Here is a 137947-nt window from a genome sequence, read left to right on the forward strand (position 1 = left end):
GCAATCTCCCCCTCCCTGACTGATTCCTACCCAACACTGCACTCAGCCCCTCCCTGACTGATTCCTACACAACACTGCAATCTCCCCCTCCCGGACTGATCCCTAGCCAACACTGCAATCTCCCCCTCCCTGACTGATCCCTACCCAACACTGCAATCTCCCCCTCCCTGACTGATTCCTACACAACACTGCAATCTCCCCCTCCCTGACTGAGCCCTACCCAACACTGCAATCTCCCCCTCCCTGACTGATCCCTACCCAACACTGCACTCAGCCCATCCCTGACTGATTCCTACACAACACTGCAATCACCCCCTCCCTGACTGATCCCTACCCAACACTGCAATCTCCCCCTCCCTGACTGATCCCTACACAACACTGCACTCACCCCCTCCCTGACTGATCCCTACCCAACACTGCAATCTCCCCCTCCCTGACTGATCCCTACCCAACACTGCAATCTCCCCCTCCCTGACTGATCCCTACCCAACACTGCAATCACCCCCTCCCTGACTGATACTTACCAAAAACAGCAATATCCCCCTCCCTGACTGATCCCTACAAAACACTGCACTCACCCCCTCCCTGACTGATCCCTACCCAACACTGTAATCTCCCCTCCCTGACTGATCCCTACCCAACACTGCACTCACCCTCTCCCTGACTGATCCCTACCCAACACTGCACTCACCCCGTCCCTGACTGATCCCTACCCAACACTGCAATCTCCCCCTCCCTGACTGATCCCTACCCAACACTGCACTCACCCTCTCCCTGACTGATCCCTACCCAACACTGCACTCACCCCCTCCCTGACTGATCCCTACCCAACACTGTAATCTCCCCCTCCCTGACTGATCCCTACCCAACACTGCACTCACCCTCTCCCTGACTGATCCCTACCCAACACTGCACTCACCCCCTCCCTGACTGATCCCTACCCAACACTGTAATCTCCCCCTCCCTGACTGATACCTACCCAACACTGCACTCACCCCCTCCCTGACTGATCCCTACCCAACACTGTAATCTCCCCCTCCCTGACTGATCCCTACCCAACACTGTAATCTCCCCTCCCTGACTGATCCCTACCCAACACTGCACTCACCCCTCCCTGACTGATCCCTACCCAACACTGCAATCTCCACCTCACTGACTAATCCCTACCAAAACACTGCAATCTCCCCCTCTCTGACTGATCCCTACCCAATACTGTAATCACCCCCTCCCTGACTGATCCCTAACTAAAACTGCAGTCTCCCCCTCCCTGAATGATCCCTACGCAACACTGCAGTTTTCTCCTCCCTGACTGATCCCTACCCAACACTGTAAACTCCCCTCCCTGACTGATCCCTACACAAAACTGCACTCACCCCCTCCCTGACTGATCCCTACACAACACTGCACTCACCCCCTCCCTGACTGATCCTCCCCAACACTGCGCTCACCCCCGTCCTGACTGATCCCAACCCAACAGTGCCCCCCTCTCTGACTGATCCTAACCCAACACTGCAATCTCCCCCTCCCTGAATGATCCCTGCACAACAATAAATCACCCCCTCCCTGACTAATCTCCATCCAACTCTTCAATCTGCCTCTCCTTAGCTAGTCCCCCACCCTGGCTCATCTCTTTCCAACACTCTCCCTCCCTGACTGATCCCCACCCAACAAAGCAATCTCCCCCTCACTGACCCACCTCTCCCAGATCAGGTCAGTGAGATGGAAATATGAATATTTAAACCTTTCCTTTGTGTATTTGACTGTGACAACATTGAGAGAACACGATGTGCTCTAAATCTCCAAACGGTTAGATGGAGACACTTCGAGGAAGCTTTCTTCCAGATCTAAGTCCTTTCTCAAACTAATCTGTGATATTTACTTGAGAACCGTTTTAGTGAAATTCACTTTGAACCCTTTCTGTGCCTTGCTTCAGTTAACTGGGAACACTGATAATCTGGGCCGTACTGTTCCTGGGAATTTTGATGGGAGCCAGATTAAATGGAGATTGCTGGGTCCCATTCCTTCACATGGTAGAGATAAAGTGTCACAACTGAACATTGAGATGCTGGTGGTGTTGTCCAGTTACTTCCATAAACAAGGTAAACAACCCAACCAGAGTGTTTGGAGTTGAGGAGACACTGGGGGAGCACTTTGGAACCAGTGGCCATAGTTCTATTAATATTGTAACCATTGTGGAGTAAGACAACATGGTCCCCAGGTGCTAGATCGACATTGGGGCACGGCACATTCTGACGGAATTAGACAACAGCTTGCAGGGGTTGGTTTGAGAAGTTCTTTGCAGGCAAAGGGACCTCTGGCAAGTGGAAGTTCTTTAACTGTGGGATAGCTCCAGTTCAAGATCTGTCCGTTCCTGTGAGTGTGAAGAGTAAGGTTGGCAGGAATAAGGAACCCTTGATGGCAACAGACATTGCGGCTTGAAACAGAAAAAAAACAAGCATGGGTCAGATACAGGCAGCTGGGGTCAAGGGAATCCCTGGGGATACAGGAGTTTACTGAATAAGGGAATCAGGAGGGCAGATGACTTTGACTGAGAAGATTTGGGTGAATCCAAAGAGATTCTTGCAGTATATTAATGGAAAAAGAATAACTAGACAGAGACTCGGACCCTTCAAGGACCAAAGCGGCCATGTATGTGCAGAATCGCAGGAGTTATTTCACCTCTGTGTTGACCTTGGGGAAGGACACAAAGGTTTGGGAACTTGGGGAAGTTAGTGATGATCTCTTGTGAACAATCCATATCACAGGAGAGGAAGTGTTGAATGCATTAGAATGTATGAAGGTGGATTAATCTCCTGGTCCGGACCAAATATATCCAACAACACTGCAAGGGACGAGGGAAGAAATTGTGGGGTCCCTGGCTGATCTTTTTGCATCACCGTTAGGCACGGGTGAGGTCCCGGAAGATTGGAGGGAAGCAACAATTGCGCCCTTATTCGAGAAGGGCTGCAAAGAAAAACCTGGGAAATACAAATCAGTAAGGCGAACAGCCATGGTAAGTTAGTTACTTGAGAAGATTCTGAGATATTAGATATATATGCATTTGGAAATATAGCTTTTGATTGGTAGTAGTCAGCATAGCCTTGTGTGTGGGAGACCATGCCTTACAAATTTGTTAGCGTTCTTTGATGAAGTGATCAGGAAGTTTGATGAGGGGAGGCCAGTACATGTAGACTCTACAGATTTCAGGAAGGCCTTTGATAAGGTTCCACATGATACATTGCTCTGGAAGGTTAGATCACATGGAATCCAGGGGGCGTTGGCTCTGTAGGGATTCTATGATATCACTTATCAGCCATATGACAATCGGTTTGACCAATATGCAAAGTGGCTTTCGCTCAAACAGCAGGCTACTCTGACAAGAAACATAACCAGCTTTTAAAATGAGGTTTGTAATTCATTGTATAAGTTTCTTGCCATTCAAAAGACTGGGAGGGGGAGGGGGAATGGGTGAAATGTTGCAGCCTCCTTGCTAAAACACAGATAGACAGCCAAGAGATGCTGGGTATATTGGACAAGTTATACACCCAACTCACAAAAGCCAGACAGCAGCCAGATGGTTATCCCATCAGCATAATGTCAAAGGCAACAGTTCCCCTGGGCAGACATATCCCTAACAACGTCTCCACCAAACCAAGGAGGGCCCAGACAGGAAGGCACCGGGGCCTGCGACACAAAGAAACTAACAGGAACAAGCCATCCAAATGATCAGCAAAGCTTCAAACTATTAACGGATTCTCCGAATTGGCCAGAACGATAGAAAGTTCTGGGAAACCATACAGAAATGAACAAAACCAGGGATCACCTGCAGACTGATCTCTTGAATTTTCTGGAGGCTTTCTGAGGTGACCAACATGGCAAGGAACAGAGACCGGCTGACTATCCAGAGAGAGGGAGAGAGAGAGGGAGAGAAACAAGCTGAAGCAAACCCCAGGAGCATGGGAGAGAGGGAGTGTGAAAACCCATTGAGAGAGAGATAGCTGGAACCAACTGGAATACTGAGTGTCCCCCCTTCAGTCTGTCCATGCTTTAACACCTGTTTGTCTCCGTCTGATGTCCCCTTCTCTCTTTGTTCTTCTCTCTCCCTGTCTGTCTCTTTCTCTCAATCTGCCTTTCTCTCACACCGTCCCTCTCACTGTCTGTCTCTGCGCCATCTTTCTCTCATCCCCCTTCTCCATCCCCACTCTCTCTACCCGTCTCTCTCTTTTTCTCACCCTCCCTTTCTCTTTTTCTTTATTTCAGACCTGAAATAATTTTGAACCCCCTAAGAACATTTGCCCCTCATTTTCACTGTCCTCCCAAATTTATCCCCTTCCCCAAATACCTTCCCTCCCAAATACCTACCTCACCAAATGTGCCACCCTCAAACATTTCACTGTCCCCAACATTGCTGTGAGCCCCACTCCCTGGGACAGACGGAAATTGGTGGAAAAGTGAGGTGCTGGAAAAGCCCAGCAGGTCAGGCCTGACCCATCGACTCTCCACACTTTGTAACTCTGACTGTCCAACAGCTGCAGTCCTCACTTTCTCACACTGGTAAATGAGTCTGGGTTGACTGACTGGCCTGTGACTGTTTTAATGTACAACAAGATCCCAGTGGCAGAATTACAGAAGGCTTGGAGTCCTTTCTGCCCATCATCCCCCGCTCCCCCATTAAATGATCCTGGTCCTGTTCAGGATCCTCAGGATTGGCCCCTGAATGGCCTCATTGACTATCCTTCATGTGGAGACCTCTTCTCCACCCTGTCTCAGACTTTGCATCACGTGCTATCCCTCCCTCCATCTCTCTCTGACAACAGCCCCTCCTTTCTTCACCAACCCCAAAACCCCACCAAACACTCCCCCTGTCTCTGGCTGGCCCACTCCCTCCGTGTCCCCACTCTCCCCCTTCCCATGCAGACTCACAGCCCCTGGGCTGGAGGACACAGTGTCGAGACTAACTCGCCTTTTGACTGACTGCTGTAATGAACAGCAGGATCGCACTCTAAACCCATCGCCAGTCGTACACACTGTCCTTCTCCCTCCATATATGTCCTTCTCTCTCTCTCTCTCTCTCCCTGTCTTCTCACCCTATCCTTTTCTCACTCTACCTCCTTGACTCTGACTGCTGATCTCTACCTCTCCACTTTCTCCATCTCCACTCTCTCCATGTCTCTCTCTCTTTTTGTCACTCTCCCTTTCTCTTTCTCTTTTTCTCTATTTCAGACGCACTCAGCGTGGTACTTCCTGTTCCTCCCCTACTGTGGGGGTAAAACCTGAGAGAGACCAGGCAACTAAGGGAAAGTCTTCCCAATGCCCCTTCCCCCAGTCACTGGGACAGAGCAGAGGGGTCCAGGGAGAAAGAGGGAGAGAAACTACAGGAGAGAAAGAAAGATGGACGGGCAGACAGTGAGAGGGAGGGAGAGAACAAGAGAAAGACAGACAGGCAGTGGGTGGGGGGAGGGTAAGGGAGAGGAAGTGTGAAGAACTGAGAGAGAGCAGAAGAGAGAAAGACAGAGAGAGAGAGAGGGATAGAAACCCCAGGAAGAGAAATACAATGTCAGACAGATACAAGGTAAAAATGGGGAGAGAAAGACAGGGAGAGACGTTCAGGCAGAGAGCAAGACAGAAATCCCAGGGAGAGAGAGAGGACAGAGAGAGAGAGGAGTTGCAACAACAGAGAGATAGAGCTGAGAGAGTGGGGTGGTGGTGGGGGCTGATGTGATGTGGCTAGAGTGATGTACAGACAGGAATAGCAAGATCCCACAGAGCTGAGAGACAGATGCAGAGAGAGATGAGCAAGGTGTTAGTTTTGTGAAAGACTGAATGATTAAGCATTCCTGAAAAATCTAGTGAGGTGACAAAGGGGGAAGGGAATCTACTGGGAAATGGAAACAGGACAGAGATGTGAAGGATGTTGAGAGATAGGGATTGAAGGAAAGATGTGGGAAAGATATCTGGGAACACAGAAATAGACATGAGAGCTGCAGAGAGAGAGAGGGAAGCAGTGAGATCTGTGTTATCAGACCCCTCTCTAGCATTTTGCTCCTTTGTCTCTCCCCGTTCCCACAGACAGCCTGAATTCCACAATTCGTGTGTGTGTGTATGTGTGTGTGTGTGTGTGTGTGTGTGTGTATATGTGTGTGTGTGTGTGTGTGTGCGTGCGTGTGTGTGTGTATATATGTGTGTGTGTATATATGTGTGTGTGTGTGTGTGTGTGTGTGTGCGCGTGTGTGTGTGTGTGTGCGCGCGCTGTGATGATTCCTCATGGCAGAATTCTCTTTCTCTGTACTGTCCGGGTTTCAGCTCCCGAATCAAATGTTGAATCATACATTGAATAGCAGAGCATGCTCGTGGGGCTGAATGGTCTCCTCCTGTTCCTATTTCGGATGGTCTTATGTTCTTAGCGCTATCTCCCAGCTCTTGGCCCCCTCACTGGAGGTTATGACTATACAAGGGCCTGATCTGTAGAGTGCTGCACTCTTCTGTGAGTCACGGAGGGAACCAGCCTGGTTTGGATTGGAGTTCCAGCCTCTCAGTGAGAAGTGAAATCTCCTCGAGGTTCCCCTCAGTCTCTCACTATAAAGTGGAGCAGGCCAATCCCGGGGAAGCAAACAGCAGGCCAGGTCTGGCATGTCCTCCAGATCCATTTCAGAAGGCACATGGGAGGGGCTTGTTTCCTTCATCAACTTCCCGTGCTCTCCCTTCTGGGTTTAGGGTGGGGGCCGAATGGCCTTGCTCCTGGCTCCTATTGAGGTGCAGGCTGGCAATGATTGGGTTATACAGGGCCTGCCCCTGGAGTGAGGTCGGTTAGCTCAGTTGGCTGGGCGGTTAGCTTACCACACTAGCTAGAGTTACTGTGAAGGACTCTCCTTCCCTCCCTCCCCCCTCAGCTGGGGTATGGTGACCCTCTGAATAAAACACCACCAGACACCGCTCTGTAATGAGGAGCTGTCCCATGGTCTGGTAAGACTACGGTGACATTACATTGGTTTGTACCTGGAGCACTGTGTGCAGGACTAGTCACTGCACTGCCAGAGGGATGTTAGTGTGTGGGGAAGGTTTACTGGATGAATCCCCACTGGAATGAACAGCACTCTCTTTCCCCCAGTTAATTCACTCTTACAGCCTTTGTGTCTTTGGAGACACACGGACCAATTCACCTGAAACAGCAGCTGGGTTTTATATTCATGGGCACCTGATAAGATTGGCTAGTTTACATACACACACACACACACACACACACACACACACACACTCACACACACACATACACACAGGCACACTCTCTCACGCACACACAGACACACACTCTCTCTCACACAGACACACACACACACACTCACACACACATACACTCTGTCTCTCACACACTCACAGACACTCTCTCACACACGCACACATACTCTTTGTCTCTCACACACAGACATTCACTCTCACACACATACACACAGACAGACTCACAGACACACGATCCCTCAAACAAACACACACACTCTCACACGCACACACACTGACACACACTCGCTCACACACTCAGACGCTCTCTGTCACACACACACATAAATGCACAGTTACTCTCTCTCATACACACATACACACGCAGACACACGCTCCCTCAAACACATATAGACACACTCTCTCACACACACACATAAACACACAGTTACACTCTCTCTCACACATACGTTCACACGTAGACACACGCTCCCTCAAATACACATAGACACACTCTCTCACACACACACATGGACACACACATTCTGTCTTTCACACATATACACTGACACACAATCTCTCTCACACACAGACGCTCTCTCACACACACACATAAACACACAGTTACTCTCTCTCTCACACACACATACACACGCAGACACATGCTCCCTCAAATACACATAGACACACTCTCTCTCACACAGACTGGCACACACACTCTCCCACACACACAGACACACTCACTCTCACACACACATGCACACACACTCTCTCACACACATACGCACTCTTTCTCACACAAGATACACTCTCATACACACACATAGACACACAGACACATAAACACATAGACACACAGACACATAGACACAGACAAATTCTCTCTCACATACACAGACACACTCTCACACACACATACACACAGATACACTCTCCCTCACACACATAAACACTCTCTCATACACACTCTCACTCACACACATGCACACAGAGACACACACACCCTCAAACACACACACAGCCACACACTCTCACATGAACATGCACTTTCTAAATCACGCAAACATATACAGACACACAGAGATACACATGCATCCACTCTTTCACACACACAACCACGGGCAGTCTCTCTCTCTCTCTCTCTCTGTTTCTCTGTCATACACACACGGCTGTAAAGACATGGTTGAGGTATTGCTGGAGAAATGATTTCTCTGAGGACTGAACCCTGATCTCACATGGTGACTGCTCCACGGAGACAGACAGCAGCTGGAGAGACTTGTTGGATCTTGCCCCACCTCTTGCATCGACAGCATTAGTCTGTTTGGGTGCCTGCATTTCTTAAAAGTCTCCAAGCAACAGGTAACAATAGATTGATGAACGTTTTCCCGCAAACCATGTTTCAGACACATCCTGCTGTCATTTTTCACTGATTGTTTAAAATGATCTGAAACTTCTGAAATGGGGAGTGGCTTCCATTTCAAATGACAACACCAGAGAGCCTCGGGGACCCTGAGGAGATGATCAGGGAATTGCATCTGTTCATTTCTATCCTCGGCACTCTGTACCGCCAGATAGTGTTCCCTCAGTACCTCAGATAGTTCTACCTCAGTACCTCAGACAGTGCTCCCCAATACCTCAGCAAGTGCTCCCTCAATACCTCTGAAAGTGCTCCCTCAATTCCTCAGACAGTGCTCCCTCAATACTTCAGATAGTGGTCCCTCTATACCTCTGAAATTGCTCCCTCAGTACCTCAGAAAGTGCTCCCTCATTACCTCAGAAATTGCTCCCTCCATGTCTAAGAAAGTTCTCCCTCAATATCTCAGACAGTGCTCCATCAATATCTAAGTAAGTACTCCCTCAATACCTCAGAACGTGCTCCCTCAGTACCTCAGAAATTGCTCCCTCAGTACCTCAGACAGTGCTCCCTCAGTACCTCAGACAGTGCTCCCTCAATACCTCAGATTGTTCTCCCTCAATAACTCAGATAGTATTCGCTTAATACCTCAGAAAGTGCTCCCTCAATATCTCAGATAGTTTTCCCTCAATACCTCAGATAATGCTTCCTCAATAACTCAGACAGTGCTCCCTCAATACCCACGTAGTTCACCCTCAATACCTCACGTAGTGCTCCCTCAATACCTCAGAAAATGCTACCTCAAAACATCAGACAGTGCTCCCTCAATACCTCTTAGTGTGCTCCCACAATACCTCAGATATTTCTCCCTCAATAACTCAGAAAGTGCTCCCTCAGTACCTCAGACAGTGCTCCCTCAGTACCTCAGAAAGCGCTCCCTCAGTACCTCAGACAGTGCTCCCTCAATATCTAAGAAAGCACCACTTTGTTGGGTTTAACCCCCAAAGCCCCTCAGACAGTAGCTCCACAAAGCATTCACACCCTGAACACTTCAGGTCTCAGCCCAGCTCCCCCCTCAGACTGTGTTCAAACCACTTCAGACGGTTAGGACCCACATCCACCCCTGTTCAAGACTGGAGCCCAGATCACCGGAACATGACTTGTCTCTGTGGATTAATTTTAGAATTCCTACAGTGTAGGAGCAAGCTATTCCGTCCATTGGCCCCACTCTGACTGTCTGAACAGCATCCCACCCAGACTCACATCCTCTACTCTATCCCTGTAATGCTGTATTTCCCATGACATCTTTGGACTGTGGGAGGAAACTGTAGCACCCGTTGTAAACGCGTACAGATACAGAGAGAATGTGTAAACTCCATACAAACTGTCACCGGGAGTTAGAATCAAACCACTGAGGCACCGTGCTGTCCTCTCTCCCTGGATGTCATGCCATCTAACCTTTCACTAAGCAGTCTCCCATGTGAAACCTTCTCATCTGTCTCCTTGGTCATCCCTTCAAAAGCTCCATCAAGTTGGATACATCATTTCCACAAACAAAGCCAAGCTGACCATCCCTAATCAATTCCTGCTTTTCCAAATGTATGTAAGTTGTCTCTCAGAATGCCCTCCAACAGCTGACCCACCACTGCCATCAGGCTCACAGCTCCAGAATACAATGGCTGTTCCTTGCAGCCTTACTTCAATAATGGCCCATCATTAACCACCCTCCAGTCTTCAGGCACCTCACCCGTTGTCACTGATCAGTCCATCTGACAAGGCCATCTCCATCCTTCTGTAACCTAAGGCTATCCTCCTCAGTATTTATCACCCAACCAATCTTCACATCATTCATGAGCCCAATGATTAACCATCCACCATTCAAACCTACATCTTTTCTATCAGCCACATCAGCAAGACCCCAACAGTGAGAAATGAACGGACAGAGATTTCTAATTGGGCCATCACTGTCTGCTTCCTGTCACTCAGCATTCTGCGCCAAATTCCTCAGATCTTGAGTTTTTATGTTCACTATCAGTTTCCGGTATGGGTCCTGATAAAAGCCTGACTGACCTCCAAGCAGGCGACAGGAAAGTATTGCCCTTATTTACACACCTGGTCACCTCCTTAAACAGTGCAATCCCATTGGTCAGACCTGACCTCCCCTTAACAGAACCATTCTTACTGTTCTTCATGAACTCCAGTCTCTTTAAATGCTGATTAATTCTATCTCCCAAAATTGCTTCCAACAGACGTCCCACCCACGATATTAGCCTGACTGGCCTGGAGCTGCCTGGTATATCCCATGCTCCCTCTTGAATAACAGTAACACATGGTCAGTCTGCAGACAACTCTCCTGTGGCCAGAGGGGATTTGAAAATGTTTGCTCGTGTACCTGCTACTTCCTCCATCACCTCATTCGGTAAACTGAGATACATTTCCACCGTCTTTGGAGATTTATTGGGTTGTAAGAAGGCCAGACCACTCAGAACCATCTCTCTCTATATATATGCTAATTCATTTAATTATATCACAGAGCATCTCCACGATTTATTATCAACCCTGTCCCAGTGAGCACTGACAAAATGCATCCATTCACTACACCCTCTGGGTCCATGCACAGACTCTCACTGTGTTCCACAGCCTACTCTTTCTCTCATTATCCATTCATCCTTAATGTCACTGTAAGGAACTTTCAGGTTTTTATTTCCCCTCTTAGCCCTCCTCTCTCCCAGACAATTAGCCTGCGATACGGTTTGGAGGAGTGTGGGATATCATTCTGGAAGTGGATGAGCATTGGGAAGTTCAGAAATAAGGAACACACGACTGTGCTGAGTGTGGGGCAGTGGGATCCATTTGGGATGAGCAGACGGAAGCTGAGGAATAAACCTCAGCCCTGCAGCATGAAAATATCCCTTTGAGCTGGCAGGTCAGTCACGTGAAATGAACCCACCAATCCTGGGAAAAGAGGATGGAACCTCTTCAAGTTCAAAAACCAAATGAAGATGGTCTGTTTGAACACAGTCTCTGGAATCTGGACACGGGAATCATTGCTGAGCAGGGTCTGTAGGACGCAGAAGCAGAAATGTACTGAACAATTCCAGATATTCCTCGTAGACCATAGGACATGAGAGCAGAAATTAGGCCATTCAGGGCATCTGATAGTGTGGCACTCACTCAGTACTGACTCTCTTACAATGCAGGAATCAGTCAGACTGATGCGCTGACAGTGCACCACTCCCTTAGTACTGACCCTCTGAAAGTGCAGCACTCCCTTAATAATGACCCTCTGACAGTGCAGCACTCCCTCAGTACTGACCCTCTGACAGTGCAGCACTCCCTTAATAATGACCCTCTGACAGTGCAGCACTCCCTCAGTACTGACCCTCTGACAGTGCAGCACTCCCTCAGTACTGACCCGCTGAGTGTAGCACTCTCTCTGGACTGACCCTCTGACAGTGCTGCACTCCCTCAGCAGTGACACTTTGACAATGCAGCACTCCCTCAGTACTGACACTCTGACAGTGCAGCACTCCGTCAGTACTGACCCTCTGACAGTGCAGCACTCCCTCAGTACTGACCGTCTGACAGTGCAGCTCTCCCTCAGTACTGACCCTCTGACAGTGCAGTACTCCCTCAGAACTGACAGTCTGACAGTGCAGCATTCCCTCAGTACTGACCCTCTGAAAGTGCAGCATTCCCTCAGTACTGACCCTCTGACAGTGCAGCACTCCCTCAGCACTAACCCTCTGACAGTGCAGCACTCTCTCAGTACTGACACTCTGACAGCGCAGCACTCCCTCAGTACTGACCCTCTGACAATGCTGCACTCCCTCCACACTGATCCTCTGACAGTGCAGCTCTCCCTCAGTACTGACGCTCTGACAGTGCAGCACTCCCTCAGTACTGACCCTCTGACAATGCTGCATCCCTCCAAACTGATCCTCTGACAGTGCAGCACTCCCACAGTACTGATCCTCTTAGAGTGCAGCATTCCCACAATACCGATCCTCTGACAGTGCAGCACTCCCTCAGTACTGATCCTGTTAGAGTGCAGCATTCCCTCAATACTGATGCTCTGACTGTGTAGCACTCTCTCTGTACTGACACTCAGACTGCGCAGCAATCCCTCAGTACTGACCCTCTGACTGCGCGGCACTCCCTCAGTATTGATCCTCTGACAGTGCAGCACTCCATCTGTACAGACCCTCTGACAGCGCGGCCCTCCCTCAGAACTGACCCTCTGACAGTGCAGTACTCCCTCAGTACTGACCCTCTGACAGTGCATTTCTCCCTCAGTACTGACCCTCTGACTGTGCAGCACCCCCTCAGTACTGACCCTCTGACAGTGCAGCACTCCCTCAGGACTGACCGTCTGACAGTGCAGCATTCCCTCAGTACTGACCCTCTGACAGTGCAGCATTCCATCAATACTGACCCTCTGACCGTGCTGCACTACCTCAGCAGTGACCCTCTGACAGTGCAGCACTCCATCAGTGCTGACCATCTGACAGTGCTGCATTCCCTCAGTACTGACCCTCTGACAGTGCAGCACTCCCTCAGTACTGACCCTCCAACAGCGCAGCACTCCCTCAGTTCTGACCCTCTGACAATGCTGCACTCCCCCCACACTGATCCTCTGACCGTGCAGCATTCCCTCAGTACTGACTCTTTGACAGTGCAGCACTCCCTCAGTACTGACCCTCTGACAGTGCAGCACTCCCTCAGAACTGACCGTCTGACAGTGCAGCATTCCCTCAGTACTGACCCTCTGACAGTGCAGCACTCCCTCAGTACTGATCCTCTTAGAGTGCAGCATTCCCTCAATACTGATGCTCTGACAGTGGAGCACTCCCTCAGTACTGATTCTCTTAGAGTGCAGCACTCCCTCAGAACTGACCGTCTGACAGTGCAGCATTCCCTCATGACTGACCCTCTGACAGTGCAGCACTCCCTCAGTACTGATCCTCTTAGAGTGCAGCATTCCCTCAATACTGATGCTCTGACAGTGGAGCACTCCCTCAGTACTGATTCTCTTAGAGTGCAGCACTCCCTCAGAACTGACCGTCTGACAGTGCAGCATTCCCTCAGTACTGACCCTCTGACAGTGCAGCACTCCCTCAGTACTGATCCTCTTAGAGTGCAGCATTCCCTCAATACTGATGCTCTGACAGTGCAGGACTCCCTCAGAACTGACCATCTGACAGTGCAGCATTCCCTCAGTACTGAACCTCTTATAGTGCAGCATTCCCTCAATGCAGACCCTCTGACAGTGCTGCACTCCCTCAGCAGTCACCCTCTGACAGTGCAGCACTCCCTCAGCACTAACCCTCTGACAGTGCAGCACTCCCTCACTACTGACCCTCTGACAATTCTGCACTCCCTCCACACTGATCCTCTGACAGTGCAGCACTCCCTCAGTACTGATCCTCTTAGAGTGCAGCATTCCCTCAATACTGATGCTCTAACAGTGCAGCACTCCCTCAGTACTGACCCTCTGACCGTGCAGCACTCCCTCAGCACTGACTCTCTGACAGTGCAGCACTCCCTCAGTACTGATCCTCTGACAGTGCAGCTCTCCCTCAGTACTGACCTTCTGACAGTGCAGCACTCCCTCAGTACTGACCCTCTGACAGTGCAGCACTCACTCAGTATGGACCCTCTTACAGTGCAGCACTCCGTCAGTACGGAACCTCTGACAGTGTGGCACTCTCTCTGTACTGACCCTCTGACAGTGCAACGCTCCCTCAGTACTGACCGTCTGACAGTGCAGCTCTCCCTCAGTACTGACCCTCTGACAGTGCAGTACTTCCTCAGAACTGACAGTCTGACAGTGCAGCATTCCCTCAGTACAGACCCTCTGACAGTGCAGCATTCCCTCAGTACTGACCCTCTGACAGTGCAGCACTCCCTCAGCACTAACCCTCTGACAGTGCAGCACTCTCTCAGTACTGACACTCTGACAGCGCAGCACTCCCTCAGTACTGACCCTCTGACAATGCTGCACTCCCTCCACACTGATCCTCTGACAGTGCAGCTCTCCCTCAGTACTGACGCTCTGACAGTGCAGCACTCCCTCAGTACTGACCCTCTGACAATGCTGCACTCCCTCCAAACTGATCCTCTGACAGTGCAGCACTCCCTCAGTACTGATCCTCTTAGAGTGCAGCATTCTCACAATACTGATCCTCTGACAGTGCAGCACTCCCTCAGTACTGATCCTCTTAGAGTGCAGCATTCCCTCAATACTGATGCTCTGACTGTGTCGCACTCTCTCTGTACTGACACTCAGACTGCGCAGCACTCCCTCAGTACTGACCCTCTGACTGCGCGGCACTCCCTCAGTATTGATCCTCTGACAGTGCAGCACTCCATCTGTACTGACCCTCTGACAGTGCAGTACTCCCTCAGTACTGACCCTCTGACAGTGCATTTCTCCCTCAGTACTGACCCTCTGACTGAGCTGCACTCCCTCAGGACTGACCGTCTGACAGTGCAGCATTCCCTCAGTACTGACCCTCTGACAGTGCAGCACTTCCTCAGTACTGATCCTCTTAGAGTGCAGCATTCCCTCAATACTGATCCTCTGACAGTGCAGCACTCCCTCAGTACTGATCCTCTTAGAGTGCAGCATTCCCACAATACTGATCCTCTGACAGTGCAGCACTCCCTCAGTACTGATCCTGTTAGAGTGCAGCATTCCCTCAATACTGATGCTCTGACTGTGTAGCACTCTCTCTGTACTGACGCTCAGACTGCGCAGCACTCCCTCAGTACTGACCCTCTGACTGCGCGGCACTCCCTCAGTATTGATCCTCTGACAGTGCAGCACTCCATCTGTACTGACCCTCTGACAGTGCAGTACTCCCTCAGTACTGACCCTCTGACAGTGCATTTCTCCCTCAGTACTGACCCTCTGACTGAGCTGCACTCCCTCAGGACTGACCGTCTGACAGTGCAGCATTCCCTCAGTACTGACCCTCTGACAGTGCAGCACTTCCTCAGTACTGATCCTCTTAGAGTGCAGCATTCCCTCAATACTGATCCTCTGACAGTGCAGCACTCCCTCAGTACTGATCCTCTTAGATTGCAGCATTCCCACAATACTGATCCTCTGACAGTGCAGCACTCCCTCAGTACTGATCCTGTTAGAGTGCAGCATTCCCTCAATACTGATGCTCTGACTGTGTAGCACTCTCTCTGTACTGACACTCAGACTGCGCAGCACTCCCTCAGTACTGACCCTCTGACTGCGCGGCACTCCCTCAGTATTGATCCTCTGACAGTGCAGCACTCCATCTGTACTGACCCTCTGACAGTGCAGTACTCCCTCAGAACTGACCCTCTGACAGTGCATTTCTCCCTCAGTACTGACCCTCTGACTGAGCTGCACTCCCTCAGGACTGACCGTCTGACAGTGCAGCATTCCCTCAGTACTGACCCTCTGACAGTGCAGCATTCCATCAATACTGACCCTCTGACCGTGCTGCACTACCTCAGCAGTGACCCTCTGACAGTGCAGCACTCCATCTGTACTGACCATCTGACAGTGCTGCACTCCCTCAGTACTGACCCTCTGACAGTGCAGCACTCCCTCAGTACTGACCCTCCGACAGCGCAGCACTCCCTCAGTTCTGACCCTCTGACAATGCTGCACTCCCTCCACACTGATCCTCTGACAGTGCAGCATCCCCTCAGTACTGACCCTCTGACAGTGCAGCACTCCCTCAGTACTGACCCTCTGACAGTGCAGCACTCCCTCAGAACTGACCGTCTGACAGTGCAGCATTCCCTCAGTACTGACCCTCTGACAGTGCAGCACTTCCTCAGTACTGATCCTCTTAGAGTGCAGCATTCCCTCAATACTGATGCTCTGACAGTGCAGGACTCCCTCAGAACTGACCATCTGACAGTGCAGCATTCCCTCAGTACTGAACCTCTTACAGTGCAGCATTCCCTCAATGCAGACCCTCTGACAGTGCTGCACTCCCTCAGCAGTCACCCTCTGACAGTGCAGCACTCCCTCAGCACTAACCCTCTGACAGTGCAGCACTCCCTCACTACTGACCCTCTGACAATGCTGCACTCCCTCCACACTGATCCTCTGACAGTGCAGCACTCCCTCAGTACTGATCCTCTTAGAGTGCAGCATTCCCTCAATACTGATGCTCTAACAGTGCAGCACTCCCTCAGTACTGACCCTCTGACCGTGCAGCACTCCCTCAGCACTGACTCTCTGACAGTGCAGCACTCCCTCAGTACTGATCCTCTGACAGTGCAGCTCTCCCTCAGTACTGACCTTCTGACAGTGCAGCACTCCCTCAGTACTGACCCTCTGACAGTGCAGCACTCACTCAGTATGGACCCTCTTACAGTGCAGCACTCCGTCAGTACGGAACCTCTGACAGTGTGGCACTCTCTCTGTACTGACCCTCTGACAGTGCAACGCTCCCTCAGTACTGACCCTCTGATAGTGTAGCTCTCTCTCTGAAATGACCCTCTGACAGTGCAGCAAGCCCTCCACACTGACACTCTGATAATGCAGCACTCCCTCCACACTGATTCTCTGACAGTGCAGCTCTCCCTTAGTACTGACCCTCTCACAGTGCAGCACTCTCTCAGTACTGACCCTCTGACAGTGCAGCACTCCCTCAGTAATGACCCTCTGAAACAACACCTTCAGAACTGACACACTGACCAAGTAGCGCTCCCTAAGTATGACCCTTTGATAGACCATCACTCTCACAGTACTGACCCTCTGGCAATGCAGCAATCACTCAGTACTGACTGTAGGACACATAGTGTGGCGCTCCATCAGTACTGACCCTCTCACAGCGCGTTGATCCATCAGTACGAAACCCCTCAGTGTGCGGTGCTCCCTCAGTTCTAACCCTTTCACAGTGCAGCGCTCCCACAGTAGTAACCCTCTCACAGTGCGACACTCTGACAGCATGGACATCCATTAGCACTGACCAGCAGATAGTATGCACTTCATTATTGCTAACTCTCTCACTGCATAGCAGTCCCCCCGTCCTGACTCTCTGGCAATGCTGCACTCCCTCCACACTGATCTTCTGACAGTGCTGCACTCCTTCCACACTGATCCTCTGACACTGCTGCACTCCCTCCAAACTGATTCTCTGACAATGCCGCACTCCCTCCACACTGACCCTCTGACAAAGCTGCACTCCCTCCACACTGACCCTCTGACAATGCTGCACTCCCCCCATACTGAACCCCTGATAATGCTGCACTCCCACACACTGACCCTCTGACAATGCTGCACTCCCACCACACTGACCCTCTGACAATGCTGCACTCCCACCACACTGATCCTCTGACAATGCTGCACTCCCACAATCATGACCCTCTGACAATGCTGCACTCCTACCACACTGATCCTCTGATAGTGATGCACTCCCTCTGTACTGATATGAGTGATGTAATTTCTGCAGTTTAACTAAGGGTTAATAAGTGAGGGCGAACTGTGAGACTGAATGTAAGTTAGCCTGGAAACAGGGAGAAACTGTTATGTCAAAAACATGGCGGTTTGTAACCTTGAATGAAACTGACGTAAGCTGTTAATTAAAACTAGGCTGCTATGAAGCTAGGTAACCTTGGCAATAATACAATAGAAGTTCTTAAAATATTAAAAACATACAGATAACCAAGGCCTGGGATAGAGAAAAATAATGTAATGTTTAAGAAACAGGTGGCCATGATACAATAGTAGTTCTCAGAATATTAGAAACATACAGATAATCAAAGCGTTGGCAGAGAGAAGTGTGAAAGGTTTTGACCAATGGAATTGTTAAAAACAATATAAGTCAAAGAATTGGCAGAGAAAAGCGTGAAATGTTTTAACCAATGGAATTGTCATTAATGTTTTTACATGTAAAAATAATGTATAAATATCAGTGCTGTAAAATCTTCCGGCGCGATTTTCCGAAGCTTTATTTTTTGGAAGCCGCCCAAACTTACAAGTTTGAAATAAACATCCGTTGCTCATTTGTGTGTCTCGCAGCATTTCGATTTGCCACGGGAAAAGCGGTAGCCGGAGGGGATGAGGTCTGGTGCTGACAGCTTGGAGTTCGCCTCCTAGGACGGGACCTTGTAGACAGTCTCCCTTGAAGTCAAGGGTTAAAGTACAGTCCGCGGTCGGCAGAGTGTGGAGGCAGACCTCGGTTGATCTGAACCATAGCCCTAGTGCAGAGTAGTTAGCCGAGTGTCAGGGACTATTCTCCGGAGATTTAGAATACCTAGACAGAATTCACTTACAACAGTACTGACTCTCTGACAGTGTGGAAGTGAACCTGTACTGACCCTCCGACAGTGTGGCCCAATCTCAGGACAAAAACGCTGACAGTGCAGCTCTCCATCAGAACTGACCCATTGACAGTGTAGCACTCCATCAGAGCTGACACTCTGACAGAACAGCACTCCCTCAGTACTGACCCTCTGACAGTGCAGCACTCCCTCGGTACTGAACCTCTGACAGTGCAGCACTCCCTCAGTACTGATCCTCTGACAGTGCAGCACTCTCTCAGTACTGACCCTCTGGCAATGAGGCACGACCTCAGTACTGACCCGCTGATGCTGCAGTGCTCTCTCAGTGCTGATCCACTGATAGCGTGGCTTGCCGTCTAGACAGAAACTCTTACAGTGGGGAGCTCTCTCAGTACTGACCCTCTGACAGCGCAGCACTCCCTCAGTACTGACCCTCTGACAGTGCAGCACTCCCTCAGTACTGACACTCGGATAGTGCGCCGCTGCCTCAGTACTGACCCTCTGACAATGCTGCACTGCCTCCACACTGATCCTCTGACAGTGCAGCACCCCCTCAGTACTGACTCACTGACAGTGCAACACTCCATCTGTACTGACCCTCTGACAGTGCGGCCCTCCCTCAGAACTGATCCTCTGACAGTGCAGCACTCCCTCAGTACTGACACTCTGACAGTGCATTTCTCCCTCAGTACTGACCCTCTGACTGTGCTGCACTCCCTCAGTACTGACCCTCTGACAGTGCAGCACTCCCTCAGGACTGACCGTACGACAGTGCAGCATTCCCTCAGTACTGACCCTCTGACAGTGCAGCATTCCATCAATACTGACCCTCTGACCGTGCTGCACTACCTCAGCAGTGACCCTCTGACAGTGCAGCACTCCATCAGTACTGACCATCTGACAGTGCTGCACTCCCTCAGTACTGACCCTCTGACAGTGCAGCACTCCCTCAGTACTGACCCACTGTCAGCGCAGCACTCCCTCAGTTCTGACCCTCTGACAACGCTGCACTCCCTCCACACTGATCCTCTGACAGTGTACTCTCCCTCAGTTCTGACCCACTGACAGTGCAGCTCTCCCTCAGTCCTGACCCTCTGACAGTGCAGCACTCCCTCAGTACTGACCCTCTGACAAAGCTGCACTCCCTCCACACTGATCCTCTGACAGTGCAGCTCTCCCTCAGTACTGACCCTCAGGCAGCGCAGCACTCCCTCAGGACTGATGCTCTGACAGTGGAGCACTCTCTCTGTACTGACACTCAGACTGCGCAGCACTCCCTCAGTACTGACACTCTGACTGCGCGGCACTCCCTCAGTATTGATCCTCTGACAGTGCAGCACTCCATCTGTACTGACCCTCTGACAGTGCGGCACTCCCTCAGAACTGATCCTCTGACAGTGCAGCACTCCCTCAGTACTGATCCTCTGACAGTGCAGCTCTACCTCAGTACTGACCTTCTGACAGTGCAGCACTCCCACAGTACTGACCCTCTGACAGTGCAGCACTCACTCAGTATGGACCCTCTTACAGTGCAGCACTCCGTCAGTACGGAACCTCTGACAGTGTGGCACTCTCTCTGTACTGACCCTCTGACAGTGCAACGCTCCCTCAGTACTGACCGTCTGACAGTGCAGCTCTCCCTCAGTACTGACCCTCTGACAGTGCAGTACTCCCTCAGAACTGACAGTCTGACAGTGCAGCATTCCCTCAGTACTGACCCTCTGACAGTGCAGCATTCCCTCAGTACTGACCCTCTGACAGTGCAGCACTCCCTCAGCACTAACCCTCTGACAGTGCAGCACTCTCTCAGTACTGACACTCTGACAGCGCAGCACTCCCTCAGTACTGACCCTCTGACAATGCTGCACTCCCTCCACACTGATCCTCTGACAGTGCAGCTCTCCCTCAGTACTGACGCTCTGACAGTGCAGCACTCCCTCAGTACTGACCCTCTGACAATGCTGCACTCCCTCCAAACTGATCCTCTGACAGTGCAGCACTCCCACAGTACTGATCCTCTTAGAGTGCAGCATTCCCACAATACTGATCCTCTGACAGTGCAGCACTCCCTCAGTACTGATCCTGTTAGAGTGCAGCATTCCCTCAATACTGATGCTCTGACTGTGTAGCACTCTCACTGTACTGACACTCAGACTGCGCAGCACTCCCTCAGTACTGACCCTCTGACTGCGCGGCACTCCCTCAGTATTGATCCTCTGACAGTGCAGCACTCCATCTGTACTGACCCTCTGACAGTGCAGTACTCCCTCAGTACTGACCCTCTGACAGTGCATTTCTCCCTCAGTACTGACCCTCTGACTGTGCTGCACTCCCTCAGGACTGACCGTCTGACAGTGCAGCATTCCCTCAGTACTGACCCTCTGACAGTGCAGCATTCCATCAATACTGACCCTCTGACCGTGCTGCACTACCTCAGCAGTGACCCTCTGAGAGTGCAGCACTCCATCAGTACTGACCATCTGACAGTGCTGCACTCCCTCAGTACTGACCCTCCGACAGCGCAGCACTCCCTCAGTTCTGACCCTCTGACAATGCTGCACTCCCTCCACACTGATCCTCTGACAGTGCAGTATCCCCTCAGTACTGACCCTCTGACAGTGCAGCACTCCCTCAGTACTGACCCTCTGACAGTGCAGCATTCCCTCAGTACTGACCCTCTGACAGTGCAGCACTTCCTCAGTACTGATCCTCTTAGAGTGCAGCATTCCCTCAATACTGATGCTCTGACAGTGCAGCACTCCCTCAGTACTGATTCTCTTAGAGTGCAGCATTCCCTCAATACTGATGCTCTGACAGTGCAGGACTCCCTCAGAACTGACCATCTGACAGTGCAGCATTCCCTCAGTACTGAACCTCTTACAGTGCAGCATTCCCTCAATGCAGACCCTCTGACAGTGCTGCACTCCCTCAGCAGTCACCCCCTGACAGTGCAGCACTCCCTCAGCACTAACCCTTTGACAGTGCAGCACTCCTTCACTACTGACCCTCTGACAATGCTGCACTCCCTCCACACTGATCCTCTGACAGTGCAGCACTCCCTCAGTACTGATCCTCTTAGAGTGCAGCATTCCCTCAATACTGATGCTCTAACAGTGCAGCACTCCCTCAGTACTGACCCTCTGACCGTGCAGCACTCCCTCAGCACTGACTCTCTGACAGTGCAGCACTCCCTCAGTACTGATCCTTTGACAGTGCAGCTCTCCCTCAGTACTGACCTTCTGACAGTGCAGCACTCCCTCAGTACTGACCCTCTGACAGTGAAGCACTCACTCAGTATGGACCCTCTTACAGTGCAGCACTCCGTCAGTACGGAACCTCTGACAGTGTGGCACTGTCTCTGTACTGACCCTCTGACAGTGCAACGCTCCCTCATTACTGACCCTCTGATTGTCTAGCTCTCTCTCTGAAATGACCCTCTGACAGTGCAGCACTCCCTCCACACTGATTCTCTGACAGTGCAGCTCTCCCTTAGTACTGACCCTCTCACAGTGCAGCACTCTCTCAGTACTGACCCTCTGACAGTGCAGCACTCCCTCAGTAATGACCCTCTGAAACAACACCTTCAGAACTGACACACTGACCAAGTAGCGCTCCCTAAGTATGACCCTTTGATAGACCATCACTCTCTCAGTACTGACCCTCTGGCAATGCAGCAATCACTCAGTACTGACTGTCGGACACATAGTGTGGCGCTCCATCAGTACTGACCCTCTCACAGCGCGGTGATCCATCAGTACGAAACCCCTCAGTGTGCGGTGCTCCCTCAGTTCTAACCCTTTCACAGTGCAGCGCTCCCACAGTAGTAACCCTCTCACAGTGCGACACTCTGACAGCATGGACATCCATTAGCACTGACCAGCAGATAGTATGCACTTCATCATTGCTGACTCTCTCACTGCATAGCAGTCCCCCCGTCCTGACTCTCTGACAATGCTGCACTCCCTCCACACTGATCTTCTGACAGTGCTGCACTCCTTCCACACTGATCCTCTGACACTGCTGCACTCCCTCCAAACTGATTCTCTGACAATGCCGCACTCCCTCCACACTGACCCTCTGACAAAGCTGCACTCCCTCCACACTGACCCTCTGACAATGCTGCACTCCCCCCATACTGAACCCCTGATAATGCTGCACTCCCACACACTGACCCTCTGACAATGCTGCACTCCCACCACACTGACCCTCTGACAATGCTGCACTCCCACAATCATGACCCTCTGACAATGCTGCACTCCTACCACACTGATCCTCTGATAGTGATGCACTCCCTCTGTACTGATATGAGTGATGTAATTTCTGCAGTTTAACTAAGGGTTAATAAGTGAGGGCGAACTGTGAGACTGAATGTAAGTTAGCCTGGAAACAGGGAGAAACTGTTATGTCAAAAACATGGCGGTTTGTAACCTTGAATGAAACTGACGTAAGCTGTTAATTAAAACTAGGCTGCTATGAAGCTAGGTAACCTTGGCAATAATACAATAGAAGTTCTTAAAATATTAAAAACATACAGATAACCAAGGCCTGGGATAGAGAAAAATAATGTAATGTTTAAGAAACAGGTGGCCATGATACAATAGTAGCTCTCAGAATATTAGAAACATACAGATAATCAAAGCGTTGGCAGAGAGAAGTGTGAAAGGTTTTGACCAATGGAATTGTTAAAAACAATATAAGTCAAAGAATTGGCAGAGAAAAGCGTGAAATGTTTTAACCAATGGAATTGTCATTAATGTTTTTACATGTAAAAATAATGTATAAATATCAGTGCTGTAAAATCTTCCGGCGCGATTTTCCGAAGCTTTATTTTTTGGAAGCCGCCCAAACTTACAAGTTTGAAATAAACATCCGTTGCTCATTTGTGTGTCTCGCAGCATTTCGATTTGCCACGGGAAAAGCGGTAGCCGGAGGGGATGAGGTCTGGTGCTGACAGCTTGGAGTTCGCCTCCTAGGACGGGACCTTGTAGACAGTCTCCCTTGAAGTCAAGGGTTAAAGTACAGTCCGCGGTCGGCAGAGTGTGGAGGCAGACCTCGGTTGATCTGAACCATAGCCTGAACCTCTGACAGTGCAGCACTCCCTCAGTACTGACCCTCTGACAATGCTGCACTCCCTCCATACTGATCCTCTGACAGTGCAGCTCTCCCTCAGTTCTGACCCTCAGACAGTGCAGCACTCCCTCAGTACTGAACTTCTGACAGTTCAGCACTCCCTCGGAACTGACCGTCTGACAGTGCAGCATTCCCTCATACTGACCCTCTGACAGTGCAGCACTCCCTCAGTACTGAACCTCTTACAGTGCAGCATTCCCTCAATACAGACCATCTGACAGTGCATCACTCCCTCAGTACTGACCATCTGACAGTGCTGCACTCCATCAGAACTGACCCTCTGACAATGCTGCACTCCCTACACACTGATCCTCTGACAGTGCAGCTCTCCCTCAGTACTGACCCTCAGACAGTGCAGCACTCCCTCAGTACTGAACCTCTGACAGTGCAGCACTCCCTCAGAACTGACGGTCTGACAGTGCAGCACTCCCTCAGTACTGACCCTCTGACAGTGCAACACTCCCTCAGTACTGAACCTCTTACAGTGCAGCATTCCCTCAATACAGACCCTCTGACAGTGCAGCACTCCCTCAGTACTGACCATCTGACAGTGCTGCACTCCCTCAGTACTGACCCTCTGACAGTGCAGGACTCCCTCAGTACTGACCGTCTGACAGCGCGGCACTCCCTCAGTGCTGACCCTCTGACGGCGCAGCTCTCCCTCAGTACTGACCCTCAGACAGTGCAGCACTCCCTGAGTACTGACCCTCTGACAGCGCAGCACTCCCTCAGTACTGACCGTCAGACAGTGCAGCACTCCCTCAGTACTGAACCTCTGAGAGTGCAGCACTCCCTCAGTACTGACCCTCTGACAGTGCAACACTCCCTCAGTACTGAACCTCTTACAGTGCAGCATTCCCTCAATACAGACCCTCTGACAGTGCATCACTCCCTCAGTACTGACCATCTGACAGTGCTGCACTCCATCAGTACTGACCCTCTGACAATGCTGCACTCCCTCCACACTGATCCTCTGGCAGTGCAGCTCTCCCTCAGTACTGACATTCAGACAGTGCAGCACTCCCTCAGTACTGACCATCTGACAGCGCGGCACTCCCTCAGTGCTGACCCTCTGATAGCGCAGCACTCCCTCAGTACTGCCCCTCTGACAATGCTGCACTCCCTCCACACTGATCCTCTGACAGTGCAGCTCTCCGTCAGTACTGACCCTCAGACAGTGCAGCACTCCCTCAGTACTGATCCTCTGACAGTGTAGCACTCTCTTTGTACTGACCCACTGACAGTGCAACGCTCCCTCAGTGCTGACCCTCTGATAGTGTAGCACTCTCTCAGTAGTGAACCCCTGACAAAGCTGCACTCTCTCCACACTGACACTCAGACAATGCTGCACTCCCTCCACACTGATCCTCTGACAGTGCAGCTCTCCCTCAGTACTGACCCTCTGACAGTGCAGCTCTCCCTCAGTACTGACCCTCTGACAGTGCACCACTCCCTCACTACTGACCTCTGGCAGAGCAGCACACCCTCAGTACTGATCCTCTGACAGTGCGGCACTCCCTCAGTACTGACCCTCGGACAGTGCAGCTCTCCCTCAGTACTGACCCTCTGACAGTGCAGCTCTCCCTCAGTACTGACCCTCTCACAGTTCAGCACTCCCTCAGTACTGACCCTATCACAGTGCAGCACTCCCTCAGTACTGACCCTCTCACAGTGCAGCACTCCCTCAGTACTGACTCTCTGAAAGTGCAGCACTACCTCTGTAATGACCCTCTGAAACAACACCCTCAGAACTGACACACTGACCAAGTAGCGCTCCCTAAGTAATGACCCTTTGACAGTCCATCACTCTCTCAGTACTGACCCTCTGGCAATGCAGCAATCACTCAGTACTGACTGTCGGACACATAGTGTGGCGCTCCATCAGTACTGACCCTCTACAGCGAGCTGATCCCTCAGTAATAACCCCGTCAGTGTGTGGTGATCCCTCATTTCGAACCCTTTCACAGTGCAGCGATCCCTCAGTAGTAACCCTCTCACAGTGCAACACTCTGACAGCATGGCCATCCATTAGCACTGACCCGCAGAGAGTGTGCACTTCATCATTGTTGACTCTCTCACTGCATAGCAGTCCCCCGTCCTGACTCTCTGACAATGCTGCTCTCCCTCCACACTGACCCTCTGACAATGCAGCACTCCCACCACACTGAACCTCCGACAAAGCTGCACTCCCTCCACACTGACCCTCTGACAATGCTGCACTCCCTCCACACTTATCCTCTGACAATGCTGCACTCCCTCCACACTGATCCTCCGACAAAGCTGACCTCGCCCCACACTGAACCTCTGACAATGCTGCATTCCCTCCACACTGACCCTCTGACAATGCTGCACTCCCTCCACACTGATCCTCTGACAATGCTGCAGTTCCTCCACTCTGATCCTCTGACAATGCTGCACTCCCTCCACACTGACCCTCTGACAATGCTGCAAACCCTCCACACTGATCCTCCGACAAAGCTGACCTCGCCCCACACTGAACCTCTGACAATGCTGCATTCCCTCCACACTGACCCTCTGACAATGCTGCACTCCCTCCACACTGATCCTCTGACAATGCTGCAGTTCCTCCACTCTGATCCTCTGACAATGCTGCACTCCCTCCACACTGACCCTCTGACAATGCTGCACTCCCTCCACACTGACCCTCTGACAATTCTGCACTCCCTCCACACTGACCCTCTGACAATGTTGCCCTCCCTCCACACTGACATTCCGACAATGCTGCACTCCCTCCACACTGACCATCTGACAATGCCGCATTCCCTCCACATTGACCCTCTGACAATGCTGCACACCCTCCACACTGATCCTCTGACAATGCTGCACTCGCTCCACACTGATCCTCAGACAATGCTGCACACCCTCCACACTGACCCTCTGACAATGCTGCACTCCCTCCACACTGACCCTCTGACAATGCTGAACACCCTCCACACTGATCCTCTGACAATGCTGCACTCCCTCCACAATGACCATCTGACAATGCTGCATTCCCTCCACATTGACCCTCTGACAATGCTGCACTCGCTCCACACTGATCCTCTGACAATGCTGCACACCCTCCACACTGACCCTCTGACAATGCTGCACTCCCTCCACACTGACCCTCGGACAATGCTGCACACCCTCCACACTGATCCTCTGACAATGCTGCACTCCCTCCACAATGACCATCTGACAATGCTGCATTCCCTCCACATTGACCCTCTGACAATGCTGTACTCCCTCCACACTGACCCTCTGACAATGCTGCACACCCTCCACACTGATCCTCTGACAATGCTGCACTCCCTCCACACTGATCCTCTGACAATGCTGCACTCCCTCCACACTGATCCTCTGACAATGCTGCACTCCCCCCACACTGATCCACTGACAATGCTGCACACCCTCCACACTGATCCACTGACAATGCTGCACACCCTCCACACTGATCCTCTGACAATGCTGCACACCCTCCACACTGATCCTCTGAAAATGCTGCACTCCCACACACTGACCCTCTGACAATGCTGCATTCCCTCCACACTGACCCTCTAACAATGTTGCACTCCCTCCACACTGACCCTCTGACAGTGCTGCACTCCCTCCACACTGATCCTCTGATAATGCTGCACTCCAATACACTGACCCTCTGACAATGCTGCACTCCCTCCACACTGATCCTCTGACAATGCTGCACTCCCACCACGCTGATCCTCTGATTGTGATGCACTCCCTCTGTATAAACATTCTGACAGTCTTGAAGTGACCCTGTACTGACCCTCCGATAGTGTGGCCCAATCTCAGGACAGAACCTCTGACAGTGCAGCTCTCCATCAGAACTGACCCATTGACAGTGCAGCACTTCCTCAGTATTGACCCTCTGACAGTACAACACTCCCTCAGTACTGATCCTCTCACAGTGCAGCACTCCCTGAGTACTGACCCTCTGACAGTGCAGCACCACATCAGAACTGACACTCTGACAGTGCAGCACTCCCTCAGTACTGTCTCATTGACAGTGCAGCACTCCCTCAGTACTGAACCTCTGAAAGTGCTGCACTCCCTCAGTACTGACCCTCTCACAGTGCAGCAGTCCCTCAGTACTGACCGTCTGACAGTGCAGCACTCACTCAGCACTGACCGTCTGACAGTGCAGCACTCACTCAGCACTGACCCTCTGACAGTGCAGCACTCCCTCAGTACTGACACTCTGACAGTGCAGCATTCCCTCTGTACTGACCGTCTGACAGCGCGGCACTCCCACAGTACTGACCCTCTGACAGCGCAGCACTCCCTCAGTACTGACCATCTGACAATTCTGCACTCCCTCAGTACTGATCCTCTGACACTGCAGCTCTCCCTCAGTACTGACCCTCTGACAGTGCAGCTCTCCCTCAGTACTGACCCTCTCACAGTTCAGCACTCCCTCAGTACTGACCCTCTCACAGTGCAGCACTCCCTCAGTACTGACCCTCTCACAGTGCAGCACTCCATCAGTACTGACTCTCTGACAGTGCAGCACTCCCTCAGTACTGACCCTCTCACAGTGCAGCACTCCCTCAGTACTGACTCTCTGACTGTGCAGCACTACCTCTGCAATGACCCTCTGAAACAACACCCTCAGAAATGACACACTGACCAAGTCGCGCTCCCTAAGTAATGACCCTTTGACAGTCCATCACTCTCTCAGTACTGACCCTCTGGCAATGCAGCAATCACTCAGTACTGACTGTCGGACACATAGTGTGGTGCTCCATCAGTACTGACCCTCTCACAGCGCGCTGATCCCTCAGTAGTAACCCCGTCAGTGTGTGGTGAGCCCTCATTTCTAACCCTTTCACAGTGCAGCGCTCCCTCAGTAGTAAACCTCTCACATTGCGACACTCTGACAGCATGGCCATCCATTAGCACTGACCCGCAGAGAGTGCGCACTTCATCATTGCTGATTCTCTCACTGCATAGCAATCCCCCCGTCCTGACTCTCTGACAATGCTGCACTCCCTCCACACAGACCCTCAGACAATGCAGCACTCCCTCCACACTGACACTCTGACAATGCTGCATTCCCTCCACACTGACCCTCTGACAATGCTGCACTCCCTCCACAATGACCCTCTGACAATGCTGTCCTCCCTCCACACTGATCCTCCGACAAAGCAGCACTCCCTCCACACTGACCCTCTGACAATGCTGCACTCCCTCCACACTGACCATCTGACAATGCTGCATTCCCTCCACACTGACCCTCTGACAATGCTGCACTCCCTCCACACTGACCTCTGACAATGCTGCACATCCTCCACACTGATCCTCTGACAATGCTGCACACCCTCCACACTGATCCTCTGACAATGCTGCCCTCCCTCCACACTGATCTTCCGACAAAGCTTAACTCCCTCCACACTGACCTTCTGACAAAGCTGCACTCCCTCCACACTGACCATCTGACAATGCTGCATTCCTCCACACTGACCCTCTGACAATGCTGCACTCCCTCCACACTGACCCTCTGACAATGCTGCACACCCTCCACACTGATCCTCTGACAATGCTGCACACACTCCACACTGATCCTCTGACAATGCTGCACTCGCTCCACACTGATCCTCTGACAATGCTGCACTCACTCCACACTGACCCTCTGACAATGCTGCATTCCCCCACACTGACCCTCTGACAATGTTGCATACCCTCCACACTGATCCTCTGGCAATGCTGCACACCCTCCACACTGATCCTCTGACAATGCTGCACTCCCTCCACACTGATCCTCTGACAATGCTGCATTCCCTCCACACTGACCCTCTGACAATGCTGCATTCCCTCCACACTGACCCTCTGACAATGCTGCACTCCCCCACACTGACCCTCTGACAATGCTGCACACCCTCCACACTGATCCTCTGACAGTGCCGCACACCCTCCACACTGATCCTCTGAAAATGCTGCACTCCCACACACTGACCCTCTGACAATGCTGCATTCCCTCCACACTGATCCTCTGGCAATGCTGCACTCCCTCCACACTGACCCTCTGACAATGTTGCACTCCCTCCACACTGACCCTCTGACCATGCTGCCCTCCCTCCACATTGATCCTCTGACAATGCTGCACTCCCACACACAGAACCTCTGACAATGCTGCACTCCCTCCACACTGATCCTCTGATAATGCTGCACTCCACAACACTGACCCTCTGACAATGCTGCACTCCCTCCACACTGATCCTCTGACAATGCTGCACTCCCACCACGCTGATCCTCTGATAGTGATGCACACCCTCTGTGCTGACTCTCTGACAGTGTGGAAGTGACCCTGTACTGAACCTCCGACAGTGGTGCCCAATCTCTGGACAAAACCTCTGACAGTGCAGCCCTCCATCGGAACTGAACCATTGACAGTGTAGCACTCCATCAGAACTGACACTCTGACAGTACAGCACTCCGTCAGTAGAGACCCTCTGACAGTGCAGCACTCCCGCACTCCTGACCCTCTGACAGTGCTGCAATCCCTCAGTACTGACCCTCTGACAGTGCAGCACTCCCTCAGTACTGACCCTCTGACAGTGCAGCGCTCCCTCAGTGCTCACTCTCTGACAGTGCAGCACTCCCCAGTCCTGACCCTCTGACTGTGCAGCACTCCCTCAGTACTGACCCTCTGGCAATGCAGCAATCACTCAGTACTGACTGTCGGACACATAGAGTGGCGCTCCATCAGTACTGACCCTCTCACAGCGCGCTGATCCCGCAGTAATAACCCCGTCAGTGTGTGGTGATCCCTCAGTTCCAACCCTTTCACAGTGCAGCGATCCCACAGTAGTAACCCTGTCACAGTGCAACACTCTGACAGCATGGCCATCCATTAGCACTGACCCGCAGAGAGTGTGCACTTCATCATTGCTGACTCTCTCACTGCATAGCAATTCCCCCGTCCTGACTCTCTGACAATGCTGCACTCCCTCCACACAGACCCTCTGACAATGCAGCACTCCCTCCACACTGACCCTCCGACAATGCTGCACTCCCTCCACACTGATCCTCTGACAATGCTGCACTCCCTCCACAATGACCCTCTGACAATGCTGCACTCCCTCCACACTGATCCTCCGACAAAGCTGCACTCCCTCCACACTGACCCTCTGACAATGCTGCATTCCCTCCACACTGACCCTCTGACAATGCTGCACTCCCCCACACTGACCCTCTAACAATGCTGCAAACCCTCCACACTGATCCTCTGACAATGCTGCACTCCCTCCACACTGACCCTCTGACAATGCTGCATTCCCTCCACACTGACCCTCTGACAATGCTGCACTTCCCCACACAGAACCTCTGACAATGCTGCACACCCTCCACACTGACCCTCTGACAATTCTGCACACCCTCCACACTGATTCTCTGAAAATGCTGCACTCCCTCCACACTGATCCTCTGACAATGCTGCACTCTCACACACAGACCCTTTGACAATGCTGCACTCCCTCCACACTGATCCTCTGACATTGCTGCACTCCCTCCAAACTGACCCTCTGACAATGCTGCACTCCCTCCACACTGACCATCTGACAATGCTGCACACCCTCCACACTGATCCTCTGAAAATTCTGCACACCCTCCACACTGATCCTCTGACAATGCTGCACTCACTCCACACTGACCCTCTGACAATGCTGCATTCGCTCCACACTGACCCTCTGACAATGCTGCACTCCCCCACACTGACCCTCTAACAATGCTGCACACCCTCCACACTGATCCTCTGACAATGCTGCACACCCTCCACACTGATCCTCTGACAATGCTGCACTCCCTCCACACTGATCCTCTGACAATGCTGCACTCCCTCCACACTGACCCTCTGACAATGGTGCATTCCCTCCACACTGATTCTCTGAAAATGCTGCACTCTCTCCACACTGATCCTCTGACAATGCTGCACTCCCACACACAGACCCTCTGACAATGCTGCACTCCCTCCACACTGATCCTCTGATAATGCTGCACTCCACAACACTGACCCTCTGACAATGCTACACTCCCTCCACACTGACCTTCTGACAATGCTGCATTCCCCCACACTGACCCTCTGACAATGTTGCACACCCTCCACACTGATCCTCTGGCAATGCTGCACACTCTCCACACTGATCCTCTTACAATGCTGCACTCCCTCCACACTGATCCTCTGACAATGCTGCATTCCCTCCACACTGACCCTCTGACAATGCTGCATTCCCTCCACACTGACCCTCTGACAATGCTGCACTCCCCCACACTGATCCTCTGATAATGCTGCACTCCACAACACTGACCCTCTGACAATGCTGCACACCCTCCACACTGACCCTCTGACAATGCTGCACACCCTCCACACTGATTCTCTGAAAATGCTGCACTCTCTCCACACTGATCCTCTGACAATGCTGCACTCCCACACACAGACCCTCTGACAATGCTGCACTCCCTCCACACTGATCCTCTGATAATGCTGCACTCCACAACACTGACCCTCTGACAATGCTGCACTCCCTCCACACTGATCCTCTGACAATGCTGCACTCCCACCACGCTGATCCTCTTATAGTGATGCACTCCCTCTGTGCTGACTCTCTGTCAGTGTGGAAGTGACCCTGTACTGACCCTCGGACAGTGTGGCCCAATCTCTGCACAAAACCTCTGACAGTGCAGCTCTCCATCGGAACTGAACCATTGACAATGTAGCACTCCATCAGAACTGACACTCTGACAGTACAGCACTCCGTCAGTAGTGACCCTCTGACAGTGCAGCACTCCCGCACTCGTGACCCTCTGACAGTGCTGCAATCCCTCAGTACTGACCCTCTGACAGTGCAGCACTCCCTCAGTACTGACCCTCTGACAGTGCAGCACTCCCTCAGTGCTCACTCTCTGACAGTGCAGCACTCCCTCAGTACTGACCCTCTGACAGTGCAGCACTCCCTCACAAGTGACCCTCTGACAGTGCTGCTCTCTCTCTGTACTGACCCTCTGACAGTGCTGCTCTCTCTCTGTACTGACACTCTGAATTATCACTCACTCAGAACTGACACTCTCACTGTGTAGCGCTCCCTCAGTACTGACCTTTTGATAGTGCAACACTCCCTCAGTGCTGACCCTCTGACAGTGCAACACTCCCTCAGTGCTGACCCTCTGACAGTGCAGCACTCCCTCAGTACTGACCCTCTGACAGTGCAGCACTCCCTCAGTACTGACCCTCTGACAGTGCAGCACTCCCTCAGTACTGACCCTCTGATGGTGCAATGCTCTCAGAGTACAGAGCCTCAGACAGTGCCGCATTCCCTCTGGACTGAACCTCTGACAGTGTGGTGCTCCCTCAGTACTGACCCTTTGACTGTGTAGTACTCTTCAGAAATGGCCTTCTAGTAATGAAGCAGTCCCTAACTACTGACTGTCCGACAGTACGGTGATCCCTCAGTACTGACCCTCTGACAGTGCAGCACTCCCTCAGTACTGACCATTTGACAGTGCAGCACTCCCTCAGTACTGACCCTCTGACAATGCTGCACTCCCTCAGTACTGACCCTCTGACAGTGCAGCACTCCCTCAGTACTGACCCTCAGACTGCGCGGCACTCCCTCAGTACTGACCCTCTGACAGCGCAGCACTCCCTCAGTACTGACCCTCTGACAATGCTGCACTCCCTCAGTACTGACTGTCCGACAGTGCAGTGATCCCTCAGTACTGACCCTCTGGCAATGCAGCACTCCCTCAGTACTGACCCTCAGACTGCGCGGCACTCTCTCAGTACTGACCCTCTGGCAATGAAGCACTCCTTCAGTACTGACTCTCTGACAGTGCTGCACCCCCTCAGTACTGACCCTCTGACAGTGCAGCACTCCCTCAGCACTGACCATCTTTTTTTCTATTTCATGGAGTCTTGTGGAAATGTGGAGACATAGGGTTTGCAGATTCTGAGGAAGTATGAGCGAGACACAGAAACCAAGCCCTGTCTGAAACTCTCTGTAATAGACTATTCAGAGGCACAGAGTCACCGAGATACACAGCTTGGAAACAGACCCTCCTATACAACGCGACCATACCAACCAGATATTCTCATCTCATTTCATTCCCTTTGCTAGCACTTGGCTGATATCCCTCTGACCCCTTCCTATTCACATACTCATCCTGATGGCTTTCAATTGTCACAATTGTACCAGCCCCCATCACTTCCTCTGGCAGCTACCTGCATGCCCTTGAATAAGTGCTCAAACATTCATACTGTCGATACAAACTCCAATAAACACCAACCTACGAAAGGCTATCATTGTCATCTTCAACCCACCCTTTGCTTCATCGTTATGCTGATTTCAGCACGGGTACAGAAACAGTCTTAGTGACCATCCACCGTCACCCTGTAATAAACTTATTTTCAAATGGGGCTTGCATGTGATTCCCACACCCTCTAATAGTTACCTGGAAGGTGGGGGTGAGCTGTACTCTCCTTACTGCAGTCCTTGGGTGTCCCACAGTGATGTCAGGGAGGGATTTTGACCTGAACCATGTAAAGAGCTCTCTTACTGGAGTACCTTTTGAAAGTTGGGAAGTTAGTATAGACCAGGAGGACCCGAGAGCTGCTGTCCTGTCAGAGAGTCACACACCTCAGTTGAGGGGCGAGGTTGAGAATCAGGGGCCTTCATGGTAATTTCAGACATGATAGAGATTGAGCCAACAGTGTTGGCATCACAAACCTGTTAGCTGAGGTAACTGACCCCGCTTTGCATCCGAGGGATTCAATCCCTTGAGCTGCAAATGTGTTGCTGGTCAAAGCACAGCAGGCCAGGCAGCATCTCAGGAATAGAGAATTCGACGTTTCGAGCATAAGCCCTTCATCAATACCTTGAACAGAGCAAGCTTGACAATTCAACACTAAAACCAATCTGTACGGACCCGCTGGAGACCTGAAACATCAATACAGAGATTGCTGAAGAAGCTAAGCATGTCCGGCAGCATCTCTGAAGGGAGAGGGAGAAAGAGACAGACAGAGTTTACCTTTCAATCCAGTGATTTCTGCGGGAAAGTTCCTTCAGAACAGACCGTTTTGAGGAAGGGTCCCTTGAAATGTGAATTGTTCCTCTCTCTCCTCACCGTTGCTACTGAATATCCCCAGCCATCTCTTTGCTTGAGAATTAGATCTGACCTGATCCAAGCGTCACTGAGTCATTCAATCTGTGCTCAATACCCTGAGGCTGCTTCTGCTGAAAGTTGACAAACAGGTTTACGAGGTGTTTTGGGGATAAACATACTGGGGGATGGTTTCTAAGGTATTGAGGGAGCCCTACCTGTCAGTACAGGGTGCAGAGGGTCGAAAGGTACAGATACACTTCATAGAACACAGAACAGTACAGCACAGAACAGGCCCTTCAGCCCACGATGTTGTGCCAACCATTGATCCTTATGGAACGTAAACTTAATGTACAAACCCTCAAATTCTGTGACCATATGCATGTCCTGCAGTCTCTTAAATATCCCCAATGACCTCGCTTCCACAACTGCTGCTGGCAACGCATTCCATGCTCTGACAACTCTCTGTGTAAAGAACCCGCCTCTGAAATCCCCTCTATACTTTCCTCCAACCAGCTTAAAACTATGACCCCTCGTGTTAGACATTTCTGCCCTGGGAAAAAGTCTCTGGCTATCAACTCTATCTATGCCTCTCATTATCTTGTATACCTCAATTAGGTCCCCTCTCCTCCTCTTTTTCTCCACTGAAAAAAACTCCGAGCTCAGTCAACCTCTCTTCGTAAGATAAGCCCTCCAGTCCAGGCAGCATCCTGGTAAACCTCCTCTGAACCCTCTCCAAAGCATCCACACCTTTCCTATAACAGGGTGACCAGAACTGAACCCAGTATTCCAAGTGCGGTCTAACCAAAGTTTTATAGAGCTGCAACAAGATCTCACGGTTCTTAAACTCAATCCCCCTGTTAATGAAAGCCAAAACACCATATGCTTTCGAAACAACCCTGTCCTCTTGGGTGGCCATTTTAAGGGATCTATGTACCTGCACACCAACATCCTACTGTTCCTCCGCACTGCCAAGAATCCCATCCTTAATCCTGTACTCAGCTTTCAAGTTCGACCTTCCAACATGCATCACCTCGCATTTATCCAGGTTGAACTCCATCTGCCACCTCTCAGCCCATCTCTGCATCCTGACAATGTCCCGCTGCAGCCTACAACATCCCTCTCTGTACTGTCAACGATACCTCCAACCTCTAGGTCATCTGCATACTTGCTGACCCATCCTTCAATCCCCTCATCCAAGTCATTAAAAAAATTACAAACAGTAGAGGCCCAAGGACAGAGCCCTGTGGAACATCACTCACCACTGACTTCCAGGCAGAATATTTTCCTTCCACTACCACTCGCTGTCTTCTGTTGGCCAGCCAATTCTGTATCCAAACAGAATTTCCCTGTATCCCATTCCTCCTGACCTTCTGAACGAGCCTACCATGGGGAACCTTATCAAATGCCTTACTGAAGTCAAGATACACAGCATCCAACGCTCGACCCTCATCAACTTTCCTCGTAACATCCTCAAAGAACTCAATCAGATTTGTGAGGCATGATCTGCCCCTGACAAAGCCTGCTGACTGTGTTTAATCAAACCATGCTCTTCCAGATGGTCATATATCCTATCCCTCAGAATCCTTTCTAACACCTTGCAGACGATAGATGTGAGACTGACTGTAATTGCCCAGAATTTCCCAAATTCCTTTCTTGAAGAGAGGAACTACATTTGCCTCCCTCCAGTCCTCTGGTGAGGGTTGGGCTGGGGGCGGTGTGTAGACGGTGGTGAAGATCAGGTTTGGGGTGGTGTGTGGACGACGGTGAGGGATATGCTTGGGGCGGTGTGTGTACGTTGGTGAGGGTCTGGCTGGGTGCAGTTTTAGATGGAGGTGAGGGTCAGGCTGGGGGCAGTGTTTGGACGTCAGTGTGGGTCAGGCTGGGGGCAGTGGGTGGATGGTGGTGAGGATCAGGCTGGTGCCGGGATGTGGGCAGCGGTGAGGGTCAGGCTGAGGTCGGTGAGTGGTGGTAGTGAGGGTCAGGCTGGGGGCGGTGTGTGGGTGGTAGTGAGGGTCAGGCTGGGTGCGGTGTGTGGGTGGTAGTGAGGGTCAGGCTGGGTGCGGTGTGTGGGTGGTAGTGAGGGTCAGGCTAGGGGCGGTGTGTGGATGGTAGTGAGGGTCAGGCTGAGGTCGGTGTGTGGGTGGTAGTGAGGGTCAGGCTGGGTGCGGTGTGTGGGTGACAGTGAGGGTCAGGCTGGGGGCGGTGTGTGGACGGCAGTGAGGGTCAGGCTGGGTGCGGTGTGTGGGTCGTAGTGAGGGTCAGGCTGGGTGCGGTGTGTGGGTGGTAGTGAGGGTCAGGCTGGGTGCGGTGTGTGGGTGGTAGTGAGGGTCAGGCGGGGGGTGTTGTGTAGGTGGTAGTGAGGGTCAGGCTGGGGGCAGTGGGTGGATGGTAGTGAGGGTCAGGCTGGGGGCGTTGTGTGGGTGGTAGTGAGGGTCAGGCTGGGTGCGGTGTGTGGGTGGTAGTGAGGGTCAGACTGGGTGCGGTGTGTGGGTGGTAGTGAGGGTCAGGCTGGATGCGGTGTGTGGGTGGCAGTGAGGGTCAGGCTGGGGGCGGTGTGTGGACGGCAGTGAGGGTCAGGCTGGGTGCGGTGTGTGGGTGGTAGTGAGGGTCAGGCTGGGGGCGATGAGTGGGTGGTAGTGAGGGTCAGGCTGGGGGCGGTGAGTGGACGGCAGTGAGGGTCAGGCTGGCGGTGGTGTGTGGGTGGTAGTGTGGGTCAGGCTGGGGGCGGTGTGTGGCTGGCAGTGAGGGTCAGGCTGGGGGCAGTGGGTGGGTGGTAGTGTGGGTCAGGCTGGAGGCCGTGTGTGGGTGGTAGTGAGATTCAGGCTGGGGGCGGTGTGTGGTTGCGAGTGAGGGTCAGGCTGGGTGCGGTGTGTGGCTGGCAGTGAGGGTCAGGCTGGGGGCAGTTGGTGGGTGGTAGTGTGGGTCAGGCTGGGGGCAGTGTGTGGGTGGCAGTGAGGGTCAGGCTGGGGGCGGTGTGTGGGTGGTAGTGAGGGGCAGGCTGGGTGCGGTGTGTGGGTGTTAGTGAGGGTCAGGCTGGGTGCGGTGTGTGGGTGGTAGTGAGGGTCAGGCTGGGGGTGGTGTGTGGGTGGTTGTGAGGGTCAGGCTGGGGACGGTTTGTGGGTGGTAGGGAGGGTCAGGCTGGGTGCGGTGTGTGGGTGGTAGTGAGGGTCAGGCTGGGTGCGTTGTGTGGGTGATAGTGAGGGGCAGGCTGGGGACGGTGTGTGGGTGGTAGTGAGGGTCAGGCTGGGTGCGGTTTGTGGGTGGTAGTGAGGGTCAGGCTGGGTGCGGTGTGTGGGTGGTAGTGAGTGTCAGGCTGGGTGCGGTGTGTGGGTGGTAGTGAGGGTCAGGCTGGGGACGGTGTGTGGGTGGTAGTGAGGGTCAGGCTGGGTGCGGTGTGTGGGTGTTAGTGAGGGTCAGGCTGGATGCGGTGTGTGGGTGGTAGTGAGGGTCAGGCTGGGTGCGTTGTGTGGACGGCAGTGTTGGTCAGGTTGGGTGAGGTGAGTGGGTGGTAGTGAGGGTCAGGCTGGGGGTGGTGTGTGGATGGTAGTGAGGGTCAGGCTGAGCACTCCACAGCAATGAATTCCACAGGCCCACCACTCTCTGGCTGAAGAAATGTCTCCGCATTTCTGTTCTGAATTGACCCCCTCTAATTCTAAGGCTTTGTCCACGTTTCCTAGTCTTCTCGCCTAACAGAAACCATTTCCTAGTATCCACCCTTTCCAAGCCATGTGGCCTGTCATATCCTTATATTAATTTTCTTGAGGTTTACAGCACAGAAAAAGGCTCTGTGGGCCGTTGAGTCTATTTCAGTAAAGAAAACTATCACCGAACTATCCTAATCCATTTTCCAATACACAGTCATTCGCATCATCTATCATGGCATCGCAAGCATGCACCTAAATACATCTTAAATGTTTTCGGGATTTGTGTCTCCCACCCTGACAGACAGTGAGGTTTAGTGCAACTGTTGCTCGATGATGCCATCACCCACAGGAACACAGAGCAGCTGGGTCTGTGCAAACCAAAGATCACCCACACATTGGGAAGGATAGCAGGGTCCCCGAGAGGGGGCACAGGAGATTTACCAGGATGGTTCAATGAATGGGAGATTTTAGTAGTGTGTTTTGGATTTTTTTATACTATTCATTTTTATGATATTGGTGATTTTAATACTTAGAGAATATCCATCTACAATAGATGGACTCTCCTTCTCTCCCTCTCCCCTTGCCTGGGCTGTGATAACCTTCAGGTTATACCCACCACCAGTCATCTCTCCCTAATGAGAGGCCAGCCCTATGGTCTGGGAGGACAATGCTGCCTTTCCCTTTTACACAGTGATGTCACTGTACCCCGGGGGTGGGGAAAGGGAATGCTGAAGGTTGGGGGGGGGGGATGGGACACCACTCAGGCACAGTGCTTTGTCCTGGAGGATGTTCACTTACTTTAATATTGTTGGGGGCTGCACTGATGCAGGCAAGTGGAGAATGTTCCAACACAATCCTGATGTGTACCTTATAGGGAGCAAACAGACATTGGGAAATCAGGGGTTTGGGGAAACTGAGCAGAGGAAATTGTGGCTGCACTGTGACAGAGGGGTTTAGAAATGTTACAGGTTATAATAATAAACCTTACACCCATCGGCTCATTATACAAGGATTACAGGACACACATTGAATGTTTGGGAAAATCTATTGAGAGAATGGGGTGATTCAAAGGAGAACTTTTATGCAGTAAATGGGAATGAACTGGAACACAACACACACACACAATGTGAATATCCAGCTCCTGATGAATGCAGTAATTCTGGCAGGGTTTGGCATTACAGTTACTGAGATTCCCATCTGAATGTCCACCTGTAATATCCTCTAATACAAGTTTATAAAATCCGTCACTGTCAGTTCAGGTTAGAAACTCACACCACCCCCTCCTCCTGGGCCAGGATGACTGGACACATTACCCCTTGTGGAGGGCAGCAGTCAGTTCAGGGGGAAATCTATGTGGGTTTCTAGGAGTTTCCACCTTGGAATTTCATGTGTCTGAACAGGGCAGATCTTTGACACATGGGACAGAATGTTCCCGGAGTCAGTGAGATATGGAGAGCAGGATTGGCTTCTTTTTTAACTTCCGTGCTGCCGCTGTGCCTCATCAATAAGACATGGGGGGTGAAAGGCTCATGCAGCTCGATGGGCAAGTGGCCTCCATTCTGACCAATGGGCAGCAAGCTCCTCCTAGTCCTCCCATAGAGCAACACTGCACGCTTCCCACTGCCCAGGACAACCAGTTAACGTTTAGAAGAATTGGGTGGAATCTGTCAGAAAAGGCATAACTGTAAAGTTCTAAGAGGATTGGTAAGTGTGAGAGATGCACAAGAGAAGGGGGAAACAAGTTGCCAGATGGAGTATAATTTGGGAAAATGGGAAGTTGGTCATTTTGGAGGGGACAATAAGAGAACAGAGTGCTATTTACATGGTGGAAACTGTAGAAAGCTGCACCACAAAGGGACCGGGGGGTCATTGTGCAGGAAACACAGAAAGCCAGCAGATTCTGGGCCAGTCAAGGAATCAAGGGCTCTGTTTCAGATTCATCAAGTTTAAGGCAACACCGACACGGGTAAGGGGTTTCAGGAGCAATGGGACTGGCGTGAGGTGGAGACAAGCAACATTTTAAAGATTGGAATTCCTGGTGTTTGTTATTGTGTAGAATCTGATCAGAAGGTCACCTTGGGGTTACAGATATAACAGCAATTTTGTAAAGAGTGTAGTTCTACCTCAGACTGCACCCAGCGAGAGGGAGGGGCTCAGCAGTAAGGGAAAGTAATTTCTAATAGCATCTGAAGGCAACGGGTTTAACCATTACAATGTTTCATTGGAGAAAATGCAGCCAATCGAGTAGTGGGAATGTGGTCAGCAGTTTGATAACTGAATAACAGTGGAATAATGGAGAGGGATGATGGGGAGGGAGAACTGGGCATTGTCAGTGTACATGTGAAACCTAACACGGTGCTTTTGGACAATATCACCTCCTGGCAGTGTGTAGGTGAGAAAAAGGAGGGGCCAAGGATAGATCCTTAGATTCCCTACAGTGTGGAAACAGTCCCTTCAGCCCAACATGTCCACACTGACTCTCCGAAGAGGAACCCACCCAGACACATTCCCCTACATTTATCCCTGATTAATGCACCTAACATGACAGGTAATTTAGCATGGCCATTTCACCTAACCTGCACATCTTTGGACTGTGGGAAGAAACCGGAGCACCCGGAGGAAACCCACGCAGACACAGGGAGGATGTGCAAACTCCCCACACACAGTTGCCCGAGTCTGGAATCGAACCTTGGTCCCTGGTGCTGTGAGGCAGCAGTGCTCACCACTGAGCCACTGTGCTGGCCAACCCTTGAGGGACACCACATGCAGGGATTTCAGAAAGGAAATCAGAGAGGGTATCACAGCTACAGAAGTTACTATTGTCGAGGAGGGTCTGCCTACTGAGTCAGTATGGGTGGAAATTAGGAACGGTAAGGGAGCAGTTACCTCATTGGGCCCCCCCAAACAGCAGCAGGGAGACTGAGGAAAGCATAGATCGGCAAATTTTGGAAAAGTGTGAATGGAGTACGGTTGTTGCAATGGGTAACTTTAACTTTCCCAATATTGATTGGAACGTCCTTCGAGCAGATGGTTTGGATGGAGCTCTTTTTGAAAGGTGTGTTCAGGAGGGTTTCCTAACTCAGTACATTAAAGCAGCCGACGCGGGGAGAGGCCATTGGTGGGTCGACGAGGGGAGAGGGGATTTGGTGCTCGGCAATGAGCCTGGGCAGGTGTCAGATCTTGTGGTGGGAGAGCATTTTGGTGATAGTGACCACAACTGCCTCGCATTGTACATAACTATGGAGAAGGAGAGAAGCATGTACAATGGGAGAGTATTTAATTGGGGAAAAGGATACTATGATACTATCAGACGTGGGTTAGGAAGCATGGACTGGGAGCAATTGTTCCATAGAAAGGGCACTATAGACATGTGGAGACGGTTTAAGGAACAGTTGTTGCGACTGATGCATAAATATGTTCCTCTGAGATAGGCAAGAAGGGGTAAGATAAAGGAACCTTGGATGACGAGAGCGGAGGAGCTTCTCGTCAAAATAAAGAAGGCCACTTACGTAAGGTGGAGGAAGCTAAGGTCTTGCTCAGCTCTAGAGGATTACAGGCAGGCGGGGAAGGAGCTCGAAAATGGTCTGAGGACAGCCAGGAGGGAGCACGAGAAAGGCTTGGCAGGAAGGATTAGGGAGAATCCAAAGGCATTTTACACGTATGTGAGGAATAAGAGAATGATCAAATAAGGAGGAGAACCGATCAGGGATAGCATAGGGAACTTGTGTGTAGAGTCTGAGGGGGTACGGGGAGCCCTAAATGGGTTTTTTGCTTCTGTCTTTACTAAAGAAAAGGACCTTGTAGTGAATGAAACCATTGAGGAGCAGGTAAGCATGCTGGATCAGATAGAGATTGAGGAAGCTGATGTGCTGAAATTTTTGACGAATGTTAAGATTGACAAGTCTCCAGGGCCAGACCAGATTTGTCCTCGGCTGCTTTAGGAAGAGAGAAATGTGATGGCTTCGCCGCTTGCGACGATCTTTGCATCCTCGCTCTCCACTGGAGTCGTACCTGAGGACTGGAGGGAGGCAAATGTAATTCCTCTCTTCAACAAAGGAAATAGGGAAATCCCCAGCAATTACAGACCAGTCAGTCTCACGGCTGTCGTCTGCAGGGTGTTAGAAAGGATTCTGAGGGATAGGATATATGACCCTCTGGAAGAGCGTGGTTTGATTAAATGCAGTCAGCACGGCTTTGTGAGGGGCAGGTCGTGCCTCACAAATCTTATTGAGTTCTTTGAGGATGTTACTAGACAAGTTGATGAGGGTCGAGCGGTGGATGCTGTGTATCTGGACTTCAATAAGGCATTTGATAAGGTTCCCCATGGTAGGCTCATTCAGAAGGTCAGGAGGAATGGGATACAGGGAAATGTAACTGTCTGGATACAGAATTAGCCGGTCGACAGAAGACGGCGAGTGGTAGTGGAAGGAAAGTATTCTGCCTGGAAGTCAGTGGTGAGTGGTGGGCTCTGTCCTTGGGCCTCTACTCTTTTTTTTTACTTTGATTAATGACTTGGATGAGGGGATTGAAGGATGGGTCAGCAAGTTTGAAGACAACACAAAGGTTGGAGGCGTCGTTGACAGTGTAGAAGGCTGTTGTAGGCTGCAGCGGGACATTGACAGGATGCAGAGATGGGCTGAGAGGTGGCAGATGGAGTTCAACCTGGATAAATGTGAGGTGATGCATTTTGGAAAGTCGAATTTGAAAGCTGAGTACAGGATTAAGGCAGTGCGAAGGAACAGAGAGATCTTGGTGTGCAGGTACATGGATCCCTTAAAATGGCCACCCAAGTGGACAGGGTTGTGAAGAAAGCATTTCGTGTTTTGGCTTTCATTAACAGGGGGACTGAGTTTAAGAGCCGTGAGATAGTGTTGCAGCTCTATAAAACTTTGGTTCGAACGCACTTGGAATACTGTGTCCAGTTCTGGTCACCCTATTATAGGAAAGATGTGGATGCTTTGGAGAGGGTTCAGAGGAGGTTTACCAGGATGCTGCCTGGAATAGGTGGCTTATCTAACGAAGAGAGGTTGACTGAGCTTGGACTTTTTTCATTGGAAAAAAGAAGAAAGAGAGGGGACCTAATTTAGTTATACAAGATTATGAGAAGCATAGATAGAGTTGATAGCCAGAGACTATTTCCCAGGGCAGAAATGTCTAACACGAGGGGTCATAGTTTTAAGCTGGTTGGAGGAAAGTATAGAGGGGATGTCAGAGGTGGGTTCTTTACACAGAGAGTTCTGCGAGCATGGAATGCGTTGCCAGCAGCAGTTGTGGAAGCGAAGTTGGGAACATTTAAGAGATTGCTGGATATGTATATGGTCACAGACATTTGAGGGTCCGTACATTAGGTTTACCTTACATGAGGATCAATGCTCGGCACAACATCGTGGGCTGAAGGGCCTGTTCTGTGCTGTACTGTTCTATGTTCTATGTTCTATGAAGTGTATCTGTACCTTGCAACCATCTGCACCCTGTACTGACAGATAGTGCTCCCTCAATACCTTAGGAACCATCCCCTCAGTAAGTTTATCCCCAGAGCACCTCGAGAAAACATCATACCCTCAACATCTCAGAAAGTAAACCTGTTACCCCCTTGGACCTTGATCATTCCCAAACCTGTTCTCACTGCGATGACCCACAGCCTCCCCCCACGGCCCAGAACATTATTTGAGTCTCTGGATCGATCATTCGGCCCATCAGGTTCACACTGACCCTCGTCGGAGCATCCTATTCCCCCCACCCCCCCCCACCGCATTCCCCTACCCCCCGCCCCATCCCAGGAACCCTTCATTCCTCTGGCTAATCCACCTAGCCTGCACATCTTTGGACAGTGACACGGGGAGAATGTGCCAACTCCACACAGACAGTCGCCCGAGGCTGGAATCGAACCCGGGTGGGGTGAGGCAACACTGAGCCCCCCTGACAATCCCACCATCTCCTCCCCGTCGATGACCGTTTGATGTGTATACCCGGGGAGTATCTAACTTGTCTCGTGTTTATTTAAGAAAGATTATAGATAAGGGCAATGTCTCCACCAGCTCAAGATGCTTGATCCCCCTTGAAAAAATATTTATATCAATTTCAAAAAGAGACTTTATTGACAAAAAAAAACTCTCCATACAAACACAGTCACTAAAGTTCAGTTCTGTACAGTCTGTACAACAAGTCTTTGCCATGACATATACACTCCCCTTGGCTGATTAACTGAAATGTTAGGTCTGAGCTGTTCCTTCTGAATTAACATCACAAAGTTACATTGATAAGGATCTTTGTGAAGTGCCTGTGTTCTGTATCTGTTCTCCCATGTACCCCGCCCTCCGAATACAACACCTTACAAAGCTTTAAACCTGTTTGTCAGCTTTCAGCAGAAGCAGCCTCAGGGCATTGAGCACAGACTGAATTACTCAGTGACGCTTAGATCAGGTCAGATCAAATTCTCAAGCAAACAGTTGGCTGGGGATATTCAGTAGCAACGGTGAGGAGAGAGAGGAACAATTCACATTTCAAGGGACCCTTCCTCAAAACGGTCTGTTCTGAAGGAGCTTTCCCGCAGAAATCATTGGATTGAAAGGTGAACTCTGTCTGTCTCTTTCTCCCTCTCCCATCAGAGATGCTGCCGGACATACTTAGCTTCTTCAGCAATCTCTGTAATGATGTTTCAGGTCTCCAGTGCGTCCGTACAGATTGGTTTTAGTTTTGAATTCTCCAGCTTGCTCTGTTCAAGGGATTGAACCCCTCTGCTACAAAGTGGGGTCAGCTATCTCAGCTAACTGGTTCGTGATGCCAACACTGTTGGCTCAATCTCTATCATGTCTGAAATTACAATGAAGCCCCCAGATTCTCAACCTCGCCCCTCACCTGAGGTGTGTCACCCACCAGGCTTCTCTCTCTGACAGGACAGCAGCTCTCGGGTCCTCCTGGTCTATACTAACTTCCCAACTTTCAAAAGGTACTCCAGTAAAAGAGCTCTTTACATGGTTCAGGTCAAAATCCTGGAGCTCCCTCCCTAACATCACTGTGGGACACCCAAGTACTGCAGTAAGGAGAGTACAGCTCACCCCCACCTTCCAGGTAACTATTAGAGGGTGTGGGAATCACATGCAAGCCCCATTTGAAAATAAGTTTATTACAGGGTGACGGTGGATGGTCACTAAGACTGTTTCTGTACCTGTGCTGAAATCAGCATAACGATGAAGCAAAGGGTGGGTTGAAGATGACAATGATAGCCTTTCGTAGGTTGGTGTTTATTGGAGTTTGTATCGACAGTATGAATGTTTGAGCACTTATTCAAGGGCATGCAGGTAGCTGCCAGAGGAAGTGATGGGGGCTGGTACAATTGTGACATTTGAAAGCCATCAGGATGAGTATGTGAATAGGAAGGGTTCAGAGGGATATCAGCCAAGTGCGAGCAAATGGAATGAAATGAGATGAGAACATCTGGTTAGTATGGAGGCGTTGGACAGGAGAGTCTGTTTCCAAGCTGTGTATCTCTGTGACTCTGTGCCTCTGAATAGTCTATTACAGAGAGTTTCAGACAGGGCTTGGTTTCTGTGTCTCTCTCATGCTTCCGCAGAATCTGCAAACCCTATGTCTCCACATTTCCACAAGAATCCATGAAATAGAATAAAAGATGGTCAGTGCTGAGGGAGTGCTGCACTGTCAGAGGGTCAGTCGTGAGGGGGTGCAGCACTGTCAGAGGGTCAGTACTGAGGGAGTGCTGAACTGTCAGAGGGTCAGTACTGAGGGAGTGCCGCGCTGTCAGAGGGTCAGTTGTGAGGGAGTGCTGCACTGTCAGAGGGTCAATACTGAGGGGGTGCAGCACTGTCAGAGGGTCAGTACTGAGGGAGTGCTGCACTATCGGAGGGTCAGTGCTGAGGGAGTGCTGCATTATCAGAGGATCAGTGTGGAGGGAGTGCAGCACTGTGAGAGGGTCAGTGTGGAGTGAGGTCAGCATTGTCAGAGGGTCAGTGTGGAGGGAGTGCTGCATTATCAGAGGGTCAGTGTGGAGGGAGTGCAGCATTGTCAGAGGATCAGTGTGGGGGAGTGCAGCATTGTCAGAGGGTCAGTGTGGAGGGAGTCCTGCATTGTCAGAGGGTCAGTGTGGAGGGAGATAAGCATTAGCAGAGGGTCAGTGCTGAGGAAGTGCTGAACTGTCATAGGGTCAGTACTGAGGGAGTGCTGCACTATCGGAGGGTCAGTGCTGAGGGAGTGCAGCATTATCAGAGGATCAGTGTGGAGAGGGTGCAGCATTTTCAGAGGGTCAGTGTGGAGGTAGTGCTGCATTATCAGAGGGTCAGTGTGGAGGGAGTGCAGCATTGTCAGAGGGTCAGTGTGGAGGGAGTGCAGCATTGTCAGAGGATCAGTGTGGGGGAGTGCAGCATTGTCAGAGGGTCATTGTGGAGGGAGTCCTGCATTGTCAGAGGGTAAGTGTGGAGGGAGTCCTGCATTGACAGAGGGTCAGTGTGGAGGGAGATAAGTATTATCAGAGGGTCAGTGCGGAGGGAGTGCAGCATTGTCAGAGGGTCAGTGTGGAGGGAGTGCAGCATCGTCAGAGGGTCAGTGTGGAGGGACTGAAGCATTGTCAAAGGGTCAGTGTTGGGGTAGTGCAGCATTGTCAGAGGCTCAGTGTGGAGGGAAAGCAGCATTGTCAGAGGGTCCGTACTGAGGGAGTGCCGCAGTGTCAGATGGTCTGTACTGAGGGAGTCCTGCACTGTCGGAGGGTCAGTGCTGAGGGAGTGCAGCCTTATCAGACGATCAGTGTGGAGGGGGTGCAGCATTGTCAGAGGATCAGTGTGGAGGGGGTGCAGCATTGTCAGAGGATCAGTGTGGAGGGAGTGCAGCATTATCAGAGGGTCAGTGTGGGGGGAGTGCAGCATTGTCAGAGGGTCAGTGTGGAGTGAGTGCAGCATTGTCAGAGGGTCAGTGTGGAGGGAGTGAAGCATTGTCAGTGGGTCAGTGTGGAGGGAGTGAAGCATTGTCAGTGGGTCAGTGTGGAGGGAGTGCAGCATTGTCAAACGGTCAGTGTTGGGGGAGTGCAGCATTGTCAGTGGCTCAGTGTGGAGGGAAAGCAGCATTGACAGAGAGTCAGTACTGAGGGAGTGCCGCAGTGTCAGATGGTCAGTACTGAGGGAGTGCTGCACTGTCGGAGGGTCAGTACTGAGGGAGTGCTGCACTTTCGGAGGGTCAATACTGAGGCAGTGCTGCACTGTCAGAGGGTCAGTACTGTGGGAGTGCAGCGCTGTCAGAGGTTAAGTACTGAGGGAGTGCTGCACAATGAGAGGGTCAGTATTGAGGGAATGCTGCAATGTAAAAGGTTCAGTCCAGAGAGTGTGCTACACTCAGAGGTTCAGAACTGATGGAGTGCTGCACGGTCAGAGGGTAAATAATGCGGGAGAGCTGCACTGTCGAAGGTACAGTACTGAGGAAGAGCTGCATTGTTGGAGGGTAAATACTGAGGGTGAGCTGTGCTGGTAGGTGGTCAGTACTGGGGGAGAGCTGCACTGTCGGAGGGTCAGTACTGAGGGAGAGCTGCACTGTCATAGTGTCAGTTCTGAGGGACCGCTGCACTGTCAGAGGGCCAGTACTGAGGGAGTTCTGCACTGTCAGAGGTATTGTCCTGAGATTGGGCCACACTGTCGGAGAGCCAATACCGGGTCACTTCCACACTGTCAGACAGTGAGTACTGAGGGAGTGCAGCATTGTCAGAGGATCAGTGTGGGGGGAATGCAGCATCATCAGTGGTTCAGTGAGGGGGGAGTGCAGCATTGTCAGAGAAACAGTGTGGGGGGAGTGCAGCATTGTCAGAGGATCAGTATGGATGGATTGCAGCATTGTCAGAGGGTCAGTGTTGGGGCAGGGCAGCATTTTCAGAGGGTCAGAGTGGAGGGAGTGCAGCATTGTCAGGATCAGTGTGTAGGGAGTGCAGCATTGTCAGAGGATCAGTGTGGAGGGAGTGCCGCACTGACAGAGGGTCAGTACTGAGGGAGTGCTGCACTGTCTGAGGGTCAGTACACAGGGAGTGCTGCAATGTCGAAGGGTCTGCACTGAGGGAGTGCAGCACTGTCGGAGGGTCAGTGCTGAGGGTGTGCTGCACTGTCAGAGGTTCAGTACTGAGGGAGTGCAGCATTGTCAGAGGGTCAGTGTGTAGGGAGTTCAGCATTGTCAGAGGGTCAGTGTGGAGGGAGTGCAGCATTGTCAGAGGATCAGTGCAGGGGAGTGCAGCATTTTCAGAGGTTCAGTGTGGAGGGAGTGCAGCACTGTCAGAGGTTCAGTGTGGAGGGAGTGCAGCATTGTCAGAGGGTCAGTGTGGAGGGAGTGCAGCATTATCGGAGGGTCAGTGTGGAGGGAGTGCTGCACTGTCAGAGGGTCAGTGTGGAGGGAATGCAGCATTTCCAGATGGTCAATGTGGAGGAGAGCTGCACTGTCAGAGGATCAGTGTGGTGGGGGTGCAGCATTGTCAGAGGGTCAGTGTGGAGGGAGTGCAGCATTGTCAGAGGGTCAGTGTGGAGGGAGTGCAGCATTGTCAGAGGGTCAGTGTGGGGGAATTGCAGCATTGTCAGAGGGTCAGTGTGGAGGGAGTGCCGTATTGTCAGAGGATCAGTGTGGAGGGAGTGCAGCATTGTCAGAGGGTCAGTGTGCAGGGAGTGCAGCATTATCGGAGGGTCAGTGTGGAGGGAGTGCTGCATTGTCAGAGGCTCAGTGTGGAGGGAGTGCAGCATTGTCAGAGCATCAGTACTGAGGGAGAGCTGCACTGTCCGAGGTTCAGTTCTGAGGGAGTGATGCACTGTCAGAGGGTCAGTATTGAGGGATTGCAGCACTGTCAGAGTGTCAGTACTGAGGGAGTGCTTCACTGTCAGAGGGTCAGTACTGAGGGAGTGCAGCACTGTCTGAAAGTCAGTGCTGAGTGAGTGCTGCACTGTCAAAGGTTCAGTTCTGAGAGAGTGCAGCATTGTTGGAGGGTGAGTGTGGAGGGAGTGCAGCATTTTCAGAGGATCAGTACTGAGGGAGAGCTGCACTGTCAGAGGATCAGAACTGAGGGAGTGCACACTGTGAGAGGGTCAGTATTGAGGGAATGCTGCACTGTAAGAGGGTCAGTCCAGAGAGATTGCTACACTCAGAGGTTCAGTACTGATGGAGTTCTGCACTGTCAGAGGGTCCGTACTGCAGGAGAGCTGCACTGTCGGAGGGTCAGTACTGAGGTAGAGCTGCATTGTTGGAGGGTAAATACTCGGGGAGAGCTGCGCTGGTAGAGGGTCAGTACTGGGGGAGAGCTGCACTGTCAGAAGGTCAGTATTGAGGGATTGCAGCACTGTCAGAGGGTCAGTACTGAGGGAGTGCTGCACTGTCAGAGGGTCAGTTCTGAGGGAGTGCTGCACTGGCGAAGGGTCAGTACTGAGGGAGTGCAGCACTGTCTGAAGGTCAGTGCTGAGGGAGTGCTGCACTGTCAAAGGTTCAGTTCTGAAGGAGTGCAGCATTGTTGGAGAGTGAGTGTGGAGGGAGTGCAGCATTTTCAGAGGATCAGTACTGAGGGAGAGCTGCACTGTCAGAGGATCAGAACTGAGGGAGTGCAACACTGTGAGAGGGTCAGTATTGAGGGAATGCTGCACTGTAAGAGGGTCAGTCCAGAGAGAGTGCTACACTCAGAGGTTCAGTACTGATGGAGTTCTGCACTGTCAGAGGGTCTGTACTGCAGGAGAGCTGCACTGTTGGAGGGTCAGTACTGAGCGAGAGCTGCATTGTTGGAGGGTAAATACTGAGGGAGAGCTGCGCTGGTAGAGGGTCATTACTGGGGGAGAGCTGCACTGTCGGAGGGTCAGTACTGAGGGAGAGCTGCATTGTTGGAGGGTCAATACTGAGGGAGAGCTGAGCTGTTAGAGGGTCAGTACTGGCGTAGAGCTGCACCATCAGAGGGTCAGTACTGAGGTAGTGCCTCATTGCCAGAGGGTCAGTACTGAGGGAGTGCTGAACTGTCAATGGGTCAGTACTGAGGGAGTGCTGCACTGTAAGAGGTATTGTCCTGAGATTGGGCCACACTGTCGGAGAGTCAGTACATGGTCACTACCACACTGTCAGAGAGTCAGTAGTGAGGGAGTGCATCACTATCAGATGATCAGTGTGGGGGTAGTGCAGCATTATCAGAGGGTCAGTGTGGGAGGATTGCAGCATTGTCAGAGGGTCTGTATGGAGTGAAAGCAGCAGTGTCAGAGGATCAGTGTGGAGGGACTGCAGCATTGCCAGACGATCAATGTGGAGTGAGTGCAGCATTGTCAGAGTATCAGTGTGGAGGGAGTGCAGCATTGTCACAGTATCAGTGTGGAGGGAGTGCAGCATTGTCAGAGGGTCAGTGTGGAGGGAGTGCAGCATTGTCAGAGGATCAGTGTGGAGGGAGTGCAGCATTGTCAGAGGGTCAGTGTTGGGGCAGGGCAGCATTTTCAGAGGGTCAGTGTGGATGGAGTGCAGCATTATCAGAGGATCAGTGTGTAGGGAGTGCAGCATTGTCAGAGGGTCAGTGTGGAGGGAGTGCCGCACTGACAGAGGGTCAGTACTGAGGGAGTGCTGAACAGTCTGAGGGTCAGTACACAGGGCGTTCTGCAATGTCGAAGGGTATGCACTGAGGGAGTGCTGCACTGTCGGAGGGTCAGTGCTGAGGGTGTGCTGCACTGTCAGAGGTTCAGTACTGAGGGAGTGCAGCACTTTTGGAGGGTCAGTGCTGAGGGAGTGCAGCATTGCCAGAGGGTCAGTGTGTAGGGAGTTCAGCATTCTCAGACGGTCAGTGTGGAGGGAGTGCAGTATTGTCAGAGGGTCAGTGTGGAGGGAGTGCTGCATTGACAGAAGGTCTGTGTGGAGGGAGTGCAGCATTGTCAGAGGATCAGTGTGGAGGGAGTGCAGCATTGTCAGAGGATCAGTGCGGGGGGAGTGCAGCATTGTCAGAGGTTCAGTGTGGAGGGAGTGCAGCATTATCAGAGGATCAGTGTGGAGGCAGTGCAGCATTGTCAGAGGGTCAGTGTGCAGGGAGTGCAGCATTATCGGAGGGTCAGTGTGGAGGGAGTGCTGCATTGTCAGAGGGTCAGTGTGGAGGGAGTGCAGCATTGTCAGAGGGTCAGTGTGGAGGGAGTGCAGCATTGTCAGATGATCCGTGAGGAGGGAGTGAGCATTGTCAGAGTGTCAGTGTGGGGGAGTGTAGCAATTTCATCGGTCAGTGTGGAGGGAGTGCAGCATTGTCAGGGGGTCAGTGTGGTGGGAGCGCAGCATTTCCAGATGGTCAATGTGGCAGGGAGTTGCACAGTCAGAGGATCAGTGTGGTGGGGGTGCAGCATTGTCAGAGGATCAGTGTGGTGGGGGTGCAGCATTGTCAGAGGATCAGTGTGGAGGGAATGCAACAGTGTCAGAGGATCAGTGTGGGGGGAGTGCAGCATTGTTAGAGGGTCAGTGTGGAGGGAGTGCAGCATTATCAGAGGATCAGTGTGAAGGGAGTGCCGTATTGTCAGAGGATCAGTGTGGAGGGAGTGCAGCATTATCGGAGGGTCAGTGTGGAGGGAGTGCTTCACTGTGAGAGGGTCAGTGTGGAGGGAGTGCAGCATTGTCAGTGGATCAGTGTGGAGGGAGTGCAGCATTGCCAGAGGATCAATGTGGAGGGAGTGCAGCATTGTCAGAGGCTCAGTGTGGAGGGAGTGCAGCATTGTCAGAGTATCAGTGTGGAGGGAGTGCAGCATTGTCAGAGGATCAGTGTGGAGGGAGTGCAGCATTGTCAGAGGGTCAGTGTTGGGGCAGGGCAGCATTTTCAGAGGGTCAGTGTGGAGTGAGTGCAGCATTGTCAGAGGGTCAGTGTGTAGGGAGTGCAGCATTTCCAGAGGGTCAATGTGGAGGAGAGTTGCACTGTCAGAGGATCAGTGTGGTGGGGGTGCAGCATTGTCAGAGGATCATTGTGGAGGCAGTGCAGCATTGTCAGAGGATCAGTGTGGAGGGAGTGCAGTATTGTCAGAGAAACAGTGTGGAGGGAGTGCAGCATTATCAGAAGATCAGTGAGGGGTATGTGCAGCATTGTCAGAGGGTCAGTGTTGGGGGAGGGCAGCATTTTCAGAGGGTCAGTGTGTGGAGGGAATGCAGCAGTGTCAGCGGATCAGTGTGGAGTGAGTGCAGCATTGTCTGGGGGTCAGTGTGGTGGGGGTGCAGAATTAATAGAGGATCAGAGTGGAGGGAGTGCAGCATTGTCAGAGGATCAGTACTGAGGTAGAGCTGCACTGTCAGAGGGTCAGTTCTGTGGGAGTGCTGCACTGTCGGAGGGTCAGTACTGAGGGATTGCAGCACTGTCAGAGGGTCAGTACTGAGGGTGTGCTGCACTGTCTGAGGGTAAGTACTGAGGGAGTGCTGCACTGTCGAAGGGTCTGTACTGAGGGAGTGCAGCACTGTTGGAGGGACAGTACTGAGGGAGTGCAGCATTGTCAGAGTGTCAGTGTGGAGGGAGTGCAGCATTGTCAGGTGGTCAGTTTGGGGGAATGCAGCATCATCAGAGGGTCAGTGTCGGGGGAGTGCAGCATTGTCAGAGGATCAGTATGGAGGGATTGCAGCATTGTCAGAGGATCAGTGTGGAGGGAGTTCAGCATTGTCAGAGGGTCAGTGTTGGGGCAGGGCAGCATTTTCAGTGGGTCAGTGTGGAGGGAGTGCAGAATTGTCAGAGGATCAGTTTGAAGGTAGTGCAGCATTGTCAGAGGGTCAGTGTTGGGGCAGGGCAGCATTTTCAGTGGGTCAGTGTGGAGGGAGTGCAGAATTGTCAGAGGATCAGTTTGAAGGGAGTGCAGCATTGTCAGAGGGAGAGTATGGAGGGAGTGCTGCACTGTCAGAGGGTCAGTACTGAGGGATTGCTGCACTGTCTGAGGGTCAGTACACAGGGAGTGCTGCAATGTCGAAGGGTCTGTACTGAGGGAGTGCAGCACTGTCGGAGGGTCAGTGCTGAGGGTGTGCTGCACTGTCAGAGGTTCAGCACTGAGGGAATGCAGCATTGTCATAGGGTCAGTGTGGGGGAGTGCAGCAATTTAATCGGTCCGTGTGGAGGGAGCGCAGCATTGTCAGAGGGTCAGTGTGGAGGGAGTGCTGCATTGTCAGAGGGTCAGTGTGGTGGGGGTGCAGCATTTTCAGAGAATCAGTAGGGAGGGAGTGCAGGATTGTCAGAGGGTCAGTGTGGGGGGAATGCAGCATCATCAGAGGTTCAGTGTGGGGGGAGTGCAGCATTGTCAGAGGATCAGTATGGAGGGATTGCAGCATTGTCAGAGGATCAGGGTGGAGGGAGTTCAGCATTGTCAGAGGGTCAGTGTGGAGGGATTCCTGCACTGTCAGAGGGTCAGTACTGAGGGAGAGCTGCACTGTCTGAGGGTCAGTACACAGGGAGTGCTGCAATGTCAGAGGTTCAGTACTGAGGCAGTGCAGCACTGTTGAAGGGTCAGTACTGAGGGAGTGCGGCATTGTCAGAGGGTCAGTGTGTAGGGAGTTCAGCATTGTCAGAGGGTCAGTGTGGTGGGAGTGCAGCATTGTCAGAGGGTCAGTGTGGAGGGAGTGCAGCATTGTCAGAGGATCCGTGTGGAGGGAGTGCAGCATTGTCAGAGTGTCAGTTTGGGGGAGTGTAGCAATTTCATCGGTCAGTGTGGAGGGAGTGCAGCATTGTCAGAGGGTCAGTGTGGTGGGAGAACAGCATTGTCAGAGGGTCAGTGTGGTGGGTTGTGCAGCATTGTCATTGGATCAGTGTGGAGGGAGTGCAGCATTGTCAGAGAAACAGTGTGGAGGGAGTGCAGCATTATCAGAAGATCAGTGAGGGGTAAGTGCAGCATTGTCAGAGGGTCAGTGTTGGGGGAGGGCAGCATTTTCAGAGGGACAGTGTGGAGGGAATGCAGCAGTGTCAGAGGATCAGTGTGGAGTGAGTGCAGCATTGTCAGGGGGTCAGTGTAGTCTGGGTGCAGCATTAATAGAGGATCAGTGTGGAGGGAGTGCAGCATTGTCAGAGGATCAGTACTGAGGTAGAGCTGCACTGTCAGAGGGTCAGTTCTGTGGGAGTGCTGCACTGTCAGAGGGTCAGTACTGAGGGATTGCAGCACTGTCAGAGTGTCGGTAATGAGGGAGTGTGGCACTGTCTGAGGGTAAGTACTGAGGGAGTGCTGCACTGTCGAAGGGTCTGTACTGAGGGAGTGCAGCACTGTTGGAGGGACAGTACTGAGGGAGTGCAGCATTGTTAGAGGGTCAGTGTGGAGGGAGTGCAGCATTGTCAGAGGATCACTACTGAGGGAGTGCTGGACTGTCAGAGGGTCAGTGTTGTGGGAGTGCTGCACTGTCAAAGGTTCAACACTGAGGGAGTGCAGCACTGTCGGAGGGTCAAAACTGAGGGAGTGCTGCACTGTCAGAGGGTCAGTACTGAGGGAGTGCTGCACTGTCGGAGGGTCAGTACTGAGGGAGTGCTGCACTTTCAGAGGGTCAGCGTGGGGGGAGTACAGCATTGTCAGAGAATCAGTGTGGAGGGAGTGCAGCATTATCAGATGATCAGTGTCGAGGGAGTGCAGCATTGTCAGAGGATCAGTGTGGAGGGAGTGCAGCATTGTCGGAGGATCAGTGTGGAGGAAGTGCAGTATTTTCAGAGGGTCAGTGTGGAGGGAGTGCGGAATTGTCAGTGGGTCAGTGTGGAGGGAGTGCAGAATTGTCAGAGGATCAGTGTGGAGCGAGTGCAGCACTATCAGGGGGTCAGTATGGAGGAGTGCACCATTGTCAGTGGGTCAGTGTGGCGGGAGTGCAGCATTGTCAGAGGATCAGTGTGGGGGGAGTGCAGCATTGTCAGTGGATCAGTGTGGAGGGCGTGCAGACTTGTCAGAGGGTCAGTGTGGCTTGAGTGCAGAATTGTCAGAGGGTCAGTGTGGAGGGAGTGCAGCATTGTCAGAGGGTCAGTGTGGAGGGAGTGCAGCATTGTCAGAGAGTCAGTGTGGAGGGAGTGCAGCATTATCAGTGGATCAGTGTGGAGGGAGTGCAGCATTGTCAGAGAGTTAGTGTGGAGGGAGTGCAGCATTATCATTGGATCAGTGTGGAGGGAGTGCAGCATTGTCAGAGGGCCAGTGTGGAGAGAGCAGCATTGTCAGAGGGTCAGTGTCGGTGGATTGCACCATTGCCAGATGATCAGTATGGAGGGATTGCAGCATTGTCAGAGGATCAGTGTGGAGGGAGTTCAGCATTGTCAGAGGGTCAGTGTTGGGGCAGGGCAGCATTTTCAGTGGGTCAGTGTGGAGGGAGTGCAGACTTGTCAGAGGGTCAGTGTGGCTTGAGTGCAGAATTGTCAGAGGATCAGTGTGGGGGGAGTGCAGCATTGTCAGTGGATCAGTGTGGAGGGCGTGCAGACTTGTCAGAGGGTCAGTGTGGCTTGAGTGCAGAATTGTCAGAGGGTCAGTGTGGAGGGAGTGCAGCATTGTCAGAGGGTCAGTGTGGAGGGAGTGCAGCATTGTCAGAGAGTCAGTGTGGAGGGAGTGCAGCATTATCAGTGGATCAGTGTGGAGGGAGTGCAGCATTGTCAGAGAGTCAGTGTGGAGGGAGTGCAGCATTATCATTGGATCAGTGTGGAGGGAGTGCAGCATTGTCAGAGGGACAGTGTGGAGAGAGCAGCATTGTCAGAGGGTCAGTGTCGGTGGATTGCAGCATTGCCAGATGATCAGTATGGAGGGATTGCAGCATTGTCAGAGGATCAGTGTGGAGGGAGTTCAGCATTGTCAGAGGGTCAGTGTTGGGGCAGGGCAGCATTTTCAGTGGGTCAGTGTGGAGGGAGTGCAGAATTGTCAGAGGATCAGTTTGTAGGGAGTGCAGCATTGTCAGAGGTTCAGTGTTGGGGCAGGACAGCATTTTCAGTGGGTCAGTGTGGAGGGTGTGCAGAATTGTCAGAGGATCAGTTTGAAGGGAGTGCAGCATTGTCAGAGGGAGAGTATGGAGGGAGTGCAGCACTGTCAGAGGGTCAGTACTGAGGGATTGCTGCACTGTCAGAGGTTCAGTACTGAGGGAGTGCAGCATTGTCATAGGGTCAGTGTGGTGGAGTGTAGCAATTTAATCGGTCCGTGTGGAGGGAGTGCAGCATTGTCAGAGGGTCAGTGTGGAGGGAGTGCTACATTGTCAGAGGGTCAGTGTGGTGGGGGTGCAGCATTTTCAGAGAATCAGTGGGGAGGGAGTGCAGCATTGTCAGAGGATAAGGGTGGAGGGAGTTCAGCATTGTCAGAGGATCAGTGGGGAGGGAGTGCAGCATTGTCAGAGGATAAGGGTGGAGCGAGTTCAGCATTGTCAGAGGATCAGTGTGGAGGGAGTGCAGCATTGTCAGAGGGTCAGTGTGGAGGGAGTGCTGCACTGTCAGAGGGTCAGTACTGAGGGAGAGCTGCAATGTCTGAGGGTCAGTACACAGTGAGTGTTGCAAAGTCGAAGGGTCTGTACTGAGGAAGTGCAGCACTGTCGAAGAGTCAGTGCTGAGGGTGTGCTGCACAGTCAGAGGTTCAGTACTGAGGGAGTGCAGCATTGTCAGAGGGTCCGTGTGGGGGAGTGTAGCAATTTCATCGGTCAGTGTGGAGGGAGTGCAGCATTGTCAGGGGGTCAGTGTGGGGGAGTGCTGCATTGTCAGAGGGTCAGTGTGGTGGGGGTGCAGCATTTTCAGAGGATCAGTGTGGAGGGAGTGCAGCATTATCAGAGGGTCAGTGGGGAGGGAGTGCAGCATTGTCAGAGGATCAGTGTGGGGGGAATGCAGCATTGTCAGAGGATCAGGGTGGATGGAGTTCAGCATTGTCAGATGATCAGTGTCGAGGGAGTGCAGCATTGTCAGAGGATCAGTGTGGAGGGAGTGCAGCATTGTCGGAGGGTCAGTACTGAGGGAGTGCTGCACTTTCAGAGGGTCAGCGTGGGGGGAGTACAGCATTGTCAGAGAATCAGTGTGGAGGGAGTGCAGCATTATCAGATGATCAGTGTCGAGGGAGTGCAGCATTGTCAGAGGATCAGTGTGGAGGCAGTGCAGCATTGTCGGAGGATCAGTGTGGAGGAAGTGCAGTATTTTCAGAGGGTCAGTGTGGAGGGAGTGCGGAATTGTCAGTGGGTCAGTGTGGAGGGAGTGCAGAATTGTCAGAGGATCAGTGTGGAGCGAGTGCAGCACTATCAGGGGGTCAGTATGGAGGAGTGCACCATTGTCAGTGGGTCAGTGTGGCGGGAGTGCAGCATTGTCAGAGGATCAGTGTGGGGGGAGTGCAGCATTGTCAGTGGATCAGTGTGGAGGGCGTGCAGACTTGTCAGAGGGTCAGTGTGGCTTGAGTGCAGAATTGTCAGAGGGTCAGTGTGGAGGGAGTGCAGCATTGTCAGAGGGTCAGTGTGGAGGGAGTGCAGCATTGTCAGAGAGTCAGTGTGGAGGGAGTGCAGCATTATCAGTGGATCAGTGTGGAGGGAGTGCAGCATTGTCAGAGAGTTAGTGTGGAGGGAGTGCAGCATTATCATTGGATCAGTGTGGAGGGAGTGCAGCATTGTCAGAGGGCCAGTGTGGAGAGGCAGCATTGTCAGAGGGTCAGTGTCGGTGGATTGCACCATTGCCAGATGATCAGTATGGAGGGATTGCAGCATTGTCAGAGGATCAGTGTGGAGGGAGTTCAGCATTGTCAGAGGGTCAGTGTTGGGGCAGGGCAGCATTTTCAGTGGGTCAGTGTGGAGGGAGTGCAGACTTGTCAGAGGGTCAGTGTGGCTTGAGTGCAGAATTGTCAGAGGATCAGTGTGGGGGGAGTGCAGCATTGTCAGTGGATCAGTGTGGAGGGCGTGCAGACTTGTCAGAGGGTCAGTGTGGCTTGAGTGCAGAATTGTCAGAGGGTCAGTGTGGAGGGAGTGCAGCATTGTCAGAGGGTCAGTGTGGAGGGAGTGCAGCATTGTCAGAGAGTCAGTGTGGAGGGAGTGCAGCATTATCAGTGGATCAGTGTGGAGGGAGTGCAGCATTGTCAGAGAGTCAGTGTGGAGGGAGTGCAGCATTATCATTGGATCAGTGTGGAGGGAGTGCAGCATTGTCAGAGGGACAGTGTGGAGAGAGCAGCATTGTCAGAGGGTCAGTGTCGGTGGATTGCAGCATTGCCAGATGATCAGTATGGAGGGATTGCAGCATTGTCAGAGGATCAGTGTGGAGGGAGTTCAGCATTGTCAGAGGGTCAGTGTTGGGGCAGGGCAGCATTTTCAGTGGGTCAGTGTGGAGGGAGTGCAGAATTGTCAGAGGATCAGTTTGTAGGGAGTGCAGCATTGTCAGAGGTTCAGTGTTGGGGCAGGACAGCATTTTCAGTGGGTCAGTGTGGAGGGTGTGCAGAATTGTCAGAGGATCAGTTTGAAGGGAGTGCAGCATTGTCAGAGGGAGAGTATGGAGGGAGTGCAGCACTGTCAGAGGGTCAGTACTGAGGGATTGCTGCACTGTCAGAGGTTCAGTACTGAGGGAGTGCAGCATTGTCATAGGGTCAGTGTGGTGGAGTGTAGCAATTTAATCGGTCCGTGTGGAGGGAGTGCAGCATTGTCAGAGGGTCAGTGTGGAGGGAGTGCTACATTGTCAGAGGGTCAGTGTGGTGGGGTGCAGCATTTTCAGAGAATCAGTGGGGAGGGAGTGCAGCATTGTCAGAGGATAAGGGTGGAGGGAGTTCAGCATTGTCAGAGGATCAGTGTGGAGGGAGTGCAGCATTGTCAGAGGGTCAGTGTGGAGGGAGTGCTGCACTGTCAGAGGGTCAGTACTGAGGGAGAGCTGCAATGTCTGAGGGTCAGTACACAGTGAGTGTTGCAAAGTCGAAGGGTCTGTACTGAGGAAGTGCAGCACTGTCGAAGAGTCAGTGCTGAGGGTGTGCTGCACAGTCAGAGGTTCAGTACTGAGGGAGTGCAGCATTGTCAGAGGGTCCGTGTGGGGGAGTGTAGCAATTTCATCGGTCAGTGTGGAGGGAGTGCAGCATTGTCAGGGGGTCAGTGTGGGGGGAGTGCTGCATTGTCAGAGGGTCAGTGTGGTGGGGGTGCAGCATTTTCAGAGGATCAGTGTGGAGGGAGTGCAGCATTATCAGAGGGTCAGTGGGGAGGGAGTGCAGCATTGTCAGAGGATCAGTGTGGGGGGAATGCAGCATTGTCAGAGGATCAGGGTGGATGGAGTTCAGCATTGTCAGAGGGTCAGTGTGGAGGGAGTGCTGCACTGTCAGAGGGTCAGTACTGAGGGAGAGCTGCACTGTCTGCGGGTCAGTACACAGGGAGTGCTGCAATGTCGAAGGGATTGTACTGAGGGAGTGCAGCACTGTCGGAGGGTCAGTGCTGAGGGTGTGCTGCACTGTCAGAGGTTCAGTACTGAGGCAGTGCAGCACTGTTGAAGGGTCAGTTCTGAGGGAGTGCGGCATTGTCAGAGGGTCAGTGTGTAGGGAGTTAAGCATTGTCAGAGGGTCAGTGTGGTGGGAGTGCAGCATTGTCAGAGGGTCATTGTGGAGGGAGTGCAGCATTGTCAGATGGTCAGTGTCGTGGGAGAACAGCATTGTCAGAGGGTCAGTGTGGTGGGGGTGCAGCATTGTCATTGGATCAGTGTGGAGGGAGTGCAGCATTGTCAGAGAAACAGTGTGGAGGGAGTGCAGCATTATCAGAGGATCAGTGAGGGGTAAGTGCAGCATTGTCAGAGGGTCAGTGTTGGGGGAGGGCAGCATTTTCAGAGGGTCAGTGTGGAGGGAATGCAGCAGTGTCAGAGGATCAGTGTGGAGTGAGTGCAGCATTGTCAGGGGGTCAGTGTGGTCTGGGTGCAGCATTAATAGAGGATCAGTGTGGAGGGAGTGCAGCATTGTCAGAGGATCAGTACTGTGGAAGAGCTGCACTGTCAGAGGGTCAGTTCTGTGGGAGTGCTGCACTGTCAGAGGGTCAGTACTGAGGGATTGCAGCACTGTCAGAGTGTCGGTAATGAGGGAGTGCTGCACTGTCAGAAGGACAGGACTGAGGGAGTGCAGCACTGTCGGCGGGTCAGTACTGATGGAGTGAAGCATTGTCAGAGAATCAGTACTGAGGGAGAGGTGCACTGTCTGAGGGTCAGTACTGAGGGAGTGCTGCACTGTCGGAGGGTTAGTACTGAGGGAGTGCTGCACTGTCGGAGGGTCAACACTGAGGGAGTGCTTCTCTGTCGGAGGGTCAACACTGAGGGAGTGCTGCACTGTCGCAGGGTCAGTACTGAGGGAGTGCTGCACTGTCGGTGGGTCAGTACTGCGGGAGTCCTGCACTGTCAGAGGGTCAGTACTGTGGGAGAGCTGCACTGTCAGAGGTTAAGTACTGAGGGAGTGCAGCACTGTGAGAGGGTCAGTATTGAGGGAATGCTGCAATGTAAGAGGTTCAGTCCAGAGAGTGTGCTACACTCAGAGGTTCAGTACTGATGAAGTGCTGCACGGTCAGAGGGTATATACTGCGGGAGAGCTGCACTGTCGGAGGGTCAGTACTGAGGGAGAGCTGCATTGTTGGAGGGTAACTATTGAGGGAGAGCTGTGCTGGTAGGTGGTCAGTACTGGGGGAGAGCTGCACTGTCGGAGGGTCAGTACTGAGGGAGAGCTGCATTGTTGGATCGTAAATACTGAGGGAGAGCTGCGCTGTCAGAGGGTCAGTACGGAGGGAGTGCTGCACTGTCATAGTGTTAGTTCTGAGGGAGCGCTGCACTGTCAGAGGGTCAGTACGGTCGGAGCACTGCACTGTCAGAGGGTCAGTACTGAGGGAGTGCTGCACTGTAAGAGGTATTGTCCTGAGATTGGGCCACACTGTCGAAGAGCCAGTACAGGGTCACTTCGAAACTGTCAGACAGTGAGTACCGAGGGAGTGCATCACTATCAGAGGATCAGTGTGGAGGGAGTGCAGCAATTTCAGAGGGTCAGTGTGGAGGGAGTGCAGCATTGTCAGAGGATCAGTGTGGACAGAGTGCAGCATTTTCAGAGGGTCAGTGTGGAGGGAGTGCAGCATTGTCAGAGGATCATTGTGGAGGGAGTGCAGCATTGTCAGAGGGTCAGTGTGGAAGGAATGCAGAGGTGTCAGAGGATCAGTGTGGAGGGACTGCAGCATTAGCAGAGGATCAGTGTGGAGGGAGTGCAGCATTGTCAGAGGATCAGTGTGGAGGGAGTGCAGTATTTTCAGAGGGTCAGTGTGGAGGGAGTGCAGCATTGTCAGAGGGTCAGTGTGGGGGCAGTGCAGCATTGTAAGAGGATCAGTGTGGAGGGAGTGCAGCATTGTCAGATGATCAGTGTGGAGGGACTGCAGCATTGTCAGAGGAACAGTGTTGAGGGAGTGCAGCATTAGCAGAGGGTCAGTGTGGAGGGAGTGCTGCATTATCAGAAGATCAGTGTGGGGGGAGTGCAGCATTGTCAGAGGGTCAGTGTTGGGGGAGGGCAGCACTTTCAGAGGGTCAGTGTGGAGGGAGTGCAGCATTGTCAGAGGGTCAGTGTGGAGGGAATGCAGCAGTGTCAGAGGATCAGTGCGGGGGGAGTGCAGCATTGTCAGAGGTTCAGTGTGAAGGGAGTGCAGCATTGTCAGAGAATCAGTGTGGAGGTAGTGCAGCATTGTCAGAGGGTCAGTGTGGAGGGAGTGCAGCATTGTGAGAGGTTCAGTGTTGGGGGAGGGCAGCACTTTCAGAGGGTCAGTGTGGAGGGAATGCAGCATTATCAGGTGATCAGTGCGGGGGGAGTGCAGCATTGTCAGCGGGTCAGTGTGGAGGGAGTGCTGCATTGTCAGAGGATCAGTACTGAGGGACAGCTGCACTGTCAGAGGCTCAGTTCTGAGGGAGTGCTGCACTGTCAGAGGGTCAGTGCTGTGGGAGTGCTGCACTGTCAGAGGTCCATTACTGTGGGAGTGCAGCACTGTTGGAGGGTCAGTACTGAGGGAGTACAGCATTATCAGAGGGTGAGTGTGGAGGGAGTGCAGCATTTTCAGATGATCGGTACTGAGGGAGAGCTGCACTGTCAGAGGGTCAGAACTGAGGGAGTGCTGCACTATGCGATGGTCAGTACTGAGGGAGTGCTGCACTGTCGGTGGGTCAGTACTGAGGGAGAGCTGCACTGTCAGAAGGTCAGTACTGAGGGAGTGCAGCACTGTGAGAGGGTCAGTATTGAGGGAATGCTGCACTGTAAGAGGGTCAGTCCAGAGAGACTGCTACACTCAGAGGTTCAGTACTGATGTAATTCTGCACTGTCAGAGGGTCTGTACTGCAGGAGAGCTGCACTGTCGGAGGGTCAGTACTGAGGGAGAGCTGCATTGTTGCAGGGAAAATACTGAGGGAGGGCTGAGCTGTTAGAGGGCCAGTACTGGGGTAGAGCTGCACCATCAGAGTGTCAGTACTGAGGTAGTGCCTCATTGCCATAGGGTCAGTACTGAGGGAGTGCTGCACTGTCAATGGGTCAGTACTGAGGGAGTGCTGCACTGTCATAGTGTCAGTTCTGAGTGAACGTTGCACTGTCAGAAGGTCAGTACTGAGGGAGTGCTGCACTGCCAGAGGTATTGTCCTGAGATTGAGCCACACTGTCGAAGAGTCAGTACATGGTCACTTCCACACTCTCAGAGAGTCAGTACTGAGGGAGTGCATCACTATCAGAGGTTCAGTTCTGAGGGAGTGCAGCACTGTTGGAGGGTGAGTGTGGAGGGAGTGCAGCATTTTCAGAGGATCAGTACTGAGGGAGAGCTGCACTGTCAGAGGGTCAGAACTGAGGGAGTGCTGCACTGTCAGATGCTCAGTACTGTGGGAGAGCTGCACTGTCAGAAGGTCAGCACTGAGGGAGTGCAGCACTGTGAGAGGGTCAGTATTGAGGGAATTCTGCACTGTAAGAGGGTCAGTCCAGAGAGACTGCTACACTCAGAGGTTCAGTACTGATGGAGTTCTGCACTGTCAGAGGGTCTGTACTGCAGGAGAGCTGCACTGTCGGAGGGTCAGTACAGAGGGAGAGCTGCATTGTTGGAGGGTAAATACTGAGGGAGAGCTGCGCTGGTAGAGGGTCATTACTGGGGGAGAGCTGCACTGTCGGAGGGTCAGTACTGAGGGAGAGCTGCATTGTTGGAGGGTAAATACTGAGGGAGAGCTGAGCTGTTAGAGGGTCAGTACTGGGGTAGAGCTGCACCATCAGAGGGTCAGTACTGAGGTAGTGCCTCATTGCCAGAGGGTCAGTACTGAGGGAGTGCTGCACTGTCAATGGATCAGTACTGAGGGACTGCTGCACTGTCAGAGTGTCTGTACTGAGGGAGTGCTGCACTGTAAGAGGTATTGTCCTGAGATTGGGCCACACTGTCCGAGAGTCAGTACATGGTCACTTCCACACTGTCAGAGAGTCAGTAGTGAGGGAGTGCATCACTATCAGATGATCAGTGTGGAGGTAGTGCAGCATTGTCAGAGGATCAGTGTGGGGGGAGTGCAGCATTGTCAGTGGATCAGTGTGGAGGGAGTGCAGCATTGTCAGAGGGTCAGTGTGGAGAAATGCAGCAGTGTCAGAGGATCAGTGTGGAGGGAGTGCAGCATTGTCAGAGAATCAGTGTGGAGGGAGTGCAGCATTGTCAGAGGCTCAGTGTGGAGGGAGTGCAGCATTGTCAGAGGGTCAGTGTGGAGGGAGTGCAGCATTGTCAGAGGCTCAGTGTGGAGGGAGTGCAGCATTGTCAGAGGGTCAGTGTGGAGGGAGTGCAGCATTATCAGAGGATCAGTGTGGAGGGACTGCAGCATTGTCAGAGGGTCAGTGTGCAGGGAGTGCAGCATTGTCAGAGGGTCAATGTGGAGGGAGTGCAGCATTGCCAGAGGGTCAGTACTGAGGGAGTGCTGCACTGTCAATGGGTCAGTTCTGAGGGAGTGCTGCACTGTCAGAGGTATTGTCCTGAGAGTGGGCCACACTGTCGGAGAGTCAGTACATGGTCACTTCCACACTGTCAGAGAGTCAGTACTGAGGGAGTGCCACACTATCAGAGGATCAGTGTGGAGGGAGTGCAGCATTGTCAGAGGGTCAGTGTGGATGGAGTGCTGCATTGTCAGAGGGTCAACACTGCGGGAGTGCTGCACTGTCAGAGGGTCAGTACTGTGGGAGAGCTGCACTATCAGAGGGTCAGTACTGTGGGAGAGCTGCACTGTCTGAAGGTCAGCACTGAAGGAATGCAGCACTGTGAGAGGGTCAGTATTGAGGGAATGCTGCACTGTAAGAGGGTCAGTTCAGAGAGAGTGCTACACTCAGAGGTTCAGTACTGATGGAGTTCTGCACTGTCAGAGGGTCTGTACTGCAGGAGAGCTGCACTGTCGGACGGTCAGTACTGAGGGAGAGCTGCATTGTTGGAGGGTAAATACTGAGGGAGAGCAGCGCTGGTAGAGGGTCAGTACTGGGGGAGAGCTGCATAATCAGAGGGTCAGTACTGAGGTAGTGCCTCATTGCCAGACGGACAGTACTGAGGGAGTGCTGCACTGTCAATGGGTCAGTACTTAGGGAGTGCTGCCCTGTCATAGTGTCAGTTCGGAGTGAGCGCTGCACTGTCAGAGGGTCAGTACTGTGGGAGTGCTGCACTATCAGAGGTATTGTCCTGAGATTGGGCCACACTGTCGGAGAGTCAGTACTGAGGGAGTGCATCACTATCAGACGATCAGGGTGGAGGAAGTGCAGCATTGTCAGGGGGTCAGTGTGGAGGGAGCGCAGAATTTCCAGAGGGTCAATGTGGAGGAGTGTTGCACTGTCAGAGGGTCAGTGTGGTGGGGTGCAGCATTGTCAGAGGATCAATGTGGAGGGAGTGCAGCATTGTCAGAGGATCAGTGTGGAGGGAGTGCAGCATTGTCAGAGGATAAGTGTCGAGGGAGTGCAGCATTATCAGAGGATCAGTGTGGAGGGAGAGCAGCTTTGTCAGAGGATCAGTGAGGAGGGAGTGATGCATTTTCATAGGGTCAGTGTGGACGGAGTGCATCATTGTCAGTGGGTCAGTGTGGAGGGAATGCAGCAGTGTCAGAGGATCATTGTGGAGGGAGTGCAGCATTGTGAGAGGATCAGTGTGGGGGGAATACAGCATCATCAGAGGGTCAGCGTGGGAGGAGTGCAGCATTGTCAGAGAAACAGTGTGGAGGGAGTGCAGCATTGTCAGAGGGTCAGTGTGGAGGGAGTGAAGCATTGTTAGAGGATCAGTGTGAAGGACGTTCAGCATTGTCAGAGGGTCAGTGTGGAGGACGTTCAGCATTGTCAGAGGGTCAGTGTGGAGGGAGTGCAGCATTGTCAGAGGATCAGTGTGGGGGGAGTGCATCATTGGCAGAGGGTCAGTGTGGATGGAGCGCAGCATTATCAGAGTGTCAGTGTGGAGGGAGTGCAGCATTGTCAGAGAAACAGTGTGGAGGGAGTGCAGCATTATCAGAGGGTCAGTGTGGAGGGAGTGCAGCATTGTCATAGTGTCAGTGTGGAGGGAGTGCTGCATTGTCAGGTGGTCAGTGTGGAGGGAGCGCAGCATCGTCAGAGGGTCAGTGTGGAGGGAGTGCTGCATTGTCAGAGAGGCACTGTCGCGTGAGTGCAGCATTGTCAGAGGGTCAGTGTGGTGGGGGTGTAGCATTTTCGGAGGATCCGTGTGGAGGGAGTGCCGCATTGTCAGATGATCTGTGTGGAGGGAGCGCAGCATTGTCAGGGGGGCAGTGTGGAGGAGTGCACCATTATCAGAGTGTCAGTGTGGAGGGGGGGCAGCATTATCAGACGGTCAGTGTGGGGAGGGAGTGCAGCATTGTCAGAGTATCAGTGTGGAGGGAGTGCAGCATTATTAGAGGGTCAGTGTGGAGGGAGTGGAGCATTGTCAGAGGATCAGTGTTGGGGGAGTGCAGCATTGTCAGAGAAACAGTGTGGGGGGAGTGCAGAATTGTCAGAGTGTCAGTGTGGAGGGAGTGCAGAATTGTCAGAGGATCAGTGTGGAGGGAGTGCAGCATCGTCAGAGGGTCAGTGTGGAGTGAGTGCAGCATTAATAGAGGATCAGTGTGGAGGGAGTGCAGAATTGTCAGAGGATCAGTACTGAGGTACAGCTGCACTGTCGTAGTGTCAGTTCTGAGGGAGTGCTGCAATGTCGACGGTTCTGTACTGAGGGAGTGCAGCACTGTCGGAGGGTCAGTGCTGACGGTGTGCTGCACTGTCAGAGGTTCAGTACTGAGAGAGTGCCGCACTATTGGAGGGTCAGTGTGGAGAGAGTGCAGCATTGTCAGAGGGTAGGTGTGGAGGGAGTGCAGCATTGTCAGAGAGTCAGTGTGGAGGGAGTGCAGCATTGTCAGAGGATCCGTGTGGAGGGATTGCAGCATTGTCAGACTGTCAGTGTGGGGGAGTGTAGCAATTTCATCGGTCAGTGTGGAGGGAGTGCAGCATTGTCACATGATCAGTGTGGAGGGAGTGCAGCATTGTCAGGGGGTCAGTGTGGAGGGAGTGCAGCATTATCAGAGTGTCAGTGTGGACGGAGTGCAGCATTGTCAGAGAAACAGTGTGGAGGCAGTGCAGCATTGTCAGAAGATCAGTGAGGGGTAAGTGCAGCATTGTCAGAGGGTCAGTGTTCGGGGAGGGCAGCATTTACAGAGGGTCATTTTGGAGGGAGTGCAGCACTGTCAGAGGGTCAGTGTTGAGGGAGTGCTGCACTGTCAGAGGTTCAACACTGAGGGAGTGCTGCACTGTCAGTAGGTCTGTACTGTTGGAATCCTGCATTGTCGGAGCGTCAGTACTGAGGGAGTGCTGCACTGTAAGAGGGTCAGTAATTAGTGAGTACTGCACTGTCAGAGGGTCAATATTGAGGGAGTGTCGCACTGTCAGATGGTCAGTACTGTTGGAGTGCTGCACTGTCAGAGTGTCTATATTGTGGGAGCACCGCACTGTGAGTGTGTCAGTACTGAGGGAGTGCTGCACTGTCAGAGGGTCAGTTCGAGGGAGGGCTGCACTGTCAGAGAGTCAGCACTGCGGATGTGCCGTACTGTCGGATGGTCTGTACTGTGGAAATGCTGCAATGACAGAGGGTCAGTACTCAGGGAGTGCTGCACTGTCGGAGTGTCAGTACTGAGGGAGAGCTGCACTGTCAGAGGGTCAGTACTGAGAGAGTGCTGCACTGTCGGAGGGTTTATACTGTGGAAATGCTGCACTGTCAGAGGGTCAGTGCTGAGGGAGTGCTGCATTGTTGGCCGGTCAGTAATGGGGATTGCCGAAATGTCAGAGGGTCAATCTGGGGGCAGTGTTGCACTGTCAGAGCGTCAGTACTGAGGGAGTGCTGCACTGTCAATGGGTCAGTACTAATGGAGTGCTGCTCTGTCAGAGAGTCAGTACTGAGGGAGTGCTGCACTGTCAGAGGGTCAACACTGAGGGAGTGCTGCACTGTCAGAGGGTCAGTGCTGAGGGAGAGCTGCACTGTCAGAGGGTCAACACTGAGGGAGTGCTGCACTGTCAATGGGTCAATATTAAGGGAGTGCTGCTCTGTCAGAGGGTCAGTGCTGAGGGAGAGCTGCACTGTCAGAGGGTCAGTACTGAGGGAGAGCTGCACTGTCAGAGGGTCAGTACTGAGTGAGGGCTGCACTGTCAGAGGGTCAGTACTGAGGGAAAGCTGCACTGCAAGAGGGTCAGTACTGAGGGAGTGCTGCATTGTTGGAGGGTCAGTACTGAGGGAGTGCTGCATTGTTGGAGGGTCAGTACTGCATGAGTGCTGCACTGTCAGAGGGTCAGTACAGAGAGAGTGCTGCACTGTCAGAGGGTCAGTGCTGAGGGATTGCTGCACTGTCAAAGGGTCAGTACTGAGGGAGTGCTGCATTGTTGGAGGGTCAGTGCTGAGGGAGTGCTGCACTGTCAGAGGGTCAGTGCTGAGGGAGTGCTGCATTGTTGGAGGGTCAGTACTGCGAGAGTGCTGCACTGTCAGAGGGTCAACACTGAGGGAATGCTGAACAGTCAGAGGGTCAGTACTGAGGGAGTGCTGCACTGTCAGAAGGTCAGTACTGAGGGAGTGCTGCACTGTCAGAGGGTCAGTGTTGAGGGAGTGCTGCACTGTCAGAAGGTCAGTAATGAGGGGGTGCAGCAGTGTAAGAGGTTCAGTACTGAGGGATTGCTGCACTGTAAGGGGGTCAGTACTGAGGAAGTGCAGCACTGTCAGCGGGTCAGTACTGATGGAGTGCTGCACTGAAAGAGGGACAGGACTGAGGGAGTGCTGAACTGTCAGAGGGTCAGTATTGAGGGAGTGCTGCACTGACAGAAGATCAGTTCTGAGGGAGTGCTGCAGTGTCAGAGGGTCAGTACTGAGGGAGTGCTGCACTGACGGAAGATCAGTTCTGAGGGAGTGCTGCACTGTCAGAGGGTCAGTGATGAGGGAGTGCGGCACTGTCAGAGGGTCAGTGCTGAGGGGGTGCTGCACTGTGAGAGGGTCAGTACTGAGGGAGTGCTGCACTGTCAGAAGGTCTGTACTGTGGGAAACCTGCATTGTCGGAGCGTCAGTCCTGAGGGAGTGCCACACTGTAAGAGTGTCAGTACTGAGTGAATGCAGCACTATCAAAGGGTCAGTACTGTGGGGGTGTCACACTGTCAGATGGTCAGTACTGATGGAGTTCTGCACTGTCAGAGGGACTGTACTGAGGGAGTGCAGCACTGTCAAAGGGTCAGTACTGAGGGGGTGTCGCACTGTCAGATGGTCAGTACTGATGGAGTGCTGCATTGTCGGACGGTCTGTACTGAGGGAGTGCTGCACTGTCAGAGGCTCAGTACTGAGGGAGTGCTACACTGTGAGAGGGTCAGTACTGAGGGAGCACTGCACTGTCAGAGGGTCAGTACTGATGGAAATGCTGCACTGTCAGAGGGTCAGTTCGAGGGAGGGCTGCACTCTCAGAGAGTCAGCACTGCGGATATGCCGTACTGTCGGAGGGTCTGTACTGTGGAAATGCTGCAGAGACAGAGGGTCAGTACTGAGGGAGTGCTGCACTGTCAGAGTGTCAGTACTATGGGAGTGCTGCACTGTCAGAGGGTCAGTACTGAGAGAGTGCTGCACTGTCGGAGGGTCTGTACTGTGGAAATGCTGCAGTGACAGAGGGTCAGTACTGAGGGAGTGCTGCACTGTGAGAGGGTCAGTGCTGAGGGAGTGCTGCATTATTGGACGGTCAGTAATGGGGGATTGCCGCAATGTCAGAGGGTCAATCTGGGGGCAGTGCTGCACTGTCAGAGGGTCAGTACTCAGGGAGTGCTGCACTCTCAGATGGTCAGTACTAAGGGAGAGCTGCACTGTCAGAGGGTCAGTGCTGAGGGAGTGCTGCATTGTTGTAGGGTCTGTACTGAGAGTGTGCTCCACTGTCAGAGGGTCAACACTGAGGGAGTGCTGCACTGAAAGAGGGTCAGTGCAGAGGGCGTACCACACTGTCAGAGGGTCATGACTGAGGAAGCGTTGCACTGTTAGAGTGTCAGAACTGAGGTTTGCTGAGCTGTCAGAGGGTCATTACTGAGGGAGTGCTGCACTGTCAGAGGGTCAGTACTGAGGGAATGCTGCACTGTCAGAGGGTCAGTACTGAGGGAGTGCTGCACTGTCAGAGGGTCAGTGCTGAGGGAGTGCTGCATTGTCAGAGGGTCAGTGCTGAGGGTGTACCACACTGTTAGAGGGTCAGTACTGAGGAGTGCTGCACTGTCAGAGGGTCAGTACTGAGGGAGTGCTGCATTGTCAGAGGGTCAGTAAGGAGGGAATGCTGCACAGTCAGAGGGTCAGTACTGAGGGAGTGCTGCAGTGTCAGAAGGTCTGTACTGAGTGAGTGCTGCACTGTCAGACGGTCAGTTTTGAGGGAGTGCAGCATTGTCAGAGAGTCAGTGTGGAGGGAGTGCAGCATTGTCAGAGGATCCGTGAGGAGGGATTGCAGCATTGTCAGACTGTCAGTGTGGGGGAGTGTAGCAATTTCATCGGTCAGTGTGTAGGGAGTGCAGCATTGTCACATGATCAGTGTGGAGGGAGTGCAGCATTATCAGAGTGTCAGTGTGGAGGGAGTGCAGCATTGTCAGAGAAACAGTGTGGAGGCAGTGCAGCATTGTCAGAAGATCAGTGAGGGGTAAGTGCAGCATTGTCAGAGGGTCAGTGTTCGGGGAGGGCAGCATTTTCAGAGGGTCATTGTGGAGGGAGTGCAGCACTGTCAGAGGGTCAGTGTTGAGGGAGTGCTGCACTGTCAGAGGTTCAACACTGAGGGAGTGCTGCACTGTCAGTAGGTCTGTACTGTTGGAATCCTGCATTGTCGGAGCGTCAGTACTGAGGGAGTGCTACACTGTAAGAGGGTCAGTAATTAGTGAGTACTGCACTGTCAGAGAATCAATAATGAGGGAGTGTCGCACTGTCAGATGGTCAGTACTGTTGGAGTGCTGCAGTGTCAGAGTGTCTATATTGTGGGAGCACCGCACTGTGAGTGTGTCAGTACTGAGGGAGTGCTGCACTGTCAGAGGGTCAGTTCGAGGGAGGGCTGCACTGTCAGAGAGTCAGCACTGCGGATGTGCCGTACTGTCGGAGGGTCTGCACTGTGGAAATGCTGCAATGACAGAGGGTCAGTACTCAGGGAGTGCTGCACTGTCAGAGTGTCAGTACTAAGGGAGAGCTGCACTGTCAGAGGGTCAGTACTGAGAGAGTGCTGCACTGTCGGAGGGTTTATACTGTGGAAATGCTGCACTGTCAGAGGGTCAGTGCTGAGGGAGTGCTGCATTGTTGGCCGGTCAGTAATGGGGGATTGCCGAAATGTCAGAGGGTCAATCTGGGGGCAGTGTTGCACTGTCAGAGCGTCAGTACTGAGGGAGTGCTGCACTGTCAATGGGTCAGTACTGAGGGAGTGTCGCACTGTCAGAGGGTCAACACTGAGGGAGTGCTGCACTGTCAGAGGGTCAGTGCTGAGGGAGAGCTGCACTGTCAGAGGGTCAACACTGAGGGAGTGCTGCACTGTCAATGGGTCAGTACTAAGGGAGTGCTGCTCTGTCAGAGGGTCAGTGCTGAGGGAGAGCTGCACTGTCAGAGGGTCAGTACTGAGGGAGAGCTGCACTGTCAGAGGGTCAGTACTGAGTGAGAGCTGCACTGTCAGAGGGTCAGTACTGAGGGAATGCTGCACTGTCAGAGGGTCAGTACTGAGGGAGTGCTGCATTGTTGGAGGGTCAGTACTGAGGGAGTGCTGCATTGTTGGAGGGTCAGTACTGCATGAGTGCTGCACTGTCAGAGGGTCAGTGCAGGGGGAGTGCTGCACTTTCAGAGGGTCAGTGCTGAGGGAGTGCTGCACTGTCAAAGGGTCAGTACTGAGGGAGTGCTGCATTGTTGGAGGGTCAGTGCTGAGGGAGTGCTGCACTGTCAGAGGGTCAGTGCTGAGGGAGTGCTGCATTGTTGGAGGGTCAGTACTGCGAGAGTGCTGCACTGTCAGAAGGTCAGTACTGAGGGAGTGCTGCATTGTCAGAGGGTCAGTGTTGAGGGAGTGCTGCACTGTCAGAAGGTCAGTAATGAGGGGGTGCTGCAGTGTAAGAGGTTCAGTACTGAGGGAGTGCTGCATTGTAAGGGGGTCAGTACTGAGGAAGTGCAGCACTGTCAGCGGGTCAATACTGAGGGAGTGCTGCACTGTAAGAGGGACAGTACTGAGGGAGTGCTGCACTGTCAGAGTGTCAGTACTGAGGGAATGCTGCACTGTCAGAAGGTCTGTACTGTGGGAAACCTGCATTGTCGGAGCGTCAGTCCTGAGGGAGTGCCACACTGTAAGAGTGTCAGTACTGAGTGAATGCAGCACTATCAAAGGGTCAGTACTGTGGGAGTGTCACACTGTCAGATGGTCAGTACTGATGGAGTTCTGCACTGTCAGAGGGACTGTACTGAGGGAGTGCAGCACTGTCAAAGGGTCAGTACTGAGGGAGTGTCGCACTGTCAGATGGTCAGTACTGATGGAGTGCTGCATTGTCGGACGGTCTGTACTGAGGGAGTGCTGCACTGTCAGAGGCTCAGTACTGAGGGAGTGCTACACTGTGAGAGGGTCAGTACTGAGGGAGCACTGCACTGTCAGAGGGTCAGTACTGACGGAAATGCTGCACTGTCAGAGGGTCAGTTCGAGGGAGGGCTGCACTCTCAGAAAGTCAGCACAGCGGATATGCCGTACTGTCGGAGGGTCTGTACTGTGGAAATGCTGCAGTGACAGAGGGTCAGTACTGAGGGAGTGCTGCACTCTCAGAGTGTCAGTACTAAGGGAGTGCTGCACTGTCAGAGGGTCAGTATTGAGAGAGTGCTGCACTGTCGGAGGGTCTGTACTGTGGAAATGCTGCAGTGACAGAGGGTCAGTACTGAGGGAGTGCTGCACTGTGAGAGAGTCAGTGCTGAGGGAGTGCTGCACTGTCAAAGGGTCAGTGTTGAGGGAGTGCTGCACTGTCAGAGGGTCAGTACTGAGAGAGTGCTGCACTGTCGGAGGGTCTGTACGGTGGAAATGCTGCAGTGACAGAGGGTCAGTACTGAGGGAGTGCTGCACTGTGAGAGGGTCAGTGCTGAGGGAGTGCTGCATTATTGGACGGTCAGTAATGGGGGATTGCCGCAATGTCAGAGGGTCAATCTGGAGGCAGTGCTGCACTGTCAGAGGGTCAGTACTCAGGGAGTGCTGCACTCTCAGATGGTCAGTACTAAGGGAGAGCTGCACTGTCAGAGGGTCAGTGCTGAGGGAGTGCTGCATTGTTGTAGGGTCTGTACTGAGAGAGTGCTCCACTGTCAGAGGGTCAACACTGAGGGAGTGCTGCACTGTAAGAGGGTCAGTGCAGAGGGAGTACCACACTGTCAGAGGGTCATGACTGAGGAAGCGTTGCACTGTCAGAGTGTAAGAACTGAGGTTTGCTGAGCTGTCAGAGGGTCATTACTGAGGGAGTGCTGCACTGTCAGAGGGTCAGTACTGAGGGAGTGCTGCACTGTCAGAGGGTCAGTACTGAGGGAGTGCTGCACTGTCAGAGGGTCAGTGCTGAGGGAGTGCTGCATTGTCAGAGGGTCAGTGCTGAGGGAGTACCACACTGTCAGAGGGTCAGTACTGAGGGAGAGCTGCACTGTCAGAGGGTCAGTACTGAGTGAGAGCTGCACTGTCAGAGGGTCAGTACTGAGGGAATGCTGCACTGTCAGAGGGTCAGTACTGAGGGAGTGCTGCATTGTTGGAGGGTCAGTACTGAGGGAGTGCTGCATTGTTGGAGGGTCAGTACTGCATGAGTGCTGCACTGTCAGAGGGTCAGTGCAGGGGGAGTGCTGCACTTTCAGAGGGTCAGTGCTGAGGGAGTGCTGCACTGTCAAAGGGTCAGTACTGAGGGAGTGCTGCATTGTTGGAGGGTCAGTGCTGAGGGAGTGCTGCACTGTCAGAGGGTCAGTGCTGAGGGAGTGCTGCATTGTTGGAGGGTCAGTACTGCGAGAGTGCTGCACTGTCAGAAGGTCAGTACTGAGGGAGTGCTGCACTGTCAGAGGGTCAGTGTTGAGGGAGTGCTGCACTGTCAGAAGGTCAGTAATGAGGGGGTGCTGCAGTGTAAGAGGTTCAGTACTGAGGGAGTGCTGCATTGTAAGGGGGTCAGTACTGAGGAAGTGCAGCACTGTCAGCGGGTCAATACTGAGGGAGTGCTGCACTGTAAGAGGGACAGTACTGAGGGAGTGCTGCACTGTCAGAGTGTCAGTACTGAGGGAATGCTGCACTGTCAGAAGGTCTGTACTGTGGGAAACCTGCATTGTCGGAGCGTCAGTCCTGAGGGAGTGCCACACTGTAAGAGTGTCAGTACTGAGTGAATGCAGCACTATCAAAGGGTCAGTACTGTGGGAGTGTCACACTGTCAGATGGTCAGTACTGATGGAGTTCTGCACTGTCAGAGGGACTGTACTGAGGGAGTGCAGCACTGTCAAAGGGTCAGTACTGAGGGAGTGTCGCACTGTCAGATGGTCAGTACTGATGGAGTGCTGCATTGTCGGACGGTCTGTACTGAGGGAGTGCTGCACTGTCAGAGGCTCAGTACTGAGGGAGTGCTACACTGTGAGAGGGTCAGTACTGAGGGAGCACTGCACTGTCAGAGGGTCAGTACTGACGGAAATGCTGCACTGTCAGAGGGTCAGTTCGAGGGAGGGCTGCACTCTCAGAAAGTCAGCACAGCGGATATGCCGTACTGTCGGAGGGTCTGTACTGTGGAAATGCTGCAGTGACAGAGGGTCAGTACTGAGGGAGTGCTGCACTCTCAGAGTGTCAGTACTAAGGGAGTGCTGCACTGTCAGAGGGTCAGTATTGAGAGAGTGCTGCACTGTCGGAGGGTCTGTACTGTGGAAATGCTGCAGTGACAGAGGGTCAGTACTGAGGGAGTGCTGCACTGTGAGAGAGTCAGTGCTGAGGGAGTGCTGCACTGTCAAAGGGTCAGTGTTGAGGGAGTGCTGCACTGTCAGAGGGTCAGTACTGAGAGAGTGCTGCACTGTCGGAGGGTCTGTACGGTGGAAATGCTGCAGTGACAGAGGGTCAGTACTGAGGGAGTGCTGCACTGTGAGAGGGTCAGTGCTGAGGGAGTGCTGCATTATTGGACGGTCAGTAATGGGGGATTGCCGCAATGTCAGAGGGTCAATCTGGAGGCAGTGCTGCACTGTCAGAGGGTCAGTACTCAGGGAGTGCTGCACTCTCAGATGGTCAGTACTAAGGGAGAGCTGCACTGTCAGAGGGTCAGTGCTGAGGGAGTGCTGCATTGTTGTAGGGTCTGTACTGAGAGAGTGCTCCACTGTCAGAGGGTCAACACTGAGGGAGTGCTGCACTGTAAGAGGGTCAGTGCAGAGGGAGTACCACACTGTCAGAGGGTCATGACTGAGGAAGCGTTGCACTGTCAGAGTGTAAGAACTGAGGTTTGCTGAGCTGTCAGAGGGTCATTACTGAGGGAGTGCTGCACTGTCAGAGGGTCAGTACTGAGGGAGTGCTGCACTGTCAGAGGGTCAGTACTGAGGGAGTGCTGCACTGTCAGAGGGTCAGTGCTGAGGGAGTGCTGCATTGTCAGAGGGTCAGTGCTGAGGGAGTACCACACTGTCAGAGGGTCAGTACTGAGGAGTGCTGAACTGTCAGAGGGTCAGTACTGAGGGAGTGCTGCATTGTCAGAGGGTCAGTAAGGAGGGAATGCTGCACAGTCAGAGGGTCAGTACTGAGGGAGTTCTGCACTGTCAGAAGGTCTGTACTGAGTGAGTGCTGCACTGTCAGACGGTCAGTGTTGAGGGAGTGCTGCACTGTCAGAGGGTCAGTACTGAGGGAGTGCAGCACTGTCAGAAGGTCAGTACTGAGGGAGCGCTCCACTGTCAGAGGGTCAGTAATGAGGGGTTGCTGCAGTGTAAGAGGTTCTGTACTAGGGGAGTGCTGCATTGTAAGAGGGACAGTACTGAGGGAGTGCTGCACTGTCCGACGGTCAGTACTGAGGGAGTGCTGCACTGTAAGAGGGTCTGCACTGAGGGAGTGGAGCACTGTCAGAGGGTCAGTACTGAGGGAGTGCTGCACTGTCAGAATGTCAGTTCTGAGGGAGTGCTGCACTGTCAGAGGGTCATTGCTGAGGGAGTGCAGCCCTTTCAGAGTGTCAGTGCTGAGGGAGTGCTGCACTGTTAGAGGGTCAGTACTGAGGGAGTGCTGCACTGTCCGAAGGTCTGTACTGTTGGAAACCTGCATTGTCTGATCATCAGTTCTGAGGGAGTGCTGCACTGTCAGAGGGTCAGTACTGAGGGAGTGCAGCACTGTCAAAGGGTCAGTACTGAGTGAGTGTCGCACTGTCAGATGTTCAGTACTGATGGAGTGCTGCACTGTCAGAGGGTCTATACTGTGGGAAAGCTGCATTGTCGGAGGGTCTGTACTGAGGGAGTGGTGCACTGTCAGAGGGTCAGTACTGAGGGAGTGCTACACTGTGAGAGGGTCAGTCCTGAGGGAGTGCTGCACTGTAAGGGGGTCAGTGCTGAGGGAGTACCACACTGTCATAGGGTCAGTACTGAGGGAGAGCTGCACTGTCAGAGGGTCAGTACTGAGTGAGAGCTGCACTGTCAGAGGGTCAGTACTGAGGGAATGCTGCACTGTCAGAGGGTCAGTACTGAGGGAGTGCTGCATTGTTGGAGGGTCAGTACTGAGGGAGTGCTGCATTGTTGGAGGGTCAGTACTGCATGAGTGCTGCACTGTCAGAGGGTCAGTGCAGGGGGAGTGCTGCACTTTCAGAGGGTCAGTGCTGAGGGAGTGCTGCACTGTCAAAGGGTCAGTACTGAGGGAGTGCTGCATTGTTGGAGGGTCAGTGCTGAGGGAGTGCTGCACTGTCAGAGGGTCAGTGCTGAGGGAGTGCTGCATTGTTGGAGGGTCAGTACTGCGAGAGTGCTGCACTGTCAGAAGGTCAGTACTGAGGGAGTGCTGCACTGTCAGAGGGTCAGTGTTGAGGGAGTGCTGCACTGTCAGAAGGTCAGTAATGAGGGGGTGCTGCAGTGTAAGAGGTTCAGTACTGAGGGAGTGCTGCATTGTAAGGGGGTCAGTACTGAGGAAGTGCAGCACTGTCAGCGGGTCAATACTGAGGGAGTGCTGCACTGTAAGAGGGACAGTACTGAGGGAGTGCTGCACTGTCAGAGTGTCAGTACTGAGGGAATGCTGCACTGTCAGAAGGTCTGTACTGTGGGAAACCTGCATTGTCGGAGCGTCAGTCCTGAGGGAGTGCCACACTGTAAGAGTGTCAGTACTGAGTGAATGCAGCACTATCAAAGGGTCAGTACTGTGGGAGTGTCACACTGTCAGATGGTCAGTACTGATGGAGTTCTGCACTGTCAGAGGGACTGTACTGAGGGAGTGCAGCACTGTCAAAGGGTCAGTACTGAGGGAGTGTCGCACTGTCAGATGGTCAGTACTGATGGAGTGCTGCATTGTCGGACGGTCTGTACTGAGGGAGTGCTGCACTGTCAGAGGCTCAGTACTGAGGGAGTGCTACACTGTGAGAGGGTCAGTACTGAGGGAGCACTGCACTGTCAGAGGGTCAGTACTGACGGAAATGCTGCACTGTCAGAGGGTCAGTTCGAGGGAGGGCTGCACTCTCAGAAAGTCAGCACAGCGGATATGCCGTACTGTCGGAGGGTCTGTACTGTGGAAATGCTGCAGTGACAGAGGGTCAGTACTGAGGGAGTGCTGCACTCTCAGAGTGTCAGTACTAAGGGAGTGCTGCACTGTCAGAGGGTCAGTATTGAGAGAGTGCTGCACTGTCGGAGGGTCTGTACTGTGGAAATGCTGCAGTGACAGAGGGTCAGTACTGAGGGAGTGCTGCACTGTGAGAGAGTCAGTGCTGAGGGAGTGCTGCACTGTCAAAGGGTCAGTGTTGAGGGAGTGCTGCACTGTCAGAGGGTCAGTACTGAGAGAGTGCTGCACTGTCGGAGGGTCTGTACGGTGGAAATGCTGCAGTGACAGAGGGTCAGTACTGAGGGAGTGCTGCACTGTGAGAGGGTCAGTGCTGAGGGAGTGCTGCATTATTGGACGGTCAGTAATGGGGGATTGCCGCAATGTCAGAGGGTCAATCTGGAGGCAGTGCTGCACTGTCAGAGGGTCAGTACTCAGGGAGTGCTGCACTCTCAGATGGTCAGTACTAAGGGAGAGCTGCACTGTCAGAGGGTCAGTGCTGAGGGAGTGCTGCATTGTTGTAGGGTCTGTACTGAGAGAGTGCTCCACTGTCAGAGGGTCAACACTGAGGGAGTGCTGCACTGTAAGAGGGTCAGTGCAGAGGGAGTACCACACTGTCAGAGGGTCATGACTGAGGAAGCGTTGCACTGTCAGAGTGTAAGAACTGAGGTTTGCTGAGCTGTCAGAGGGTCATTACTGAGGGAGTGCTGCACTGTCAGAGGGTCAGTACTGAGGGAGTGCTGCACTGTCAGAGGGTCAGTACTGAGGGAGTGCTGCACTGTCAGAGGGTCAGTGCTGAGGGAGTGCTGCATTGTCAGAGGGTCAGTGCTGAGGGAGTACCACACTGTCAGAGGGTCAGTACTGAGGAGTGCTGAACTGTCAGAGGGTCAGTACTGAGGGAGTGCTGCATTGTCAGAGGGTCAGTAAGGAGGGAATGCTGCACAGTCAGAGGGTCAGTACTGAGGGAGTTCTGCACTGTCAGAAGGTCTGTACTGAGTGAGTGCTGCACTGTCAGACGGTCAGTGTTGAGGGAGTGCTGCACTGTCAGAGGGTCAGTACTGAGGGAGTGCAGCACTGTCAGAAGGTCAGTACTGAGGGAGCGCTCCACTGTCAGAGGGTCAGTAATGAGGGGTTGCTGCAGTGTAAGAGGTTCTGTACTAGGGGAGTGCTGCATTGTAAGAGGGACAGTACTGAGGGAGTGCTGCACTGTCCGACGGTCAGTACTGAGGGAGTGCTGCACTGTAAGAGGGTCTGCACTGAGGGAGTGGAGCACTGTCAGAGGGTCAGTACTGAGGGAGTGCTGCACTGTCAGAATGTCAGTTCTGAGGGAGTGCTGCACTGTCAGAGGGTCATTGCTGAGGGAGTGCAGCCCTTTCAGAGTGTCAGTGCTGAGGGAGTGCTGCACTGTTAGAGGGTCAGTACTGAGGGAGTGCTGCACTGTCCGAAGGTCTGTACTGTTGGAAACCTGCATTGTCTGATCATCAGTTCTGAGGGAGTGCTGCACTGTCAGAGGGTCAGTACTGAGGGAGTGCAGCACTGTCAAAGGGTCAGTACTGAGTGAGTGTCGCACTGTCAGATGTTCAGTACTGATGGAGTGCTGCACTGTCAGAGGGTCTATACTGTGGGAAAGCTGCATTGTCGGAGGGTCTGTACTGAGGGAGTGGTGCACTGTCAGAGGGTCAGTACTGAGGGAGTGCTACACTGTGAGAGGGTCAGTCCTGAGGGAGTGCTGCACTGTAAGGGGGTCAGTGCAGAGGGAGTACCACACTGTCAGAGGGTCATGACTGAGGAAGCGTTGCACTGTCAGAGTTTCAGAACTGAGGTTTGCTGAGCTGTCAGAGGGTCATTACTGTGGGAGTGCTGCACTGTCAGAGGGTCAGTACTGAGGGAGTGCTGCACTGTCAGAGGGTCAGTACTGAGGAGTGCTGCACTGTCAGAGGGTCAGTGCTGAGGGAATGCTGCGTTGTTGGAGGGTCAGTACTGAGGGAGTGCAGCACTGTCAGAGGGTCAACACTGAGGGAGTGCTGCACTGTCAGAGGGTCAGTAAGGCGGGAATGCTGCACAGTCAGAGGGTCAGTACTGAGGGAGTGCTGCACTGTCAGACGGTCTGTACTGAGGGAGTGCTGCACTGTCAGAGTGTCAGTACTGAGTGAGTGCTGCACTGTCAGAGGGTCAGTACTGAGGGAGTGCTGCACTGTCAGAGGGTCAGTACTGAGGGAGCGCTCCACTGTCAGAGGGTCAGTAATGAGGGGGTGCTGCAGTGTAAGAGGTTCAGTAATGAGGGAGTGCTGCATTGTAAGAGGGACAGTACTGAGTGAGTGCTGCACTGTCCGACGGTCAGTACTGAGGGAGTGCTGCACTGTAAGAGGGTCTGTACTGAGGGAGTGCTGCACTGTCCGAATGTCAGTTCTGAGGGAGTGCTGCACTGTCAGTGGGTCATTGTTGAGGGAGTGCAGCACTATCAGAGGGTCAGTGCAGAGGGAGTGCTGCACTGTTCGAGGGTCAGTACTGAGGGAGTGCTGCACTGTCCGAAGGTCTGTACTGTGGGAAACCTGCATTGTCGGATCATCAGTTCTGAGGGAGTGCTGCAATGTCAGAGGGTCAGTACTGAGGGAGTGTAGCACTGTCAAAGGGTCAGTACTGAGTGAGTGTCGCACTGTCAGATGTTCAGTACTGATGGAGTGCTGCACTGTCAGAGGGTCTATACTGTGGGAAAGCTGCATTGTCGGAGGGTCTGTACTGAGGGAGTGGTGCACTGTCAGAGGGTCAGTACTGAGGGAGTGCTACACTGTGAGAGGGTCTATACTGTGGGAAAGCTGCATTGTCGGAGGGTCTGTACTGAGTGAGTGTCGCACTGTCAGATGTTCAGTACTGATGGAGTGCTGCACTGTCAGAGGGTCTATACTGTGGGAAAGCTGCATTGTCGGAGGGTCTGTAATGAGGGAGTGGTGCACTGTCAGAGGGTCAGTACTGAGGGAGTGCTACACTGTGAGAGGGTCAGTACTGAGGGAGCACTGCACTCTCAGAGGGTCAATACTGAGGGAGTGCTGCACTGTCGGAGGGTCAGTACTGAGGGAGAGCTGCACTGTCAGAGGGTCAGTACTGAGGGAGTGCTGCACTGTCAGAGGGTCAGTACTGAGGGAGGGCCACACTGTTAGAGGGTCAACACTGAGGGAGTGCTGCACTGTCAGAGGGTCTGTACTCAGGGAGTGCTGCACTGTCAGAAGGTCAGTACTGAGGGAGTACCACACTGTCAGAGGGTCATGGCTGAGGAAGCGTTGCACTGTCAGAGTGTCAGAACTGAGGTTTGCTGAGCTGTTAGAGTGTCAGTACTGAGGGAGTGCAGCACTGTCAGCGCATCTATCTAAGGGGCAACTGCATTGTAAGAGAGTCAGTACTGGGTGAGTGCCATACAATCAGATGGGCTGAATGGCCTAGTTTCTGCTCCCATGCCATGTCTAAGAGGAATATCTGGAATTGTTCAGTACATTTGCTTCTGCTTCCTACAGACCCTGCTCAGCAATGATTCCCGCGTCTAAATTCCAGAGACTTTGTTCAAACAGACCGTCTTCATTTGGTTTTTGAACTTGAAGAGGTTACATCCTCTTTTCCCAGGGTTGGAGGGTTCGTTTCACGTGACAGACCTGCCAGCTCAAATGGATATTTTCATGCTGCAGGGCTGAGGTTTATTGCTCAGCTTCCGTCTGCTCATCCCAAATGGATCCCACTGCCCCACACGCAGCACAGGCGTGTGTTTCTTATTTCTGAACTTTCCAACGCTCAGCCACTTCCAGAATGATATCCCACACTACTCCAAACCGTATCGGAGGCTAATTGTCTGGGAGAGGGGAGGGATAAGAGTGGAAATAAAAATCTGACAATTCCTTACCGTGACATTAAGGATGAATTGATAATGAGAGAAAGAGTAGGTTGTGGAAGACACAGAGAGTTTGTGCATGGGCCCAGAGGGTGTAGTGAATGGATGCATTTTGTCAGTGCTCATTGAGACAGGGTTGATATGAAATCGTGGAGATGCTCTGTGATATAATTACATGAATAAGCATATATAGAGAGAGAGATGGTTCTGAGTGGTCTGGCCTTCTTACAACCCAATAAATCTCCAAAGACGGTGGAAATATATCTCAGTTTACCGAATGATGTGTTGAAGGAAGTGACAGGTACACTAGCAAACATTGTCAAACCCTCTCTGGCCACAGGAGAGTTGTCTGCAGACTGACCATGTGTTACTGTTATTCAACAGGGAGCATGGGATATACCAGGCAGCTCCAGGCCGGTCAGGCTAATATCGTGGGTGGGACGTCTGTTGGAAGCAATTTTGGGAGATAGAATTAATCAGCATTTAAAGAGACTGGAGTTCATGAAGAACAGTCAGAATGGTTCTGTTAAGGGGAGGTCGGGTCTGACCAATGGGATCGCACTGTTTAAGGAGGTGACCAGGTGTGTAAATAAGGGCAATACTTTCCTGTCGCCTGCTTGGAGGTTAGTGAGGCTTTTATCAGGACCCATACCGGAAACTGATAGATGAATATATAAACTCAAGATCCAAGGAATTTGGCGCAGAATGCTGAGTGGCAGGAAGCAGACAGTGATGGCCCAATGAGAAATCTCTGTCCGTTCATGTCTCACTGTTGGGGTCTTGCTGATGTGGCTGATAGAAAAGATTTAGGTTTGAATGGTGGATGGTTAATCATTGGGCTCATGAATAATATGAAGATTGGTTGGGTGATAAATACTGAGGAGGATAGCCTTAGGTTACAGAAGGATGGAGATGGCCTTGTCAGATGGACTGATCAGTGACAACGGGTGAGGTGCCTGAAGACTGGAGGGTGATTAATGATGGGCCATTATTGAAGTAAGGCTGCAAGGTACAGCCATTGAACTATGGAGCTGTGAGCCTGATGGCAGTGGTGGTCAGCTGTTGGAGGGCATTCGGAGAGACAACTTACATACATTTGGAAAAGCAAGAATTGATTAGGGATGGTCAGCTTGGCTTTGTTTGTGGAAATGATGTGTCCAACTGTTTTAATGTACAGCAAGATCCCAGTCCCAGAATTACAGAATTCTGTGTCCGGATGACTGTCTGTATGGAGTTTACACATTCTCTCTGTATCTGTACGCGTTTACACCGGGTGCTTCAGTTTCCTCCCACAGCCCAAAGATGCCATGGGAAATGCAGAATTACAGGGATAGAGTAGAGGATGTGAGTCTGGGTGGGATGCTGTTCAGACAGTCAGTGTGGGGTCAATGGACGGAATGGCTTGCTTCTACACTGTAGGAATTCTAAAATTAATCCAGAGAGACAAGTCATGTTCTGGGAACCTGGGCACCAATCTTGGACAGGGGTGGATGTGGGTCCTTACAGTCTGAAGGGGTTTGAACACAGTCTGAGGCGGGAGCTGGGCTGAGCCCTGAAGTGTTGAGGATGTGAATGTTTTGTGGAGCTACTGTCTGAGGGGCTTTGGGGGTTAAACACAACAAAGTGGTGCTTTCTTAGATATTGAGGGAGCACTTTCTGAGGTACTGAGGGAGCACTGTCTGAGGTACTGAGGGAGCACTTTCTGAGGTATTGAGGGAGAAATATCTGAGGTATTGAGGGAGCACTTTCTGAGATATTGAGGGAGCACTGTCTGAGGTATTAAGGGAGTAATATCTGAGTTATTGAGGGAGAACTATCTCAGGTATTGAGGGAGCACATCCTGAGGTACTGAGCGAGAACTAAGCAAGGTATTGAGGGAGAAAAATCTGAGGTATTGAGCGAACACTTTCTCAGGTACTGAGGGAGTACTATCTGATGTATTGAGGGAGCACTTTCTGAGGTAATGAGGGAGCACATTCTGAGGTACTGAGGGAACACTATCTGTGGTATTGAGGGAGCACTTTCTGAGGTAATGAGGGAGCACATTCTGAGGTACTGAGGGAGCACTATATGTGGTATTGAGGGAGCACTATCTGAGGTATTGAGGGAGCACTATGTGAGGTATTGAGGGAGAACTACGTGGGTATTGAGGGAGCACTTTCTGAGGTATTGAGGGAGCATTATCTGAGGTATTGAGGGAGAACTATCTGAGATATTGAGGGAATACTGTCTGAGGTATTGAGGGAGAACTATCTGAGGTATTGAGGGAGCAATGTCTGAGGTACTGAGGGAGCACTTTCTGAGGTACTGAGGGAGCACTTTCTGAGGTATTGAGGGAGCACTTTCTGAGGTATTGAGGGAGCACTTACTTCGATATTGAGGGAGCACTTTCTGAGATATTGAGGGAGAACTTTCTTAGACATGGAGGGAGCACTTTCTGAGGTACTGAGAGAGCACTTACTTAGATATTGATGGAGCACTTTCTGAGATATTGAGGGAGAACTTTCTGAGAAAGTGAGGGAGCACTTACTGAGGTACTGAGGGAGCACTTTCTGAGGTACTGAGGGAGCAATTTCAGAGGTATAGAGGGACCACTATCTGAGGTATTGAGGGAGCACTTTTGGAAGTACTGAGGGAGAACTATTTGAGGTATTGAGGGAGAACTATCTGAGGTATTGAGGGAGCAATTTCTGAGGTATTGAGGGAGCACTTTCAGAGGTATTGAGGGAGCACTTTCTGATGTACTGTGAGAGCACTTTCTGAGGTATTGGGGAGCACTGTCTGAGGTATAGAGGGAGAACAATCTGAAGTACTGAGGTAGCACTATCTTGTGGTACAGAGTGCAGAGGATAGAAAGGAACAGATGCAATTCCCTGATCATCTCCTCAGGGTCCCCGAGGCACTCTGGTGTTGTAATTTGAAATGAAAGCCACTCCCCATTTCAGAAGATTCTGATCATTTTAAACAATCAATGAAAAATAACAGCAGGATGTGTCTGAAACATGGTTTGGAGGAAAACGTTCATCAATCTATTGTTACTTGTTGCTTGGAGACGTTTTAGAAAAGCAGGCACCTAAACAGACTAATGCTGTCGATGCAAGAGGTGGGGCACAGGAAGATCCAACAAGTCTCTGTAGCTGCTGTCTGTCTCCCTGGAGCAGTCACCATGTGAGATCAGGGTTCAGTCCTCAGAGAGATCATTTCTCCAGCAATACCTCAACCATGCATTTACAGCCGTGTGTGTGTGTGTGTGTGTGAGCGAGAGAGAGAGAGAGAGAGAGAGAGAGAGAGAGAGAGAGACTGCCCGTGTTTGTGTGTGAAAGAGTGGAAGCATGTGTATCTCTGTGTGTCTGTATATGTGTGCGTGAGAGAGAAAGTGCATGTTCATGTGAGTGTGTGTGGCAGTGTGTGTGTTTGAGGGTGTGTGTGTCTCTGTGTGCATGTGTGTGAGGGAGAGTGTATCTGTGTGTATGTGTGTGTGAGAGTGTGTCTGTGTGTGAGAGAGAATGTGTCTGTGTGTCTATGTGTCTGTGTGTCTATGTGTCTATGTGTGTGTATGAGAGTGTATCTTGTGTGGGAAAGAGTGTGTATGTGTGTGAGAGAGTGTGTGTGCATGTGTGTGTGAGAGTGAGTGTGTCTGTGTGTGAGAGAGATTGTGTGTCAGTGTATATGTGTGAGAGAGCGAATGTGTGTGTCCATGTGTGTGAGAGAGAGAGTGTGTCTATATGTGTTTGAGGGAGCGTGTGTCTGCGTGTGTATGTGTGTATGAGAGAGAGTAACTGTGCGTTTACGTGTGTGTGTGACAGAGAGCGTCTGAGTGTGTGAGCGAGTGTGTGTCAGTGTGTGTGTGTGTGAGAGTGTGTGTGTGTGTTTGAGGGATCGTGTGTCTGTGAGTCTGTCTGTGTGTATGTGTGTGAGAGAGAATGTCTGTGTGTGAGAGACAGAGAGTATGTGTGCGTGTGAGAGAGAGTGTCTGTGAGTGTGTGAGAGACAGAGTGTCTGCGTAAGGGTGAGTGGGTGTGTGAGAGAATGGGAGTGTGACTGTGTGAGAGAGTGTGTGTGTCTGTGTGAGAGAGAGTGTGTGTCTGTGTGTGCGTGAGAGAGTGTGTCTGTGTGTATGTGTGTGTGAGAGTGTGTCTGTGTGTGTGTGTGTGTGCGTGTGTGCGTGTGCATGTAAACTAACCAATCTTATCAGGTGCCCATGAATATAAAACCCAGCTGCTGTTTCAGGTGAATTGGTCCGTGTGTCTCCAAAGACACAAAGGCTGTAAGAGTGAATTAACTGGTGGAAAGAGAGTGCTGTTCATTCCAGTGGGGATTCATCCAGTGAACCTTCCCCACACACTAACATCCCTCTGGCAATGCAGTGACTAGTCCTGCACACAGTGCTCCAGGTACAAACCAATGTAATGTCACCGTAGTCTTACCAGACCATGGGACAGCTCCTCATTACAGAGCGGTGTCTGGTGGTGTTTTATTAAGAGGGTCACCATACCCCAGCTGAGGGTGGAGGGAGGGAAGGAGAGTCCTTCACAGTAACTCTAGCTAGTGTGGTAAGCTAACCGCCCAGCCAACTGAGCTAACGGACCTCACTCCAGGGGCATGCCCTGTATAACCCAATCATTGCCAGCCTGCACTTCAATAGGAGCCAGGAGCACGGCCATTCGGCCCCCACCCTAACCCAGAAGGGAGAGTACGGAAAGCTGATGAAGGAAACAAGCCCCTCCCATGTGGCCTTCTGAAATGGATTTGGAGGACATGGCAGACCTGGCCTGTTGTTTGCTTCCCCGGGATTGGCCTGCTCCACTTTATAGTGAGAGACTGAGGGGAATCTCGAGGAGATTTCACTTCTCACTGAGAGGCTGCAACTGCAATCCAAACCTGGCTAGTTCCCTCCGTGACTCACAGAAGAGTGCAGCACTCTACAGATCAGGCCCTTGTATAGTCATAACCTCCAGTGAGGGGGCCAAGAGCTGGGAGATAGCGCTAAGAACATAAGACCATCCGAAATAGGAACAGGAGGAGACCATTCAGCCCCACGAGCCTGCTCTGCTATTCAATAGGATCGTGGATGATTCAACATTTGTTTCGGGAGCTGCAACACGGACAGTACAGAGACAGAGAATTCTGCCATGAGGAATCATCAGACGAAAGCGTGCGAGCGCACACGCACACACACACACACACACACACACACACACACACACATGAATTGTGGGATTCAAGCTGTCTGTGGGAACGGGGAGAGACAAAGGAGCAAAATGCTAGAGAGGGGTCTGATCCCACAGATTTCACTGCTTCCCTCTCTCTCTCTGCAGCTCTCATGTCTATTTCTGTGTTCCCAGTACTCTCTCCCACATCTTTCCTTCAATCCCTATCTCTCAACATCTCTTCACACGAAGGATAATCAATGAGGCCATTCTGGGGCCAATCCTGAGGATCCTGAACAGGACCAGGATCATTTAATGGGGGAGCGGGGGATGATGGGCAGAAAGGACTCCAAGCCTTCTGTAATTCTGGGACTGGGATCTTGCTGTACATTAAAAAAGTCACAGGCCAGACAGTCAACCCAGACTCATTTACCAGTGTGAGAAAGTGAGGACTGCAGCTGTTGGAGAGTCAGAGTTACAAAGTGTGGAGAGTCGATGGTTCAAGCCTGACCTGCTGGGCTTTTCCAGCACCTCACTTGTCCACCCATTTCCCTCTGCCCCAGGGAGTGGGGCTCACAGTAATGTTGGGGACAGTGAAATGTTTGAGGGGCGCACATTTGGTGAGGTAGGTATTTGGGAGGGAAGGTATTTGGGGAAGGGGATAAATTTAGGAGGACAGTGAAAATGAGGGGCAAATGTTTTTAGGGGGTTCAAAATTATTTCAGGTCTGAAATAAAGAAAAAGAGAAAGGGAGGGTGAGAAAAAGAGAGAGACGGGTAGAGAGAGTGGGGATGGAGAAGGGGGATGAGAGAAAGATGGGGCAGAGACAGACAGTGAGAGGGAGGGTGTGAGAGAAAGGCAGATTGAGAGAAAGAGACAGACAGGGAGAGAGAAGAACAAAGAGAGAAGGGGAAATCAGACTGAGACAAACAGGCGTTGAAGCATGGACAGACTGAAGGGGGGACACTCAGTATTCCAGTTGGTTAGAGCTCTCTCTCTCACAATGGGTTTTCACACTCCCTCTCTCCCATGCTCCTGGGGTTTGCTACAGCATGTTTCTCTCCCTCTCTCTCTCCCTCTCTCTGGATGGTCAGCCGGTCTCTGTCCCTTGCCATGTTGGTCAACTCAGAAAGGATCCAGAAAATTCAAGAGATCAGTCTGCAGGTGATCCCTGGTTTTGTTCATTTCTGGATGGTTTCCCAGAACTTTCTATCGTTCTGGCCAATTCGGAGAATCCGTTAATAGTTTGAAGCATTGCCAATCATTTGGATGGCTTGTTCCTGTTAGTTTCTTTGTGTCGCAGGCCCCGGTGCCTTCCTGTCTGGGCCCTCCTTGGTTTGGTGGAGACGTTGTCAGGGATATGTCCGCCCAGGGGAACTGTTGCCGTTGACATTATGCTGATGGGATAACCATCTGGCTGCTGTCTGGCTTTTGTGAGTTGGGTGTATAACTTGTCCAGTATACCCAGCATCTCTTGGCTGTCTATCTGTGTTTTAGCAAGGAGGCCGCAACATTTCACCCATTCCCCCTCCCCCACCCAGTCTTTTGAATGGAAAGAAACTTATACAATGAATTACAAACCTAATTTTAAAAGCTGGTTATATTTGTTGTCAGAGTAGCCTGGTGTTTGAGCGAAAGCCGTTTTGTATATTGGTCAAACCCATTGTCATATGGCTGATAAGTGATATCATAGAATCCCTGCAGAACAGAAACAGGCCCTTCAGCACATTGAGTCCACAATGACCCTCTGAAGAGAATCCAACTCAGATCCACCCCCTGATGATATCCCTGAAACCCTGCATTTCCCATGGCTATTCCAGCTAACCTGAATATCCCTCGACACTATGGGCAATCTGTCCAAAATGTACACCATTGAACAGTGGGAGAAAACCGATGCAGATGCAGGGAGAATGTACAAACTTCACACAGACAGTTGCTCAAGAGTGGAATCAAACCCAGGTCTCTGGCGCTGTGAGGTGATAGTGCTCACCACTGAGTAACTGTGGCACTCCTAACTGTTTCGACAAAACATATTCCGTTTTGAGAATCTATACAGAATTGGGATGCACAGCCAACATCCAGTGAGCAGAATAAATGCAAGGGAATGAGACCTGCTGGCTCAAACTCCTGGAATTCCCTCCCTAAGGACATTGTGGGTCCACCACCTGCAATAGTTCAAGGAGGCAGCTCACCACCCAAACCAGCTCCCGAGCAGCGACGTACAGGCAGTCAATACTGGGCCCAGCCAGGAACACTCAAACACTGCAAATGAATGAAACGAAGGTGATCACCCGGGGAGTTCCAGCCCCTGGGGGTGTATCCATGTATTATTCAGCATGATCGTACCCATGTGTTGCAGCCTGTAACCCTAACCACCGGTATCCCGAGATATATCAAGGTGAGTGCAGTTAGGACCACAGCCGATGTGAGAGGAGCCGAATTGGTTAATGACAGGCGGTGGGAATGCCGTGGTGTGACGTGTTCCTTCACATTTACGTAAGGGTTGTCCCTGTCAATGTTCCCTCTATCTCCACAGCATGTGGGATGGAATCATGATAACCCATCCAAATACCTTTTTTAATATAATTCCGATACTTTCGACTTCAAAGATCTCCATCCTAACTTTGTCACTTGGGATAATTGGAATTCTTCGTCCCAAGCCCAGGTGTCCCACCGACAGTGTCCTTACAGCTGTAACTAATCCAGCCCTTGGTGAGCTGCTGTCACTGACAGTGAGAGACGTTGGTGTGGGTCTTCTCCTGGAACAAATATTGACGCTGTTTGTCACTAACCCGGGATGGGACTTTTCTCGAGCAGTGAGGACCGTTGCCTTCATTTCATCACTTCGTTGCCCTCGCTGTTGTCCCTCAGGGAGGGCTGAATGGCCTGGTGGACAAAGTCACATGGTGATTAATTTAGTTTGTTTGTCAACATCCAGTCCGTGTATGACAGACTGTCGGTCTGTCTCATCCAAAAATGTATCTGAGTTTGAGACAGGATCAGACAGAGTAGCCTTTTTGGTGCTGCCCAAAAGCTGGGGGGCTGGAATGGCTGTTGTGTGCGGAGTGAGACCATCAGCTGTCTGACACTGGATAACCACAGGATTCATGGAATCTGAGTTCGGCTGTGGCTCAGGGCTGGGGGGCAAAAGTGCAGTTATCTGGGAGCAAGGCAGTAGCAGTCCCCATCCGTGGGCGGGTGTAGATATGTCATTGTGGGGCTTGTTGTTAGCTCCCTGGGGAGGTAGAATTCCAAAGGCGCACACTATCCCATTCTGGAAGGTCTCCTACAGTGTGGAAACAAGCCATTTGGCCCAGCAAGTCCACACCGACCTGCCGAAGAGTAACCCACCCAGAGCCATTCTCCCTACCCAATATTTATCCTTGACGAATGCACCGAGCACCACAGACAATTTAGCACGACCAATTCATCTGACCTGCGCATTTTTAGATTGTGGGAGGAAACCGGAGCACCTAGAGGAAACCCACACCGACACAGTGAGAATGTGCAAACGCCACACAGACAGTTACCCGAGGCTGGGATCGAACCCGAGTCCCTGGCGCTGTGAGGCAGCAGTGCCAACCACTGAGCCACCATGCCACCCCAACTGAGTTTGTACGTTCTCCCTGTGTCTGCGTGGGTTCCTCTGGGTGCTCCGGTTTTCTCCCACACCCCACAGATGTGCAGGTTAGGTAAATTGGCAATGCTCAATTGCCTATATTGTTCATGGATGTATAAGTACGTTCCATTAGTCAGGGGTAAATGTAGAGTAATAGGGTAAGGGAATGAATTTAAAGTCTGGTTGAAGATTTGTAGCTCGGGTGTCCATTGTTGTGGTTCTGTTCGCCGAGCTGGAAGTTTTTGCTGCAAACGTTTCGTTCCCTGGCTAGGGAACATCATCAGTGCTATTGGAGCCTCCTGTGAAGCGCTGCTTTGATGTTTCTTCCGGTATTTATAGTGGTTTGTTCTTGCCGCTTCCGGGTGTCAGTTTCAGCTGTAGTAGTTTGTATGTGGGGTCCAGGTCGATGTGTCTGTTGATGGATGTTCTTACCGTTTCCGGGTGTCAGTTTCAGCTGTAGTGGTTTGTGTATGGTGTCCAGGTCCATGTGTCTGTTAATGGAGTTTGTGGATGAATGCCATGCCTCTAGAAATTCCCTGGCTGTTCTCTGTCTGGCTTGTCCTATGGTGGTAGTGTTTTCCCAGTCAAATTCATGTTCCTGGTTATCTGAGTGTATGGCTACTTTGGATAGCTGGTCGTGTCGTTTTGTGGCTAGCTGATGTTCATGGATGCGGATTGTTAGCTGTCTTCCTGTTTGTCCTATATAGTGTTTTGTGCAGTCCTTGCATGGTATTTTATAAACTACATTAGTTTGGCTCGTGCTGGCTATTGGGTCCTTTGTTCTAGTAAGTTGTTGTCTGAGTGTGGAAGTTGGCTTGTGTGCTGTTATAAGTCCTAAGGGTCGCAGTAGTCTGGCTGTCAGTTCTGAGACGCTCCTGACGTATGGTAGTGTGGCTAGTCCTTTTGGTTGTGGCATGTCCTCGTTCCGTGGTCTATCTCTTAGGCATCTGGTGATAAAGTTGCGTGGGTATCCGTTTTTGGCGAATACCTTGTATCGGTGTTCCTCTTCCTCTTTTCGCAGCTCTGGTGTACTGCAGTGTGTTGTGGCTCTTTTGAATAGTGTCCTGATGCAGCTTCGTTTGTGTGTGTTGGGGTGGTTACTTTCATAGTTTAAGACTTGGTCAGTGTGTGTTGGTTTCCTGTGTACCCTTGTGGTGAATTCTCCGTTGGGTGTTCTCTCTAGTAACACGTCTAGGAATGGGAGTTGGCTATCCTTTTCATCTTCTCTCGTGAATCACATTCCTGTGAGTGTGGCGTTGATGATTCGGTGTGTTTTTTCTATTTCTGTGTTTTTGATGATTACAAAGGTGTCATCGACGTATCTGATCCAGAGTTTGGGTTGGATTGGTGGTAGGGCTGTATGTTCTAACCTTTGCATCTGCTATTAGTCCCGAGATTGGTGATCCCATGGGTGTTCCGTTGATTTGTTCGTATATCTGATTGTTGAATGTAAAGTGTGTGGTGAGGCACAGGTCTAGTAGTTTAAGTATGCCGTCCTTGGTGATAGGTTCCGCCTCCTGTGTTCTGTTATGTATGTCCAGTAGGTTGGCTATTGTTTGGCTAGGGTTTTGTAATTGATGTGAACAGTGCTGTCACGTCGAATGATACCATGGTTTCTTCTTTGTCTATGTGTGTATTCCTGATGATGTCCAAGAATTCCTGATTTGATTGTATGGAGTGTTTGGATCCGCTGACTAGGTGTTTCAGTTTTTGTTGTAGTTCTTTGGCCAGTTTGTATGCTGGTGTTCCTGGTAGTGATACTATGGGTCTGAGTGGGATGTCTGGTTTGTGTACTTTGGGTAGTCCGTAGAATCTGGGGGTGTTGTTGCTTTCAGGTTTCATTCTTTGCTGGTCCGCTTTGGTTATCTGCCCGTTTTTTTGTAGATTCCTTAGTGTGTTGATTATTCTATTGGTGAGTTGTGGTGTGGGGTCGGAATCCTTCATTTGGTAGGTGTTGGTGTCTGCGAGTAGTTGTTGTGCTTTATTGATGTAGTCTGATTTATCAAGGATGACAGTCATTCTGCCTTTATCTGCCGGTAGTATGATTATGTTCTTGTCATTTTTCAGTGCTTTCAGTGCTTCCCTCTCCTTGGTGTTGAGGTTATGTGTATGTCGTTTTCTTATCATCATAGGTACTACCGTTTGTCTCACTGTTTGTTGTGTCTCTTCTGTTAGTCCATTGTTCCTGAGTGTGCTTTCTAGTGCTGCTAGGATGTCTGCTGTGTTGGCATCCCTGTAGTTGTATTTGAGTCCCTTAGCCAGTATAGTTCTTTCCATGTCTGTGAGCTGTCTGTGGGAGAGGTTTTTAACCCAGGAGTGTGTTGTAGTGTCCTCCTGTTTGTGGGTTAGTTTGTCCATTTTTTCTTTTAGTGCCGTTTTTTTGCGAAGTGTTGTCCTGTTCTGTCCTATAGTGATAGCCTGTTCTATGGTCCGGGTCCATTCCTGAGTTTGGTTGGAATAATCTTCAGAGGGCCTGTTTCCACAGAGGAGGGATTCTATGACCGCTGAGACCCACCGCTAGTCACAGGCCTTCAGTCAGACTGTTACCCTCTGCTTCCTCCCATCAAGCCTATTGTGTACCCAGTTTGCCAACACCCCCGGATTCCATGTGATCTAACCTTCCAGAGCAAGGTACCATGTGGAACCTTATCAAAGGCCTTCCTGAAATCTGTAGAGTCTACATGTACTGGCCTCCCCTCGTCAAACTTCCTGATCACTTCATCAAAGAACGCTAACAAATTTGTGAGGCATGGTCTCCCACACACAAGGCTATGCTGACTACTACCAATCAAAAGCTATATTTCCAAATGCATATATATCTAATATCTCAGAATCTTCTCAAGTAACTAATTTACCATGGATGTTCGCCTTACTGATTTGTATTTCCCAGGTTTTTCTTTGCAGCCCTTCTCGAATAAGGGCGCAATTGTTGCTTCCCTCCAATCTTCCGGGACCTCACCCGCGACTAACGGTGATGCAAAAAGATCAGCCAGGGACCCCACAATTTCATCCCGCGCCTCTTGCAGTGTTGTTGGATTATATTTGGTCCGGACCAGGAGATTTATCCACCTTCATACATTCTAATGCATTCAACACTTCCTCTCCTGTGATATGGATTGTTCACAAGTGATCATCACTAACTGCCCCAAGTTCCCAAACCTTTGTGCCCTTCCCCAAGGTCAACACAGAGGTGAAATAACTCCTGCAATTCTGCACATACATGTCCACTTTGGTCCTTGAAGAGTCCTAGTCTCTGTCTAGTTATTCATTTTCCATTAATATACTTCAAGAATCTCTTTGGATTTACCCAAGTCTTCTCAGCCAAGGTCATCTGCCCTCCTGATTCCCTTCTTCAGAAAACTCTTGTATCCCCAGGGATTCCCTTGACCCCAGCTGCCTGTACCTGAGCCATGCTTGTTTTTCTTCTGTTTAAAGCCTCAATGTCTGTTGTCATCTAGGGTTCCTTCTTCCTGCCAAACTTACTCTTCACATTCACAGGAACGGGCAGATCTTGAACTGGAGCTATCCCACAGTTAAAGAACTTCCACGTGCAAGAGGTCAATTTGCCTGCAAACAAACTTCTCAAACCAACCCCTGCAAGCTGCTGTCTAATTCCGTCAGAATATGCTGTGCCCAAATGTAGATCTAGCACCTGGGGACCATGTTGTCTTACTCCACAATGATTACAATATTAATAGAATTATGGCCACTGGTTCCAAAGTGCTCCCCCATTGTCTCCTCAACTCCGAACACTCTGGTTGGGTTGTTTACCTTGTTTATGGAAGTAACTGGACAACACCACCAGCATCTCAATGTGCACTTGTGACACTTTATCTCTTCCATGTGAAGGAATGGGAACCAAAAATCTCCATTTAATCTGGCTCCCATCAAAATTCCCAGGAACAGTACGGCCCAGATTATCAGTGCGCCAATTAACTGAAGCAAGGCACAGAAAGGGTTCAAAGTGAATTTCACTGAAACGGTTCTCAAGTAAATATCACAGATTAGTTTGAGAAAGGACTTCGATCTGGAAGAAAGCTTCCTCGAAGTGTCTCCATCTAACCCTCTGGAGATTTACAGCACATCGTGTTCTCTCAATGTTATCACAGTCAAATACACAAAGGACAGGCTTAAATATTCATATTTCCATCTCAATGGGAGAGGTGGGTCAGTGAGGCGTAGTTTGCTTTGTTGGGTGGGGATCAGTCAGGGAGGGAGAGTGTAGGAAAGAGATGAGCCAGGGTGAGGTCTAGCTAAGGAGAGGCAGATTGAAGAGTTGGATGGAGATTAGTCAGGGAGGGGGTGATTTATTGTTGTGCAGGGATCATTCAGGGAGGGGGAGATTGCAGTGTTGGGTTAGGATCATTCAATGAGGGGGAGAGTGCAGTGTTGGGAAGGGATCAGTCAGGCAGGGGGTGAGTGCAGTGTTGGGTAGGGATCAGTCAGGGAGGGGGTGATTGCAGTGTTGGGTAGGGATCAGTCAGTGAGGGGGTGATTACAGTGTTGGGTAGGGATCAGTCAGGGAGGGGGTGATTGCAGTGTTGGGTAGGGATCAGTCAGGGAGGGGCAGATTGCAGTGTTGGGTAGGGATCAGTCAGGGAGGGGGAGACTGCAGTGTTGGATAGGGATCCGTCAGTGAGCGGGTGATTACAGTGTTGGGTAGGGATCAGTCAGGGAGGGGGAGATTGCAGTGTTGGGTAGGGATCAGTAAGGGAGGGGGAGATTGTAGTGTTGGGTAGGGATCAGTCAGGGAGGAGGAGATTGCAGTGTTGGGTAGGGATCAGTCAGTGAGGGGGAGATTGTAGTGTTGAGTAGATATCATTCAGGGAGGGGGTGATTTGTTTGTTGTGCAGGGACAGAGGGAAATGATGAGGGCAAAAAGTGGACATGAGATTGCTTTGGCAAATAGGTTTAGGGAGAATCCAGAGTGTTTTTACAAACACAAAAAGGACAAAAGATTCACTGGGGAGTGAATAGGGCCCCTCAAAGACCAAGACAGTCTGTACGTGGAGCTGCAGGTGATGGGGGAGATACTGAACAAGTATTTCCTGTAGAGAAGGACATGGAAGATATCGAACAGGATGATGGTTTGGGAAACTGCATTGGGAAATAGATGATGTCTCCTTGCAAAATGTCGATATTACAGAGGAGGAGGTGCTGGATGTCTTGAAAAGGTTAAAGGTGAATAAATCCCCAGGACCTGATCAGGTGTACCTGAGAACTCTGTGAGAAGCTGGAGAAGTGATTGCTGGGCCTCTTGCTGAGATATTTGTATCATTGATAGTCACAGGTGAGGTGGCAGAAGACTGGAGGTTGGCAAACGTGGTGCCACTGTTTAAGGAGGGGGGGTAAGAAAGAGCCAGGGAACTACAGACTGGTTCACCTGACGTCAGTCGTGGGCACGTTGAAGGACGGATACATGAGGGACAGGAGTTACATGTGTTTAGAAATGCACTGTCTAATTGGGGAAAATCAGCATTTCTTTGTGTCTGGGAAATCATGTCTCAAGATATTGAGTTATTTTGAAGAAGGAACAAAAAGATTGATGAGGGCAGAGCGGTGGATGTGAGTGATATGGACGTCAGTAAGGTAGACGAAATGTTTGCACATGGGAGCTTGGTTAGCAAGGATAGATCTCATGGAATACAGGGAAAACCAGCCATTTGGATCCAAAACTGGCTTTAAGGGAGAAGACTGAGGGTGGTGGTGGAGGGTTGCATTTCAGACTGGAGGCTTGTGAGCAGTGGTGTGCCGCAAGGATCTGTGCGGCATCCACTACTTTCCATTAATGATATAAATGATTTGGATGTGAACATAGCAGATATAGTTAGTAAGTTTGCAGATGACACCAAAATTGGAGGTACAGTGGACAGTAAAATATGTTACTTCACATTACAATGGGAACTATATCAGTTGTGCCAATGGGCTGAAGAGTGGCAGATGGAGTTGAAGTTAGACAAATGGGATGTGCTGAATTTTGGAAAAGCAACGCTTCGCGGGACTAATACATTTAATGTTAAGGCGCAAAAGGAGTGTTTCTGAATAAAGAGACCTGAGATTGCAGGGTCATTATTCCTTGAAAGCAGAATTGTGGGTCGATAGGATACTGAAGAAGGTGTTTGGTGTGCTTGTGTTTACTGATCAGAGCATTGAGTAGAGGAGTTGGGAGGCCATTGTCTGGCTGTACAGGACATTGGATAAGCCACTTTTGAAATATTGCGTGCAATTGTTGTCTCCTCCCTATCGAAAGGATATTGTGTAAATTGAAAGGGTTCAGAAAAGATTTACAAAGATGATGCTAGGATTGGAGGATTTGAGCTACAGGGAGAGGTTAAATGAGTTGGGCCTGTTTTCCCTGGAATGTCTGAGGCTGAGGGGGAACCCATAAGGAGGCTTATAAAACAATGAGAGGCATAGTTAGGATAAACAGACATGGTCTCTTTCCCTGGGGTGGGGTAGTCCAGAACTGGAGGGCTTAGGGTGAGAGGGGAAAGATATAAAAGGAATGTAAGGGACAACGTTTTGATGTAGAGGGTGTTGCGTGTATGGAATGAGCTGCCAGACGAAGTGGTGGAGTCTGGTACAATTACTGCATTTAAAAGGCATCTGGATGGGTATACGAACAGGAAGTGTTGAGGGGGATTTGGGCCAAGTACTGGCAGATGTGACGAGATTATGTTAGGATATGTGGGTGGTGTGGGTGAGTTGGAACGTAAGGCTCTGTTTCTGTGCTGTACATCTCTATGACTGTAAATGTTTACCACTATCCATTAGCAGCCATACACTTCACTGTTTCCCCTCTTTACCTTGGTCAGTTCTCCCCTCAGCACATGTCAATTGCTTTGGTTTTGATTGTGGGGTGTGCTTTCGGGTCACTTTAACAATGCATCATCTCACAGAATTCCACAATACTACAATTTCCCAGAGGTTATCTCAGTGTGACATTACTCCTTCACTCAGCGTCATCACCCAACGGTCGATCTGAGATAGTCACGTCCCTGGTCATTTACACAATGTGTTATTTAAAGAAACACTGACACAAACAAAGAGGAGTTCGGAGAACATCACTTTTGCCGATGTGACTGTCCCAGATTATACAAAGACTGAACCTTCCCAAAATTATCGCAGTGCCTTTGCATTACACAGGAATTCATTGGAATGTGTAACAGTGTTGAGCATTGAAATGCTCTTCGGCAGCATCAAAACTATTCTCCTGGTTGTGGTTTTGTGACATGTTCCCCAGAATCTGCATTCAGGCTGATTCAGCTTCATCATCTGAGGCCAAATACTTTCTCTGTAATGCCTTTATTACCCAGTACTGTCAGGGTTACCCATCCTGCACTCCCTGAGACTCCTCAAGGAGGTGTACAGTAGAATATTCATGTTCCACCTTTTGTTCACCCTGACACCACTAAATCTCAATTATCTCTGTGCCACAGTCCCGCCACCTTATTGAAGAGACTTTGTCCATTCCAAAAAAAGAACATTACAATTGATTCTTTCCACAATTTCTTGTCACAGTCCAATTCACTGATGTACAGTTTCAGTTAAACTCTGCGTCTTCCTGTTCCTTTCTGCCTGTCTTCAGCTACATCGCCACTTTCTGTTTGGATTTGGAAAGCTCCTTTCACCTGAACTCTCTGCATCCTCTCTGTCAGTATACAGCCCTGTACGTAAACCGTGACTGGCCAGGACACTGCTCCCAGCAGGGTTGTTTCTAATTCTCTTGTGAGATATTGCTGTCTCCTACTGGCCAGTGTGTATTTCCCAGCCCGAGCTGCCCTTGAGCTGAGAGGCTTCCTGGATCGTTTCGGGGGCAATTGAGAGTCAACCCCATTGCTCTGGGTCTGCATCATATGTAGGCCAGACCCGCTGCCTATAACAGATTTCCTTTCTGAAAGGATATGAGGCAATTAGATGGGTATACTGGACACCGGCAATAACTTCTGGATGAACAGTCGGGAGAGAATTAGCACGAGGCCATCAGCTGTCCCACTCATAGCTCACCCGTCAGTGAGTACTGATCCCAGTGTAGCATCAATCAAACCCCTTTCACCATGACCATTGGGTGATCCTGATACCTTCCTGCACGCTGCTGATATCGCTCAGTCTCTCTCCATGTGGTATCCCTCACTGTGAGGGTCTAATTGCTGCCTCTGTCAGTGTCTCTCACTCTTGCAGTTACTCCAGATCCTGAGACAACAGCATCCTCCACTCCGGAGAGATGCAGCAGCACAGGTCAGGGAAGGAGACTGGGATTTTCCAGATCTCTGTGGGACTCAGTCCCATCCTCCATGTGTAACCCTCACTACATCAGTCTAATTTCCCATTCTGTCTATTTCTCTGTCTCCTGTGGGTACTCAGGAATTTCCTGTCTCAGCCGAATTCCTAACTCCTGTCTCGTCCATAACAGCATCAAAGACGCGTTGTTAGCCATAGAGAGATGGAGAGGGAGATCTGGAGCCTTCAGTAAATCCTGCAGGCGGTAAGATCACTCACAGTAAACAGCACAGGGAGGAGTTAGGGGCCTTCTGTATTCAGACCCAGAAGACAGGATATAGACACAGAGCTGGGCAAGGAACAGCAACATTCTAGGCTTCATTCCCACTCTCTTGTGTGGGTCCTGTTCTCATCTCCGCTGTTCTCGTCCTCCCTGAGACACCCCTCTCTCTCTCTCTCTCTGTATGTGTGTCTCTCTTTCTCTCTGACTGTCTGTCTCTCTCTTCCTCTATCCCCTCTTTCAACCCGTTACTCTCTATCACTCCCCCTCTCATTCGCTCTTACGCCATCACACTCTTTCTCTATCTCTCTTCCCGTCACTCACTCTCGCTTCCAGCCCTTCACACTCTCTCCACCACATCCCTATCTCTCACCCGACTCTCTCGCTCTCTCTCTCTCCCTCTCCCTTGCGTACCTCGCCCTCCTCTCCCTCTGTCTCTGTTCCACCCTCTATCTCCCCCTATCTCGCTCACGCCCTCTCAATCTATCTTTCTCTCTCTTTCCTCCCCTTTTCACTCTCTCTCTGTACCACTCTCAGACTCTACCTCTCATTTCCGTCCCCTCTCTCACTCACCCTTGCACATGTATCTCTCTCGCCCGTCTCTCTTGCTCGCATCTCTCTCTGCCCCTCTTTCCCCATCACACTCTCTCTCTCCCTTCTCTCTCATTTTCTACACTTCTCTCTGACCCCCTCTCTGTCCCTCTCTCGACACTCTTCCCTTGACCCCTTTCCCTTGAAAACCTTCTCTCCAACCTCCTCGCTCTACCTCCTCTCACTACACCCCCTCCCTAACCCCTCTCTCCACCCCCTCTCTGTACCCCCACTCTCCACCCACTCTCCACTCCCTCTCTCCACCCCCTCGCTCTACCCTCATCTCTCCACCCCCTCTCTCCACCCCCTCTCCACCCCCTCTCTCCACCCCCTCTCCACTCCCTCTCTCCAGCCTCCTCTCTCTACGCACTCTCTCCACCCTCTCTCTCCATCCCCTCTCTACTCCTCATCCCTCCATGCCCCTCTCTCCTCCCCCTCACTCCACCACCTCTCTCCATCCCAACTCTCCACCCACCTCTCTCCACCCCCCTCACCACCCTCTCTCTCCATCCTCCGCGCTCCACTTCCCTCTCTCCACCCCCCACTCTCTACCCCCTCTCGCCACCCCCTCTCGCCACCCCCTCTCTCCACCCCCACTCTCCACCCGCCACTCTCTACCCCTCTCTCTCCATGCCCCTCTCTGCAACCCCTCTCTCCACCCCCTCTCTCCACCCCCTCTCTCCACCCCCTCTCTCCACCCCCTCTCTCCACCCCACTCTCTCCACTCCCCTCTCTCCATCCTCCTCTCTCCACACCTGTCTCTCCACACTCCTCTCTTCAATTTTTTCTCTCGGCCCCTCTCTCAACCACTCTCTCCCCTCTCTCTCCCCCTCTCCCTCCCCTCTCTCTCCCTTGTCTCACCTCTCTCTCTCCACCGCTCTTTACATCCCTCTCTCGACCCCCTCAACCCCCTCACTCGACCCCCTCTGTCCCCTCTATCTCTCTCTAATCAATCTCTCTCAAATCCATCTCTCTCTAATACAACTTTCTGTAACCCCACTCCCTCCCCCTCCCTCTCCCCCTCTCTCCCCACCTCTCCCTTACCTCTCCCCTACGTCTCCCCATATGACGCTACCTCTCCCCTCGATCTCTCCCACCTCTCCTCTCCCTCTCTCCACTTCTCCCTTACCTCGCCCCCTACATCTCCCCAAACTTCCCCTACATCTCCCCAAACGCGCTCTCTCTTTCCTCTTCTCCTTCCTCTTCCCCTACTCTGCCCCTACCTCTCCCCTCTCTCTCAACCCCACTCTCTCAGGCTCCCTCTCTCCACCCTTTCGCTCTCCATATCTCTCTCCCCCTCTCCCTCTCCCACTCTATCTAGCCCTCTCTCTACCCCCACTCTGTCGACGCTCTCTGTCCCCCTCTGTCTGATCCCCTCTCTCTATCTCCCTCTCTCTCTCTCGACATTCTCTCTGTCCCTCTCTCTCTGCCCGCATTCTCACTCTGTTCCCCCCTCTATCCCCTCTCTCTCTCTCACCTCCCTCTGTCCCCCCTCTCTCTGGCACCCCTCACTGTCCCACCTATATCTCCCCCCTCCTTCCACCTCTCTCTCTTCAAATCTCTCTCCCCCCATCTGTCTTGCCATCTCTCTGCCCCCATCTGTCTATCCACCCTCACTATCCCCTATATCTGTCCCCCTCTCTTTGTCCCCCTCACTCTGTCCCCCTCTCTGTATTCATCTCTCTGCTCCCTCTTTCTGTCCCCCTCTCTCTGTCCACCCTCTCTCTGTCCACCTTCTCTCTGTCCACCCTCTCTCTGTTGACCCTCTCTCTGTCCATCACTCTGTCCCCGTCACCCTCTCTCTGTCCCCGTCACCCTCTCTCTATTCCCCCTCTCTCTATCCCCCTCCCTCTATTCCCCTCTCTCTGTCCCCCTCTCTCTTGTCCCACTTGTTCTGTCCCTCGCTCTGTCTCCGCTCTCTGTCCTCCCTCTGTCACCCGCCGCTCTGTCACCACCTCTCTGTCACGCCCCTCTCTGTCCCCCTCTCTCTGACCCACCCTTCGTTCCCCGCTCTCTGACCCCTGCACTGTGTTCCCCTCTCTCTGTGTCCCCCTCTCTCTTTAACCCTCTCTCTCCCCCTCTCACTCACCCTCCCCACCTCTCTCCCCACTCACTCTGTCCCCCTCTCTCTGCGGCCCTCCACTAGGTCCCTCTCCTCTCTGTTCCCCTCTCTCTGTGCCTCCGTCTCTCACCACCACTCTCTCTCCTCCTCTCACTCACCCTTCCCACCTCTCTCCCCACTCACTCTGTCCCCCTCTCTCTGCGGCCCTCCACTAGGTCCCTCTCCTCTCTGTTCCCTTCTCTCTGTGCTCCATCTCTCTGTGCCCCTCTCTGTAACCCCTCACACTCTCTCCCCTCTCTTCCCTGCTCTCCCCATCTCACTACCCCCTCTCTATCCCAACTCTCTCTGCTCCCTATCTCTGTCCACCTCTCTTTGTCCCCCTTGCCTCTGTCCCCACTCTCTCTGACTCCATCGCTCTTTTCCCCCACTCTCTCCCCATCTCTCCCCCTCTCTCCCCCTCACTCCCCCCTCTCTATCCAATATCTCTCTGTCCAACCTCTCTCTCTGGCCCCCTCTCTCTGTCCCCCTCTCTCTGTCCCCCTCTTTTTCTCACCCTCTCTCTGCACCCTGTTCTCTGTCCTGCTCTCTCTGCCCCCTCGTGCTGTCCCCCTCGATCTGTCCCCTCTCTCTATATTGGCTGCTCTCTGTCCCTCTCTCTTTGTCCCTCTCTCTCTCTCTCTGTCCCCCTCTCTCTGTCTCCCTCTCTCTGTCCCGCTCTCTGACTATTCTATCTGACCCACACTCTCTCTCACCCCTTTCACTCTTTCCCCTCTCGCTTTGTCCCCTCTCTCTGCCGCTTCGCTCTCCGCCCATTCTCCCCCTCACTCTACCTTCTCACTCCCCCCTCTCCCCCAACTCTCTCTGTCCTCCCTCTCTCTTCCCGCTCTCTCTGTCCCGCTCTCTCTGCCCCGTCTCTCTGCAGGCTCTCACTGATCCTTCCTCTTTATCCCCCACACTCTTTCCCGCCTCTCTCTGTCCCCCGCTCTCTGTCCCCCTCTCTGTGTCCCCCTCTCTCTCTGTCCCCTCTCTCTCTGTCCCCCCCTCTGTCCTCCTCTCTCTGACTCCCTCTCTCTGTTCCCCGTCTCTGACACCCTCTCTCTGTGCCCCATCTCTCCATCCCCCTCTCTCTGATCCCCTACTCTCTGTTCCCCTCTCTCTGACCACTCTCAGTTCTTCTCTCTCTGTCCCCCTCTCTCTGTCCACCTCTCTCGGTCCTCCACACTCTGACTACCCACTCTCTGTCCCCCTCTGTCTGTTCCCGCTCTCTCTGTACCCACTCTCTGTGAACTCCGTTTCTCCCCCTCTGTCTCCCCTTCTCAGTCTCTCGACCCTCTTAGTCCCCCTCTCTCTGTTCAAGCTCTCTCTGTTCCCCTCTCTCTGTCCCCTCTCTTTGTCCCTCTCTTTCTGAGACACACTCTCTCTCTTTCCCCCATCTCTCAGTACCCACCACTCTTTGACCCCCTCTCTCTGTGCCCCATCCCTCCGACCCCCTCTCTCTGTCCCCCTCTCTCCGTCCTCCACTCTCTGATTACCCACTCTCTGTCCCCCATCTCTCTGTCCCCCTCTCTCTACCACCAAACTCTGTACCTCATCTGTCTGTACTTCTGTCTCTGTACTCTTTCTCTCTGTCTGCCCTCTGTCTCATTCCCCTCTGTCTCTCTCACCCCCGGCTCTGCCCTGCTCTCACTGTTCACGTGCTCTGTCAGACCCCCATCTCTCTGTGTCCCCACTTTGTGTCCTCCCACTCTTTGACCCCCTCTGTCTCTCCCCCTCTCTTTGTCCCCCTCTCTCTGTTCACACTATCTCTGTCCCCATCTCTGTCCCCCATTCTCTGAGCCTCCTTTCTCTGTCCCCTATCTGTCTGATCTTTACCCCCTCATCTTTACCCTCTCTCTATCCAACTCTGTCTGTCCCCCTACTATCTGTCCCCTATCTCTCTGTTCCCCCTCTCACTGTCCCCTCTATGTGCCCCCCGTCTCACTACAGTCTTTCCACTCTCTCTGTCTCCTATCTATCCTCCATCTCTCTGTATCCCCTCTCTCTGACCTCCTCTCATTGTGTCCCCATTCTCTGACCCCTCTCTCTCTGTCCCCTCTCTCTGTCCTCCTCTCAGCGTCTCCCCACTCTCTATCCACCTCTCTCCCTCTTCCCCTCTCCAAGTCCCTCTCTCTCTGCACCCCCCCTCTCTCTATAACCTCTCTCTGTCCCACTATCTCAGTACCCCTCTCTCGGTCCTCCTCTGACTGTGCCCCCACTCTCTGTCCCCCTCTCTCTCTGATCCCTTCGGCCCTGTCCCCCTCTCTCTGTCCCCTTCTCTCTCTCCTCCTTCTCTCTGTCCTCCTTCTCTCCGTCCCCCCACTCTCTGTCCTCCCTCTCTCTGTTCCGCTGTCTCTGCTTCCCTCCCTCTGTCCCCATCTCTCACCCCCTCTGTCTGTCCCACTCTCCCTGTCCGCCCACTCTCTGTTCCCGCGCTCTCTGTCCCCCTCTCACTCCGTTCTCCACTCTCTGTCCCCCATCTCTCTGTCCCCCTCTCTCTATCCCCAAGCTCTGAACCTCATCTGTCTGTCCTTCTGTCTCTGTCCCCTTTCTCTCTGTCTCCCCTCTGTCTCTTTCCACTCTGTTTCTCCCTCCCCCGGCTCTCCCCACTCTCTCTGTCCCGCTCTCACTGTTCACGCGCTCTCTGTCCCCGTCTCTCTGTTCTCGCTCTCTCTATACCATTCTCTCTACCCCCTCTTCTCTGTCATCCTCTCTCTGTTCACGCTCGCTCTCTACATTTCTCTCTGCCCCGTCTTCCCTGTCCCCCCTCTCTGTTCCCGCGCTCTCTGTACCGCACTCTCTGTCAACAACTTCTCTCCCCCTCTGTCTCTCCCCCTCAGTCTCTCCACCCTCTCTGTCCCCGTCTCTATGTTCACACTCTCTCTGTCCCCCCGTCCCCTCTCTTTGTCCCTCTCTCTCTGAGAACCCCTCAGTCTGACCCCCATCTCTCTGTGTCCCCTCTTTGTGTCCTCCCACTCTTTGACCCCCTCTGTCTCTTCCCCCTCTGTCTCTCCCCCTGTCTTTGTCCCCCTCTCTCTGTTCACACTCTCTTTGTCCCCATCTCTGTCCCTCTCTCTGTGCCCCACTCTCTGAGCTTCCTCTCTCTGTTCCCCCATCTGTCTGATCTTTATCCCCTCATCTTTACCCTCTCTCTATCTACCTCTGTCTGTCCCCCCACTATCTGTCCCCTATCTCTCTGTTCCCCCTCTCACTGCCCCCCTCTATGTGTCCCCCTCTCTCTCTGTCCTACTACAGTCTGTCCCCTTTCTCTATCCCGTATCTGTCCTCCCTCTCTCTGTACCCCATCTCTCTCACCTCTTCTCACGGTGTCACCATTCTCTGACCACTCTCTCTCTGTCCCCTATCTCTGTACCCACTGTCTACGTCCCCTCTTTCTGTCCTCCTCTCAGTGTCCCCCCACTCTCCAGCCACCTCTCTCCCTGTTCCGCTCTCCCAGTTCCCCTCTTTCTGTCCCCCCTCTCTCTATACCCTCTCTCTGTCCCATTATCTCAGTACCCCTCTCTCGGTCCGCTCTCCCTGTCCTCCTCTGACTGTGCCCCCACTCTCTGTCCCCCTCTCTCTGTGATCCTTTCGGCCCGGTCCCCCTCTCTCTGTCCCCTTCTCTCTGTCCTCCCGCTCTCCGTCCCCCCACTCTCTGTCCCCCCGTCCCCCACCCGATTCCCTCCCTCTGTCTCCCTCTCTCTCACCCCCTCTCTCGTCCCACTCTCTCTGTCCGCCCACTCTCTGTTCCCACGCTCTCTGTCAACCTCTCACTCTTTTCTCCACTATCTGTCCCCCACTCTCTCTGTTCTCCACTCTCTGTCCCCCTCTCTCTGTCTCCCTCTCTCTTTCTCCCTCTCACTGTCCCCCTCTCTCTGTCTACCTCTCTCTTTCTCCCTCTCACTGTCCCCCTCTCTCTGTCTACCTCTCTCGATCCTCCCCTCTCTGTCCCCCATCTCTCTGTCCCCCTCTCTCTGTCCCCAAACTCTGAACCTCATCTGTCTGTCCTTCTGTCTGTGTTCCCTTTCTCTCTGTCCCCCTTCTCTCTGACTCCCCCCTGTCTCTTTCCCCTCTGTCTCTCCCTCCCCCGGCTCTCCCCAATCTCTCTGTCTCCGTCTCTCTGTTGTCTCTCTCTCTGTACCATTCTCTCTATCCCCTCTTCTCTCTCCTCCTCTCTGTTCACGCTCTCTCTGTACACTTCTCTGCCCCATCTTCTCTGTCCCCCTCTCTCTGTTCCTGGTCTCTCTGTACCCCACTCTCTGTCAACCCCGTCTCTCCCCCTCTGTCTCTCCCCCTCAGTCTCTCCACCCTCTCAGTCCTGCTCTCTCTGTTCCCCTCTCTGTGCCCCAGTCTCTATTCCCCACTCTCTGATCCCCCTTCTCTCCGCCCCCTCTCTCAGTCCCCCTCTCTCCGTCCACCTTTCTCAATCCCCTGCTCTCTGTCCCCTCACTCTCTGTCCTCCCTCTCTCCTCCTCTCTCTGTCCCCCATCTGTCTGTAGCCCCCTCTTTGTCGCCCACTCTGTGCCCCCTCTCTCTGTCCCCCTCTCTGTCCACCTCTCACTGTCCCGCCTCTCTCTGCTCCCTTCTCTCTGCCCCCATGTCTGTCCCCCTTTCTCCGTCCCCTCCTCTCGCTCTGCCCCCTCTCTCTCTGTCCATACTCTCACTTTCCCCAGCTCTCTGTCCCCCGCTCTCTGTCCCCATCTCTCTGTCCCCCATCTCTCTGTCCCCCCTCTCTCTGTCCCCCCTCTCTTTGTCCCCCTCTCACTGTCCCCCTCTCTGTCACCCTCTCACTGTGCCCCCACTCTCTGTCCCCCCCCTCTCTCTGACCCCTATGATCCGGTCCCCCTCTCTCTATCCCCTTTTCTCTGTTCCCCTCTCTCTGTACCCCTCTCTCTGTTCCCTCTCTTTGTCCGCCCTCACGCTGTTCCCGATCATTCTATACCTCTCTCTCTGCACGCTCTCACTGACCCTCCCTCTCTTTCCCCACACTCTGTCCCGCCTATCTCTGTCCCCCTCTCTAGGTCCTCCCTCTGTCTCTTTCCCTCTCTCGGTCCTCCCTCTCTCTCTCTCCCTCTCTCTATCACCCCCTCTCTCTGTCCCACCTCTCTTGTTCCTCCCTCACTCTCTCCCCCCTCTCTGCCCCCCTCTCTCCGTGCCCCTCTCTCTTTCTATCCCTCTCTCTGTCCTCCCACTCTCTGTTCCCTCTCTCTGTCCCCTCTCTCTGTGCCCCCTCTCTGTCCCCCTCTATCTTTTCCCTCTTTTGTCCGCCCTCACGCTGTTCCCGATCTCTCTATCCCTCTCTCTCTGCCCGCTTTCCCTGACCCTCCCTCTCTGTCCCCCACACTCTGTCCCGCCTACATTTGTCCCCCTCTCTCTGTCCTCCCTCTCTCTGTCACCCCCTCTCTCTGTGTCCCTCTCTCTTTGTGTCCCTCTCTCTCTCTCTACCCCTCTCTCTGTTCCCACTCTCTGTTCCCTCTCTCTGTCCCCTCTCTCTGTTCCCTCACTTTGTCTGCCCTCACGCTGTTCCCGATCTCTCTATCCCTCTCTCTCTGCCCGCTCTCACTGACCCTCCCTCTCAGTCCCCCACACTCTGTCCCGCCTATTTCTGTACCCCTCTCTCGGTCCTCCCTCTCTCTGTCCCAACTCTCTCGGTCCTCCCTCACTCTGTCCCCACATTTCTGTCCCACCTCTCTCTCTATTCCCCTCTCTCTGTCCACCCCCCTCTTCCAGTACCCCCCCTCTCTCTCTCTCTCTATCCCCTCACTCTATCTGTCCCTCCCTCTCTCTATCCCTCTCTCTCTGTCCCCATCTCTCTCTCTCACTCCTCTCTCTGTCCCCCCCTTTCTGTCCCCTCTCTCTCTATCACCTCTCTCTCTCTGTGTCCACCTTCTCTCTGTCGTCCCCTCTCTGTCCCCCCTCTCTCTGTCCCCCTCTCTCTACCCCCTCTCAGTCTTCCAACTCTCTGTTCCCTCTCTCTGTCCCCACTCTCTGTCCCCCCCCGCTCCGTCCACCCCCTCTCTCTGTACCCTCTCGCTCTATATCCCCTCACTCTCTCTGTCCCTCCCTCTCTATATTCCTCTCTCTCTCTGTCCCACCTTTCTCCCTCTCACACCTCTTTTTCCCCCTTTCTGTCCCCCTCTCTCTATCATCTATCTCTCTCTCTCTGTCCTCTCTCTCTCTCACTCTACCCCTCTCTCTGTTCCCCCCTCTCTGTTCCCTCCCTTTGTCCCCTCTCTCTGTCCCCCTCTCTCTGTCCACCCCCTCTCTCAGTACCCTCTCTTTCTATATCCCCTCACTCTCTCTGTCCCTCCCTCTCTATATCTCTCTCTCTCTCTGTCACCCCTTTCTCTCTCTCACCCCTCTTTCTGCTCCCCCTTTCTGTCCCCCCCTCTCTATCACCTCTCTCTCTCTGTCCACCTTTTCTCTGTCGCCCCCTCTCTCTCCACCCTCTCTCTGTCACCCCTGTCTCTGTCCCTCTCTCTGCTCCGCGCCTTTCTCTGTCCCCCCACTCTGTCCCCCATACTTTGGCCCCACTCTTTGTCCACTACTAACTCCCCCACCTCTCTCCCCCTCCCTTTGTCCCCCTCTCTCTCTCCCCCGTCTTTGTACCACAATCTCTCTGTACCCCCTCTCTGTCCCGGCTCTGTCCTCCCTCTGTCCCACTCTCTCTATCCCCCATCTCTCTGACCCCCTCTCTTCACCCCACTTTTTCTGTCCCCACTCTCTCTTTCTCCCCTCTCTGTACCCCCTCTCTGTGCCCCCTCTGTTCCCCGCTTTGTCGCCCATCTCTCTGACCCTCTCTCTCTCTGTCCCACTCTCTGGCCCCCTTTCTCTGTCCCCCATCTCTCTGGCCCTTCTCTCTGTCCTCTCTCTCTGCCCCACCCCCCCTGTCCAACGCTCTCTCGGTCCCCCTCTCTCTTAAACCTATTTTTTCTGTTCCTCTCTCTCTCTCTCTCTCTCTGTCTCGCCTCTCTGTGTCCCCTCTGTCTCCCTATATCTTTCTCTCTCTCTCTGCCCCCTCTCTGTTCCCATCTCTCTGTCTAGCGTCTCTCTGCTCCCTCTCTCTGTTCCCATCTCTCTGTCCAGCGTCTTTCTGTTCCCCTCTCTCTGTCTCCCCCTCCATCTGTCTCCCCGTCTCTCTGTCTGCCCTCTCTCTGTCCACCACACTCTCTGTCCCCCCTATCTGTTCCCTCTCTCTTCCCCCCTCTCTCTGCCTCTCTGTCCCCCTCTCTCTGCCCCCTCTCTCTACCCCCTTTCTCTCTGTCCCCCCACACAGTCCCCTCACTCTTTGTCCCATCTCACTCTGTCCTCCGCTCTCTGTCTACCCTCTCCGTCACCTTGCTTTGTACCTCCCCTCTCTGTGCCCCTCTCTCTCTATCCCCCTCTCTCTGCCCTCTCTCTCTGTCCTCCTCTCTCTCTGTCACGCCTCTCTGTGCCCCCTCTGACCCCCTGTCTGTATCCCTCTCTCGCTGGCCCCTCTCTGTTCCCCTCTCTCTGTTCACCGTCTCTCTGTCTCTGTCCCCTCTCTCTATATCCCCCCTCTCTGTCCAGCCCACTGTCTGTCCCCCTCTCCCTGTCGCCCCTCTATCTCTCCCACGTTTCTCTCTGTCCCCCTCTCTGTGTCCCCCACTCTCTGACACCCACTCTCTGTCCTCTCCTGTCTCTGTCGCCCTCTCTATGCCTCCTCTCTCTGTCCCCTCTCTCTGCCTCCTCTCTCTCCAATCCTCTCCCCCTCTCTCTGTCCCTTCTCTCTATCCCCCTCTTTCTCTCCCCTTCTCTCTCTGCCCCGACTCTCTGCCCCCCTCTCTGTCTGTCCCCTCTCGCTCTCTGTTCTCCTCTCTCTGTCACCCTCCCTTTGTCCCCCACTCTCTGGACCCCACTCTTTGTCCTCCTCTTTCTCTGTCGCCCCTCTCTCTGTCCGCCTGCTCTCTATCACCCCTCTCTCTGCCCCCCTCTCTCTTTCCCCCCATTTCTGTTCCCCTCTCTCTATCACCTCTCTCTCTCTGTCCCCCCTCTCTCTGGGCCCCTCTCTCTGGGCCCCTCTCTCTGTCCCCTCTCTCTGTCTCCCCACTCTCTGTCTCCCCTCTCTCTGTCTGCCTCTCTCTCTGCCTCCCCTCTCTCTCTGTTCCCTTGTTCTGTGTCCTCCCCGCCGTGTACACCTCTCTGCATCCCTCCACTCTCTGTCCCTCAACGCTCTATCCCTCTCTCTGACCCCCTCTATCACCCCTTCTCACTGCCCTCCCTCTCTCTGTCCCCTCACTCTCTCTGTCCCCTCTCTCTCGGTCCCCCCTCTCCATGACCCACATTTCTTTCCCCCTCTCTGTCTGTCACCCCCTCTCTCTGTCCCCCCATCTCTGTCCAACCTCTCTCTCTGTCCACCCTCTCTCTTCGCCCCCCCCTCTCTGTCCCCACCCCGGTCCGCCCCTCTCTCTGCATCCACTCTGTACCCCTTCTTTCTCTCTCCACACAATCTGTTCCCCACACTGCCCTCCTCTCTCTGTCCCCCGCTCTCTGTCCCACTCTCTGTCCCCCTCCCTTTGTACCACCTCTCTCTGTCCCCTCTCTCTGGCCCCCTCTCTCTGCCCTCTCTCTCCGTCCCCTTTCTCTCTTTCACGCCTCTCTGTGACCCCTCTGTCACCCCTCTCTCTGTATCCATCTCTCTCTGCCCCCTCTCTGTTCCCATCTCTCTGTCCACCGTCTCTCTATCACCCCCTTCTCTGTCCACTCCTCTGTCTGTCCACCCTCTCCCTGACCCCCTCTATCTGTCCCACCTCTCACTCTGTCCCCCCTCTTTCTGATCCCCTCTCTCTGTCCAAAGCTCTCTCGGCCCCCTCTCTCTGTAACCTTCTCTCTCTGTCCCCCTGTCTCTCTGTCTCACCTCTCTGGGTATCCTCTGTTCCCCCATATCTCTCTCTATCTGCCCCCTCTCTCTTCCCATCTCTCTGACCAGCGTCTCTGTGCTCCGTCTCTGTTTCGCTCTCTCTGTCTCCCCTCTATCTGTCTCCCCCTCTCTCTGTCCCCTTCTCTCTGTCCCCCTCTCTGTTTCCCTCTCTATGTCCCCTTTTCTCTGTTTTCCTCTCTCTGTCCGCCCTCACTCTATTCCCGGTCTCTCTGTAACTCTCTCTCTCTGCCCGCTCTCACTGACCCTCCCTCTCTATCCCCCACACTCTGTCCTGCCTATCTATGTCCCCCTGTCTCGGTCCTCAATCTCTCTGTCCTTCTCTCTCATCCTCCTTCTCGCTGTTGCCCCTCTCTCTGTCCCCCCTCTCTGTCCCACCTCTCTCAGTCCTCCCTGACTCTGTCCCCCCCTCTGCCCCCTCACTCTCTGTCCCCCTCTCTCTCTCTACCCCTCTCTCTGTACCCCCACTCTCTGACCCTTCTCTCTGTTCCCTATCTCTGTGCCCCTCACTCTGTCCACCTCCCCCTCAGTATTCCTCTCTCTCTGTCTCCCCTCACTCTCTCTGTCCCTCCCTCTCTCTATCCCTCTCTCTCTCTGTCCCCGCCTCTCTCTCACCCCTCCATCCTCCCCCCCTTTCTGTCCCCCTCTCTCTCTATCACCTCTCTCTCTGTCCACCTTCTCTCTGTCGCCCCCTTTCTGTCCACCCTCTCTCTGTGACCCCTGTCTCTGTCCCTCTCTCTGCTCCGCCCCTTTCTCTGTCCCCCCACTCTGTCCCCCATACTTTGGCCCCACTCTTTGTCCACTTAGAACTCCCCCTCTCTCTCCCCCTCCCCCGTGCTCTGCCCCCCCCTCTCCCCCGTCTTTGTACCACAATCTCTCTGTACCCACTCTCTTCCCACTCTGTCCTCCCTCTGTCTCCCTCTCTCTATCCCCCATCTCTCTGACACCCCCTGCACCCCACGTTTTCTATCCCCATTCTCCCTTTCTCCCCTCTCTGTCCCCCTCTCTCTGTGCCCCCCCTCTGTTCCCTCGCTCTGTCCACCATCTCTCTGTCCCCTCTCTCTGTCCCCTCTCTGTCTCCCCTCTCTCTGTCCAACGTTCTCTCGGTCCCCCTCTCTCGGTAACCTTCTCTCTCTGTCCCCCCTCTCTGTTTCTCGCCTCTCTAAGTCCCCTCTGTCACCCCCTCTCTATACCTTTCTCTCTCTCTCTCTGCCCCCTCTCTGTTCCCATCTCTCTGTCCAGCGTCTCTCTGCTCCCTCTCTCTATTCCCCTCTCTCTGTCTCCCCCTCTCTCTTTCTCCCCTCTCTCTGTCCATCCCTCTCTATGTTCCCCTCTCTATCTGTCCCCTCTCTCTTCCCCCCCTCTCTGCCCCTCTCTCTGTTCCCCTCTCTCTGCACCCTCTCTATACCCCCTCTCTCTCTGTCTCCCCACTTTGTCCCCCACACTGTCCCCTCACTCTTGGCCCACCTCACTCTGTCCTCCTCTCTCTGTCTACCCTCTCTTTCCCCTTGCTTTTTACCTCCCCTCTCTGTGCCCCTCTCTCTCTATCCCCCCTCTCTGCCCCCTCTCTCTGTCCCCCTCTCTCTGTCACGCCTCTCTGTGCCCCCTCTGAGCCCCCTCTCTGTATCCCTCTCTCACTGCCCTCCTCTCTGTTTCCCTCTCTCTGTCCACGTCTCTCTGTCCCCCTCTCTCTATCACCCCCCTCTCTATCTCCCCTCTCTCTGTCCACCCCTCTGTCTGTGCCCCTCTCCCTGTCGCCCCTCTATCTATCCCACCTCTCTCTCTGTTCCCCTCTCTCTGTCCCCCCTCTCTCTGTACCCCACTCTATCTGCCCCCCTCTATCTGCCTCCCACTCTCTGTCACCCACTCTCTATCCACCCCTTTCACTGTCGCCCTCTCTCTGCCCCCTTCTTACCTGTCTCTCTCTGTCCCCCAGTCTTTGTCCTACTTCTCTCTGTCCCCCGCTCTGTCTACCCTCTCTGTCTCCCTCGCTTTGTACCCCCCTCTCTTACCCCACTCTCTCTGTCCCTCCACTCTCTGTCCCTCTCGCTCTGTCACGCCTCTCTGTGCCCCCTCTGTCCCCCCCTGTATTCCTCTCTCTCTGCCCCCTTCTCTGTTCCCCTCACTCTGTCCACCGTCTGTCTGCCCCCCTCTGTTCCCCCGCTCTATCTCCCCTCTCTCGATCCAACCCTCTCCCTGTCCCCCCTGCCTCTGTCCCCCTCTCTCTTTCCCGCTCTCTCTGTCCACCCCCTCTCTCAGTACCCTGTCTCTCTATATCCCCTCAGTCTCTCTGTCCCCCTCTCTCTGACCCCTCTCTCATTATGTCCTCCCCTGTTTCTGTCTTTCCCGCCCTCAACTTATCTCTCCCTTGCCTCTCTCTCTCTCACTCTTTCTCCCCCTGCTCCTTTACTCTCTGTCCACCTTCTCTCACTCTCGATTCCCCTCCCTTGGTGTCTCTCTCTCTCCCCACCTCCCTCCGTCTCCGTGACTGAATCTCTCTCCCTCCTTTCCCTCCCATTCTCTCTCTCTGACACTCTCTTTCTCCCTCGTCCTTCCCATTCCCTTTTACCCAGAGGCTGGGGGTTGGGGATGAGGCTACGCGTGCGGGGTGGGGATGAGATAAGAGAGAGATGTGGGAAGTGGGAGGAGGGGAAAATGGGGTGGAGACAGAATTGCAGGAGGGAGACAGAGACGGCAGGAGATAGAGAGAGTAAGGGGCAGGGGGAGAGGGGGAGGGGTTTGGAGACAGAATAATGGAGGCAGGTGGAGAAACCGGGGTTGGGGGGTGCCTGAGAGGGGACGAAAGCGTGAAAGGGAGAGGTGGTGAGAAAGAGACAGTGTGCTTAGAGAGAGAGAGGGAGAGAAGTGATGAGAAAGAGTAGGGGAGAGGTAATGGGGAGGCCAGGTTGGAGTCGGGGGGACAGAGGGCGTTAACCCCAGCTCCTGAGCTCAGGGCGCAGTGCCCTCCCCTTCCCTGAGGACCAGGACTTGGGGCTGAATCTGTCTCTCTCCAGCTCAGCTTCTCCAACACAAAGACACACAACAACATCGGTCCCTCTGCTGCTCGGCACGCTTTCATCCACATTGTTACTGGTTACAAATGGAAGTGATGGATACAAATGGAAGGGATGGTGCCTTTTCTCACTGGCCCCTGAGTTGTGAGAAACATTGAAATGTTTCCCTGTAACCCCCCTGTGGGATAAGGAGGGACAAACCAGCGCTCCTCTCAGTCTGTTACCATAGCGACAGGCTGCTCCATCGCTGAAACACTGAACTGAAATGAGAAAATCCCGGATGGTGTGATTAATGAGGGAATTTGATGGATGGATGGATTTGGGTGAAGGGATATTTCAGCACATTCTTCAGCTGCTGCCTGAACTTAGTCTGGGTCACGGCATAAATCGCGGTGTTTGTGCAGCAACTGAGGAGCTGCAGCATGAAGCCCAATTCCTGCAAAATGGGATGGAGATACACAGACTTATACCCCATATCATACATCCGGCTCCATATAGAATACAGCATTAACGTTGACCATAACAGGATGAAATTGGCCGAGATCACAAACAGTAAAATGATGGATTTTTTTCGGTTTCTCATTTCTGTGTCAGACTGAGCGTCCCCATTGGTGTGAGCGCGGAGTCTCCTGCGGGCTCTGCTGGTCACTAAAATGTGTCTAACGGTGAGAACATTGAGCAGCAGAATCAGGAGAAATGGGACACCCGGGGTTAGAATGTGGTGGAGGATCTCGATTGTGACCCAGACACTGGAGTAATAAACAGCGACTGTTACATTACAAAACCAGGGGGAGTTCCCCAGCCAATACCGAGCCGTGAGCATAGAATACCAGAAAATGTTCTTTAAACAGCTCAGCACAGTCACTGCTCCCAGAACCACAGCCGCCGTTTTCTCACTGCAATATTTACTTTTCAGCTTCTGGCAACAAATGGCCACAAACCGATCAAAGGTGAAAGTGACGGTGAACCAGACAGAGCAGTCAGTGGCTGCATAAAGCAGGACGGCGTGGATATTACACACGGGGACGGAGTCCCTCAGGAAATAAAACTGTTCCCGATAAACAATGGGAATGTGTCTCAGGATCAGGTCGAGGATAATGACCAGGAGATCCGCCGCTGCCATGGCCCCCAGGTAACGTCTGACACATGGAGACAATCCACAATCTTTATAAAGCAGGACGTAGATGGTCACTACGTTAACTGTGAGGAAGGAAAACAAACCCATTATCCATCAGCCTGGAGGCAAAGGGACCCGTTTGATCCGGGACCCAATGAGATTTTCAAATGCGTCCCTGTATTCAGGGATTTATTATAATACTTGGAGCTGGAATAACAAATGGAAAGGTTGGAATTACTGACAAAAATGTCATATAAACCACAAGAAACCCTCCCTCCCCAAACACACAGAGACACATCCATAAGGACAGATGGTTTCTAGAACATTCCCACACACTCGATCACTCGAGAGCAGACACAGGTCACTCCTTCCCAGTTCCTAATACGGAGGGTGGAAACGATGCTGTCCAGAAGGATTCTCTCCCAATTTCCTGAAGACAGATGGAGTTTGGGAATTTCCTGTCTTTTGGTCTAAATTGTGGTCGATCCTGTGTCATGAAGAGATGTAAACGTATGGAAAACGTATTCACCCCTTTAACTGCCTGAGGGGCCTTCGGAACAGTGTCTCCTTCTCCCTGGAACGGGATCTCTTCCCTCGGGATCTTATCGTTTGTTCAATTAACTGACGTCCGGCCGTTCACAATCAAACAACGTCAGGGACAGAACGTTCCGGGGAATGTCAGTTATAGAATGTCGGGGACAGAACGTTCCGGGGAATGTCAGTTATAGAATGTCAGGGACAGAACGTTCCGGGGAATGTCAGTCGTAGAATGTTGGGGACAGAACGTCCCGTGGAGCTCCTTGACCTGTCCATCACCTTTCCCCCCATCCACCCCACCACCATGATGTACTGTGCACAGGCTACATACCTGTCCAGCACTGGGAGCTGCACTGACCACATCATTGTATTATCTATAAATCTCAACCAGACAGTCTGACCAGCACAGAGACCTGTGCAGTGATCACCCGTGAATTCATATGTAAACCCAGGAGCAGTTACCCTCCCAGCACGTAGGACTGTGTACCCCACCCCAGTGCATTGATCTGTAACCCAGGACCAGTTACCCTCCCAGCATGTATGACTGTGTACCCTACCCCAGTGCATTGATCTGTAACCCAGGACCAGTTACCCTCCCAGCATGTAGGGCTGTGTACACCACCCCAGTGCATTGATCTGTAACCCAGGAGCAGTTACCCTCCCAGCATGTAGGACTGTGTACCCCACCCCAGTGCATTGATCTGTAACCCAGGAGCAGTTGCCCTCCCAGCATGTAGGACTGTGTACCCCACCCCAGTGCATTGATCTGTAACCCAGGAGCAGTTACCCTCTCAGCATGTAGGGCTGTGTACACCACCCCAGTGCATTGATCTGTAACCCAGGAGCAGTTACCCACCCAGCATGTAGGGCTGTGTACAACACCCCTGTGCATTGATCTGTAACCCAGGAGCAGTTACCCTCTCAGCATGTAGGACAGTGTACCCCACACCAGTGCATTGATTTGTAACCCAGGAGCAGTTACCCTCCAAGCATGTAGGACTGTGTACCCCACCCCATTGCATTGCTCAGTAACACTGTGTTAGATCCCTGCCCAGTGTGGGGAAACTTGCAGCCCATGCTGGAAGTGACAGGACCTCCAGCTCCCACCCATTTACAGATCCATATCGATATTGTGCCATGTCAAGGGGGTGCTGTGGATGTGAACATCACTGCCAGAGAGAGATGGTGGGGGAATCAGTTTAAATATCATCACATGGGATGGGTTTGGGGTATAGACAGAGAGGAGGAGACTGAGAGATAGTGTCATGGACGGCTGTGTTCTCAGGTTTCAGAATACTGAAATGTAGACACTTCGACAGCATCCGGTAACATGAGCCAGTCTTCCCAGGAAAGATGGGAAAAAGGGGACATTGGTGTGAGGTGAAATGATGGAGTTTGGATGAACGTTTGTTCTACAGCTTTGTAATTGGGAGTAGTTACAACAGAATCTCTGACTCACTGGGCAGAGAGATTATCTGTACGTGGCCAAGCTAGATTCCTGGTGCTATCCTATCAAACACAACTCATTGACGACCCACACACCCCACCCCCACCATAGAGTCCCTCTCATTCAGTACCAGATCGGTTCTCCCACCTATCATGGCTGGAGGGACTCACAGTCGCCCGGGTGCCCCTGGATATTCCATGACCCCTGGCACTGGTGCCATCTTTAAAAGGCCAATGGGTACACGGCTGACCTTTCTCAGTTAGGAGCTGCCCTGTACAGTTTACCCCGAGCATGAAAGATATGGGACAATTACACCACGGTTTGTCGACTGGGGCACGGAGGTCCTGGTGGATGGGCTAGTACAGAGGGTGACCATTCTCTTCCCAGAGAGAGCCACACCAGCAGACCCACTGAGCATGGTCTGTGCTCCCCACCCAGCTCAGTGCAGTTTCTGCGATCTGAAGAAATGTTCAGCAATACAGCACATGCATCAAAAACCTCCCCGCTCTGTCAGGATAAGGGTCACTGTGTTCTCTCTGCTCCCTCACACTCACGGTATATCTGTTATAGCACCGACCCCCGAACAAAGCTCTTGCTCATATACACGCAGCGCGCTCTGTTCCTGCAGTCCCTTTATAACGGCACAGCCTGTTTTAAACTGTCTTTCTTTATCTTTCATATCAAAGTGCATCACCTCACATTGCTCTGCATTGATCCCCGTCTACCGTCCTGTTGGAGTTCCACACTGTCCTCCATAGACTTTACAATCCTTGCAGGTTTGGTACCATTTACAAACATTAAGATTGTCACAGTGTCACAGTGCCCATGAAACAACTGACATCCTGTCCCACACACAGGAGTGTGAGCAAGTGAGATACTGATATATTCCCAAGGACAGAGTCAAATAATGACATACTGTCAATGGATCAACAAAAATCCTGACATATACGAGACAGAGTAGATGAAATATTGACAAACCACAGAGCAAGAGAAATCCTGATAGGTTCCACTTATCTATATTCACCAGGGTATAATGGGATGAAGTTGAAAATGTGTACTGTACCTTTAAGAGAGAGTGAATGCTGCTCTGAACTGAGAGCTTACAAGTACCTGTGATATGAGAGGATGGCAGACCCAGAAACAGTATATTACTACAGAGCTGGAGTCTGGTTATAAGCAGTTAAGAGATAGAGGGTCTTTCAGATCACTTTCAGTGTGAAAAAATACATTGTTGTTTTTATTTAATCAGTGGAATTTGGGAGTTCTCTGTCACTCATATTTTAACAGTTTACGAGGCGAATTGAGCATTTATTTATGTTTAGTTTAAATTACCAGATGAGATCTATGCTGTGTCCTAACAATTGCTGTGTGTGTATCTGTGTGTCTCCGTGTGGGGCAGGTCTGGCAGTCTCTGTGGTGCTTAAAGTGATGCAATGCCACCCTCTGCTGGCCTCCACACGCCACTACACAGGCATTGGCAGAGGCTGAAAACCAACAGGGATTCATTCAGAGAGGGGGAGGGAGAGGGCAGCTGCTCACAGCACCATCCAAACTGATGTCTTATCCGTGTACTGATCTAAATGTCCTTTAAATGTTGTAACTTTTCCTGCTTTCACCACTTCCTCTGCAAGTTCATTCCACACACAAGCCAGCTTCTTCTAAAATAATTACCTCTCATGACTTTTGGAAATCTTCTTTCCTCGCACCTTAAAATATCACTCAGTTTTGAATCCCCAACTCTCGGTAAAAGACATCAGCCCTTCAGCTTATCTGTACCCCTTATCGTTTTATAAACCTCTGCAAAGTTTCCCCTCTATCTCATATTCTCTAGGGAAACAAAGTCCCAGCCTACCCAGCCTCTCCTTATAGCTCAATCCCACCATTTGCAGCAACATCCAGGTTAAACTCTTGTGAACCCTCTCCAGGTTAATAATATCAAGGTCAATAATATCAAAGTGAACAGTCAATGTATTTTATAAGGGTAATGGAGACCAAAACTAGAGGACATAGTTGTAAGGTAAGAGGGGAAACATTTAAAAGTGACCTAAGGGGCAGCTGTTTCACCCACAGGGTGGTGTGCCTGTTGAATGAGTGGGCAGGATGACCAGACTGGACACAGTATTCCAGAAGAGGTCTCACCAATGTCCTGTACAACCTCAACATGACGTCCCAATTCCGATACTCAAAGGTCTGACCATTGAAGAGAAGTGTGTTAAACACATTCTTAACCACACTATCTATATGAGATGCAAATTTTAAAGCATTATACCTGATGGCCGAGGTCTCTGTTATACAACACTGCCAAAGGCCCTACATTTAATTGTATAAGTCCTGCTCTTGTTGGATTTACCAAACCCAGTATCTCGCATTAATCCAAATTTAAATCCATCTGCCACGCCTCGGTCAGTGAATGATATTACCACCTCCTCACCTTCCCCGTTTAATTTTAAAATGTCCCCCCCCCCTTCCAGGAGGCCTGCACACTCCAGCCTTGATTTTCACAAAGACCCTGAGCTTGGTTTGCCTTGTGTGGTTGGAGGGAGGAGGGACAGATTGCAGACACAGTCAGTGGGGAGGAGAGGCTAGAAAGTATCCTTTCATGGCGTGGTATCATTTCATGGTTTTAGACACATGTGAGAGTTGAGTTATATGATAGTTGTTTTGGGACCAGAAATTATGGTCTTTCACCGTGTCTGATGTTCAGTAATAAAGATCTACTTGAGACCCTTCATTGGGCAGAGTATGTCTGTAGGATTCCTTTCCCTAATATAGCAGACTACAGATAATAGCGATTAAAGATGTTCATAGTTAATTTCGATCTTGCACTTGTTTAACAAAACAAAGTGTTTTGTGTAGTTCAGTAATGGTAACCTGATTATAATAAATCCACACCGAGCTGAACACTGCCCCTTAAAATGTGACCCAAAATCTGGGTATAGTAGTGTCGTGGGTAGTGTCCCTGTCTCTGAGCCATAGCTCTGGGGTTTGATTCCAATTCCTGAAATTGTTTGATAGTGTTCATAGCTCTGGACCAGAAGGTGTGGATTCATGTCCTGCCTGTTGCAGAGGTATGTCACAGCATGTCATAACCGGCTGATGAACAAACACACAGGAGAATAATGTTACAGCTTTATGGGTATTGCCGAGTGGTGCTCGTGTCCCTACCTCCGGGCACAAAGGTCTAGGTGTAAATCCCACAGAAGTGTCTGCCAATATATCTGAACAAACTGATTAAACTGGTTTAGAATTGCGACTTGATGGAGAAAGAACAGGTGTGGGTGTTGAATTTCAGCATTTCGGCCCGGGATTATTGAAAGTACAGCCATTCGTGTTGATTGAAGTCACATTTCGCAGCAGTAAAGGTTTATAAAATCAGAACGGTCATGGATAGGGTTTGTAGTCAAGGTTTTTCCCCAGGTTAGGGGCGTTCAAAACTAGAGGATATTGGTGGAAATTGAGAGGGGAAAGGTTTTGAAGAGGCCTAAGGGGCACCTTTTCACACAGAGAGTGGTGTGTGTATGGAATGAGCTGCCAGAGGAAGTAGTGGAGGCTGGTACAACTACATCATGTAAAAGGCATCTGGATGCTGACAGACCTACCAAGATTTTCCAGCAATTTCTGTATTTGTTAAAACATTAATTTTAACACCGGTATCTGTGTTAGCTGTTTGGATACAGAATTGGCTGGCCAACAGAAGACAGCGAGTGGTAGTGGAAGGAAAATATTCTGCCTGGAAGTCAGTGGTGAGTGGTGTTCCACAGGGATCTGTCCTTGGGCCTCTACTATTTGTAATTTTTATAAATGAGTTGGATGAGGGGATTGAAGGATGGGTCAGCAAGTTTGCAGATGACACGAAGGTTGGAGGTGTCGTTGACAGTATAGAGACCTGTTGTAGGCTGCAGTGGGACATTGACAGGATGCGGAGATGGGCGGAGAGGTGGCAGATGGAGTTCAACCTGGATCAATGCGTGGTGATGCATTTTGGAAGGTCGAATTTGAAAGCTGAGTGCAGGATTAAGGATAGGATTCTTGGCAGTGTGAAGGAACAGAGAGATCGTTGTGTGCAGGTACATAGATCTCTTAAAATGGCCACCCAAGTGGACAGGGTTGTTAAGGAAGCATATGGTGTTTTGGCTTTCATTAACAGGAGGATTGAGTTTAAGAGTCATGAGATCTTGTTGCAGCTCTATAAAACTTTGGTAAGACCGCACTTGAAATACTGCGTCCCGTTCTGGTCACCCTATTATAGGAAAAATGTGGATGCTTTGGGGAGGGTTCAGATGAGGTTTACCAGGTTGCTGCCTGGACTGGAGTGCTTATGTTATGAAGAGAGGTTGACTGAGCTCGAAGTTCTTTCATTGGAGAAAAGGGGGAGAAGAGGGGACCTAACTGAGGTATTCAAGATTATGAGAGGCATAGATAGTGTTGATAGCCAGAGACTATTTCCCTGGGCAGAAATGGCTAACACGAGGGGTCATAGTTTTAAGCTGGCATAGAGGGGATGTCAGAGGTGGGTTCTTTACACAGAGAGTTGTGAGAGCATGGAATGCGTAGCCAGCAGCAGTTGTGGAAGCGAGATCATTGGGGACATTTAAGAGACTGCTGGACATGCGTATGGTCACAGAAATGTAAATGTGCATACATGAGGATCAATGGTCGGCATAACATGGTGGGCTGAAGGGCCTGTTCTGTGCTGGACTGTTCTATGTTCTATGTATTCTGAATACATTAACCATTTTATTTTTTTAATGACGCAGGGACATATAAACATATCTTCAAATCGTCCGAGACCATTTTCTGCTCAGGGTATGGCTCTGTGTATGACAGCAGCAATGATGCACCAACATGGAACAGGGAATGTGATGGAGACATAGTTTGGACAATGTACAAGGAGACCTCACATGGTCCAGTTTGGGAGAGGATGGCATTATTGTGTGAGTCACCTCAGAGAGGGAGAAAATGTCATCTGCAGAGAAGAAACGGCCTATTGCACTCTCTCCCCACATTATTCCTCATCACAGTAACGTGTACGAGCTAAAACAAGACTCTCCTGTTATTGTTACCATTCTTATTTTTATAGAATCCCTGCAGTTTGGAAACAAGCCCTTCGGCCCAACAAGTCCATACTAACCTTTCAAAGACTAACCTTCCCATGCCCTTGCAGTTAGCCCTGACTAGTGCACCTAAAGTAGAAATCGCTGAACACTATGGACTATTTGACCAATCCACTTGAATTATACAGCTTTGAGCTGTGGGAGGAAACGGGAGCACCCATCAGAAGCTCACGCAGACAAGGGGAGAAGACGCAAATATTGGGACCATAGAGAGTAAGTTTGCAGATGACATCAGAAAAGTGGTGTTGCAGATTATCTCAGAGTACAACAAGATCGCAAATAGATGGAACAAAGGGGCAAGGTGTGACAGATGAAGTTTAATTTAGATAAATACGAGGTTACGCATTTTGGGAAGGCAAATCAGGGCAGAAATTATACACTTAATGGTAAGGGCCTGGTGAGTGTTGTGAGACAAAGGGACACAGAACTGCAGGTACATTGTTCTTGAAAGTGGAGTCGAATGCAGGCAGTGCGGTACAGAACACATTTTACAAATTTGCCTTAATCAGTCAGAGCATTGAGTATAGGAGTTGTGGTGGCATGCTGTATCTGTACAGGATGTTGGTGAGACCACTTTAAGAATACTGCGTACATCTTGGTTTTCTGCAGAAAGGATTTACACGGATGTCCCAGGACTGGAGGTTTGAGCTTTAGCGAGAGGTTGATTAGTTTGAGGTGTTTCTCCCTGGAGTGTCAGAGGCTGAAGGGTGACATTTCAGAGGTTTATAAAATCATCAGGGGCATGGATATTCTGAACAGGCATGTTCTGCTCCCCAGGGTAGGGGAGTCCAGAACAGGAGAGCATAGGTTGGAGGGGAGAGGGCGAATGATTTAGAAGGGAGCTGAAGATAAATGTTTCACACAGAGAGTGGTGTGTGTACATAAAGTGCTGTCAGAGGAAGTGCTGAAGGCGGTTACAATTGCACATTTAAAAAGTATCTGAAAGAGGAGGGATATTGGCCAAATGCTGGCAAATGGGACTGGATCAGATTTGAAATCTGATCGGAGTGAACAGATTGGACTAACGGGTCTGTTTCCGTTCTGTATGACTCTCTGATTCTGTAAGAGGGATGACGAAAAATTCTGAAAGTACCGTTCAAATCCGAATCCTCTTCACTGGAAGTTTATCATGCCTCTATGTTCACATTGATTGAAAGTTGCGTTAGTGAAGTATTTGACAGGGAACTGAGTCATGGATAATGGGACACAGACAGGAAAGTGGGGCTGAGACCCCAACCTGATTAGCCACAATCTTAGTGCCTGGTGGAGAAGGTTCAACGTATCTAATGTCTCACTCCTGTCCCTCAATCCCGTGGTCCTGTGTTCCATTCAGACCATTAAACCTGTTAGGCAGGAGCATTTAGAGACTACTTACTTCTATAACCTGTTGCACAGAAACAGAGGAGATCATTCAGCCCTTCAAGACTGTCCCACACCCGTTGAGGTGATTTGGGAAATGTAATTGTAAAACCCAGGCTGGGTATGAAGCTCTTTACAGAGCTTCCCCTCTCTGAAACTTGTGCTCCATTTGTTGGTCATATTGTAGACCCAAATTCATTATGAATACAGCTCTCATACCTCACCCAGAGATGGCTCACAAAATCCTCTGGTCTCCCTGACGGCAACATTCAATAACAGAACATTCATGAAAATAACACCCACTAACTTTCCAATAACAGAATGTGAGAACATCAGAGACAGGGGCAGTTCATTCACTCTCCAAACCTGCCTTGTCCTCCACTAAGATCATGGCTGATCTGCTCTTGGTCTCAAATCCTCTTTCATACCCAATTCTTCATCGCCCTCAATTCTCTGACAGGACACATGGGTTCAGGTAAAAATGACTGGCCCTGATATCAAGGCTTCTGTTGACTTCTGTTGACATCAAGGAGCTTAACAAATCTGAACTTAATGGGAATCAGAGAAAACTCTCCAGTGTTTGGATTCAAACACGGCACAAAGGAAGATGTTCATCATCTCAGTCCTGGGTCACCTCTGTGGGAGATCCTCAGGATAGCTTCCTCTTCACAAACATCTTCAGCTGCTTCATCAATGTCTCCCCACCCTCACCCTCCCCACCATAAGATCCGAAGTGGGGATGGTCACTGAGGATACCACAATGTTCAGAATAATTTGATGCCCCCGTCAGCTTCTGAACAGGACTGTGTCCATGTACAGCAAGACATGGACTCCATTGAGGCTTGTGCTTTTAAAGAGTCCGTAACATTCATATAAAGGACTGTCTGACACTGCACATTGCCACAGTAAAATAAGAGTCCATTCCGCACCTCACACTGGTTTCACAGGAATATGAGGAAGTCGTTCAGCCCATTGACACTATTGGAGAAGAACAGGGACAGCCCATTCAGTGCCTCCAACATATTACTCAGGAGGAGAAGGATTCTAGTGTGATGGGCCACACCAGAGCCCCTCGACAATATTTGAAGGTGGTAGCCGAGACTCTAATGTTTTCTTATTTTAAAGAAAATGTGAAGTGTCTGTTCCAGATGCAATGTGACTGGTCAAACAACTCGGTATGACGCATAACACCATTTACTTAAACACGATAGATTAAAACAAAAACAAAAAAAAGGTGGAATTTAGAATAACGTAATTATATTGGACAAGTTAACAGAATAATAGATTTCGGAACCAATACTAATGAACTGTTCCAATACTGGAAAATCACATGAACACAGCCCTTGGAAAAAAGGAATATTCAGACACTGAATGACACAAATATTTCTACAATTTAGGATTTAAAAACAGCACCAAGAGAAAATCCATAGAGAGTAGCTGCCAGGAGACATTCACTAAAACTTTCAACTCGGTGGAAACCCCAATAACTTCTGATGTTACTGAGAAACCACAATGCAGAAATCCCAATCTGTGAGAGCTGACCACACCCATTCCGTCTGCATTAAAATAAACCCAAGGCCTCACTAGTTGTTTATTCAAGTGGTCCTAACTAGCCAGCTTGGTAACGGTCATTCAATCTCTCTCTTAAAATAAACCAGAACAAAATAACCTCTTAAAGCTACAGCATCATCACACTAGTCAGCATATCGAGCTGCCATACAGTAACCAGGGGTAACCAGTCAGGCCCTTGGCCCTGTCCAATCGGACGGGAAGAAGCCAGTCAGTCCCTTGAGTCACTTACACAGGAACAGTAGGAGGCCATTCCCACCTCAATGCACTTACACAGGGGCAGAATGAGGTAATTGATGCTGATTCCTGATGAACGGCTTATGCTCGAAATGTCGATTCTCCTGCTGTGCTTTTCCAGCAAACCACCGTCTACTCTGATCTTCAGCATCAACAGTCCTCATTGTCTCCTAACTGATGCTCTAACATGATGACCAAGTGGAGCAGAGGCTGCACAGACAGACTGCTCCACGTTGTTCCTCGTAGCTCCGTCTGTCATGATACACATATGGGACTTTAATGCGGTTTTCTAGTGGTGAGGAGGGAAGCCAGATGTCTTGTGTGAAGTCACAAGAAGGTACCTTCCATCTCCGAGAAGCCAGCCTGGTGTTCTCTATGCAGGGTGGAAGCTGGTGGGAATGGCTACCTGTTTCAGATAGAAGGGATTGTGGCTGCTGTTGGGGATTGTGAGTAACCTGACGTTCAGTACGGGTTCACACGCCGACTGCACAATAACGTGGGGAGAGTTAATTTAGGCATATAAACTATCAGGAAGGCTACGTTAGACCGATGGATGGACACTCTAAGTTCAAATAATGCTGATCTTGTTCATGTTGACCTTGTCTAGTGCACGTCCTGTTCAGTGTAACCTGTATGCCTTACTCTTTCCAAGTCTATTTCCACCCTACGATCTGTCTGGCCATGCTTACTATGATCTGCCTCCACTGCTCATAAATAAAGTGTTTCCCTGTACTGAGGTTCACGTGACAATAGATCAAACCAATAACTCCTGAGTAAAGTATGGAATTTCTGTTTTGGAAATAAGAGGCCACTGCCACTCCTCATGTTTCAGCATCACCATTGCTTCGTCTCTCACACGCTACAGGTTAAACAGCTTCTTCACTCTATCCTCATGTTACCATCATCCGTGTCTGTGTTACGGGAACCATTCCTTACAAAGGACATCAAATATGTACAGAATGCCCCAAATGCGCTCTCAGCAAGGTTCTACAACAGCCGAAAGATGGCTTCACTTATGTACTCGAATTATCTTACAATGAAGGACAGCATGCCATTGACTGCACTCATTACTTACACAGGGTTTGATTCGGAGCAGTCAGCATAGACTTGTGTTTGGGAGATCATGCTTCCCAAATTTCTAAGAGTCCTTTGATGAGGTTTGATAAGTTTCCACATGGCAGACTGCTCAGGAAGGTTACAACACGTAGAATGCGTGGGAACTGTCCAATTGGATACACAGTTGGTTTGATGGTAGGAAGCAGAGGGTTTCATGGAAGCATACTTGTCAGACAGGAGGCTGGGTCCATTGCTGTTTGTTATCTATGATTTGGTTGAGAATGTATGAGGCATGATTAATAAGTTTGCAGATGACACTAAAGTAAGTGGGAGCATTATCAGTGAGGAAGGTTATCAGAAATTGCAGCAGGATCTTAATCAGTTGGGGAAATGGGCCGAGAAATGGAATTTAATATAGAAGCGTGAGGTCTTGCATTTTGGAAATTCAAATCAAGGTAGGAGTTTCATGGTGAATGGGAGGGCCTTAAGGGGTGCAGGGGGCAGAGAGACCTTGGTGCTCAGGTGCACGGTTCCCTGAGAGTGGAGTCACAGGTAGACAGGGCAGTGAAGAAGGCATTTGGCATAATGGCCTTCATCAGGCAGGATATTGAGTATCGAAGATGGGAATTTATGTTGCAGTTATACAGGACTTTGGTAAGGCCGCACTTGGAGTATTGTGTTCAGGTTTGTCACTTTGTTTAAGGGAGGATGTTATTAAATTAGAAAGAGTACAGAAGAAATTTACAAGGATGTTGCCAGGACCCAATGATCTGAGTTATAGGGAGAGGTTGGACAAGATAGGACATTTTCTTTAGCGTGTAGGAGACTGGGGGAATTGTTATAGAGCTGTATAAAATCACGAGGGGTATGGATAGGGTTAATGCTCTCGTCTTTTTCCAAGGTGTAGAGAATCAAGGACGAGAGAGGATCAGTTTAAGGTTAGAAGGAAAGGAATAAAAGGGAACCTGACGGGCCACTTCTTTCCACAGAGGTTGGTACGTGGATGAGCTGGTGGCAGATGTAGTTGAGGGGGGTAAATTAACAACATTTCAAATGCATTTGGATAAATATTTGGATAGGAAAGGACTGGATGGATATGGACCAACTGCAGGGAAATTGGGTGAGCGTGGATGGATATTTACAAGGTGGAGTCGAACCCCTCTGTTAATTAAAACCAAACACCCAGAAAAGCTCACCTCACCTCGTAATCTGTTAAAATATGAGTGACACAGACCTCCTTTTAAACAAAAATTAACAAGTTAGTTCTTAACCTTAATAGTGAACACTAAACAACAACTATTCACAAATACAAGTCCCTCTTTTCTTAGCTACTTACTATCTGACTCGAACTCTGTAAAAATATGTTGTTCCAACAACCCACATGTTAAACATTACAATCTCAAGACCATCCAGTCTCTGTCTTCCCCGCTGTCTTCACTCTTTCAGCTGCATCTCCCTGGGTCATTTTTTTTTGTTGCAAATAGGTTTGCATGAACATGTGTCTTTGAGAGAGAGTGCTTGAGATGGCCAGTTAGCACTCCTGCTCTACAGCAGTTGCTCTACTGTTGGATGGCAGCAGCTCTCCCTCCAGTGTTCAACATGCTGGGTTCATATACTCCCCATGATACAATAATTCTCATAATGTGATTGCTGTCCAGGTGTCCAAGCAATAATATTCAGATTCTGTTGGCATCTGGTATCCTGAGCGTTATTTAAACTCTTTGGTTACATTTGAATGGCTGCCAAAACAGCAACCAAAACTCAGGAATCCATTTCTCAGCTAATGGTGACATGTGGAACAGTGTGATTTTCAGCTGGCATCTGTGGCTTTAATTTCTATTAGCAAAACCCGATCTGTCTTAAAGTGTCCATACATGTTTTTGTCTTCATAACATCTCCCCGCTTCAGAAAATAAAATGAACTAGCAGAATGAAAAGATGGCAACATTTGTTTTCCTCTAACTCTTAATCCCAATTTTATGAAATACAAAAGTGTTAATCTCAGTTATATCATTCATATTAATCCTGTACACCAATGCAACACTGGAATAAGTCAAATCTTATCTACACTTTTTCCTTTAAATCCACGAAAACACATCTGCTATCAGATTATAGGAGCCACAGCATGTACATTTTGTAAGTTTAAAGTCGGTAAGGTAAGACTCCAATTAAATAGTCTCATATTCTGGTCTTTAAATATTCCAAAAAATGCGAGAGATTTGGCGTTGTCCACAACTATCTCCGACAATTTGTTTGTCATATACACATTAAAATATTGTCAGGCCAGTGTGGAACTTAATCATTCTTGTTCAATAAGTAACCTATCAGGGTCTCCATTTTAATTTTATGATTTTATCTTTAAGTTAATAACGTTCAATAATATATTCTGATTCATTTTCTGTGTGTGTGCATATATCTCTGTTGTACGTCCATTTGCCTTTCAGGACGGAACACCTCTGCCTGTTCAGGTTTTTCCTGCACCGTTACATCAAACGGGGTGTCAGTTCACTGAGCATCAACTCATTTGTCTTTTTCGTTCCTTTTTCCTTCCTGCTGTAACTTATGACAGTGGGATCTTGTTACTGGAAAAAAATCCTGGATAATTTTCTGTTAACTCACCAATTCCCTCATCTTCCTTTGGCTTCTCCACCACAAGGGGTGCCTCTCCCACCTTGCCTCCTGCTAAATCATTCCCAAGAACAAACTGTATTCCTAGAACAGGCACTCTGTTACTCACTGTCACTGTTACTTCCCCAATCTTGATTTGGCACTCCAACCTGATGTTACACAAGGGAATGCTTAATTTCTGTCCCCATTCCACAAGTTATCACGCTCTTGATTAACATGTCAGAAAGAGTGAAAAAAACTTTCATCTCGTACTATTAGAGGGTGAGAGAAAGTGAGGGCGGCAGATGCTGGAGATCAGAGTTGAAAAGTGTGGGGCTGGAAAAGCACAGCATGTCGGTAGCATCCAAGGGGCAGGAGCATTGACGTTTCAGGCATACGTCCTTCATCAGGAAAGTGGGGCGTAAGGGAGGGGGAAGGAGGTTGAGGAATAAATGGGTGGGGGGTGGAGCTGGGTGAAAGGGAGCTTGAAAGGCGATTGGTAGATGCAGGTGGGGTGTGATGGTGATATGACGGAGAGGGGAGTGATAGGACACCTATAGGTGGTAGGACAGCTGGAACCCTCAAACTGTACAGCATCAACGTTGACTTCATCAAATTCCAAATCTCCTATCCACCAACCTCTCCCAGATCCAACCAGTCAACCTAGCACCGCCCTCTTTAACTGCCCTAACAGGACATCTTCCTTTCCACCTATCGACTCCACCCTCCCCTCCGATATATCACTATCACTCCTACTTACATCATCTTATTGCCTTCCCAGTGACCCTCCCACCAGCCCAGCTAGTACTCTCGTATTTATCTTTCAGCTCCCTTGTCCCCCCACCACGTTCCGAACGATGGGTTTCTGCCTGATATTCGATTGTCCTGCTGTTCGGACGCTGCCTGATCTGTTGTGCTTTTCTGGCGCCTCACTTCCCAACTAATAGAGAGTGAGCAGATCCCTTATCTGACAAAATTATCATTTCTTATCCTTCTCCCCCTGTTCTTTCTGAGTAAACTTTATCTACACAGCTGAATTATTTAGAGAGATCAGGCACTGCCTCCATACCCAGCCCTTGCCTGGGCTGTGCAATGTCCTGCAGCTCCCTTGCTGCACTTGGTGTCTCCTTTACAGGTTTCACTAATGCCACTGGCTTAGCCTCTTCTACCGCATCTTTCTCCAAAGTGTCTTCCTTTAACGCCCAGCACGGTGTGTGCCAGCTAACTGCAGTGAAAACAACTTTTCCCTGTGCCCTTCTTAAACCATCGGTACTGTAATTCTATGTGTTCCACTCCCTTACAGTGAGAGCACCTGAGGCCTTTCACCACCTTTCAACCCCCTTGGGCTTCTTTCTTCACCTGTGGTAAACTATTGTGAGCTACTGTTCGCTGTGTAATGTGTGATCTTCCCTTCTCCCAATTTCTATCCCCACAGGATGAAATTCCTGCCAGAAGCTAAATTTCATCACATGCCACAATGCATATTTACCTGCCATTTCTGCCGCACTTTTCACTTCTTGAACTTTCTATTCATTCACATGACGTTTTCCTATCTCTGGAAAGAGCCTTTTAACTTCTCCAGCAGATTAATCTTCCTTCAAGCCTCACAGGTCTTATCCATTTTTAAGGCCATTACCTACCTATCAAAATGACTGTGGTTAATTCTTTCAACTCAATATAAGTCTGACCTGGTTCCGTCTCTATTTTTCCGAATTTCTGTCTATATGCTTCTAGTACCAATTCATAACGAATCAAAATAGCCAATTTGACATCTTGATAATGTCTTGATCCCTCGTCTGATAGCGCTGCACATACCTCACTAGCTGTGCCCACCAGATTAGTCTGAACTAGCATTACCCACAAGTTCACAGGACAGGTCATCTGCCGTGTCATTTTTTCAAATGAAATAATAAAAGATTTTGACATTTTTCTCACCGAAATATGGCAAGTTACTAACCTAGTTGCATACATCCCTACGTTCTCCCTTCATCTCCATTCTGTTAATTTAACTTTCTTACCTAATTCCCAACTTCTGAATTTCAATTCCCTCTCTCTTTCTTTCTCTTCTCTTTCTCTTTTCTCTCTGTTTCCGTCCCTTTAGTTATCTTCTAACTCCAGTTGCCACATTTGCAATTTAAGTTTTTATAGCTCTACTGCAGTTGCCTATTTCTCTGATACATCAAAGTGCTTGACCAACTCCATTACAATTTCAGCTTCCCTTTACTCCCTGGTTAAACCCAATTCCAACCTATTGGCTAATTCTAAAAAATGTCCTCCTTCTGTCTTTTTAAATTTCCTTGGAAAATTCGGGAACCTCTTCAGTAATGTTAAAAGCCATTTCCCTCACGTTTCAATTAACCAACCACAAGTAACAAAATTAAACGAATTTTCCCAATGGTTTCATTTGAAGCTCAAAGTCACTAATTGCAATGAGTTGTAATTTGCTAGGATCTGTTGTATCACAGATCTGTTCAAGTCTGTCCAAATGCCATATGGCAAGGCCCCAAACTGTTATAACATCAATGTCAAACCCCTCTGTTAATTAAAACCACATACCCAGAAAAGCTCACCTCACACCATAATCTGTCAAAACGTGAGCGACTGAGAACTGCTAAATTCCACTAATAAACAAAAAAAAAACACTTATATGGATGCAAGTTAGCTCACTGAGCTTGAAGGCATGTTTTCAGAAGTTTCGTCACCATGACAATGTTTCTTAAATTGGGTGATGTCATTTCCGTTATTTTAACAATAGAATGTAGACAGAATCTAAATTGATGAGTTTATTGATGGACTTCTGGTTAGAATACCATTCCTCTAAGAAGGTCCTTGCGTGTCTTAGTATGTGTGTGTGCTTTGTCCCAGTCAAAGTGGTGCCCTTCTTTGTCTGTATGTATGGAACATAGTGAGAGTGCGTCATGTCTTTTGGTGACTACTTGGTCTTCATGTATCCTCATAACACAACAACAGGACAGTTTCAATGGTGGAAAAAAGATAGTATATATACTGTTTAATCAATGTGTGTGTGTGCAGATAAGTCACAAATGATGTATAAAATTGATAAAATATTAAAACATTATTTGACCCTCTCAACGTTCCCTCTTTTTCTGGGATTCCCAACTCTAATTTCTCATTCTTACCAGGATGTGTGCTCCAAATTCTTGATTCTGGTGTCCCAACATATTTCAATATATTGGCCTGCTGGGTTCTTTCCAAAGCTAGTGTCTGTCATATCATTGCAGACAAATATTCTGGCATCAGACTTAGCATTTGAAGATAATACTCTGCTGTACGTGCACTGTATAAATACCACAGCACACAGGCATTGCAAAATATTGGAGGATGTTCATCTGCTTCTTTCGAGAATGTGGTTTTCTCATTTTCCATATCTCCATATCTATATACTCTCTCTCTCATTCTCCCTTTGTAGCTGGTTTAGAATTCCAGCAATTATTCTTCGTGTCCCATCTCTCAAAGCTCATTCTTTTAGTTTACATCTCTTCAAGATGTAATGTGGTTATAATTAAGCAATGTAACTACAAAGACATGCGGGCGTAGCAGGCCAGAGTTAATTGGAAAGTGGAGCTGAGCAGGAAAGACCATGGAGCAGCAATGGGAGGAGGTTCTGGGGATAATGTGGAAGATAATACAAGAAATGCAACCCCAAGAACATGAAACATACTCATGGGAGGACAAGGCAGCCATGAGCGATAAGGCATCAAAACAAAAGAGAATATATACAATGTGGGGAAGATGATTGGGAATCCAGAGAATTCATTGGCTCTGAAACTACATAACTCTGGTATCACTGACACAACAGAGCTCTTAATCATGATTAGGGAAAGAAACAGAGGAAAAATAATCACTTTAAACACAGAAGATTGTATTTCTCAAGGAAAAAGATTCAGGTGAATTAAACATTTGAATTAAGATCAGTTAAGTACTTTTGCAGAATGTGTCAGATTGGAAGCAAGACCCGGGAGACAGACCCACAGCAGAATGAGAGTTTGAAAATTGAAGTATTTCCACATCAGAAACCAAGTTAGGTCACTGAGTGCAGGGCTGATGGGTGAAAGGGTCTCAGTGAGAATTGGGGAACAGACAGCAGAATTGCATTGCAGATATTGCAGCTGGAAACTGCGTATTCATGTAGTGCTTTAGACCACAGCAGCGGGAGAAGCAGAACAGCATCCAACCACAACCTGTAACTTTTTTGCCAGGATAACACCTCAGTCTGCCATTACCATCAACAACATCTATTGCTCAGTGACGAGTGTGGGGGAACATGTCAGAGTCAGAATCACATGAACCTTAACCTGATGCTAACTCATTAAAGCTACCTGACTTGACCAACAGATCAGAACGAAGCCCTGCAGTCCTGCCACATTCAGTTATAAATGGTGATGGACGATTAAACAAATGACTGGAGGAGAGGGCTCCACAAACATCCCCATCCTAAATAATGGAACAGACCTGCACATCAGTGTAAAAGAGAAGGATGTTTTATCTGCACCAACTTCTGCCAGAAGTGTTGAATCGATGATAATCATCACCCACGCCATGATGCCCACAAAATCACAGATGCCAGTCTTCAACTAATGTGATTCGCTGCACGTGACATGAAGAAACAGCTGAACACAGTAGATGTGACACAGGCAATGGGCCAGCACACCATTCCTGCAATAGGACTGAAGACTTGTGCTGCACAACAAGCCGTGTCTATGGGGGAGCTTTCTCATTCCAGCTCCAACTCTGACATCTCCCTAACAATGTTGAAAATTACTCAGCTAAGTCCCGTTCCCTAAAACGGGAATAATTACAATCTGATATTTTACCAACACCTCAGTCCCATCACGACAGTCAAATTGGTGGGAGTTGTTTTTGTCAGAGCTGTCATGCAGCACAGAAATACCCTGCTCAGTGTTGTCTCTGACAGGTCCCCATGTGGTTATGGTGCTGTTGTGGAAATGTCACTGGATTACTAATCCAGACCAGGCTAATGCTCTGACAGCGGGTGGAAGTTAAAGACAATTAATAAAATATCGAGATCTAAAATCTGGGGTCAGTAACAGTGACCTTGAAGTCAATATCGATTGTAAACAGAACTTCCTTCTCCAATGTACTTTTAGGGAGTGAATCTCCCGTGACTTCCTGGGCTGGCCTAAAACTGACTCCGAAGACCCTGACACGTGATAAACATTTCAATTGTCTCTGAAACGGCCAAGCAAGGCACTCATTTGTATCAAACTACTCCGAGGTCTGAAAGGATGAAACCGGACAGAATATCCGGCCTCCGCATCAGTGTCGGAAATGGGAATGGGAACAAATTCCTGTCGACCCTGCAGAGACCTCCTTCCTTACATCTGAGAACTTGTGACAACATTTACCGCTTTCCCACAGACTGAACAGAAACAGCGGGAAAGGAGTAGGTCATACAACACATTGAGCCTCCCCCATTCTAGTTCATGGAAAAAAAAATCTCCTCAATGCAATTACCCCACATGATATACATATCCGTTATTGCGAGTAACCTTGGGAAAATTTAAAATAGGAAATGCAGTAGTACGTTTGGTCCATTGAGTTTGCGAACCAATTCCATATAATGATGGTTGGCCCTTCATTTCCACACCGTACTCCTGCTCTCCCACCATCCCTTTACTGTCTCTAAGTCCTTACTTATAATCAGTGTCTCAGTTTCCAGGTGCGAGTGAATTCCCCAGGGTCACCAGTCAGTGAGTGCAGACATTTATTCTCATCTCATTGCAGAGTGACCTGCCTTACCTAATACTGTAGTTCCTTGCTTTAGTCATCCCAGCCAGGGGAATATCATCCCTGCTTTAATCTGTCTCACCCTGGCAGAGTTTTGTATATTTCACGGAGATCTCCACTCATTTTCCTAAACCCCATGGAATATGCCCCAAAATCTGCTCCCACAACAAGCCTGTCATCCCAGAGATCAGTCTGGTCATCCTTCACTGCTCTCTCTCAATGTCAGGTTGGTCCTTTATTCGGTAAGGAGACCAAGCCTGCACACAATGCTGCACAATACTCGAAATGGGATGTCTCCAAAGCCCTGTACATATGCAGTAAGACATCCTTTCTCCTGGACTCACATCCCCCTGAAATGAAGGTCAACACACCATTATTCTTCTTTACTGCTATCTCTGTTTCTGCAATATTGCTTTCAGCGACATATGTACAAGGATATGCAGATCCTTTTCCGTGTTATAGCTCCCCACTTGGTGGGTCTGTGTACACTGGTCAGCGTGTCAATGCCATGCCCAGTATTGACTTCTGGTTACAGAACTCACTGCGCTGCAGGGACCTCAGAGGTTGATGCAGAAGGAAACAACAAAAAGGAGCATATGGCCCTTTGTAAATCAACGTGTTTCAACCAATCCCTTTCAAATTGTAGGATTCCAGTTTATAATTTCCACCAAAGGGCACACCGTCACCTCTATCCACATTGTTCTCCATCTGTCACGTATTTACGGATTCACTCCACTTGTTTTCGTCTTCTTGGTGCTTTTCTACATCCTCCGCACCCACTCACAATCCCACATCCATTAGTGCTGTCAGCAGGCTGGGATGTATTGCATCTGATTCCAGCAACCAAATATTTAAAGGACATTGTGAACAGCTGGGCCCCAAACACCGATCTCTGTGATACCTCAGCAACCGTCCTCTGTTAATTTCTATTTCTGTATTTCGTCAATCTGGGTGTCACTGGCTGGGCCAGCATTTATTGCCTGTTCCTAGTTGCCCTTGAGAAGGTGGTGGTGAGCTGCCTTGTTGAACACTGCAGTCCACCTGCTGTGGTTGACCTCCAATGCCATTAGGGAGAGAATCCCAGGATTCTGTCCCAGCGACTGTGAAGGAGCTGTGATATATTTCCAAGTCAGGATGGTGAATGGCTTGGAAGGGAACCTAAAGATGATGATATTTCCATACATCTGTAGCCCTTGTCCTTCTAGATAGAAGTGGTCGTGAATTGGGAAGATGGTTTCTGAGGATCTTTGGTGTATCATTTCATTGCAGCATGTGGATAGTAAAACACTGCTGCTGCTGCGCGTTGATGGTGGAGCATTGTGGATGAAGGGACAGTCAAACTGGCTGCTTTGTCCTGGATGGTATAAAGCTTCTGGAGTGTTGTTGGGGCTGCACTCATCCAGGCAAACTGGGAGTCTTCTGTCACACTTCTGACCTATATTGTATTGACATGCATTGTAGATGATGGACAGAATTTTGGAAGTCAGGATGTGAGTTACTCGCCGCAGCATTCCTAGCTTCAGACTTGCTCTTATAGTTACAGTGTTCATGTGGGGAGACCAGTGAGTTTCTGAGCAAATATTACCCACCAGGACTTTGATATGGGGGATTCAGTGATAGTAACACCATTGAATGCCAAGGGGCAGTGTTTGGTTGTATTTTATTGGTGATGGACATGGTCTGGCATTCGTGTGGGCTGAACATTACTTGCCACTTGCCAGCCTGGATACTGTCCATATCTTGTCGCGTTTGAACATGGACTGCTTCAGTATCTGAGGAGCCACAAATGTTGCAGAACATTGTACAATCACTGGCGAACATCCCCACTTCTGACCTTAACATGGAGGGAAGGTCATTGATGAAGCAGCCCTGAAGAAGTTTCTGTTCACTGCTCGAGGGACTCCTACAGACATGGAGCTGAGTTGACTGTCCTTCATCAAACATGACCATCTTCCTACGTGTCAGGTATAATTGTAAGCAGCGGGGAGTTTGCCTCTTATACCCATTGAATCCAGTGTTGCTAAAGCACCTTGATACCACACAAGGTCGAATGCAGCCTTGAATTAAAGGGCTATCATTTTCACCCTACCTCTGGAATTCATCTCTTTTGTCCATGTTTGAACCAAGGTAATGAGGTCAGGAGTTGAGTTGTCCTGGTGGAGCCCAAACTGGGCGTCATTGACAGGGTATTGATGAGCAGGTTGCTGCTAAAAAGTACTGAGACCTTCCACCACTTTACTGATGATCGAGAGTAGACTGATGGAGTTGTAATTGGCCGGATTGGATTTGTTCTGCTTTTTATATACAGGAGATACTTGGGGTAATTTTCCACATAATCCGGAAAAGCCATGGTTGTAACTGTATTGAAACAGATTGGCTAGGTGAGTGGCAAGGTATGGAGCACAAGTTTCTAGTACAATTGCCAGAATGTTGTCAGAGTATGGACCCCATAGAGTATCCAGTATTTCCAACCGTTTCTGGATATCGCGTGGACTGAATCGAATTGGTAGATGACTGGTAACTGAATTGCTGAGGACCACTGGAGGCTGAAATGGATCATCCACTCAGCATTTCTGACTGAAAGTTGTTACGAGTGCATCAGCCTTATCTTATACACTGAAGTGCTGGGCTCTTCCATCATGGAGTAAGGCGTTATTTGTGAAACCTCTTCCTCCAATGAATTGTTTAATTGTCTCCAACGTTTCTAGACTAGATGTGGAAGGACTGCAGAGCCTAGATCTGAACCGTTGCTTGTGGGATCACTTAGCTCTGTCAATCACTTACTGCTTATACTGTTTGGCCCACGAGTAGTCCTGTTTGGTGGCTTCACCAGGCTGACACTTCATTGTCAGGTTTGCCTGGTGCTGCTCCTGCCTTCCTGCACATCCATTGAACCAATGTCGATCCTCTGGATTGATGGCAATTGTTGCGAGGGGGATATGCCAGGTCATGAGGTTGTGTGGCTGTACAATTCCGCTCCTATAGATGAACCACAGCACCTCATGGATACCCAGACTTGAGCTGTTAGATCTGTTCGAAGTTTGCCCTATTTCGCACTGTGATAGTACCACCCAAAATGGTGAATGTTATTCTCAATGTGCAGGTGTGACTTTGTCTCCACAATGACTACGCGGTGGTCACTCTTAACGATACTGTCATAGGCAGATACTTCTGCAATTGGCAGATTAGTAAGGCTGTGGTCAAGTGTATATTTTCCTCTTGTTGCATCCTTCACTGCCTGCCGCAGAACCACTCTAGCAGTTTATATCCTTTAGGACCCAGCCTTCTCGATCAATAATGCTGTAGCTGAGATACTGTTGGGGGTGAACATTGAAATACCCCACCAGAATGCTACCCTCAGTGCTTTCCTCCAAGTGTTGGTCAGCATGGAGGAGTAATGATAATCATTGAGAGATGCTGGTACTTGGTAATCAGCAGGAGGTTTCTTTCCCAATGCAAACTAATGCCATGGGATACAGAGTCACTGTTGAGGACTCCAAGAGCATATCCCTTCTAACTGCATCCCACTGTGCCGCCACCTCTGCTGTGTCCATCCTGCTGATGAGACAGGACATATCCGGGGAAGGTGATGGG

The 137947-nt window shown here is 51.1% G+C and overlaps 1 long non-coding RNA gene across 1 annotated transcript; it reads left to right on the forward strand.

Moving 5' to 3' along the window:
* The first annotated feature begins 40428 nt into the window (after window positions 1-40428).
* Window positions 40429-121541, forward strand: LOC132813850 (uncharacterized). Its single transcript, XR_009644180.1, has 4 exons — window positions 40429-40443; window positions 45108-45310; window positions 114459-114674; window positions 121401-121541. It is a non-coding gene; the product is annotated as an uncharacterized LOC132813850 (long non-coding RNA).
* The last annotated feature ends 16406 nt before the right edge of the window (window positions 121542-137947 follow it).

This window comes from Hemiscyllium ocellatum, unplaced genomic scaffold (genome assembly GCF_020745735.1).
Source record: "Hemiscyllium ocellatum isolate sHemOce1 unplaced genomic scaffold, sHemOce1.pat.X.cur. scaffold_484_pat_ctg1, whole genome shotgun sequence".
NCBI classification, from domain to species: Eukaryota; Metazoa; Chordata; class Chondrichthyes; order Orectolobiformes; family Hemiscylliidae; genus Hemiscyllium; species Hemiscyllium ocellatum.